A 144,179-nucleotide genomic window follows, 5' to 3' on the forward strand; every position below is an offset into this window, starting at 1 on the left:
CTTCGCGAGGCCAAAAATTATATATATAATTTCGATCACGATGAACATGATGCATAGGATAAAATTTCTGATGAAATTCCAATTTCAATCTTTTGTAGTTCCATGATCCCATATCATCACATAGCCTATACCATGTCAATGCATCTCCCTTCAAAGATAAGGGAAAACCTTCTTCTTAATAAAATCACTGGGCACACCTGCAAGCTTAAATAATCCACAAACTTCATCCACATATATTAGGCGCTCATCAGGATGCTTTGTTCCATCTCCTACAAAAGGATTAGCTAGCAGTTTTTCCAACATACCTGAAGGAATTTCAAAGTGGACATTTTCATTTTCAGTAGGTTCAGTAGGTTGAGGAGCACCTCTTTGCTCTACTGGTCCGGGTGAAGATACCCCGAACAAGCCCCTCAGAGGATTACTTTCCATAGTAACAAGTGACAGTAAATTTCAACACAGTATATAAAATTTTCCTTACCAAATTCCACCTACCAAAGGTGCTTCACTCCTTGGCAACGGCGCTAGAAAAGAGTCGTGATGACCCACAAGTATAGGGGATCTATCGTAGTCCTTTCGATAAGTAAGAGTGTCGAACCCAATGAGCAGAAGGAAATGATAAGCGGTTTTCTGCAATGTATTCTCTACAAGTACAGAAATAATAGGTAACAGATAGTTTTATGATAGGATAATTTGTAATAAGAAACAAGTAACAAAAGTAAATAAAGTGCAGAATGGTGGCCCATCCTTTTTGTAGCAAAGGACAAGCCTGGACAAACTCTTATATAGAGAAAAGCGCTCCCGAGGACACATGGGAATTATTGTCAAGCTAGTTTTCATCACGTTCATATGATTCACGTTCGGTACTTTGATAATTTGATATGTGGGTGGACCGGTGCTTGGGTGCTGTTCTTACTTGAACAAGCATCCCACTTATGATTAACCTCTATTGCAAGCATCCGCAACTACAACAAAAGTATTAAGGTAAACCTAACCGTAGCATGAAACATATGGATCCAAATCAGCCCCTTACGAAGCAACGCATAAACTAGGGTTTAAGCTTCTGTCACTCTAGCAACCCATCATCTACTTATTACTTCCCAATGCCTTCCTCTAGGCCCAAATAATGGTGAAGTGTCATGTAGTCGACGTTCACATAACACCACTAGAGGATAGACAACATACATCTCATCAAAATATCGAACGAATACCAAATTCACATGACTACTAATAGCAAGACTTCTCCCATGTCCTCAGGAACAAACGTAACTACTCACAAAGCATTTTCATGTTCATAATTAGAGGAGTATTAATATGCATATAGGATCTGAACATATGATCTTCCACCAAATAAACCAACTAGCATCAACTACAAGGAGTAATCAACACTACTAGCAACCCACAGGTACCAATCCCGGACTTGGAGACAAGAATTGGATACAAGAGATGAACTAGGGTTTGAGAGGAGATGGTGCTGGTGAAGATGTTGATGGAGATTGCCCTCTCCCGATGAGAGGAGCGTTGGTGATGACGATGGCGATGATTTCCCCCTCCCGGAGGAAGTGTTCCTGGCAGAACAGCTCTGCCGGAGCCCTAGATTGGTTCCGCCAAGGTTCCGCCTCGTGGTGGCGGAGTCTCGTCCCGAAAGCTTGCTTATGATTTTTCTTCGGGCAAAAGACTTCATATAGCAGAAGATGGCCACTGGAGGACCAACAGGGGGCCCACAAGGCAAGGGGTGCGCCCAGGAGGGTAGGGCGCCCCCCCCCTCGTGGACAGGTGGTGGCCCCCCTGACATATTTCTTCCGCCCAGTATTTTTTATTATTTCCAAAAATAACTTTCGTGGAGTTTCCGGACTTTTGGAGTTGTGTAGAATAGGTCTCTAATATTTGCTCCTTTTCCAGCCCAGAATTCCAGCTGCCGGCATTCTCCCTCCTTATGTAAACCTTGTAAAATAAGAGAGAATAGGCATAAGTATTGTGACATAACGTGTAATAACAGCCCATAATGCAATAAATATCGATATAAAAGCATGATGCAAAATGGACATATCAGAGACATACCAATTCCCTATGCCGCAGCCATACACTACAAAAAAAGACACATCCGTGACATTTTGGGCCGAATGATTTTTTTTCTGTCATGCTTATGGCACTTCTATGATGATAATTGTGACAAAACCCGATATCATCATAAATGTGGTGGGATCCTACTTCTATGAAAAAAATCATGACATAAAATGGGCTTTTCGTCCTGGGCGGGCCGGAGACGCAGCTGCATGACATTCTTTGGGCCGTCCATGACGAAGAAAACCATGGTAGAAGCAAGGGCGAGGAAAATATAAGGGGAGTTCCCGGTTACGGTGGGTGGTCAGGGGCCGAGCGATGCACGTTTCTCTCGTACGTACGCGTGTGTGTGCGAGGTGTTGCGCTCTAACTGAACCCGAGCAAGGCGTTGGGCTCTAACGGAACCCGAGCGATTGCACTGCAGGCTACACGTTACTGAACCCAAGCAATCAATCGATGGCTGTTAACTGAACCCGATTGAGCGATTCCTTCGCTACTGCTGCTAACTGAAGCCGATTGATGCTGCCTCTAGATGAATAGTGAGTGTTGTTGGGGGTTTGGATAAACAGTTCCCAGTGGGGGTTGGATGAACAGGAACCCGTGGTAGTAGAGGCTGTTGCCGCTGGATGAACAGTACCCCGATCGATCGAGCCGGTGGATGAACAGGACCCCGTGGAGGGCTAGATGAACAGTTGCCCATTGGAGGGATGGTTGAACAGTAGCCGGTGGAGGGCTAGATGAACAGTAGCCCGTGGAGGGGTGGTTGAACAGGAGCCCAGTGGAGAGGGTTGTCTGAATAGTAGCCGGTGGAGGAGCGCGCGGTGGAGGCTGGATGAACAGGAGCCCGTGGATGAACAGTCGCAGGTGGAGGCTGGAGGAGGTCGATGGTGGATGAACAGTAGCCCGTGGAGGCTGGAGGAGGTCGACGGTGGAGATGAATAGTATCCCGTGGAGTCCTGTTTTGCGGTACTCCACACCACTCCCGATGAACAGGACCCCCTTTCGACCGTAGCGCTCCAACACAAGTCTATTTCCTCCGTTTTGTGGTACGCCACACCCCTCCCGATCAACAGGACCCCGTTTCGACCGTAGGAGGTCCGTTTCCTCTGTTTTGCGGTACGCCAGACCCCTCCCGATGAACAGGACCCCGTTTCCACCGTGGCCAGTCGAACACAAGGTCGTTTCCTCCGTTCTACGGTACGCCACGCCTCGTTTCCATCGCCTGTTCCGTCCAAACCGCTTGGCTCCCGATGAACAGCACGCGTTCCATTGCCTCCGGATGAACACGACGTATTCCGTTGCCTCCCCATGGACACGACGATGACGCAGTTTCTCTGTTCCGACCCAGCCACAACCATGTACACGAGCCATGGTCGTACGTATGCACGAGTAGGCGTTCGAGACCCCGCCCGTATGTACGTACGTGGCCGTATTTACTTTCTTGCACCTTGGCTGCTGTACGTACGTGTACATGCTACATGCGCGCCTCTACTACCACACGTGCCCTTCCTTACACGGCCACGGTTCATCGTTGCAGCCTGCAGACAGACTGATCGACCAGTATGTACATACATGTTCGTGACCAGAATGACAACGCTACGTACGCTTCGACCGGGTGGGTCCCGACTGTCAGGCACTTCCTTGTGTGCGAAGATGTAGCTGGTGGGTCCCAGCAGTCAAGGGGCGAATCATTTTTTCCCGTAATATGGACGCACTTCCTTGCGTGCGAAGATGTAGCTGGTGGGTCCCAATAGTCAGGGGGGAACTTTTTTTCGTGAAATACGGTGGCCCGTCCGGTGGGTCCTCGCTGTTAGGTGGAGGAATCATTATTTTCCGCGTAATAAGGAGGCACTTCCTTGCTGCGGCCGATGACCCAGCTGTCAGCCTCTCCACGTACAGTACTCTTCCGATGGAAGTCATTCTTGACCACGCTGATCACGCCGCGCCGAGAGCACCAAGGTGGTGGACGACGACGAGGCCTAGGAAGGGGACGACGCGGAGCTGAGGAAGACGCGGCAGTGGATGCCCACGCGGAGAGGAGTACCAGGGTTCACTGGTTCGGCTTTGGTGTGAGGCTTCTGTCGCCGCAGAATAACAGGGGGTGTGGGTTAGTGGAGGGATGGCCTAGCCACCGGTGGGAGTAGTAGGGCGGTGAGGCCTCCGCGGCAGCACTGCCGGCCACGGGAGGCAGGAGCAGGCGGCACGACCGGTACTGCTTTGGGCGGCTGGAGCGAGAAGACCAGAGGTTGAAGAAGCACTACGGCCGTTGAATGGACATCGTACGGTCACTGGAGCTAGAATCGTTCATATTCACTAAGTTGACAAAGCCCTCTGTCCCCGTCATCTTAGTAGGCCCACAAGTCAGCCTCCCACAATGGTGGGTCCCAGCTAGCAGGGGGAGTATTCATTTTTTTTGCGTAATAAGGAGGCACTTCCTTGTGCGCGAAGATATAGCTAGTGGGTCCGAGCTGACAGCGGGGGGAACGTTTTTTTTCAAGAAATACAGAGGCCCTTCTGGTGGGTCCCAGCTGTCAGGTGGAGGAATCATTATTTTGCGCGTAATAAGGAGGCATTTCCTTTTGTGGACCCCTACTGTCAGCCTCTTCCGATGGCTGTTGTTTGTTGACCATGTTGACCTCACCGCGCCGAGAGCACAAACGCGGTGGACGAGGGCGAGGCCCAGGAAGGGAATGACCCGGAGCCGACGAAGCCACCGTAGCGGATGCCCACGCTGAGGGGTGTACGAGCGCTGACTGGCCGGCTCCGGGGTGAGGCTGACGTCGACGGAAAATAACAGGATGTGCGGGTGTGTAGAGGGATGGCCTGGCGGCAGCACAGCTAGCCACGGGAGGAGGGAGCAGGTAGTCTCGCCGGCGCTGGTTTGGCCGGCTGGAGCAGGAAGATCAGATATTGAAGAAGCACGGCGGCCGTTGGATGGACATCCAACAGTCACTGCTCTATGTTGACTAAGTTGACAAAGCCTTGCGTATGCGTCAAATTTTTTTTTAGGACAGCGTCATCGTCAACCTAGTAGGCCCAGAAGTCAGCCTCCAAATCTACCCCATTAGCCATGATTTTCAAAAATTTACGGCCCATTTGCTAATTCTTAAGGATATTTGAAGCCCATATATTCTGGGCACTGCTAAAAAATTCAACGAAAATTTTCATATTACGGTGGGGTTCGAACTCTTTTAATCACGGAATTTCGAGTTGCGTTAAAAATAATTTTTAAAAAATTATAGCAAAATAAAATTCAAAAAACAATTCTCCGCAAAAAAAAGAATGAAATTTAAAATCTTAACTAGCAAGATGCCCATGCGTTGCACGGAACATGAAGATGCATTTGTATGAGTAGTTTATCTTGTGGGAGAATAGACGATCGTTTAATGTAATTGCCAGTTGGCTTTGGTTTTTTATAAGAGTAGAGAGTAGAGAAATCCATAAAAAATGATATTTTAATGTAATTGCCAGTTGGCTTTGGTTAAAAAATTTACAGCCCATTTCTTACAACTTATAGCCCATTTTCTGGGGAAGCCCATTTCTTGCTACTTTACATCCCTCCCTCCTCGTCTTGAAATATTTGCTGCCCAGCAGGGCTGAGAAATGCAAGTTGGCCTCGGTTTTGGTGTTCTCCAAAAAAGAAAGAACTGGGCTAGCCATTTTTAGAAAGAAAAAAGATATCAACTGGGCTCGTCATGTGCTTAAATAAAAGCGTAAGCGTGGGCTAGACGGGCCACAGCCCCGCCATAGCGCGCAGTTGAGCTCCGTCTCTGAAACTAAAAAAACAATTGGGTGAGCTGCTGGGTCCCTGGTGTTATCCGCTCGTTGTGTAATTTTAACAAATCCGCCGCCGTGCTGGCGTATACATGGCGCCGTTGGTGGACTCCGCGTCCCCCTTGCTAAAGTCGACCGCGTCCTTGTCCTCGTCCTCGTCGTCGGCGCCGACCTCAAGGTTGTAGTACTCATAGTAGTGGCTGCACCAGAGCTCGCGTTGGTAGTCCACCGCCGACTCCTCGACGGATAGACTCTTCTCTACCTCGACCCCGGCCACGCGCAACTCCTCCTCCCGGCGCTGCTTGATCTCTGGCGCCTCCTGCATCTCCAGCTCCCACTCAGCGACCTCATGAGGAAGCAGGTGCTCCATGGCCACCGCCGCCTTTTCAGAAGTGGGTTGCATGCTGGAGTCTGAGGTGGCCTGGAATATCTTGGCGTGGATGGCCTCGACCCGGGCCAGGGCGACATCGGCGGCACGGACGGCAGCTCGAGCGCTCTCGGCGTTAGCAGTCGCAGCAGCAGCTGCAGCTGTTTCGGCTGCCGCGGCTGCCCTGTCGGCTGTCGCAGACGCCCTCTCGGCGGAAGCGGTCGCGCTGAATGCGGATGCGGCAGCACTTTCGGCATAGGCGGCCGCGCTCTCGGCGCAGGCGGCGGCGCTCGGGAGGACGTGACCATCATACGGGCCTTCACGAAGCGTTTCCACGGTGACATCTTAGCAAGAAGGGGGTGCGGGAATGGCGATTGGGTTTCGTGGATTCGGGGGTTGCCGGCACTGGAGCAGACGAGCTAGCGAAGCTTAAGCAGGGAGACTTAAATAGACCCAGATATTTTCATCGCAAACAGTTCCTAGAAAACAACTATGTGTGATGTTGTACATATTATTTATTAGCTGTGAAAGAAGAATTTGGAGTAAAGTGGCAACGGATGGTGTTTTAAATGAACGAGAAATTTTGTAGTACTAATACAATTGTCATGTCAAATTTTGGAAAATTTCAGGGGTCATTTGACCTTTTAAGACATTTAAGTGATTTTCTAGCAGTGAGGAATTAGGAGGAATTATTTTTTTGGCTAGTAATAACAAGGCACCTGCTTGCATAATGCAATGACCCTGGTGGGTCCCTACTGTCAGCCTCTCCACGTACAGTCATCTCCTGATTCCTCTTGGTTGTTGACCATGTTGACAACGCCAGACGGAGGCGGGCACAGCGAGCGAACCAAGGCGGAGAACGATGGCGAGGCCTCGGACAGGAAGGAACAGCAGCCGTGGAAGATGTGGCAGTGTAGTGGCAAGTGGAGGGGAGTACGAGGGCAACAACATGCAACTCAAGCTTACGAACGGTACAAAAAGCCCAAAGATTAATTGTTCATCAAATTTTTAGACAAAACCCAGATTGAACATGGCAGTAACATCTAAACCAACCACTCTTTTTCGCAGTCACAAACAAATGGATCAGTCTGATCCATAAAATCAACATCCTGTGCATAAAAATTTATTGCACGATGACTACAACTTGTTGTAAATAGAAGCCGAGCATGTTTAGAAGCCCATTTTTCCACCTGAAACTTGTTTTTTTGCTATTCAACGTGTCCGTCCGTGAGAAATCTCTTGTGGTAAAACTTAAGCCTCAGGGACAATAGTAACCTCGCATTCAACAGGAAGAATGTGACAAAGCTTTTGTTTGCCTGGTTGGATGCATATCCTTCCATCGTTATTGTCCTCAAACGAATGTCATGAGAACTGAGAAAATCCTGGTGCTTATTACGCCACCGATTGGTTATATGTTTTTGTCCATGTGCTTGCAGTACCTAAGTAGACATGAAGATTTGAAAACAGTTAAGGTCGGAAAAAAGAGTATGTCAAAAGAGCAACAGCTGAACGGTTAATTCTAGTACAATTTATACAGTCTTTCAATGTGCATGAAATCATCACCTCCATATATAAATTCTCCAGAGACCGAAAGCATCGCAGCAAGCCAATAATTATGTTCAGATCATAACTATACATTTGATATATAAGATCTTGACAGAATCCAGCAGCATTGATAGGCTATCCATGGACGAACTCTTCATTGAGCATATATCATAATATTAGTACCCAAAGTGTACTCCAAGATGATATAAAACTTATGCGCACAAATGAAAAATGCAGCTTATGATTACAAATGTGTAGATGATAATATACGGTACCTGGAAAACTGAGGAGCCAAACACCAACTTCTTGTGATCATTAAATGGATCACGAATTACACCCAAGGTCTCCAGTTTGGGCGCATAGATGACAGTTATTTGCGAAGGTTTATAACAATTATCAAGGAGCAACCTTTCAAGTGAAGGGGCATCTTCGATGATGAGCTGCTGTCCTTCAAAACAAATTCCAATGCTTTTAAGGTGAGGCGACTTTATTTGGAGACAACTGATAGGGATTTCTATTCCCAGAACAATCAGCAAGCGCTCCAGGGCAGGGAAACTGTGGTGGATGATGCTGTGAAGTGAGGCCTCCGACAGATAAACCACCACAAGCGAAAGTCTTTTTAGCAGTGGGAGACGAATCATTTGTACCAGATCGTCTGGTAGATGGCACCGGGCGAAGGTGGCGGTGTGGAGAGAGGAGGAAACCCGCGACATGGACAACGGTGGTGTGGGCATGAATTCTTGGTATGTTCGTGGTATGAAACTTTCGTGGTAATGGTAGAACTCAAACTCCTGGAGTTTTCCGGATTCAGGGGATGTCAGCCAAGCGTCCATCGTGCCGGGTATGGACAGCAGGTAGCGTGTCGGGATGCAGAGGCGTTGAACAGGGCCCTGCTGGTGATAGGAGATGATGGCTCTGAGGAGATCACATTCAGGAAGGACAGATATCTGAGGATAGTCGAGATTGAGGGGCGTGGTGTGCCATAGAGGGCGCCACCGAATTGAGAGGACTTGTGTGCGGCAGCAATCCTTGATGGGGATTAGCGAGATGATCTCCTCAAGGATGACGTCCAGGAGATCGCTGATGCGGTCCATCGGAGATTCTACCGGTTCCTCATATCCGGGTGGGGGGTCGCCGCTTCTCCCCGCGATGCCTGGTGCGGGATCTACAACCGGCGGCGCCGCTGGCGGAAGCCTCATCTTCTTGGCGATGGGGCCAGCCGACTCCATTTTCCTTGTTGGTGTCGCACCGAGCTCAAGGGTTTGAGCAGAGTAGCCAGAGACGTGCCTAGTGGTAGTGTGAGTGGGAAAGAAGGAGGGATGGGGTTTTCTGTAGGAGTGGAAGAAGAGGAGCAGGCGTTTTCTGTACGAGTGAGGAAGAAGGTGAGCGGTTTTTTTTGGAAGAGTGAGGAAGATGGGGAGCCAGGGGAATTGGGGCGAGACGGAAGCGTAAGTGGAAGCGAGGAGGAAGGAGGGTTTTCCTGCGATCGCCCCCTCTTCAAGAAATATGGGCTTCTCCTCGCAAAAAAAATAAATGGGCTTTAAGATGGATAGGCTTTTGTATCGGCCTAGTCGGCTGCCCGTGTTTCATACTGGAGGGCCTTGTGCTAGAGGCAACCCGAGACACTCTCCTGCTTATTGCCCATTCGAAAGAAAAAAGAGACGGCTCCAGCTTATGGCTACTCATCGGTAACCTTTTTCAACTTGACATCCACCAAATTAGAGGATGTGGTACTGAATGCACACACTCACACTGGTCGCGTAGCGCGGCAAAGTGAGGTGTCAAATAACAGGCCTACAATATACTTACTAGATTGTGAAGGTTCACAGGCTAGTCAACATTTACACTAAACTAAGCTTCAGAAGATACGATATGCATACTAACATTCAGAAGAACAAAAGTTCAGCATGTTTATGCATCTCAATGATTCACCATACTATAACCAATACAAAGTTGTGAGAAGGTGTGGAAATAAAGAAAATCGGTCGATGCTTCTCTGAGCAAAGGGCCTCCCTGTGCACGCATTAATTTCCTTAATTTTCTGGGCATGCTTGTTTCTTCTCAATGTTGCGAGCACTTTGAGCATGTTGGCAACTCCACAGCTAGCTAGCTGCCTCATCTTGCAATTGATGCTGGCACATTTGCAGCAAAGACATGAGGCAATAGAGATGACTCAACATGAGTCCATATTGTGCAGTTCCCCTGAAATCATCTTCATTGTCCTGAATATGAAAAGATAGGAAAAAATAGCTATACTTAAACGGTGTTGCAAAACAGTAGCACATATCAACAGCTCGGCATGACAAAACATGATCATCTGGACGAAGGGGATACTGACCTGCCTGAGGAAGATTATATATAATTTCATAAGTCCTTGGTTGATTTCCACCTTCGGCTGCACTGCTTGTTTGCTACTCCACACATGACAGGATCGTTCCACACTGCAATCAGCAAGTCAATGTACGAATAAGCTTATTTCATCTTGTGGTGGTGATTGTACCTAGTTACGAATGTAGGAATACCTGGAGCACCATGAGGTTAGCTGACAGCAGGTAGATGCAGCCATATAAGTTCTGTGCGGTGCTACCAAAATTGAGGTTTGTATCCCTTCCCGTTATGAGAATTCTTCTTGAAGTTGGTAGAATGTGACGGCTTGTTCTTTGCATCAAACTTGCCTTTCCCCTGAGATTTGTTCTTGTTGTTTTGGGGCTCGTTGGGCTGGCAGTTCTTCTCGTGTACCATGTGGGCACTAGAAGCTCCCTTAGCGACCCAAGCACGTGTGTCTTTTGCTCTCGCCTTCTCTTCAAAATGAACAGTGCTAATGAGATCCAAAACGGAAAACTCATGTCTCTTGTTTTTCAGAGAAGTAGAAAAATCGTTTCACGAAGGTGGAAGCTTGGCAATGATGGTCCCAGCAACAAATTTGTCCGACAACACACACTTGAAGTACTCAAGTTCCTTAGCGAGTGACTGTATCTCATGAGTCTGCTGAACAACAGAGCGCTCATTAGTCATCTTGTAGTCACAGAATTGCTCCATGACGTACAACTCGTTGCCAGCGCCCGAGGCCCCAAATGTGGCCTCGAGCGCAGCCCACATGTCTTTGCCACTGTCAAACAACATATATGAATCCACAATGGAATCGTCAAGAACACTCAGCAGGGCGGCTTTGAAGAGGGTATCCATGTTCTCAAAAGCTTCCTGCTGTGTTGGATTAAGATCGCCCTCAGGCTTACCCTTAGTGCCGTCATAGCAGTACATGATCTGAAACCAATATACTGCTCTTGTGCGCCACCTTCTATATTGCACCCCCTTAAAAGTGGGCGGCTTCAAAACCCCAGCAAAACCGCTCGGAGTAAATTGCCTATAATCAGGTTTTTGGATTGGATTGTTGAACATAGGAGAAATTTACTATGAGATGTAATCTGAATCAACAGTAAATAGATCATGACAACAATTGCAAAGATCAAAGTAATGATGCAGACTAAACCAGGAGGATAGAATCACATACTGTACAGCGGGAGCAGAACTGCTGTGGTTGATGTTGTCACTCATGTCGTTGATGAAGAGGTTACCGAGGTCGGGGAAGAAGGCTGTCGTTGAGGAAGTCATCACTGGCAGCAGTCACTGGAGTGTGCTCCCCAAAAACCTGATCGCCCCTCTCCCGTACAGGATCACGAAAGGCAGGGTTCAGAGGGCTGCTGTCCCTTCTCGCGGTGCACGCCAGAAGGAGGGATGGAGAAGAATTGCATGGCGGCACTAAGATCTCGAATGGTGCGAAACCATATGATACAACGGCTGAGGGAGTCCTGGATTAGGGGGTATCCGGACAGCCGGACTATATCCTTTGGCCGGACTGTTGGACTATTAGGATACAAGATTGAAGACTTTGTCTCATGTCCGGATGGGACTCTCCTTAGCGTGGAAGGCAAGCTTGGCAATACGGATATGTAGATATCCTTCCTTGTAACCGACTCTGTGTAACCCTAGCCCCCTCCGGTGTCTATATAAACCGGAGGGTTTAGTCTGTAGGAGGATCGGCTCTATTACATAAGCGGATTCCTAAATTTTGCTTTTCTGACTAGCGACCCCTGTCCTTCTCCTTTTTTTTCTAAAGACGCAGCAGAATCGTCAAACGGGACATCAAAAGTGGGAAGTTGATTGTAGGATTGATCTGATCCCTATAAGGAAGAGTTTTGGGCTTAAGGAACAATCAGACCATAGGCTAGCTTCTAGGGTTTAGCCTCTACGATCACGTGGTAGATCAACTCTTGTAATACTCATATCATCAAGATCAATCAAGCAGGAAGTAGGGTATTACCTCCATCGAGAGGGCCCGAACCTGGGTAAATATCGTGTCCCCTGTCTCCTGTTACCATCCGCCTTAGACGCACAGTTCGGGACCCCCTACCCGAGATCCGCCAGTTTTGACACCGAATTGGTGCTTTCATTGAGAGTTCCACTATGTCGTCACCATAAGGCTCGATGGCTCCTTCGATCATCGGTAACGATGCGGTCGAAGGTGAAGTTTTCCTCCCCAGACAGATCTTTGTATTCGGCGGCTTTGCACTGCGGGCCAACTCGCTTGGCCATCTGGAGCAGATCGAGAGCTACGCCCCTGGCCACCAGGTCAGGTTCGGAAACTTGAACTACACCGCCGATATCCGCGGAGACTTGACCTTCGACGGATTCGAGCCCTTGCCAGGTGCGCCGCACGATCATGACGAGCATGATATAGCTCTGCCGTCGGACGATGTTCAGGAGATCACACCGGCAACTACTCCGGCCTTTAATCCGGAGCCAATCGCGCCATCCGAGGACGGTTGGATAGACCCCGCCATGGAGGCCGTACTCTCAGCGGCGACAGAGCCGGATACTGACCTTACCCCTCACGAGAGCCGTGACGCCGAAACACTGGATTCATCTCCGGCCACAGACTCCGAGCCGCCTGCGCCTATGCCTATCGAATCCGATTGGGCGCCGATCATGGAGTTCACCTCCGCGGATATCTTTCAGCACTCGCCCTTCGGTGATGTGCTAAACTCGTTAAGATCTCTCTCCCTGTCAGGAGAACCTTGGCCGAACTATGTCCGGCTAGGATGGGATGCGGACGATGAAGAAATTCGCTCCCCACCCACCACCCACTTAGTAGCCACTGTCGAAGATTTAACCGACATGCTCGGCTTCGACTCAGAAGACATCGACGGCATGGACAACGATGCAGGGGACAAATGGAAACCACCGCCCACAGGGCACTGGACCGCCACTTCATCACACGACATATACATGGTGGATACACCCAAAGAAAACGATGATGAGGAACGGGAGGATGCAGCGAGGGATAGCTCACTCGAGAAGCAACCAAAGCGTCGGCGTAGGCGCCGCTCCAAATCCCGCCTCAGCAAAAACGGCGATAATAGCAGTGAACCAGCAAACGGCGAACGTAGTACGGAACCGCTATCCGGACACGGCGACACCGAGGATATAGCTCATAAAATAGTCCGGACGAAGAGGCACACACCATCCCGGAAAGGCACTTGGAATAAGAGAACCTCCGTAGAAAGCTTATCGCCACCGCGAGGAGCCTGAAGAAGCAAAAGCAAAGGCTTAAAGCCGCGCAGAATACGCTCAATAGTAGATGGAACAAAGTGCTTGACAACGAAGAAAGGAAGGGTAGTAGTTACCACACGAAGAGCTATCCAAAGCGCAAGCTGCTGCCTGAATTTGATGACGAGGCCTTAGAGCCCACGCAGCCGAAGAATAGAACGGCCGACCGGTCGGATCAACCACCTCGTGGCAGCGATAGAGCGGCTAACAAGGCCGCACATAAGTCGGCACACGCCGCACATGAAAACTCGCATCAGAATACCAGCGCAACCAGATCCATCTACGGATCAAGGAAACACGCCCCAGCGCACAACCAAAACCAAACACTACAACCGTCAGAACGCCCCAACACAACAAAATACAGGGGTGCCGCACACCCCCTATGCTTCACCGATGAGGTGATGGACCATGAATTTCCAGACGGATTCAAACCAGTGAACATAGAGGCGTACGACGGAACCACAGACCCTGGAGTTTGGATTGAGGACTTTATCCTCCATATTCATATGGCTCGCGGAGATGATCTCCACGCCATCAAGTACTTGCCCCTTAAGCTGAAAGGACCAGCTCGGCACTGGCTGAAAAGCCTCCCCGAAAACTCAATTGGAAGTTGGGAGGAGCTTGAGGATGCTTTTCGGGCTAATTTCCAAGGGACTTATGTCCGACCTCCGGATGCAGACGATTTAAGTCGCATAGTTCAACAGCCCGGAGAGTCAGCCCGAAAACTTTGGAACAGATTTCTCACTAAGAAGAATCAAATCGTCGACTGCCCGGACGCCGAAGCCTTAGCAGCTTTCAAACACAGTGTCCGAGATGAATGGCTCGCCAGACACCTCGGACAGGAAAAACCGAGAACAATGGCAGCCCTGACAAGCCTCATGACCCGCTTTTGCGCGGGCGAGGATAGCTGGTTAGCCCGCAGTAGCACCAGCGACCCAAGCACATCCGAAGTCAGGGATGGCAATGGAAAACCATGACGCAGCAAAAACAAGCGCCGGAGTAAAGAAGACAGCCCAGATAACACGGCGGTAAACGCCGGATTTAGGGGCTCTCGACCAGGTCAGCGGAAAAAGCCTTTCAAAGGCAACAGAGATGGACCGTCCAGCCTAAACAGGATTCTTGACAAACTATGTCAGATTCATGGCACCCCCGATAAACCTGCAAATCATACCGACAGAGAATGTTGGGTCTTCGAGCAGGCCGGTAAGCTAAACGCCGAACACAAGGGGAGGGAGACACCAAGTGAAGACGAGGATGAGCCTCGCCAACAAAGCACTGGGGGATAGAAAAAATTCCCACCAGAGGTCAAAACAGTAAACATGATCCATGTGACGAAGAGGATAAGCAAGCATGCACTCCGAAACACACGAGCTGTTGTGCCCGTCACCTGTAAGCCCAACCCCTGGTTGGCCCACCCGATCATTTTTTATCACAGGGATCACCTGACAAGCATCCGACACGAAGGATTGACTGCCTTGATGTTAGACCCAATAATAAACGGATACCATCTGACACGAGTCCTTATGGACGGCGGCAGTAGTCTAAACTTGATATATCAGGACACAGTCCGCAAAATGGGGATAGACCCGACAAAGATCAGCCACAGTAATACTACCTTCAAGGGAGTAGTACCAGGCCCAGAGGCCCGCTCCACGGGCTCTCAAATACTAGAAGTGGTATTCGGTTCACCCGACAACTACCGAACTAGAAAGTTACACTTCGACATCGCTCCATTCCGAAGCAGCTATCAAGCACTACTCGGACGAACAGTTTCGCTCGTTTCAACACTATACCGCATTACGTTTCTCTTAAGCTTAGAATGCCTGGCCCGCGTGGCACAATCACAGTTGGTGGAAATATTGAGCGTTCCTTACGCACAGAAGAACGTGCGGCTGCCTTAACAGCCGAACACTAGACGGCCTCACCAACCAGAACAAATGTCTGGTCGTTAAGACCACGGACACGGTTAGACGAGTCTGGCGCATCATTAGATGTACTTGAGATTGGTGTGATGGTTATACCCTTATAGACGGTACCAGGGGCTACCCACGTGTAAACAGTGCTAGTTTGGCTCAACTCTACTTATCTCGAATTTTAAATGGTTTCTTTAGAATAGCCAATTTTTTGCACGGCAACTTTCAACTAAGTTCCTCTCTTTTACAGATGACAATCGTGCTACACCCGTCCATGATACGGCACAACGGAGACACAGGCGCAGACGTGCAGCAGGGACCCGGTCAAAGGTTTTTTTTAGATTAAGACCCTGCGTAAACCTTTTTTACTGTCTCTTGTTGTTCACATCCTCCGGATTCTCAGCACAACCGATAGGGATGCTGACGTATTGGCATTTGGCCACGTCAGAATACTGCACGTACCTGGACACTCGGGGTTTATTATCAAGGGCATTGTTCAGCCCGGTATATATTATAAAGACTGAATACCCTAGGGAGTGTTCGGCGTCTCGAGTTTGCCCTTATATGCATCAGCTTCGAATCATGTCTTTGGTCAAATGTTGGGTTTGCCCGGCTCCTGTGTTTTGCTACCTTATGTTCCGCTCAATCGGCTAAGGTGTCACCAGGAGAACTACTGCGATTGTGCCCTGGTTCATCCGGACGAGCACCTCAGTACAGAAAGCCAAAAACTGAGTGTAATGATAAAGCGCGAGACTGGTCAACCACTCGATGACTTTGTGGAATCTTCGGGATTCCTCCGCATTAACAAAGGGCCGTTTCCCGGCCAGGCATGTACGCGCCCCGTATTCGGACGAGCGCGGAGCCACGAGGGGCTACATAGTAGCCCCACTGTCAAACTCCTATGGCTAAGTGAAAGTGTTAAAGCAATATAGTCGGATTGCCTAGTTCGCTGCGCTATCACCTCCTTAATGGACCAAGACGTTGGATCAAGTGTGAACACGCGTCTTCTGCGAACACCCCCACATTATATGCGTGGGGGCTGAAGCCGATGACTGCAAACTTTCAGGTTATATACATATATACATAAACGTCCGCACAGGAGGCATCATAATACTTTCAGGCAAAAGTATAAACACAGCCTTTATCATTCAATAAAACATTGTTTTTACAATGGGAATACATGTCACTAGAACATAATATTCTTCGAGCACTGAGCTTCTATTGAACGAGCGCCTTCAGGGACTTCTTCAAAGTAGTGCTCGGCAGCCACTCGGCCCGCGGCTGAACCCTGGGTTGCAATAGCGGTGGCCTCCATGTCTGCCCAGTATGTCTTCACAAGGGCAAGTGCCATCCGCGCACCCTCTATGCACGCCGACTTCTTCATAGCGTCGATGCGTGGCACAGTACCAAGGAACTGTTGCACCAAATTAAAATAACTGTTCGGCCTTGGCCCTTCTGGCCACAGATGATCCACAATAGACCTCATCGCAAGCCCAGACAACCTGTGGAGCTCGGCCCATTCGTCCATCCGCTCATTCAAAGGAAGCGGACGCGTTGGAACATTAAATTGTGCCCAGAACAGCTTTTCCACTTCACGATCTTTTTGATCTTTGAAGTATTCGGCCGCATCAGCGGCACTTGCTGTTAAATCCAGATATGCGTCCGCATAACTCCACAGCCGATCAAGAGGAGCATACTTCGGATCTCCGAACTTCATCCACAGCATAAAGGGCTTCCCAGCCGCGATATCCTCGGCTTGACGCAGCTCCTCCTTCATCGCTCTAATTGCAGAGCGGGCGTCCTTGGCCGCCGCCGTGGCCTTCTCCAGGTCCGTCACCTTTGCTCGGTTTTCCTTTTCAGGAAGCTGGTAACGGTCGGCAGCATCTTTCAAATCAATGGCCATCTTGGCCATTTTTTCCTTGCTTTGGCAATGGGCAGCCTGTTCGGCCCGCAGCTCTTCGGCTGCATTTAGAGCGGCCACATCACAATTCCTGGCTTGTTCTTTGGCTCAGGCAAGTTCCGCCCGAAGGGTCTCCACGGCCGCAGCCCCATCTGCAGTCACAACATATTAAAGATACTGAGATTATGCTCCTCCTACTACGTGTTGATCACCGAAGAAATCACATACCTTGTGCCTCGTCAAGCCGCTTGTTGACAAGCACGATGTCGGCATCTGCCGCATCAAGTTGTCGCTTCAGCTCAGCAAAATCACCAGTCCGGCTAGCCACCGGACCTTCCGCCACCTGCATATAAAGGCAGCCTGATTATTACCTCGGACTATGATCCTCTATTTGCCGCCGTTTTCGACAGCAACCAGTGTCTCAGGGGCTACTATCTGCACAGGGCACACCTAACGTGTGCGGTACCGTAAAAAACATACACTATTTCACGTACCTCAAAGCCTTTCAGCAGACTCATAAAAGCTTCATGCAACCCGCTTTCGGCGGATGAGATCCTCTCAATCACCGTACCCATTAGCGTACGATGCGCTTCTGAGTAGCCGCTTGCTCTAGCAGATCCTTCAGTGCGTTCGATCGTACACCGGACGGTGCCAGACTCCTTCGGTCGCTCTCTGCAGGAGCCGAATACTGAGGACTTCGGGTGGCCAAAGGATTACCGACTGGCCTTGCCGGATCAGGAGAAACCCTCCACGACGACACTTCAGGGTCGCCCGCCTCATGAGGCGGGATGGCATGGGAAGGTGTTTCGCTCTCCATCATCTCCGGAAGAAGATCCCCCGAAGATGAACTCTGTCGAGAAGGGTTGCGATCCGAACTACAAGATAAATGCTTCGGTTATTTTCCTCAGAAGTAAAGTAGGATATTTTTACTATTAAGTCCCCTTTTACTTACAGCTCGGTGGAGGGCTGATCCCCTTGCGGGCACTGTGCGAAAAGGGTACCCTCCGGGGCAGGACCCTCTGGCGAAGATTTCTTCCCCCGTTTGGAAACCATTGTTTCCGGGTCTTCAGAGGCGGTCCTCTTCCTTCCTTGGGGAGAGGGAATTTCAGATTCTTCTCCCCTGTTATCCTCCTTCGCGGAGGCGCTAACTCCCCCGGTTTGGATGAACAGGGGGCGGGGTCCGCTTTCGGCCTCTTTATTCCCCCCTTCGCCTTCCCCTGAGGGCGCTTGATAAGGCGCAAGCTCCAGCATCCTGACTAGTACAGGATCCGGTGAGACCTCAGGGAGGGGTGCCGGACACCTGATCATCTTCGCCTTTGTTACCCAGTCCTGGTCAAAGAGTGGCTTTGCAATAAATAAAAAGACAACTTGTTCGGCTACGGGACTACTTACTTGGGTATCTGGACGATTGCAGCTCAGACCCGCATCCTCGGTGATGTCCGGACACATTGTTTGTGGTCCGAAGAACAATTTGTACATCTCCTTGAGCGTCATGCCGAGGAAGTGTTGAATAGCTCGCGGTCCTTTCAGGTTGAACTCCCACATACGGAGGGGTCGACGTTTGCAGGGTTGGACTCGGCGAACTAGCATGACTTGCATTACCGTGGCCAGACTGACATCTCCCTCGAGGAGACCTCGGATGCGGTTCTGCAATGTCGGTATATCCTTTACTGGCCCCCAGTCCAGCCCCTTATTGATCCATGACGTCAGTCGTGGCGGGGGGCCCGAGCGAAAGGCAGGGGCGGCCACCCACTTGGTACCCTGGGGAGCTGTGATATAAAACCACTCCCATTGCCATAAGCTGGACACCTCCTGGAAGGAACCCTCTGGCCATGGGTCATTGGCACTCTTGCTTATTGCGGCACCTCCGCACTCTGCGTGTCGCCCCTCGATCATCTTCGGCTCCACATTGAAAGTCTTGAGCCACAGGCCGAAGTGAGGGTTAATGCGGAGCAAGGCTTCGCATACGACGATAAACGATGAAATATGAAGAACTGAATCCGGGGCCAAATCATGAAAATCCAGCCCATAATAGTACATGAGCCCCCTGACAAAAGACAGGTCTTGGCCTCTTTATAAAGGGGGTGAATATCAAGCGTCCTCCACGTGGCCGTTTGGGGCTTGCCTAAAATTGAGGAATCATACCAACGGGCACGATTGGGTTACCCATGTTCGTATTGATGAGAATCCCGTAATAAGGGGGACACGATCTCTGCTTCGACAAGACGTGCCAAATAAATCGCCTCGCAAAACGTGCAGTGGCAAGCTGATTGAGGAAAACGGTTCGTCATGACCAGACCGTGGCAATACGTCACATTATGAAAAATGGTCAGCAGATTAGATATGTGGAAATATTATTCTCTCTACGGTGGTATGTGGAATTTGTTTTGCAGAGCCGGACACTATCCTTGTGTTCAAAAGCTTCTATGGAGTATTCGGAGGAGGAACCCGCCTTGCAATGCCGAAAACAATCTGCGCGTCGGACTCATCGTCATTGAAGCCTGGTTCAGGGGCTACTGAGGGAGTCCTGGATTAGGGGGTATCCGGACAGCCGGACTATATCCTTTCGCCGGACTGTTGGACTATGAAGATACAAGATTGAAGACTTCGTCTCGTGTCCGGATGGGACTCTCCTTGGCGTGGAAGGCAAGCTTGGCAATACAGATACGTAGATCTCCTTCCTTGTAACCGACTCTGTGTAACCCTAGCCCCCTCCGGTGTCTATATAAACCGGAGGGTTTAGTCCGTAGGACAAGAACAGTCAGACCATAGGCTAGCTTCTAGGGTTTAGCCTCTACGATCTCGTGGTAGATAAAATCTTATAATACTCATATCATCTAGATCAATCAAGCAGGAAGTAGCATATTACCTCCATCGAGAGGGCTCGAACCTGGGTAAACATCGTGTCCCCTGTCTCCTGTTACCATCCGCCTTAGACGCACAGTTCGGGACCCCCTACCCGAGATCCGCCGGTTTTGACATCGACAACGACGGCTAGGGTAGAGCCTGTCAGGTCGGTCGTGCGAGTAAGACCAAGTAGTATAATAGTAGGCCTTTGGCCCAAACCCCACGTCCAAGTCAATAATAGCCCCACTATCCAAAAGAATCAGAAACGGCTGAGTAATTAAGGTGTCCGTTAAATATTAATTAATGAGTTAATAACTTTTCTGACTCAGACCACACTTAGAGCATGGTTAATAGTATAGCCAACATCCGTCTATATGAAGTTGACACATCATCTAGAACCAACCTAATACGGAGCCTGCTTACAATAGTTAGTCCCTTTAGTATAATACTATATCAATAATAATGGCCCCACCTTTTGTCTCACAAAGTCTGTGTAGTCTGAAATGCCGGGCGTGCAGCGGGCGGTGCCCTCGGTCGGCGCGCCGCTTCAACGGCGGAAGCAGTGAGAGGTCACGTCGCCCTGACTTGACATCAATATGGAGCGGCAGGCTCAGCTAGCACTGGGCGGGAAGGTTTCGATTTTTGGTTTAGTTACTGTGCTGCTACCGTCCAATATTCGCGTGTGGTTGTTTCTAGAATAAAAAAAGGAGGTACTCCTACTTATGTTACTCCCACTAGGGCTAGCCTTGCGCTTGGCTCTTCGCCTCTTCCGGAAGTCGAACAATAATGGTGGTACTACATTAGTACTTCTGGCAATCTGACACCAAATGAACTGCTGCACGTCCACCGCTTGTAAGCAAAAGTTTCTCCTCGTGCTGAGAGCCACCGCGCACGCGTTGGCGAGGAGAAGGCGTAGTAAGCAAGCTTCTCGTCGATCTGCGAGTTGACGGGACACATCAAAGTTATTTAGTACGTACTCTCTCCAAAAAAGGGCTGACCATGCCATGGCTACCATCCCGTGCTCCGTCGTTGAGTACATGCACTATTCACGTGCCATCGAGGAGAAAAAATATTGCGTATAGGAGTAGATGCCATCGAAGTGCACGACTCACTTACGCACTGATTATCTCATTATCTCCATTTTGTTGCATGACCGTGCACCTTGATGCTAGATGTCTCATGTGTTGGCAAAAGGATGAACAAAGCTCACATAAAAAAGAGAGTGGAAGAACATAGATTCCTGACGACCGAGAAGGAGCAAGGAACCTCGCGGTGGAGCGTCTGCAAGGAACCTTGCGCATTTTCCCATGTTTTTTGCCGCCTGCCCGCCTATAAACAAATAAAAGAACATGAACTCTTCGCTAACCACTAGAGACGATACATCAGGATGCTAAGTTGAAGATATTTTATTAGTTTATATTGATAACCATGCAAGAAGCCACGCATGTACAGGACGCATGCAGCCACACATGTACACACGCCAACGCACTAACTCATGCCGATCCAACTCATGCACAAACGCGCACAGCATGGAGCACACAGCGCACGTACACAACACATGCATGCACACACACTCGGCCGCAGAATGCATGTGAATAACACATGCATGCGCACACACTCGGCTGCATGGAGGCGTGCGCCATCTGCGGTGATGTCCGGTTTGTCGTGCTACGGCGAACCTCACACACAACGGCGCCTACGCATCTCTTGCAGCACCTCTTTCCGTCGTTGCTCAACGACTGGCCGGAGACGAAGACGACATCAGCCTCGGCCTTAGAGCTAGCTCCGATGGAAAAGCATGCACACTGCACGCACACGAGCACGTACGGAGTGCCCACGACGTGGTGCGTCCCCAGTCGCCTCTACTCCTTCTGCGCACGTTGTCTATGAAGGCGGCTGCATTCCTAATGATGATGTGGGTGAGATCTTCTAGGACTCATATGATGCCGAGGAGGGTGTCTCCAAAAGTGTTCCTCGGCTCGCACCTCTTGCATCACTGTGGTCGAGCTTGGAGTCATTCATCTGGTACACGTGGCATCTCAGATCTGGACACAAGGTGACGTGCACCGTCAAGGGGGTCAGGACGCGACCTCTCACTGCATTCGCCATTTGAAGCGGCCCGCCGGCCCACGACGCCGCCCGCTGCAGTCCCAGCTGTACCCGCCTCCTCGCCGCATTCAAAAACCTACATTTACTAGTATGTATACACGTGCAAGGCACGTCTTAATATACCAGAGTGATTTTGGTAAAAGGGAAAAGAAGTAATATATGTGCTAATAGATTCAAAGAAAAAGAAATATAGTGATGCATAAATGCCGATATTAGTTCAATATTGTAAAAGCGGGAAGTTGTATTCATGCCATAAAACTGTACGTTCATTTAAAAAGAACTGCATGTTGCTTCACTTTTTCCACGTGTTCTTTTTTTTTTGAGAAATATCCACATTCTCCTAATAAACCATCTCGACTGGGCTCAATCAAACCATCTGGTGGTCATGTGGCAAGACAGCCCATTGGAGCTAGTTATGAGCTAGTTATGCGGGTTTAACAGAGGGGTTTGATGGAGGCGAGGAGGCGTGTTCAGCCGGACGTGCAGCGGACGGCGCAGTACTATTCGATTTGACAGCTACTACAAGTATATTATAAAAAACAAAGAAGAGTAGTAGAGATAGAGATAAGTGTAGAGACTAGGGAGGACCACCATCTACTGCTTCATGGGCTACTCCTGCGCTCCATTTGGCGGCCGCAACGTCCCCTACAGCCACTCCCTCCTGCGCTCCTTTCGGCGGGCGCTGTTGAAATTTGGGGAGCGCACTCTCGCGATTGCTAGCAGCTACGACTTCACCGATGACGACTTCTTCCCCAACCTCGGCAACCTCTTCCTCCACGACATGGGCGACAACCTCCACGCCAATGGTGCTGCTCCCATTGCATCGTATGTGTTTCTGTCCTTCCTGTTCGAAATCGTGGTAGAATTCATGTTTCTAGTCTGTGTCCTAGATTTGATTTGTTCATCTACTATGCTAGTCCACATGATTAGTTTAATCTCTGTTATAGCCGTCATGATTTATTTTGTGCTTATTCATGCTAAATCTCGTAGTAACTTGCTCATATATTCAACTGGCGCACCATCCCCTACAGCCACTCCCATTTCATGGGCGGCCTGGTCGATGCCTCCAAGGAGCCCTTCGTCTACTGCTATGAGTGTCCGATGCCGTTTTGGGGCTCGCCGGCGGACCTCGTGCATCACCTCACGCAGGCGTCCGTCTATCACTACTGGCCCGCGGCGAAGAACATCAAGTACGAGACGTGCTACTCGTTCACCGTGCCGGGGTCGCTGGAAGATCACCGCCGCCTGCTAGTCTTGGAGGAGGACGGCAGCGTCTTCCTCTTGATCGTGGGCACCGGTGAGGCCCGTGCAGGCTTCCGCCCCGTCTCTGTAGTGTGTGTCAGGGGCGACGCCGCTGACGCTGACACGAGGCCGATGTACGGGTGCGTGCTCACTATTACTACCCCTCGGAGGTACGTGGGTGATACGTCCATTTTGCATCATGCTTTTATATCGATATTTATTGCATTATGGGCTGTTACTACACGTTATGTCACAATACTTATGCCTATTCTCTCTTATTTTACAAGGTTTACGTAAGGAGGGAGAATGCCGGCAGCTGGAATTCTGGGCTGGAAAAGGAGCAAATATTAGAGACCTATTCTGCACAACTCCAAAAGTCCTGAAACTCCACGAAAGTTATTTTTGGAAATAATAAAAAATATTGAGCGGAAGAAGTACGCCAGAGGGGGACCCACCTGGCCACAAGGGTGTGGGGCGCGACCTACCCCCCAGGGCGCGCCCCCCTACCTCGTGGGCCCCCTGTTGGCTCTCCAATGGCCATCTTATGCTATATGAAGTCTTTCGTCAAGGAAAAATCATAAGCAACCTTTCGGGACGAGACTCCGCCGCCACGAGGCGGAACCTTGGCGGAACTAATCTAGGGCTCCGGCAGAGCTGTTCTGCCGGGGACACTTCCCTCCGGGAGGGGGAAATCATCGCCATCGTCATCACCAACGCTCCTCTCATCGGGAGAGGGCAATCTCCATCAACATCTTCACCAACACCATCTCCTCTCAAAACCCTAGTTCATCTCTTGTATCCAATTCTTGTCTCGAAGTCCGGGATTGGTACCTGTGGGTTGCTAGTAGTGTTGATTACTCCTTGTAGTTGATGCTAGTTGGTTTATTTGGTGGAAGATCATATGTTCAGATCCTTTATGCATATTAATAACCCTCTGATTAGGAACATGGATATGCTTTGTGAGTAGTTACGTTTGTTCCTGAGGACATGGGAGAAGTCTTGCTATTAGTAGTCATGTGAATTTGGTATTCGTTCGATACTTTGATGAGATGTACGTTGTCTAGCCTCTAGTGGTGTTATGTGAACATCGACTACATAACACTTCACCAGACAGAAGCTTAAACCCTAGTTTATCTGTTGCTTCGTAAGGGGCTGATTTGTGTCCATATGTTTCATGCTATGGTTAGGTTTACCTTAATACTTTTGTTGTAGTTGCGGATGCTTGCAATAGAGGTTAATAATAAGTGGGATGCTTGTTCAAGTAAGAACAGCACCCAAGCACTGGTCCACCCACATATCAAAGTACCGAACGCGAATCATATGAACGTGATGAAAACAAGCTTGACGATAATTCCCATGTGTCCTCGGGAGCGCTTTTCTCCATATAAGAGTTTGTCCAGGCTTGTCCTTTGCTATAAAAAGGATTGGGCCACCTTGCTGCACTTTATTTACTTTTGTTACTTGTTGCTCGTTACAAATTATCCTATCACAAAACTATGTGTTACCACTTATTTCAGTACTTGCAGAGAACACCTTGCTGAAAACCGCTTATCATTTCCTTCTGCTCCTCGTTGGGTTTGACACTCTTACTTATCGAAAGGACTATGATAGATCCCCTATACTTGTGGGTCATCAAGACTCTTTTCTGGCGCCGTTGCCGGGGACTGAAGCGCCTTTGGTAGGTGGAATTTGGTAAGGAAAAATTTATATAGTGTGCTGAAATTTACTGTCACTTGTTACTATGGAAAGTAATCCTCTGAGGGGCTTGTTCGGGGTATCTTCACCCCAACCAGTAGAGCAAAGAGTTTCTCCTCAACCTACTGAACCTACTGAAAATGAAAATGTTCCCTTTGAAGTTCCTTCAGGTATGTTAGAAAAACATCTAGCTAATCCTTTTGCAGGAGATGGAACAAAGCATCCTGATGAGCACCTAATCTATGTGGATGAAGTTTGTGGATTATTTTAAGCTTGCAGGTATACCCGATGATGTTGTTAAGAAGAAGGTCTTCCCTTTATCTTTGGAGGGAGAGGCATCGACATGGTATAGGCTATGTGATGATACGGGGTCATGGAACTACAAACGATTGAAATTGGAATATCATCAGAAGTTTTATCCTATGCATCTTGTTCATCGTGATCGCAATTATATATATAATTTTTGGCCTCGCGAAGGAGAAAGCATCGCTCAAGCTTGAGGGAGGCTTAAATCAATGTTATATTCATGCCCCAATCATGAGCTCCCAAGAGAAATAATTATTCAAAGTTTTTATGCTCGGCTTTCTGATAACAATCGCACCATGCTCGATACTTCTTGTGCTGGCTCTTTTATGATGAAGACTATTGAATTCAAATGGAATTTATTGGATAGAATTAAACGCAACTCTGAAGATTGGGATCTCGACGAAGGTAAGGAGTCAGGTATGACACCTAAGTTTGATTGTGTTAAATCTTTTATGGATACCGATGTTTTTCGTAAATTTAGCACTAAATATGGACTTCACTCTGAGATAGTAGCTTCTTTCTGTGAATCTTTTGCTACTTATGTTGATCTCCCCAAGGAGAAGTGGTTTAAATATCATCCTCCCATAGAAGTAAAAGTAGCTGCACCTACTAAAGTTGAAGAAAAGACTATCACTTATAATGATCCTATTGTTCCTACTTCTTATGTTGAGAAACCACCTTTCCCTGTTAGGATAAAGGATCATGCTAAAGCTTCAATTGAGGTTCGTAAAAGAAATATTAGAACTTATACACCTCCTGAGCAGATTAAAGTTGAACCTAATATTGCTATTGTTAAAGATCTCTTGGCTGATAATATTGATGGGCATGTTATTTATTTCTGCGGTGAAACTGCTAGAATTGCCAAGCCTTGTGCTAAAGATAAACATAGACCTGTGGCAGGCATGCCTGTTATTTCTGTTAAAATAGGAGATCATTGTTATCATGGCTTATGTGATATGGGTGCTAGTGCTAGTGCTATACCTCATGACCTATACAAAGAAATTATGCATGAAATTGCACCTGCTGAGATAGAAGGTATTGATGTTACCATCAAACTTGCTAATAGAGATACAATATCACCCATTGGAATTGTTAGAGATGTTGAAGTCTTGTGTGGGAAAACTAAATATCATGCTGATTTTCTTGTTCTTGGTTCCCCACAAGATAGCTTTTGTCCCATTATTTTTGGTAGACCCTTCTTGAACACTGCCAATGCTAGAATAGACTGCGAAAAGAGTGTTGTTACTATTGGCTTGGGTGATATGTCCCATGAGTTTAATTTCTCTAAATTTAGTAAACAACACCGTGAAGAAGAATTTCCTAGTAAGGATGAAATTATTGGTCTTGCTTCTATTGCCGTACCTCCTAGTGATCCTTTAGAACAATATTTGCTAGACCATGAAAATGATATGTTTATGAATGAAAGCAGGGAAATAGATGAAGTATTTTTTAAACAGGAACCTATTCTGAAACACAATTTGCCTGTTGAAATCCTAGGGGATCCTCCTCCACCCAAGGGTGATCCCGTGTTTGTGCTTAAACCGTTGCCTGATACTCTTAAATATGCTTAGCTTGATGAAAAGAAGATATATCCTGTTATTATTAGTGCTAACCTTTCAAGGCATGAAGAAGAGAGATTATTGAAAACTCTGAAGAAGCACCATGCTGCCATTGGATATACTCTTGATGATCTTAAGGGCATTAGTCCCACTCTATGTCAACATAAAATAAATTTGGAAGAAGATGCCAAACCAGTTGTTGATCATCAACGAAGGCTGAATCCTAAGATGAAAGAAGTGGTAAGAAAAGAAATACTAAAGCTCCTTGAGGCAGGTATAATTTATCCCGTTGCTGATAGTCAGTGGGTAAGTCCTGTCCATTGTGTCCCTAAGAAGGGAGGTATTACTGTCGTTCCTAATGATAAAGATGAATTGATTCCGCAAAGAATTATTACAGGTTATAGGATGGTAATTGATTTCCGCAAATTAAATAAGGCTACTAAAAAGGATCATTACCCCTTACCTTTTATCGATCAAATGCTAGAAAGATTATCCAAACATACACATTTTTGCTTTCTAGATGGTTATTCCGGTTTCTCTCAAATACCTGTGTCAGCCAATGATCAATCAAAGACTACTTTTACTTGCCCTTTTGGTACTTTTTCTTATAGACGTATGCCTTTTGGTTTATGTAATGCAGTTGCTACCTTTCAAAGATGCATGATGGCTATATTCTCTGACTTTTGTGAAAAGATTTGTGAGGTTTTCATGGACGACTTTTCCGTCTATGGATCCTCTTTTGACGATTGCTTGAGCAACCTTGATCGAGTTCTGCAGAGATGTGAAGAAACTAATCTTGTCTTGAATTGGGAAAAGTGCCACTTTATGGTTAATGAAGGTATTGTCTTGGGGCATAAAGTTTCCGAAAGAGGTATTGAGGTTGATAAAGCCAAGGTTGATGCTATTGAAAAGATGCCATGTCCCAAGGACATCAAAGGTATAAGAAGTTTCCTTGGTCATGCCAGATTTTATAGGAGGTTCATTAAGGACTTCTCAAAAATTTCTCGGCCTCTGACTAATTTATTACAAAAAGATATACCATTTGTCTTTTATGATGATTGTGTAGAAGCATTTGAAATACTTAAGAAAGCATTGATCTCTGCACCTATTGTTCAGCCACCTGATTGGAATTTACCCTTTGAAATTATGTGTGATGCTAGTGATTATGCTGTAGGTGTTGTTCTAGGGCAAAGAGTGGATAAATAATTAAATGTTATTCAATATGCTAGTAAAACTCTAGACAATGCTCAGAGAAATTATGCTACTACTGAAAAAGAATTCTTAGCAGTCATATTTGCTTGTGATAAATTTGCGCGTCCTACCCCCCAGGGCGCGCCCCCTGCCTCGTGGACCCCCTGTTGGCTCTCTGGTGGCCATCTTCTGCTATATGAAGTATTTCGTCAAGGAAAAAATCATAAGCAACCTTTCGGGACGAGACTCCGCCGCCACGAAGCGGAACCTTGGCGGAACCAATCTAGGGCTCCGGCAGAGCTGTTCTGCCGGGGACACATCCCTCCGGGAGGGGGAAATCATCGCCATCGTCATCACCAACGCTCCTCTCATCGGGAGAGGGCAATCTCCATCAACATCTTCACCAGCACCATCTCCTCTCAAAACCCTAGTTCATCTCTTGTATCCAATTCTTGTCTCTAAGTCCGGGATCGGTACTAGTAGGTTGCTAGTAGTGTTGATTACTCCTTGTAGTTGATGCTAGTTGGTTTATTTGGTGGAAGCTCATATGTTCAGATCCTTTATGCATATTAATACCCCTCTGATTATGAACATGGATATGCTTTGTGAGTAGTTACGTTTGTTCCTGAGGACATGGGAGAAGTCTTGCTATTAGTAGTCATGTGAATTTGGTATTCGTTCGATATTTTGATGAGATGTATGTTGTCTAGCCTCTAGTGGTGTTATGTGAACGTCGACTATATAACACTTCACCATTATTTGGGCCTAGAGGAAGGCATTGGGATGTAATAAGTAGATGATGGGTTGCTAGAGTGACAGAAGCTTAAACCCTAGTTTATGCGTTGCTTCGTAAGGGGCTGATTTGGATCCATATGTTTCATGCTATGGTTAGGTTTACCTTAATACTTTTGTTGTAGTTGCGGATGCTTGCAATAGAGGTTAATCATAAGTGGGATGCTTGTTCAAGTAAGAACAGCACCCAAGCACCGGTCCACCCACATATCAAATTATCAAAGTATCGAACGTGAATCATATGAACGTGATGAAAACTAGCTTGACAATAATTCCCATGTGTCCTCGGGAGCGCTTTTCTCCATATAAGAGTTTGTCCAGGCTTGTCCTTTGCTATAAAAAGGATTGGGCCACCTTGCTGCACTTTATTTACTTTTGTTACTTGTTGTTCGTTACAAATTATCCTATCACAAAACTATTTGTTACCACTTATTTCAGTACTTGCAGAGAATACCTTGCTGAAAACCGCTTATCATTTCCTTCTGCTCCTCGTTCGGTTCGACACTCTTACTTATCGAAAGGACTACGATAGATCCCCTATACTTGTGGGTCATCAGTGGGCGGCGACACTGGCTACGTCAAGCTGACTAGGACTGTGCCGAGTTGGGACCTTCCCGCCGATGTGGACATGGAAGACGCATGGCATGATTTGACCCCCAACAATGTGCACGGGGACTCCAAGGAGGTTCACCTGGACATATGCATTACCAAGTTAAATGTTGATCATTAGTCTTCGCTCAATGTAATCCACTATCTAAGCATGTGGAGACTTCCATGCATGATCTTGCTCTATTGGAGTATCGGGCATGAATAAAAGTGTATCCTGTTATGGTTTAGTCTAGAATCTTACATGTATGAAATTTTTACTACAGTACTAGTGAAAGACTTATGATGAACCATTTCTTACATCTCCTCTGCCCCCTTCCAAGTCATCCTGAGTTAATGCCTCCGTCTAGGTGTATAAGGGCATGGTTAATACTTAATAGTATAGCCAACTGTTGACTATAAGAAAGTGCCATGTCATCTGTAGCCAACATGTATAACAATCGATACTCAAAAACTAATTCTTGAAGATCATTTCTTGCAAAGCACAATAAGTGTTATTTCTTCACAAGTTTTGGATGCAGGTTGAACAGTTGAACGCTTTTGTTTGCAAAAGATACTTTTTATCCATTTCACCCAGATGTTTGTGAGCTCTAGAGATGAAATAATATTCAAAGAACAGTTTTGCTATGTCTCAGTCGACTAAGACTTCGTTATGTCTCAGTCGATGATATAGTCCTTTGATTTCGCATGGAGATTAGTACAAAAAATTTATTTTCAGTTTTTTTATTTTTCTTCTTATACTATATCATTTGACTGAGACTTGGACTGAGACCTAGCCACACCCTTCGAAGAAACCTATCGATACCCGTTACACATGAGATGACCCCCACATCCTTTGTCAAAATAAACAACTCCCCGATCAATGCATTTCACTGTTCCGTGCAATGCACGGGTACCTTACTATAGATTAGTACGACCAAAAATTGAACTAACATTATATATAGTACGATAAATGCTGATGCATGTCACCTAAAATTATATCATTGAAAACTATGTTCAAATACTAATCCAATGATATAGTTTTTGTTGACATGCACTAACATTTTGTCAGTTAAATCTTCAGTCAAATTCAATGGGGGACTAATAAACCACGACCGATGTAGTACTAGTGTAGAGGGCGGCGCTGCACGCGAGTCTCGCGGCAGTAAAGCCGTCATATCACAAAACCCAACCACTAATAAGTGGCCTGGTAAAATAAACGGACAAGCAACCATCACATCCCTCTGTCTTGATTGTTCTAGAACACAGGTGCGGTAGCAGCAGTGTACTGTTCATGCGAATCCTACTGATATTGGACGTTAGATTTAGAAGATCAACGATTATGATTGATGTTCTTAGTCCTACTTAAAATTGGTACACTATATAGTAGTATAGATATAGAAACCCGCGTGGAATGCGAGAAACCAACTCCGCCACACACGTCCGTTAAGGAGCAGGACGCCAGCCAAGCTCCTCCTTCCACCATTTTGTCCACTCTTTCGGCGGCATCCGATGAGCAGGAAGAGCAGTTCTCCAGCATAAAAGCCGTCTGGGTGGCCCGCCGAGCCCGGCAGCTCGCTTCTCCACCTACCTAGCCTAGCCCGTCGGAGGTAGTTGCCGCACTAAGCCAGCGCGTGGTTCCGCAGCTGGCCTCTCCAATACAGCTCGAGGAAGAGTGCCGACTTGCTCCACGCCGGCTTGTCGGGGAGCACGGCGGCACGGGCATCGTCGCTGCCCTCGACGCCGCCACGTCGTACAACGCCTCCAGTGTCTGCGACTGCGCCATCCGCCGTCGACGCGCGCGTAGCCGCGACATGTAGGCAGGGAAATAAGCCGCCGCGGATGTCGACGAGGTGATGCGGCTATGCGGATGTGGACGAGGTGACGGGCAGCACGTCCCCGCCCGCCGCCATCATCGAGGAAAAGTAGAACACGGGAGGCCGCCGCCGATTGTATCCCATGAAGGCCACCGCCGAGGCGACGCCGGCGAATACAGCCGGTGTCTTGCTTGATTCTTCTTCTGCCGGATGCTGGAGGAGGACAAAGAGATCGGGCGGCGACCATTTAGATTAGGTATTTTAATTCTACCAGGCTGGTTGTAATGGGAGTATTATAGGTAGTATCATGCATGCCAACTACTCCCTCCGTTCCTAAATATAGGAGTATTATAAGAGCATGGTTAATAGTATAACCAGCTGATGGCTACATGACACTGCCACGTCATCTATAGCCAACCTTGTAGCCTTCAAGTATAATACTCCCTCCGTCTAGGTGTCATCTTACGAAAACCAAATAATCCCAAAATACTTAGGCGCGGTGCATTAACTTCTACCTCGTTTCTTGTTTCTTGACATATCAACCAAAGAGATGTGGGTGTGCATGCTTTTAATGACTTGAGACTAGCAAACACGACATGCAGTGGTTAGTTCATTGCATGCAATGCTATTAATTAGCAAATAAACATTAAGTTCTCTCGTCTCTTCCGAAAGTCGAACAATGATGATGGTACTACAGTCGATAGTGTACTACTAGTAAGCAAAGCTTCTCCTCGTTTGCGAGTAGACCGGACACATCAAAAGTAGTGCATTGTCTCCAAAAAGGGTTGACCATGTCCATGGCTACCATCCCGTGCTCCGTCATTCAGTGTGTGCTTCTCGTCGTTCTGCGAGTTGACGGGACACATCAAATTTAATACGTATTCAGTACTCTCTCCAAAAAGGGCCGACCATGTCCATCAGTCCATGGCTACCATCCCGTGCTCCGTCATTGAGTACGTGCAGTATTCACGTGCCATCGAGGAGGAAAAATATTACGTAGTACTAGGTGCCATCGTAGTGCACGACTCACTTACGCACTGCTTATCTCCATTTTCTTGCATGACACGTGCACCTTGATGCTAGATGTCCCGCGTGTTGGCAAAAGGATGAACAAAGCTCATGTCAAAAAAAGAGTGGAAGAACATAGATTCCCGACGACCGAGAAGGAGCAAGGAACCTCGTGGTGGAGCGTCTGCACTCATAGTATTTTATATTATTTAGCGATATAAAATCAACCAATCATCTCCACAGTAGACCGGAAGAGTACGAAACACGGCAGCCCAGTGTAGTTACATCATACTGTACGTGGCCAACCCACGCTATCACCATATTTCTTGGCCTCCGTGCGACACCTAGCTCTAGTAATCCACCAGCCCGTATCGCTTCTCGCTCCTCGTCTCTCTCAAAGTGCGGCGGGCTGGCGTTTTTGCCGTCTATTGAGGTCGGTTAACTCATCACATGTTAGCGACATGCCAAGAGCATTCTAAAAAATTACTGTACTCTATTGTTATGCCAAGAAGAGGAAGCGCTTTGACCGACGGACCAAACGAGACAGGCGTGCCGTGCCGTGAGTGGGTCCAGTTTCTCGTTTTGAACTTGTTTGGTGTAGTAGTAACACTTGGTTTTGACTATTGGTAAGATTTTATATACTCCCTCCGTCTAGTGAATAAGTCATCTTAGATTGTGCACCGTGACCAAGGAAGAGGGGAAAACGAGAGAAATTAATATTTATTTGCTAATTAATAGCATTGCATGCAATGAACTAACCATTGCATGTCGTGTTTGGTAGTCTAAGTCATTGAAAACATGCACGCCCCACATCTCTTATTGGTGGATATGTCAAGAAACAAGAAACGAGGTGGGAGTTAATGCACCGCGCCTAAGTATTTTGGGATTATTTGGTTTTCGTAAGGTGACTTATACACCTAGACGGAGGGAGTAGGGCCTAATGTATTCTTCGAGGATGCCTTTGACTATTGATAAGATTTTATATAATTTGAAAATTATATCATTCGAAGATCCTTTCACGTTCCGTTTTCAAAAAGAAAAAAGATCCTTTCACGTACGAATTTGACTGTATGCTTTGAGCAACTTGCATGTCCTATACTGCTCCTGTTTGGATACTCTAACTTAGCTAGAGGTTAGACTAACTCATGACTAACCCTGAACTAACTGTAGCCAAAGAGGTGTTTCGGTGACAGGGTTAGATTGACAATAAATGCACTTGATGGAGAGAGAAAAGTGATTTTTCAGTGGGCCCAAGGAGGTACTTACTGTGGGAAAGGTGAAGTGATGGTTGCTTCGCCCGAGCAACTTATTACTCTGGGAATATGGGAGTACCAGCGGATTCAAGGAACAGAGAAATGATGGTTGCTTCGTCCGAGCAACTTACTGTGGCGAAGGTGGGGCTCTGTGATTTGACTGCTCACTAGTCATTACTAATGCGGCGCAACGACCAGGGTGAATCTTTCCCTGCAGTTGTGCACTCAATATTGCTGCACGGCAGGTGGAGCCGGATGAAGGATGTCCCACATGTCGGCGAAACGAAGTTGAATTGTTTCTGGCATTGCTATCAATCCTTCAGGATTTGTTTATATGTACGCATAATTTTAATGAAATTGTACTGTGATGATATGAAGGTTTCAACTTTGGTTCCCGCAGGAAAAAAAGGTTTCAACTTAGGATTCATGTGTCCTCTTGCCTCAAGATTATCTCGTTACAACATTCCATCAAATACAAATGAAACTACCATGGCTGCTAATGCATCTCAATGGTTCGCAGATCAGCGCCAATATTCACATCACAACTGAAGACAAAGTTGTGAGAAGGTGTACAAATAAAGAAAAATATATAATTGATCGATGTTGTTCGTAGGCATGGGTCCATTTCCTGGGCACAGTGTTCATTGCTTGGCAGCTAGTTTCACCCAGCGCTGTAGCCAAAAAGGGGGTGTACGGAGGACACCACAATCCGATCATTTTGTGCAGCTCCACTAAAATCGAGCTGACCATCCCTGTTTGCAAAGATATCCAGTCAGTGTGATTACAATAATAGTGGAACTAGATGATGAAACATAACACACACAAATAGAAGCCGATCACCTCTGCGATCTCTCTTTAGGACTAACTACTTGTTGGAGAAGATTAGGCAGGAGTTGGATGAGGAGGATAGCAAAACCAATCTCCCTTTCTGCAGTCCCACAGAAATGTAAAAACGTTGCCCGTGTGACATTTTGGCAGAACTGCACAAAACACTCTTAAGAAAAAAAGTGATTTGTGCAGTTCACCAAAAGGTCGCAATAGCAACGAGGTGAAATGGCTAGCCCTGTTTGCAAAAAAGAGGTAGAAAGGAAACAATTACTGGCGAATAACACGAGTTGAAGACACATACGCCGACAAAAAAGAAGCATATTCCATGTAATAAGGGAAAGATAGCAGCATGGTGGTTTATCAAAAATGGTTTGAGGACGAGATTGCAAGATGGAAAGTACGTCGGCCGAGATACGTTTTAAGCAAACAACTAAAGAAGATCCACATGCAGCAACGTGGGAAGATGGGCAGTGGAGCAAGGCCGGAGGAAGCTGTACCTGAGGGTCGTCGGGATGTTACTAGGAGGGCGCCGGCGGCCGGGATCTGCCCATACTGCGGCAGCGAGCAAGTGGCGAAGGCCCTACCGCCGGAGCTTGGTCAGAGAGAACGGCGGGTACCGCAGATCGGGACGTGCTGCCTCAACGCCGTCGAACGGAGAAACGATGCACATCCTCCCTTTCCGCCGGCGGACGGGATGCGGCGGATCACTGACCAACGGTGAGAGAGAGAGAGGCCACCGCTGCCTTGTGTGAGATGGTGTGACGAGAGACAAACCCCGGCAGGCAGGCTCCGTTGTATATAGTGGAGCGGATTTTTCCATTTTCCCCACGCAATCATTTTATATTCTGTACTACGCGCCATTGAGGAGGAATATATAACTTTATTTAATACAAACGCGTCAAGTCGAACTTTGTTCCGTCTAGGCGTGGTACCCGACCCTCCTTCGAGTAAACAACCGCTACACGCGTCAAATTATCACGTGGGCTGCCTTTTCGTACAGAAACGAACTCCACCGTGTACCCGCGCGGGTGTGGCCGGGAACGAGACGTGAGTACGTGCGTCCTGCGTGCACCTCTTCTTTAGGTGCAGGTACGTACGTGGGTGGGTGTGAGAGAGATGGTTTGTGCGAAACCGAGGCAATGTGTCGATGATATCTCAAACAAAAAACGTAACATATGCAATGTGTGTGAAACAGAGTCATGGATATATCATATATAGAGGGAGCGATCCACGAGAAGAGAGTGGAGGGATCATCGGCGTGAGATATCGATAGAATCAAAAACAGGGATGAAGTGTGTGGCTGCGCGATCGATAAAGAGTGCCATCGAATTTGTGTTTGCCCACGTCAAAGATACAGGGCGGCTGGCCTACTGGAATTTGAGAGGGCAGAGGTGCAGTTTTTCTCTGTGGCATGGATACCTACCTACAACGTTCGACTATCGGTGGGGGGGGAGGGGGCAGAGACCTAACTATAGAGAGGTAGATCGACTAGTATATGTGTGGAGAAGGAGAGAGACCTAGCTATGTATAGAGGGAGATCGATCGGCATCCATGGATATGTGTAGCAGAGGAATAAGGTTGGGAGAAAGACAAAGGTAGAGTGTCGGAGGGTTGGTGGTGGAGTGGCGTCTCACAAATGGTGGGAGAGGCCTGCTAGACAAACGGAGGGTACGAGTGCAATATCAATAAGAGAGGGCGGGGATGTCTGTCTGTCTATGCACGTGCGTGTGAGAGACGGGTCGGGAGGTATGCAAGGATTATGAGGGGAGACGATATGGTTGTGGTAAGCATACGTAACTACATAGGAAGATCAACTGTCGTGTGTCCGAGAAAGGGAGAGACATAACTAGTGAGGTAAGTCTATCGGTGCGTGGGGAAAAGAATTATAGTCGACCTAGCTATATGTAGGGAGATCAGTACGTATACATGCATGCATGTGTTAGAAGCAAATAAGGTCCGGAGAGACAGACAGGGGGAGAGGGGTGCGGCTAGGAGGTGGTGCGAGAGGCCTACTATGTCGAGGGGGGAGGAGTGTGCGACTATGAGATCGATGAAAAGAGGGGCGGGAGTGTGCACCTGCGTGGAACCGTATTGGACATAGGGGGCATGGACGGTGAGAAGAGAAGAGGGGAAGTATGTGTTTGTGGTAGGCACACTTGGCTAGAGAGGTATATCGACCGGTGTGTGCCGGAAAGAAGGAGTCGGGGGGCCTACACACACCGCGGGTGAACGACCTAAAGAGAAATAACGAACGTGCGCGATGGAGGGGACGCTGAGGGAGGGTGAGAGGGGGGCGGGCGTGTGCATGCACGATAGAAAATTAGCGCTAGCTAGCTACAAAGAGAAGAGGATCGTGAAGGTGTTAAAGACGAACATAGATCATAATTCATTATAAAAAAGTGGATACAGATACTTGAAGAAGATATCATAATGTAGAACATTGATTATAATTTGGGCTAATGTGTGGCTTTTGCAGCTCAGGGCTAAATACTTGTCATAATGTAGGGGGCGGGGCACTATACTTTGTGTGATAAACACGGTGTACGTTAGATTATGAATATCTAGTTAGTACATCAAATGTACTATTATTTGGAATCAACATCAAGTGTATTCAAAAGATTGAATTCGAGTTCATATCATACACATAGTTCATATCTATCTCTATAGTAATCATGTGGTGTGTTGTTAAGGTAATACACGAGTGATGGTTGAAGTTGGCAACAATCATGATTGTAGATTCTTATTGAAATAGAGAAACAAATTCAAATTCAGTTCGAACTGCATCGGTAGTAGGTTACATGCATTATACAGCCAGCAAAAAAAATTTAATTGGACATAACATGGATCCATACTCCCTCCTTCCATCTATAGATGGCCTAATGCGTTTTTTAAGACCGCCTTTGACTATTGACAAGATTAATAGTGCATGACATGCACAATGTGAAATTATAACATTGAAAGCTCCTTTCACACACGAATTTAACGGTGTGCTTTGTGTAAGTTGCATGTCATATATTATTGCTCTAATATTTGGTTGGTCAAATTTAGCCTCGAAAAACGCATGAGGCCCTATATAGATGGAAGGAGGGAGTAGCTTTGAATAGCATTTGTAGAGTAAAACAGGACAAGACTATCTCTTTGTGTGGTGTGAATAGTTTTATTTTTTTGTTGAGGGAAGTGCAAATTGATTTGGTACGTACAAGTACAATATTACATGTTAGGCTTGTCCCTAAAATTCAACCCGCGCCTTGTTATATCCCGAAAATTCAGATATCATGCTCTCAAAACTGGCGCCTTCACAACCCGCGCCTTGCTATCCCGAAATTACAACGCGAGCGAAAACTCCCTCCAGCTACCAAATCCCGACACGCGAAATCCCCCTTCTAACTCTGAGCCGAAAGGGCCGCTAGTTCAAATCGGTGGGGGTACTTTTGTAACACACCCAACATTTTGGACAAGCGCGTCCCTAAGTCATGGTTCCCCCCTCCCATCGCCTCCTTTTCGACATTCAAAATCTGGCCGCCATAACCTCTCCGCTCCAGCCGTGAAACCCCACCCTCCTCCGTCCGCCACCTCACCGCTGCCCAGTCGGAGCCTCTTCCCCGACGACATCGTCCACCGCAACAGCTCGATGTCCGTCATCCGCCTCCCCGGATGAGGATCCGTCGTCCATTCCGTCGTCCCGCCGGTTCAGCCGCCCCGTCCTCCACCTCCAAGGAGCTGCTTCGACGATCGCCTCGTCTATCGCGGCTGCTCCATCCCCACAGCGCCGCCTTAACCTGCTCCACCGAAACCGTAGCATCCTCACCGACTCCTTGGGCAAAGCCGAGGCCTACTCGGCGCCACCAAAGAGGTTGTACACTCATCGCATCGCACCTTCTCCTTAACTCGACCTCCCGGCACCGACGGTGCTCCATCCCGCACCACCATGGAGTGGCTACCTCAAAGCCGGAGCCGCGGGCGACATCTCCACGGCGGTTCTCCCCAGTGCGAGGCCCCTTCGGCGGCGGCGTCCATACCAGCCGGATCTGCTGCTGCTCCGGCTATCGCTCAGTCGCTCACGCTGCAGCTGCTCTGGCTCTCGCTCGCTCGCTTGCGCTACTGCTACTGCTGCTGCTGCCCGGGCTCGCTCACTCGCTCGCGCTGCTGCTCTCCCCCTCGCTCGTGTTGCTGCTCTGCTTCGATTTAGCTACACTTCAGTCCACTGAATCGACTTTTGGGTCAGTCGATTTTCAGGGGGTAGTGGGTCTTGCCGGAGTTAAGGAAGAACCACCCGCAGCAGGGAGGGGGGCTCACTGGAGAGGTACCCCACTATCTATCTTAGGGTTCTAGGTGGGGTGCTGCTCGCCGGCGATGGGGGGGCGGTGGTGGGGCGGTGGCGTGGGGATCGCCGGAGAGAAAGCTTGGGGCGGGGGAGGGGGGCTAGAGGGCTGGCCGGGGCGGCGGCAGACCGACGGTGGGGAGTTGTTTTGGGGCGGCGAGGCGGCGGCCGACAGGTGGTGGGGAGTTGTTTTGGGGCGGCGAGGCGGCGGCCGACAGGCGGTGGGGAGTTGTTTCGGGGCGGCGAGGCGGCGGTGGGTTCGGCCGGTGGTGGCTGGCGGCTCAGGGGGGTGCAGGTTGAAGATGAACGGCGGGCCCCCCTAAACTATCCCATGTGAAGTGCCTCTCTGCTACCATTGCGTTCAGTTTCGACAGTAACATTCAGATTCCACAGTAAATTTCAGTTTCGACAGTTAAGTTCAGAGTCAACAGTTTTTACCTCATCTGTTCTAGTCAGCTGGTTTTTGGTGATGTAAATTTTACATCTATCACTTTTTGGTAATGCATTTTACATCATCCATTGTAGATGCTATGAGAATCCCACTTGAGATTAAGGATGTCTGTCTTGTGCTACTTCAGCCTAGACATCTTACGGCTCACCGGAGCTGCTCCAACGACGGAACGATCCATCACAACAGAGCAGTGCCCTGGACGCCGTCTACAGATTCCTCAGATCTTCCTTCACACCTCCGACAGCCACCTCTGCCTCAACTTCTTCAGTGACCAACCCAATGATGCTGAGGTCGACACGGCTACGGTAAAGAGGTTGTACACTTGTCGCATCACTTTTTACTCTACATTCATGTCGATCCATTAGGGCTATTGTGGTTCAACGGAAAAACATAGCAATAGGAAATTTTCCTATGGCACTCTACTATTCAATTATTCATGCATTTTGTTGAAAGGAATGGAGCAAAACATCCACCTGGACCTACTTTTCAAAATGTTATGCATGAAAACAAGACAAAGTGCATTAGTGGCAGAATAACATTCTAACTGTACACGCTTTCATATGGTTTCACTTTATTTTGGCCATGTTTCTTTGCATTCCTCTGCTCCTCCTTTTCCTGTGAACCAAACACCCAAGTTGACAGAAATCCTGTGTTCACAAATGCTCTGTTTCCCATGTGCATTCCTATCCTATTCCGGTGTTTTTCCTCCTATCCCTGCGTTTTTAGAATCATGCAAGCCAAATGAGCCCTTACAGAATTACTTCAGTTACAGGTAGGTGTCGAAGAAAACTTTGTGTGGTTTGTCCTGCTCCTGCCGCGACGTCGTCCACCTCACCTGAGCTGCTCCATCGACAGAAGCATCCACCAAACCAGACATCACGACTCCTGACCGTCTTTCGCCGCCTCAGATCTCCTTCCCTGCCGCCGGCACCCACCGCAACGGCATCACCATCATCGACTCAGCAGATGAACCTGAGGAGTACACGGGTCCACAAGAGAGGTCGCACTCTTTTGTTTCTGCTTATGTTATGCATTGCTTAATATTACCTGCTACTTTATTGTCCTGTTCACCTCTTAGACTCCAAGTCAGGTCCAAATTGATGTTCAAACTTGAGTTCTAAATTAGTTGTGGGGCACATATCGAGGCAGCAATGAATAGTATCTCTGTCTAATATCTGGTTCACCTAGGGTATGCCTATGTTGTTCATCTTGGGTGGGAAACAAATAGTAAAGCAATCATCATCTGTTTTTTATTAAATTAAAGCAATCATCAGCCTGCTATCATTATTTTTGGATCCATCCACTGGTTGTTACCATTACTCTAGATTTCTGCATGCTCTCCTTACATAATCTCACTATATTTTTTGTATGCATGTCAGATATTGTACACAGTCATGCTGAACATGTAGAGAAAAAGAGAAGAGTTTTGCGCGGCAATACAATGTCATGCAGACATCGCTCCATGGTGGGTTCAATGGCAAACCCTCCCCCCTCTCCAGATTGTAATCCAGAGGAAGATATCTGTTCTGAGGCGGATTCAGACGCAGCTGACCACTCCTATTTACCCCCCAAGGTGTTTGCTCTAACTTGGCATGATGATGTTAGTCATATCATGCATATGTTGCCTTGCAGTGCCTACTTTCGACATCATATATGTCATCTGCTTAGTTTAGACATGTTCTGTAATGCCACCTGTTTAGTTTCAATATCATATATGGGAATTATGCAGTCTCATGTCTTTTAGCCAGCCATAATATATGTGAAATGTGCAATGCCATCCTGTTTAACCAGGCATCATATATTTGAATGATATCTAGCCCATCCTTTTCTTCATTAAATTTCCATTTGTCGACAATGTTTGTACATTAAACTACTCTTCCTGTGAATCAGCCATTTGAGTGGGTGATGGAAAAATCTGGAGTGAAAACAAGGCCTTCAGAGCAGACAGTGCTACCTGTCGAAGCAGATCTCTTGCTGGGTCCCGATAGCTCCTCAGAGATGGATTCAGAGACAGATGACCAGTCCTATTCCCCCACCGAGGTGTATGCTCTAACTTGGCACGGTTCTACTGCTCATATCATGCATATGGTGTCTTGCATTGCATAGTTTAGACATCATATACACAATATTCAACACCATCTTCTTAGTTCAGACATCATATATGCGAATGCCCTCCGCTTAGCATATAAATCACATATGTGAATTAAATCATGCGATCCTGGTTACTTAGATAACATGTATGTGAATTATGTCATGCGATCCTATTTAGTCAGTCATCATATCTTTGAATTATGTTATGCTATGCTATCCAGTTTAGATACATATCATATATGTGAAATTATGTCACGCTATCCGTTTTAGTTAAACAATATACATGTCAATTATTTAATGCCCTCTTTTTCCACACTATCTATTCCATCTATCTCTCATACAATGTCTGTACATTCAATTATGTTTCCTGTTTATCAGCCATTTGAATTGGAGCAGGTGATGGCAGTATCTAGGGGAGTAAAAACACGGTCTTCAAATAAAACAGTGCTACCTCTTGGTGGAGATAGCACCCCGGTTGTACATGCACGAGAACCATCCCTACCACACATAACCCAGACTCTCGCAGATTTTACCCCTACTGCGATGGACAGAGAACCAGCTTCACCCAATCTAACCCCAACCCCAGCAGATAGTAACCCAGTTCCTGTTGACACAACACCATCTCCACCACAGAGCTCCCAAACAAGAGCAGTTAGTAAGGCAGCTCCAGTGCCCAAAGCGCCAGTACTACCATGGCGAACCCCAACTCCACCAGTTAGTACACCTATTCCTGTGGAGGAAGCACAACCAGCCATTCATAGTTTAGCATCTATCGCATTTGATGTTGTTAAATCCTATGTGCGTATCTTCCCATCATGGAAATATTATACTGAAGATGAAGGAAAATGCCAGTTGCAGGTGTTTGTCCAGGAGTTATGTGTAAGTAATGTTATTCATGGCAATTACTTTGCTTTGTCCCATACATTCTACCTCCATGATGGTTATAATACAGCAAATTTTCCCATTTTTCTCTATAGAGAAGGACCGATTTGGAAACTCAGGATGAGGTAACCTGTGCTAATACCTCTGCTATCTTCAAGAATGCTTGGTGGCAGTATCGGAATTACCTGAAGAAAACGTACTTCACTGGCAAAGAAACTCATCAAATTCCCTTACGTTCTCCTGAGACACATTTACTGGACGATGACTGGGAACGCCTTGTTCTTTACTGGTCCCGAACCAAGAATGTGGTAAGGTCTATGAGCTCATTTTATTTTAAGTACTATATTCTTGCGTCATACTGTACTCTGTTCATGTAGAACAAGTGCTTAAACCTGAAGAATAACTGTTCTCATTTAAGATTCCATTGCTATCGTGCATACTGCTTTGCTCTTGTATCACTGTATTTACTCATACAAACTTATTTTTAAATTGAACTATCCAATGGAAACTCCAATGGCACAACAGGTATGTTTACGCATGTTTCTTTAACAGGTTTGCTCTTATAAATAGCTCTGTTGATTTCAATTTCGATTGTGTATACAGTTGACTTCTCATATCATGCACATTAGTAGCATCATAACAGGGCCAATAGTGTTGTTGTACATGTAGACCCGTGGTACCCATCTGAAATCTTGTTGTGCCATTTAGTTTCCCACACTTTGTATTCTTTCAGTGCTGCTTTCTCTTGAACTGATATGATTTGAACCGTGTCTCTATTTTGATTTGGCAAGACAATGCAGTGACCATAGGACATAGATATATGTTTGTTTGATACTTTTATAATGTACTACTTGGCAATAGAAGACTTGGTAGTTTAATCTTGTCCACCTTACTAATGAACTGGTTCATCGAAATGAGCTTCATATACTAGTACATGCTAAACCTGTTATGTGTCTGCTTGTTTCTTCTTTTAGATTGCTGACAGAATATTGGGGAAGAGTGTCTCCAACAAAGCTGATAAAACAGCTAAGGAAAACTATCTTGAAGACAGTGAGGCAACCCCAAAGTCCTGTCTTGGTTTACTGTTCGAGTTACTGGCCACTACCGCTTGCACAAGCTATTCAAACTCACTGTCTGAATCAGTTCGGTTTCTTGAGTCTCAACTACAAGCTGAAAGACATCGATCAGCTGTGCTGCCACAAGAAGGGGAAGGACTGCGGAAGTCCCTGGAGCATTCAGATGCATACTTTCTGGTGCAACAGCAAGCGTTGGAGGATTTTAGCGCCAAACAGGACAAAGCTAATAAGCTTGCTAAGCTTATTGCCAGCATGGTGGATACCCAGGATAACGTTTCTTGATCTCTTCTGAAGTTGTTTCAGTTATGGACTTGTTTTGCTTCTGCGTTTATTTGCACTGGTGGCCAATTTTGACGGCCAGTGTATGTAATATGCTGCTTTGTTCCCTATATTTGCACTGGTGGCGAACTTTGATGCCCAGTGGATGTAATATGTGTAATAGCTGTAATAGGCTAGCGTTAGTTGCTTGCTTATTTATTTCCTTATTGTCTTGTTTAGTTGTTTGCTTGTAGTCACTGCAGTTCTTTTTCCGCGTTTTTTTAGTGGCCACAATAACCTAGTTTTGGTAACTAGGCCACAATAATCATGGCAACACACGAACTGTTGTAACCATGGGCCTCCTGCGGGCCGTAGGATCCGTGGGCCTTCTACGGGCCGTAGGATCCATGGGCCTTTTACGGGCCATAGGATCCATGGACTTTCTACGGGCCATATGATCCATGGGCTATCCATTGGTCTTCTACGGGTCGTAGGATCCATGGGCCTTCTACGGGGCGTATAATCATTTTGCCAAACATGGGCCGTACTATTCGTGGACCATAACGGGCCGTTAATAGGCCGTATTTGATAACGCTATGAAAACAGCCCAACGGGTTAACGGGCCACAAACGGGCCGAATGTAACCACGGGCTGTATTTGGCCCACAAACGGAATAGGCAAGTAACGAACCGTATCTAACCGAATTCTAGAAATGAGCCCAAGAATAAATGGGCCCTTAAGTTAACACGGGCTAGAAACGGCCGACGGAATAATGGGTCGTTAATGGGTATAAAGCGATACACTGTTCATTATGGGCCAGTTTCATCTCGGACCTTTAATGGGCCGAGAGTTACAAAGGGCCTCATATGGGCCGAAAGACATCATGGGCCATACATGGGCCTGAAGTTACAACAGGCTGGAATCATATTAGATGGCCCAGATGAACCTACTAGGCTTAATCCCAATAGGTCGTAATGGGCCGGTAGTAAGCGGGCCGTAAATGGGCTATATACGAACAGGCCGTTAACAGGCTTTCCGTGGGCCGGCCCGTTACCTTTTGACCTAGTCAAATGGACTGGCCTTTTCACCGAAATGGGCCTCTGTTGGGCCGTGCCACGTGTCGACGTATCATAGGCGCCTCCTGTCCAATGAGTGGATGACATCTGTCCGAACGTTGAGCCGACACGTGTTTCCTCCGGCCAATGAGAATTTTACACGTGGAAAATTCCCATTGGTCCGGGCTGTTAACGGGTTATCGGATCCAAAACCGAACCCGATAGCTTAACGGCGTCCCATTACGGTGGATGCCACGTGTCGTTCACCCTTCTCGAAAGAACTTCTATGACGCACGATTTATCGTCATGGAAGTGGACACTTCCGTGATGATAATTTTGGTAATGTCATGGAACACTTCTACGACAGCACAGGTATGACTATCTTGATTCTGTCATAAATTTTTCATGGATGTACATGCATGACAGAAAATGTGACCTACTATGACAAACACGTATCATCACGGAAGTGTCTTTTTTTGTAGTGATAGGTTCTATCATGTATGCAATGTTGTGTACCAGACCTGATGTGTGCCTTGCTATACGTTTAGCAGGGAGGTACCAAAGTAATCCAGGAGTGGATCACTGGACGGCAGTCAAGAACATCCTGAAATACCTGAAAAGGACTAAGGATATGTTTCTCGTTTATGGAGGTGACAAAGAGCTTGTCGTAAATGGTTACATCGATGCTAGCTTTGACACTGATCTGGATGACTCTAAGTCGCAAACCGGATACGTATTTATATTGAATGGTGGAGTTGTAAGTTGGTGCAAGCAGAGCGTCGTGGCGGGATCTACGTGTGAAGCGGAGTACATAACTGCTTCTGAACCGGCAAATGAAGGAGTTCATATCTGATCTAGGTGTAATACCTAGTGCATCGGGTCCAATGAAAATCTTTTGTGACAATACTGGAGCAATTGCCTTAGCGAAGGAATCCAGATTTCACAAGAGAACCAAACACATCAAGAGATGCTTCAACTCCATCCGCGATCAAGTCAAGGAGGGAGACATGGATATTTGCAAAATACATACGGATCTAAATGTTGCAGACCCATTGACTAAGCCTCTTCCACGAGCAAAACATGATCAGCACCAAGACTCCATGGGTGTTAGAATCATTACAATGTAATCTAGATTATTGACTCTAGTGCAAGTGGGAGACTGAAGGAAATATGCCCTAGAGGCAATAATAAAGTTGTTATTTATATTTCCTTATATCATGATAAATTTTTATTATTCATGCTAGAATTGTATTAACCGGAAACTTGATACATGTGTGAATACATAGACAAAACATAGAGTCCCTAGTATGCCTCTACTTGACTAGCTCATTAGTCAAAGATGGTTAAGTTTCCTAACCATAGACATGTGTTGTCATTTGATGGACGGGATCACATCATTAGGAGAATGATGTGATGGACAAGACCCATCCGTTAGCTTAGCATTATGATCGTTAAGTTTTATTGCTATTGCTTGCTTCATGACTTATACATATTCCTTTGACTATGAGATTATGCAACTCCCGAATATCGGAGGAACACCTTGTGTGCTATAAAAAGTCACAACGTAACTGGGTGATTATAAAGATGCTCTACAGGTGTCTCCGAAGGTGTTTGTTGGGTTGGCATAGATTGAGATTAGGATTTGTCACTCTGAGTATCGGAGAGGTATCTCTGAGCCCTCTCAGTAATGCACATCATGATAAGCCCTGCAAGCAATGTGACTAATGGGTTAGTTGCGGGATGATGCATTATGGAACTAGTAAAGAGACTTGCCGGTAACGAGATTGAACTAGGTATGAGGATACTAACGATCGAGTCTCGGGCAAGTAACATACCGATGACAAAGGGAATGACGTACGTTGTCATTGCGGTTTCACCGATAAAGATCCTTATAGAATATGTAGGAACCAATATGAGCATCCAGGTTCCGCTATTGGTTATTGATCGGAGATGTGTCTCTGTCATGTCTACATAGTTCTCGAACCCGTAGGGTCCGCACGCTTAACATTCGATGATGATTTGTATTATGAGTTATGTGTTTTGGTGACCGAAGAATGTTCGGAGTCACGGATGAGATAACGGACATGACGAGGAGTCTCGAAATAGTCGAGAGGTAAATATTGATATATTGGACGATAGTATTTGGACACCGGAATGGTTTCGGGATGTTTTGGATATTTATCGGAGTACCGAGCGGTTACCGGAACCCCCCGGGGAAAGTAATGGCCCTTATGGGCCATAGGGGAGAGAGGAGGCAGCCCACAAGGGGTGGCCGCACCCCCCCCCATGGGAGTGCGAATTGGACAAGGGGAGGGGGCAGCGCCCCCCTTTCCTTCTCCTCCCCCCTCTCCCTTCCCTCTTTCCCCCTCCATGAGAAGGAAGGGGGAACCTACTAGGACTAGGAGTCCTAATGGGTTTCCCCCACATGGGCACGCCCCTAGGCCGTGTTGGGTATCGTAGCAGAAATTTAAAATTTTCTACGTATCACCAAGATCAATCTATGGAGTCATCTAGCAATGAGAGAAAGGGGAGTGCATCTGCATACCCTTGTAGATCGCGCACGGAAGCGTTCAAGAGAACGGGGTTGATGGAGTCGTACTCGTCGTGATCCAAATCACCGATGATCCTAGCGCCGAACGGACGGCACCTCCGCATTCAACACACGTACGGAGCGGGGACGTCTCCTCCTTCTTGATCCAGCAAGGGGGGAGGAGAAGTTGATGGAGATCCAGCAGCACGACGGCGTGGTGGTGGAAGTAGCGGGATCCCGGCAGGGCTTCGCCAAGCGCAAGCAGGGAGGAAGAGGTGTCACGGGAGGGAGGGAGGCGCCAGGGCTTGGGGTGCTGCTCCCATGCGCCTCCCCACTATATATAGGGGTGGAGGGGGCTGGTTTCTTGCCCTCCAAGTCCATTGGGGCGTTGGCAAAGGTGGGGGAAAGAAATCCCATCATTTCCCTTCCCCACCGATTGTTATCCCCCTTTTTTAGGGATCTTGATCTTATCCCTTCGGGATATGATCTTATTCCTTCTAAGGTGGGATCTTGGTGCGCCTTGACCAGGGGTGTGGGGCCTTGCCCCCACTACCCACGTTCATGTGGGTCCCCCCATGCAGGTGGGCCCCACTTCGGAACCTTCTAGAACCTTCCCGGTACAATACCGAAAAATCCCGAACATTTTCCGGTGGCCAAAATAGGACTTCCCATATATAAATCTTTACCTCCGGACCATTCCGGAACTCCTCGTGACATCCGGGATCTCATCCGGGACTCCGAACAACTTTCGGTTAACCGCATACTAATATCTCTACAACTCTAGCGTCACCGAACCTTAAGTGTGTAGACCCTACGGGTTCGGGAGACATGCAGACATGACCGAGACGACTCTCCGGTCAATAACCAACAGCGGGATCTGGATACCCATGTTGGCTCCCACATGTTCCACGATGATCTCATCGGATGAACCACGATGTCGAGGATTCAATCAATCCCGTATACAATTCCCTTTGTCAATCGGTACGTTACTTGCCCGAGATTCGATCGTCGGTATCCCAATACCTTGTTCAATCTCGTTACCGGCAAGTCACTTTACTCGTACCGTAATGCATGATCCCGTGACCAAACACTTGGTCACATTGAGCTCATTATGATGATGCATTACCGAGTGGGCCCAGAGATACCTCTCCGTCATACGGAGTGACAAATCCCAGTCTCGATTCGTGCCAACCCAACAGACACTTTCGGAGATACCCGTAGTGCACCTTTATAGCCACCCAGTTACGTTGTGACGTTTGGCACACCCAAAGCACTCCTATGGTATCCGGGAGTTGCACAATCTCATGGTCTAAGGAAATGATACTTGACATTTGGAAAAGCTCTAGCAAACGAACTACACGATCTTGTGCTATGCTTAGGATTGGGTCTTGTCCATCACATCATTCTCCTAATGATGTGATCCCGTTATCAATGACATCCAATGTCCATAGTCAGGAAACCATGACTATCTGTTGATCAACGAGCTAGTCAACTAGAGGCTCACTAGGGACATGTTGTGGTCTATGTATTCACACATGTATTACGATTTCCGGATAACACAATTATAGCATGAACAATAGACAATTATCATGAACAAGGAAATATAATAATAACCATTTTATTATTGCCTCTAGGGCATATTTCCAACAGTCTCCCACTTGCACTAGAGTCAATAATCTAGTTACATTGTGATGAATCGAACACCCATAGAGTTCTGGTGTTGATCATGTTTTGCTCTAGGGAGAGGTTTAGTCAACGGATCTGCTACATTCAGGTCCGTATGTACTTTACAAATATCTATGTCTCCATTTTGAACATTTTCACGAATGGAGTTGAAGCGACGCTTGATATGCCTGGTCTTCCTGTGAAACCTGGGCTCCTTGGCAAGGGCAATAGCTCCAGTGTTGTCACAGAAGAGAGTCATCGGGCCCGACGCATTGGGAATAACTCCTAGGTCGGTAATGAACTCCTTCACCCAGATTGCTTCTTGTGCTGCCTCTGAGGCCGCCATGTATTCCGCTTCACATGTAGATCCCGCCACAACGCTTTGCTTGCAACTGCACCAGCTTACTGCCCCACCATTCAAAATATACACGTATCCGGTTTGTGACTTAGAGTCATCCAGATCTGTGTCGAAGCTAGCATCGACGTAACCCTTTACGACGAGCTCTTCGTCACCTCCATAAACGAGAAACATATCCTTAGTCCTCTTCAGGTACTTCAGGATATTCTTGACCGCTGTCCAGTGTTCCATGCCGGGATTACTTTGGTACCTTCCTACCAAACTTACGGCAAGGTTTACATCAGGTCTGGTACACAGCATGGCATACATAATAGACCCTATGGCCGAGGCATAGGGGACGACACTCATCTTTTCTCTATCTTCTGCCGTGGTCGGGCATTGAGCCGTGCTCAATTGCACACCTTGCAATACAGGCAAGAACCCCTTCTTGGACTGATCCATATTGAACTTCTTCAATATCTTGTCAAGGTACGTACTTTGTGAAAGACCAATGAGGCGTCTTGATCTATCTCTATAGATCTTGATGCCTAATATATAAGCAGCTTCTCCAAGGTCCTTCATTGAAAAACACTTGTTCAAGTAGGCCTTTATGCTTCCCAAGAATTCTATATCATTTCCCATCAACAGTATGTCATCCACATATAATATGAGAAATGCTACAGAGCTCCCACTCACTTTCTTGTAAACACAGGCTTCTCCATAAGTCTGTGTAAACCCAAACGCTTTGATCATCTCATCAAATCGAATGTTCCAACTCCGAGATGCTTGCACCAGCCCATAGATGGAGCGCTGGAGCTTGCATACCTTGTTAGCATTCTTAGGATCGACAAAACCTTCCGGCTGCATCATATACAATTCTTCCTTAAGAAAGCCGTTAAGGAATGCCGTTTTGACGTCCATTTGCCATATCTCATAATCATAGTATGCGGCAATTGCTAACATGATTCGGACGGACTTCAGCTTCGCTACGGGTGAGAAAGTCTCATCGTAGTCAACCCCTTGAACTTGTCGATAACCCTTAGCGACAAGTCGAGCTTTATAGATGGTAACATTACCATCCGCGTCCGTCTTCTTCTTAAAGATCCATTTGTTTTCTATAGCTCGCCGATCATCGGGCAAGTCTGTCAAAGTCCACACTTTGTTTTCATACATGGATCCTATCTCGGATTGCATGGCTTCAAGCCATTTGTTGGAATCTGGGCCCGCCATTGCTTCTTCATAGTTCGAAGGTTCACCGTTGTCTAACAACATGATTTCCAGGACAGGGTTGCCATACCACTCTGGTGTGGAACGTGTCCTCGTGGACCTACGAAGTTCAGTAGTAACTTGATCCGAAGTACCTTGATCATCATCATTAGCTTCCTCTCTAGTCAGTGCAGGCACCACAGGAACATCTTCCTGAGCTGCGCTACTTTCCGGTTCAAGAGGTAGTACTTCATCAAGTTCCACTTTCCTCCCACTTACTTCTTTCGAGAGAAACTCTTTCTCCAGAAAGGACCCGTTCTTGGCAACAAAGATCTTGCCTTCGGATCTGAGGTAGAAGGTATACCCAATGGTTTCCTTAGGGTATCCTATGAAGACGCATTTTTCCGACTTGGGTTCGAGCTTTTCAGGTTGAAGTTTCTTGACATAAGCATCGCATCCCCAAACTTTTAGAAACGACAGCTTAGGTTTCTTCCCAAACCATAATTCATACGGTGTCGTCTCAACGGATTTCGACGGAGCCCTATTTAAAGTGAATGCGGCAGTCTCTAAAGCATAGCCCCAAAATGAGAGCGGTAGATCGGTAAGAGACATCATAGATCGCACCATATCCAATAGAGTGCGATTACGACGTTCGGACACACCATTTCGCTGAGGTGTTCCAGGCGGCGTGAGTTGTGAAACTATTCCACATTTCCTTAAGTGTGTGCCAAATTCGTGACTCAAATATTCCCCTCCACGATCTGATCGTAAGAACTTTATTTTCCTGTCACGTTGATTCTCAACCTCACTCTGAAATTCCTTGAACTTTTCAAAGGTCTCAGACTTGTGTTTCATTAGGTAGACATACCCATATCTACTCAAGTCATCAGTGAGAGTGAGAACATAACGATAGCCACCGCGAGCCTCAACACTCATTGGACCGCACACATCAGTATGTATGATTCCAATAAGTTGGTTGCTCGCTCCATTGTTCCGGAGAACGGAGTCTTGGTCATCTTACCCATGAGGCATGGTTCGCACGTGTCAAATGATTCGTAATCAAGAGACTCCAAAAGTCCATCTGCATGGAGCTTCTTCATGCGTTTGACACCAATGTGACCAAGACGGCAGTGCCACAAGTATGTGGGACTATCATTATCAACCTTACATCTTTTGGTATTCACACTATGAATATGTGTAACACTACGTTCGAGATTCATTAAGAATAAACCATTAACCAGCGGGGCATGACCATAAAACATATCTCTCATATAAATAGAACAACCATTATTCTCGGATTTAAATGAGTAGCCATCTCGAATTAAACGAGATCCTGATACAATGTTCATGCTCAAAGCTGGCACTAAATAACAATTATTGAGGTTTAAAACTAATCCCGTAGGTAAATGTAGAGGTAGCGTGCCGACGGCGATCACATCGACCTTGGAACCATTCCCGACGCGCATCGTCACCTCGTCCTTTGCCAGTCTCCGTTTATTCCGCAGCTCCTGCTTTGAGTTACAAATATGAGCAACCGCACCGGTATCAAATACCCAGGAGCTACTACGAGTGCTGGTAAGGTACACATCAATAACATGTATATCACATATACCTTTGGTGTTGCCGGCCTTCTTGTCCGCTAAGTACTTGGGGCAGTTCCGCTTCCAGTGACCACTTCCCTTGCAATAAAAGCACTCAGTCTCAGGCTTGGGTCCATTCTTTGGCTTCTTCCCGGCAACTGGCTTACCGGGCGCGGCAACTCCCTTGCCGTCCTTCTTGAAGTTCTTCTTACCCTTGCCTTTCTTGAACTTAGTGGTTTTATTCACCATCAACACTTGATGTTCCTTTTTGATCTCCACCTCCGCTGATTTCAGCATTGAATATACCTCAGGAATGGTCTTTTCCATCCCCTGCATATTGAAGTTCATCACAAAGCTCTTGTAGCTCGGTGGAAGCGACTGAAGGATTCTGTCAATGACCGCGTCATCCGGGAGATTAACTCCCAGCTGAGTCAAGCGGTTGTGTAACCCAGACATTTTGAGTATGTGCTCACTGACAGAACTATTTTCCTCCATCTTACAACTGAAGAACTTGTCGGAGACTTCATATCTCTCGACCCGGGCATGAGCTTGGAAAACCATTTTCAGCTCTTCGAACATCTCATATGCTCCGTGTTGCTCAAAACGCTTTTGGAGCCCCGGTTCTAAGCTGTAAAGCATGCCGCACTGAACGAGGGAGTAATCATCAGCACGCTGCTGCCAAGCGTTCATAACGTCTTGGTTCTCTGGGATGGGTGCGTCACCTAGCGGTGCTTCTAGGACATAATCTTTCTTGGCAGCTATGAGGATGATCCTCAGGTTCCGGACCCAGTCCGTATAGTTGCTGCCATCATCTTTCAGCTTGGTTTTCTCTAGGAACGCGTTGAAGTTGAGGGCAACATTAGCGTGGGCCATTTGATCTACAAGACATATTGTAAAGATTTTAGACTAAGTTCATGATAATTAAGTTCATCTAATCAAATTATTCAATGAACTCCCACTCAGATAGACATCCCTCTAGTCATCTAAGTGAAACATGATCCGAGTCAACTAGGCCGTGTCCGATCATCACGTGAGACGGACTAGTCAACATCGGTGAACATCTTCATGTTGATCGTATCTTCTATACGACTCATGCTCGACCTTTCGGTCTTTCCGTGTTCCGAGGCCATGTCTGTACATGCTAGGCTCGTCAAGTCAACCTAAGTGTATTGCGTGTGTAAATCTGGCTTACACCCGTTGTATTCGAACGTTAGAATCTATCACACCCGATCATCACGTGGTGCTTCGAAACAACGAACCTTCGCAACGGTGCACAGTTAGGGGGAACACTTTCTTGAAATTATTGCGAGGGATCATCTTATTTAAGCTACCGTCGTTCTAAGCAAATAAGATGTAAAACATGATAAACATCACATGCAATCAAATAGTGACATGATATGGCCAGTATCATATTGCTCCTTTGATCTCCATCTTCGGGGCGCCATGATCATCTTCGTCACCGGCATGACACCATGATCTCCATCATCATGATCTCCATCATCGTGTCTTCATGAAGTTGTCACGCCAACGATTACTTCTACTTCTATGGCTAACGTGTTTAGCAATAAAGTAAAGTAATTTACATGGCGTTATTCAATGACACGCAGGTCATACAAAAAATAAAGACAACTCCTATGGCTCCTGCCGGTTGTCATACTCATCGACATGCAAGTCGTGATTCCTATTACAAGAACATGAGCAAGCTCATACATCACATATATTTCATTCATCACATCCTTTTGGCCATATCACATCACAAGGCATATGCTGCAAAAACAAGTTAGTCGTCCTCTAATTGTTGTTGCATATTTTTACGTGGCTTCTATAGGTTTCTAGCAAGAACGTTTCTTACCTACGTAAAACCACAACGTGATATGCCAACTTCTATTCACCCTTCATAAGGACCCTTTACATCGAATCCGATTCAACTAAAGTGGGAGAGACAGACACTCGCTAGCCACCTTATGCAACTAGTGCATGTCAGTCGGTGGAACCTGTCTCACGTAAGCGTACGTGTAAGGTCGGTCCGGGCCGCTTCATCCCACGATGCCGCCAAAACAAGATAAGACTAGTAGTGGCAAGAAAATTGACAACATCTACGCCCACAACAAGTTTGTGTTCTACTCGTGCATAGAAACTACGCATAGACCTGGCTCTGATACCACTGTTGGGGATCGTAGCAGAAATTTAAAATTTTCTACGTATCACCAAGATCAATCTATGGAGTCATCTAGCAACGAGAGAAAGGGGAGTGCATCTACATACCCTTGTAGATCGCGCGCGGAAGCGTTCAAGAGAACGGGGTTGATGGAGTCGTACTCGTCGTGATCCAAATCACCGATGATCCTAGCGCCGAACGGACGGCACCTCCGCGTTCAACACACGTACGGAGCGGGGACGTCTCCTCCTTCTTGATCCAGCAAGGGGGAGGAGAAGTTGATGGAGATCCAGCAGCACGACGGCGTGGTGGTGGAAGTAGCGGGATCCCGGCAGGGCTTCGCCAAGCGCAAGCGGGGAGGAAGAGGTGTCACGGGAGGGAGGGAGGCGCCAGGGCTTGGGGTGCTGCTCCCATGCGCCTCCCCACTATATATAGGGGTGGAGGGGGCTGGTTTCTTGCCCTCCAAGTCCATTGGGGCGTTGGCAAAGGTGGGGGAAAGAAATCCCATCATTTCCCTTCCCCACCGATTGTTATCCCCCTTTTTTAGGGATCTTGATCTTATCCCTTCGGGATATGATCTTATTCCTTCTAAGGTGGGATCTTGGTGCGCCTTGACCAGGGGTGTGGGGCCTTGCCCCCACTACCCACGTTCATGTGGGTCCCCCATGCAGGTGGGCCCCACTTCGGAACCTTCTAGAACCTTCCCGGTACAATACCAAAAATCCCGAACATTTTCCGGTGGCCAAAATAGGACTTCCCATATATAAATCTTTACCTCCAGACCATTCCGGAACTCCTCGTGATGTCCGGGATCTCATCTGGGACTCCGAACAACTTTCGGTTAACCGCATACTAATATCTCTACAACTCTAGCGTCACCGAACCTTAAGTGTGTAGACCCTACGGGCTCGGGAGACATGCATACATGACCGAGACGACTCTCCGGTCAATAACCAACAGCGGGATCTGGATACCCATGTTGGCTCCCACATGTTCCACGATGATCTCATCGGATGAACCACGATGTCGAGGATTCAATCAATCCCGTATACAATTCCCTTTGTCAATCGGTACGTTACTTGCCCGAGATTCGATCGTCGGTATCCCAATACCTTGTTCAATCTCGTTACCGGCAAGTCACTTTACTCGTACCGTAATGCATGATCCCGTGACCAAACACTTGGTCACATTGAGCTCATTATGATGATGCATTACCGAGTGGGCCCAGAGATACCTCTCCGTCATACGGAGTGACAAATCCCAGTCTCGATTCGTGCCAACCCAACAGACACTTTCGGAGATACCCGTAGTGCACCTTTATAGCCACCCAGTTACGTTGTGACGTTTGGCACACCCAAAGCACTCCTATGGTATCCGGGAGTTGCACAATCTCATGGTCTAAGGAAATGATACTTGACATTTGGAAAAGCTCTAGCAAACGAACTACACGATCTTGTGCTATGCTTAGGATTGGGTCTTGTCCATCACATCATTCTCCTAATGATGTGATCCCGTTATCAATGACATCCAATGTCCATAGTCAGGAAACCATGACTATCTGTTGATCAACGAGCTAGTCAACTAGAGGCTCACTAGGGACATGTTGTGGTCTATGTATTCACACATGTATTACGAGTTCCGGATAACACAATTATAGCATGAACAATAGACAATTATCATTAACAAGGAAATATAATAATAACCATTTTATTATTGCCTCTAGGGCATATTTCCAACAGGCCGGCAACCTCCTCCCTTCCTCCTTTATGTACGGGGGCAGGGGCACCCCATAGCACATCAATTGTTCTCTTAGCCGTGTGTGGTGCCCCGCTCCACAGTTTACTCCTCCGGTCATAGCGTCGTAGTGCTTAGGGGAAGCTCTGCGCAGATAACATCAGCATCACCGTCACCATACCGTCGTGCTGATGAAACTCTCCCTCGAAACTTTGCTGGATCAAGAGTTCGAGGGAGGTCACCGAGCTGAACGTGTGCTGAACTCGGAGGTGCCGTACATTCGGTACTTGATCGGTTGGATCGTAGAGACGTTCGACTACATCAACCGCGTTAACCTAACGCTTCCGTTTTCGGTCTACGAGGGTACGTGGACACACTCTCCCCCTCTCGTTGCTATGCATCACCTAGATAGATCTTGCGTGATCATAGGAATTTTTTTGAAATTGCATGCTACGTTCCCCAACAGATCCATTTATTCTCAATGGCTTGCCGATCCTTGGGAAAGTCCACCAAAGTCCACACTTTGTTCTCATACATCGATCCTATCTCAGAATTCATGGCTTCAAGCCATTTTTCGGAATCTGGGCTCATCATAGCTTCTTCATAGTTTGTAGGTTCGTCATGGTGTAGTAACATGAACTCTAGAACAGGATTACCATACCAGTCTGGTGCGGAACGTGCTCTGGTTGACCTACGAGGTTCGGTAGTAACTTGATCTGAAGTTTCATGATCATTATCATTAGCTTCCTCTCTAGTTGGTGTAGACATCACGGGAATGGATTTCACTGATGTGCTACTTTCCAATTCGAGAGAATGTACAATTACCTCAACAAGTTCTACTTTCCTCCCACTCACTTCTTTCAAGAGAAACTCCTTCTCTAGAAAGGATCCATTTTTAGCAACAAAGATCTTGCCTTCGGATATGTGGTAGAAGGTGTACCCAACAGTTTCTTTTGGGTATCCTATGAAGACGCACTTCCCCGATTTGGGTTCGAGCTTATCAGGCTGAAGCCTTTTGACATAAGTGTCACTGGTACGCGTCGGTCCTAAACAAACGGTTTTTAACCCCTTTCCGCGACGGCATTTGGAACCGTCACCAAGTGAGTGTGGGCGATAGGGGGGTCCTTCCCACACGACCCAGAAACCGTCGGGGATAGGGCCCCTACAGTACTCCTACTCGTTTCTGCTCGCATTGCCATCACAGTCGGTATTCTGTGGTGCTACGTTTACGATGCGCGGCCCATCACAAATGGTTCACTATTATAGAACGTGTATGATGCGCGGCCCATCACAAACGGTTCACCATTAAGAAGATTAGCTAATCACCGTACGAGTGTCGGACAGGATTACAAAACGTCGGACCGTCGTAACATCGTCGTACACGACAACTATCGCGCACGCTATTTTGTGGTGCAAGGCTTACGATGCATACTTCATCAGAAACAGTTCATGGCCGCAAATCGTGTACGATAAGGCAACTAACAGAGACGTTTAGTTTGCTCGCACCGTTTGTGATATTGTCTGACATCGCACACGCTTTGCAAACGGCAACTATGCGCATGCTTGCACACGTTTCCTCTCTGTGAACCGTCTCGGATTATGGTGCATATCGCAAACGTTTGTGTTTTACCAACCGTGTGTGCCGTAACAACCTGGAGAGCGTAATTTCACCGTAATTTAATTGCTGCTTTTCCAAATTGTACCGGATTTGAATTTGAATTTGAATGTATGCTACAGCTTTATTCATATCCATCAGGTTCAAACAACCAATGCATCATTTGATTCATAGGTACATATGTTCAAGAATTACATAAGAACCAAATAAAGAATGGTGAACCACAGTTGTATACTTGTACTATTAAAGATGGTAAAGAAAGAGGCGAAATATATTCTGGTTGCTGAACAAGGTGAAGTGGAATGCCCATATTGTGCCCTCCTCCATGTAGAAGGCACGCACGACTCTAGTCCAACCCCTTGTGATGGCCGACCGCCCATCCTTCACGGTCTTCATGAAAACATCTAGATAATCATCGTGTTCTGGTAGAAATACTTTAACCTTTGCATGCCCACCAATCATGTAGTTTGAGAGGTAATCTTGAGTAAACTGCTTTGGCAACCACTGCAAAGGAAAAAGATTCAGACATTGTCATCTAACACAACTCATTATGGGCAATAAAAAGAAGGCTGCAGAGTTCTTACTTACCATCCTGCAGTTCGCTATTGTCTTGGATAAAGTGTAAACAAATAGTTTAATTGCCATCTTTGGACCCATTTTACTAACAATCTTTATCAGCTCCCTCACTTGATGCTGGTTCATCGATATCTCATTGCCCCATACGCAGATAGGGTCGAAACGCGGATCTTTACCAATGACATATGTACCTAAAAGCACCAAGTTAATATTAGAAGCTAAAAAGCAATTGCACAATGATGTAATACAACACTCTTTTATAATATGTCTATATACATGCGTATGTGGTAGTCCATTTGAAATCTCTAAAAAGACAAATATTTAGGAACGGAGGGTGTTGGGGATATTACTATTAGGCGTAAACCGGCCAGGAGAGGCCGGGTTATCCCTATAAGGAGTTATTATACTTGAAGCCCATGAAGACAGAGATGATGGCGCTTTATGAAGGCCCAGGGCCCAAAGGCGGATTAAGGCATGTAGTCATAAACCGACCTTGATATGTAAGCTTGTATTATAAGGCAGAAATAAGTAGAGTCCAGGCCGGACACGTTTAAGAGCCGGCCTCGGAACCCTGTAAACCGACGGGCGTCAACCCATGTATATAAGGGGACGACCCGGCGGCGGTTTAGGGGGAACACACAACAACTCGAGACCCAGGCAAAGCGTATTCGCTCCCTGGTCATCGAAACTCAAGCAATCCCACAACAACTGGATCGTAGGCTTTTACCTTCACCGCAAGGGACCGAACCAGTATAAACTCTCTGCGTCCCTTGTCCGCTTTAACCCCTTTAAGCTAACCCGTCGCGATGGCTCCATGACTAAGTCCTTTCTCTAGGACATCTGCCGTGACAAAACCACGACAGTTGGCGCCCACCGTGGGGTGATCTCACGATGGTTTCGAGTTCCTAGAGGGCAGCTTCGAAGGACTCAAGGGATACGCTGTGGGCCGGATGACCAAGAGTCGTCGCGGAAAGCTCTATATCGACGACGCAGGATGGGGACCCGAGGCCGGCTCAATCGAGTACGGGTACCGGGTCCCCTTCGGCGGCATCCACATTTTCATTGGCAAGATCGGCGAACCGGGCCCTGAGCCGGACATCTGCACTGACATAATCGAGACGGCTCAGCGTGTGAGATCTGCCCGGGTTAAGCCTGTCATGAAGTGTGCCTTTGTGGGAGTGATCCACGGAGTCGAATCTGAGGATAGATCAGAATCTGGTGGTGAAACCGTCATGTATTCCGGCGATGAATCATTGACCGGAGAGACCGAGTCATTGTACCAGTTGCAAGATGGTCAGATTGGGGGCTGTTCCGATGGCGACGGTATTCTGGACCCCTTTGATCTGCCAAACCGGGTTGCGATCTTCATGGCCGATACGCAGCCAGCAATCCACTCCTCGACCGCAGCGGCGGTGGTTTTCGGATCAGCCGTGGCAACGGCAGGAGGCCCTGTGCGATCGCCGGCTCAGGTTTTATCTGATTTGTTGGACGCTTTGGCAACACTGATGGCGGAGGTTAACCCTGTAAATCCGGATGAGCATACTGCGGAGATCGCAAAGGTGAAGGATCAGATAACTCAGGTCAAGGCCGATTTCGCAGCGGAGGATGCCAGGATGGCTGCAGAGCGGGCCGCATTAGATGCATAGGCTTATCGGCTCATGTTGGATCAGAGTGCGTCAAAAGACGTTATGAGAAGAAGATACAGATCTCATCTGCCACCGTTTTATGATGCCAAGAACCTCTTTAATACCCCAGGAGCGGGAACCAGTAATCCGCTAGTGATAAACCGGGCGGAGGCACATGGAACGGGGGCGCCGATTCAGCCACATCCGACTGATCCGCCTCGTCAGAACAACGTTTTCTCACAGGACGTCCCTACACCACCGGGTCATTACTCTAACCCGATGGATAACATCGTCGCCGCCGCTTCATGGCTGGCAGCTCTCCCAATCGAAGGCGAGTCCCCAGTAGCGGTCGAGACACAACGGGCCAGGGAGCTCCTTCAGACGGCTTTGACTCAGCAGCAGGCTTATTCATATAGCCGCGAAAGGATCCATTCTACTCCCCGCCCAAGCCGGAGTTACAGCAGGCATATCGATGAACCGGCCGTGTCAAGCAGTGCGCGAAACCGTGATCCACCCCGTGGCCATAACCCGGCGGGTGGCGGTGGTGATGCTCAGGATGTGGTGGATTGCGCTAGGGCACGTCGAGAGGATGAGTTAGCGGCGCCGCATGAGGCCGGCCAACTTACCCCGGTTCGTCCAACCACGTCGGTGGAACCAGGGGTTACTTCCAGCTCTTTGGGGGTGCCGTGTCTCGTCCCGGAGTTGCGCAACGTTCGCCTGCCCAAGGATTTTAAAGGCCCACGTAAGGTGCCGCATTACACCGCCGATGTATCCCCCGAGTCATGGGTCGAAAGCTATGAGATGGCAATGGAGATGCTGGATGTGGACGATGCGGCATGCGCTAAATACTTTACCATGATGTTGGAAGGAATGGCTCGCACTTGGTTAAAAAACATGCCAGCTAACTCCATTGGGTCATGGGCCGAATTGCGAGCCCGGTTTATTCAGAATTTCAAAGACACGTGCAAGCAGCCCATGTCGATTGTGGACTTGGCTGCCTGTGTTCAGGAGGAAGGAGAATCAACAACCCATTCGGTGCATCAGGTTTCGCAAATCTTGCATTCATCAGACCACATCAACGCTGACACAGCAGTTTTGACGTTGGAAGGCAATTGCCGGTTTACACCTCTGAAGTTAAAATTGGGACGGCTCAAACGCCACTGCAATGACATGGGGACTCTCATGGCTGCTCTGGTGAAATATGCCGACTCTGATAGTACCAAGGACCCCGAGTCTGACGACGACAAGACAGGGAAGGGAAAGAAGAGCGGCAACGCCAAAGGGCAGCAGCATAACCCGGCGGGTCATGGAAAGAACGGTAAACGTAAAGCGGACAACAGTTTAGATTTTGTGGCTAATACCAACACGCAGGACAAGGGCCAGCGGCGTAAGGGTAAACCGCCCCGGCATAGCGGAGGACCGAGCCCCAATCCGGAGCGCCTGTCTTATCTGTTAAGCCAACCTTGCCCAAAGCACGGGTCGCAGGACAAACCGGCTACGCACCTCTGGAAGGATTGTTATATCATGCAGGAGTTCAAAAATTCCGACTTCTTTCGGTATGATCATGGACCGGGCGGCGGTTCAGGCCCCGGATCTCATGGGTCGGGTTACGGCGGAGGGAGTTCCGGTTCAGGTTTTCACGGTAATCAAAGCGGACATAACAATCAAGGCAGTCAGGGCAACCAAGGTGGTTATAATCAGCAGGGCAATTAGCAGCAACAGCAGCAGTCGGGTTACCAAAGCAACCCAAAACAGTTGAACAGTGGACAGTATCATGTCTTCACCACTAGTCTGTGCAAGCGCGATCAGAAGCTTCATAAGAGGGCAGTGAATTCCGTTGAACCGGCGGTGCCCCGTTACTTACGCTGGTCTGAGCAGCCGATCGTATGGAGTAGGGAAGATCATCCGCCCCGGGTTGATAATCCAGGTCATCTGGCGTTGGTGGTGGCGCCTCAGGTTGGCGGATATAAGTTCACCAAGGTGCTCATCGATGGAGGGAGTAGTATCAATATCCTTTATTATGAAACTTTCCGTCGCATGGGGTTAACAGATAAAAATCTTAAACCGTCCAACACGGTCTTCCATGGTGTGGTACCTGGTAAATCGGCATACCCAGTGGGTAAGATAGCTCTGGAGGTTGCTTTTGGTGATGAGCATGATTCAAGATCAGAAACATTGACCTTTGAGGTGGTGAAAATCAAGAGCCCATACCATGCCCTGTTTGGACGGCCGGCTTATGCTAAGTTCATGGCAAGGCCCTGTTATGTTTATCTGCAGCTCAAGATGCCAGGTCACAAGGGAACTGTCGTGGTTTTGTCACGGCAGATGTCCTTAGTGTCAGGACTTAATCGCAAGGCCAACGCATCTATGTAGTAGCTTGAGAGGGGTTGAGCGGTATCGAGAGACGCAACACAAGATAAGGATTTAGACAGCTTCGGGCCCCGGGAAACATCATCCGAATAACCCTACATGATGTTTGTGGCTAGGTCTCATTATCATCACGAGAGAGTCGCCGGTAAACCGGCTCTTTGTGTCTAGCCCTAGAGATTCTTTCTTCTTGCTTATTGCTCCTCCCCCTTTGGGGATCCCTGCCCCTCCTTATATATGTTGAAGGGGCGGCTTACATGTGGATTCCTATTAGGATTAGGATTAATCTATCTCTAATACAAACCGGATACAAGTCCAGGTCTTAACTCCTTGTAAGACAAATATTCCTCACGCCTTTCCTCTTAAACCGGCCCACCACAACATGAGCCGGCCTTCTGGACCTTGGGCCTTGTCACCGTCTGTCCCGCCCGCCGGGTTACCAGTGAATCATAATGTTCAGTTAGGTTGCTTGTAAACCGTCTGGTCTGTGCGGGTCGCCGGTGAATCGCCAAGTGTCAACGCGGTCTCAAATAAACCGCCAAGTCCGGCCGGGTTATACTTCCGGCCGGTTTACGCCGCGGGGTATATCCCCGACATTAGCCCCCAGTTTAATTTGGATTTATCCATGTTAAACTGATCCTGCAAAATAAACACAAGAAACAAACTTGACAGATTATGCTCCAGGTTACGAATTCTTGTAAACCGGCACCTGATCATCCTTAATTCCTTGTCATTTCCTTCTTCTAAAAAAATCCAGGTCAATAAGCCAACTTCGTACTCAATTTGCTCACATTGGATTCGCACAGAGAAATATTGTAAAGAATAATCCACTTGAGTCGGCTTCCAAAGCGCCGGCTTAAGAAATATTGGTATTGAAATACTCATGTGATATTCAGCCGGTTTAAAGATGTAAAACTTTCCAGTTTAATATTACCAAAATTGCCGGTTTGTAAATATGGATGGCACCGAGTCATAATTGTTACTAACGCCGGGTCATAATTGTTGCAGACACCGGGTCAATCTGGTTTGCTCAGAACTGAGAATTTGAAGATTTTTCTCCCTTATATCCGTATTACCTGTAGCCCCCAAGTCTTGAGCAGAACAAAGTGATGGCTTAAGACTTGTTTCCATATACTTACTGCCACTTTGAAGAAATCCATGTTGTTCATCTCAGTCACTAGTAAAAACTGAATACTCCTTATATGTAGCCCCCAAGTGTCGGGTCATTATGCAATAATGAGCAGGGACTTTATAAATATGATCATGTAGATTTGAACAATAACGTGTAGCCCCCAAGGGCCGGCTCAGTAAGATAATATTGAGCTGGTACTTTATATATACTTCTTTGAAAAGAACATCATATAATGTAACGCCCATCATGGGGCTTGAACCCACGTCCACAAGGTTAAGAGCTTTGTGCTTTACCAACTGAGCAATGGACCTTTCAATATAATTGTTTTAAGACTTTGTGTACCTTGAATTGTTGACAGGAGCAATTGGTAGCCCCCAAGGGCCGGCTCATTATGATGTGATGGGTCAGGTCTTTAATAAGATGAGCAAAAAATGACTTTCCATTAGCCCCCAAGTGTCATGGTGCATGCTTGTAGCGACATGAGACTTGCATATCTGATATAATCTCAATTTAAATAATGTAGCCCCCAAGTGCCGGGTCGTAAGCCTGTAGCAACTCAGGACTATTCCTTTAATTATAGAATAAATCATATCCATTGATAATATAATAGCCATTGCGCTAAAGCGACTTTGAAAACCTTAATCATAATACCGGTTATTGATAACCATAATAAAATCCAGCCATGTTGGCTATTTGAAGATTTGAATAATATAATCCAATGATTTATGAGCGCATGATTCCAATGGCACAATCCAAATATATACTGATGACTTATAATCCCAAGCCAGGCCGGGTTAATAAACACCGGATAATTTATCATCATATTGGTGACTTATTCAACCTGTTTCTGCATACAACAAGTTTAAAGTGTCCTGGCGGTTTACCGCCAGACGGGTCATAATGCCCAACATATAACCCAGGTTTATAACCAAGGCTGCACTTCGGAATAATCAAATATGAAATATATCATACCTGTGACATTGAATCACATCGTTGGTTTACCAACTTTTTGTAGTAAGGGTGATAACCCAAATCTTGAGTACTGATAACTCCTCCCATATTTGCCGGTTTATAACAAAACCGTACCGGGTTGTAATAAACACCGGATTATCCATATATAATACAGGCGACTTGTAGTCGAAACCAGACCGGGTTAATAACACTGGATTATAATTGATCACGTATTTTCAACTTGTAATTGAAAGCCAAGCCGGGTCAATGAACGCCGGTTTAACAGAAAACATCATAAGCTTTGTCAAAAGAGAGAAAAACTTAGATAAAAGGAAATGAAAACTTGTAGTCGAGGCTTTTCACGGGCTGCCAGGCCCCAAATTCAAGGCTTTTCACGGGCTGCCAGGCCATTGAGTTAAACCATTTCACAAAGCCTTTTAAGATGGTCCTCAATCCTTAACCAATCATCGTTTTAACTTGACAAGTTCAGGGTCCTTTTCTGGAGTAACTTGCCAAAGTTCGAAGGGTCATACCAGGTTTACCTGGGCGGAGTGACTTACTTAAATAGGCAGGCTAACCCGGAGTTTTAGGTGTATACACCAGGCTTCCAAGCCATGGCTTGATAGCCTATTACAAGTGTAGATTCTTTGTTCATTGCGATAGCAAAGAATCCCCAAGAAATATTTTGAGCTGTGCTCAGTGGGTGCCTATGTTTGAGTTGTTGTTTTACAACACTCTCTTTGGCCCCGGAGTAATTTGGCTTTGAGCCGATCAAGAGGTGTGACTATGGTTCAAATACGACCAAGCCCCCAAGTGATTTTTCTGGTGGCCTTACGCCGATCAAGAGGTGTAGCTTTAGTTGAAGTACAACCAAGCCCCCAAGTGATTTTATAAAGCTTTGATAAGTTGAATCAAGGGGTAAACCGGAAGCCACTTTATAACAGAAGCCCCCATGTGATCAATAATATGACAAGCCAATAAGGCGGGATACTGATGTTTGAACCGCGCATCATGGCAGTAGGTCTTCTTTGGCAACCTTTAACTTTTTGCAAGAGATAAATTCTTCTTGAATCGGGATTTTGAACCGGATATTGAGAGCTTCAAAGTTTTGTAGGAGACATCTTTCCCTTGAACCGGATTTTAAACCGGAATCTTCATTTTCAGCCGGAAATTCCCTGACGGCCTTTAAACTCGAACTTGCGAGAAGTTAATTCCTTTTTGAACCGGAAATTCTTAAACCGGATTTGAGAGCTTCAGAGCTTTGTGGGAGAACAGATTTCACTTGAACCAAATTGTAAACCAGATATTTGAGAGCTTCAGTGAGACTGACTTCCCTAGGAGTGATCCCTCCAAGAACTCAACACCACCGTGCGCCTGGCCCCACGGTGGGCGCTAACTGTCGTGGTTTTGTCACGACAGATGTCCTTAGTGTCAGGACTTAATCGCGAGGCCAATGCATCTATGTAGTAGCTTGAGAGGGGTTGAGCGGAATCGAGAGACGCAACACAAGACAAGGATTTAGACAGCTTCGGGCCCCGGGAAACATCATCCAGTAATAACCCTACATGCTGTTTGTGGCTAGGTCTCATTATCATCATGAGAGAGTCGTCGGTAAACCGTCTCTTTGTGTCTAGCCCTAGAGATTGTTTCTTCTTGCTTATTGCTCCTCCCCTTTGGGGATCCCTGCCCCTCCTTATATATGTTGAAGGGGCGGGTTACATGTGGAGTCCTATTAGGATTAGGACTAGTCTATCTCTAATACAAACCGGATACAAGTCCAGGTCTTAACTCCTTGTAAGACAAATATTCCTCATGCCTTTCCTCTTAAACCGGCCCACCATAACATGAGCCGGCCTTCTGGGCCTTGGGCCTTGTCACCGTCTGTCCCGCCCGCCGGGTTACCAGTGAATCATAATGTTCAGTCAGGTTGCTTGTAAACCGTCCGGTCTGTGCGGGTCGCCGGTGAATCGCCAAGTGTCAGCGGGGTCTCAAATAAACCGCCAAGTCCGGCCGGGTTATACTTCCGGCCGGTTTACGCCGCGGGGTATATCCCCGACATTTGCCGTGACAAAACCACGACAAGATGTTTGGACGGCCGGCTTATGCTAAGTTCATGGCAAGGACCTGTTATGTTTATCTGCAACTCAAGATGCCAGGTCACAAGGGAACCATCACAGTACATGGAAGCCGTAAGATTGCTTTGGAATGTGAAGAGGGTGACGCGGCTTATGCTGAGTCAGTTTGTGCAACAGAAGAGTTGAAGTTCTATAAGGACAATGTTGACCCGGCAGATATGACTTCGTTGAAAAAGCCAACTATGGAGAGTGATCCGGCGTTGAAGTTTAAATCGGCTGATGAGACCAAGCTTGTTGATTTTGTTCCTGGCGGTTCATCCAAGCAGTTTACCATCAGCGCTAACTTGGATCTGAAATAGGAAAGCACACTCATCGAGTTCATCCGTGAGAAGCGGGACATCTTCGCATGGAAGCCTTCTGACATGTCAGGTGTACCGAGAGAACTCGCTGAGCACACTCTTAATGTTGATCCCAAGTATAAACCGGTCAAGTGGTTCCTTCGCCGATTCAATGAAGAAAGGTGTAAGGCGATCGGTGAGGAGGTGGCCAGACTCCTGGTGGCTGGGTTCATCGTTGAAGTATTTCATCCTTAATGGTTGGCTAATCCGGTGCTAGTACTAAAGAAGAACGGCACTTGGCGTATGTGTGTGGATTACACAGATTTGAACAAGGCTTGCCCGGCAGATCCTTTTGCTCTCCCTCGTATTGATCAAATCATTGATGCTACGGCAGGTTGTGAGCGTTTGAGCTTTTTGTTTGCATACTCTGGTTACCATCAGATCAAAATGGCAGTTAAGGACCAGGAGAAGACAGCGTTTATAACTCCTTTTGGAGCCTTCTGCTATGTGTCTATGCCCTTTGGGCTCAAGAGTGCCCAGGCGACTTATCAACGGTGTGTGCAGAATTGTCTTCATGATCAGATCGGCCGCAATGTTCATGCCTATGTGGATGATATTGTGGTGACATCCAGAAAGGAGGAGACATTGATTGATGACTTGAAGGAGACTTTTGATAACCTCCGGGTTTATAAAATGATGCTTAATCCGGCCAAGTGTGTCTTTGGTGTACCGGCAGGCAAGCTCTTGGGCTTTCTGGTATCTAACAGAGGCATCGAAGCTAATCCGGAGAAAATCAAGGCTATGACTTATTTGATAAACCGAAGTGTATCAATGATGTTCAACGCCTGGCAGGCTGGATTGCCGTGTTGAGCTGGTTTATCAGTCGCCTTGGTGAGAAGGCCATTCCCTTATATCAGATGCTGAAGAAAACGGATACCTTCGTCTGGAGTAACGCCGCCAATGAAGCGTTTGAGGACTTAAAGCGGCAGCTTGCTAATCCGCCGGTTCTTGCTGCTCCTGTTGATAAGGAGCCATTGTTGCTATATGTGGCAGCTAACGCCCGGGCTATTAGCGTAGCTATTGTGGTGGAGTGCAAGGAGGCCGGAAAGGAGTATCCGGTTCAACGGCCGGTTTATTATATCAGTGAGGTACTTATTGAGTCCAAGCAAAGGTACCCGCATTGGCAGAAGCTGGTATATGGAGTTTTCATGGCAAGCCGGAAGCTTAAACAATATTTTCAAGGTCATCCCATCACGGTGGTTAGCTCTGCTCCTTTGGGGGATATAATCGAGAACAGGGAAGCAACTGGCCGGATTGCTAAGTGGGCTATTGAGCTTGGGCCTCACGGATTAAAATATATGCCCCGGACGGCGATCAAATCTCACGCACTTGTGGATTTCATCAATGATTGGGCAGAACTACAGGCGCCAGAATAGAAGCCAGATCATACTTACTGGACTATTCATTTTGATGGGTCCAGGCAATTGGAGGGCTCGGGGGCTGGAGTCGTATTAACTTCCCCACGAGGTGATAAGTCTTGTTATGTTCTCCGTTTAATGTTCCCTTGCACTAACAATGCAGCTGAATATGAGGCTTTACTCCATGTTCTTCGGATGGCTAAAGATATGAATCTAAGCCGAGTTAAATGCTTCGGTGACTCGGACCTGGTGGCTCAACAAGTGTCCGGTACTTGGGATTCCAAGGACCCACTCATGGCGGCGTATCGTCGAGAGGTGGACATTGTTGCGGGTCATTTTAAAGGTTATCAGGTCGATCATGTGGACCGGCAGAAGAATGGAGCAGCGGACGCTTTAAGCCGCTTGGGTTCCCAACGTAAGCAGGTTCCACCCAATGTCTTCCTGGATGTGCTGCATAATCCGTCCGTCAAGCTCCCTGGTGAAGAGGATTTGGCTGTTCCTGATCCGGAGGCCCAGTTGGTGGCGGCTCTTCATGTTATCCCGGATTGGACAGTTCCATATTCGGCGTATATGAACCGGGGCGAGTTGCCAGAAGATGAAACTTCGGCCAGGCAGATAATCCGGCGGTCCAAGTCCATGACTATTATCAATGGAGAATTACATCATTGCAGTGTGACAGGGGCGTTTCAACGCTGCGTAGCTCCTGAACAAGGCCGTGAAATTTTGCGTGGGATCCACGAAGGAGATTGTGGTCACCACGCCGGTTCAAAATCTCTGGTAGCCAAGGTATTTCGTCATGGTTTCTATTGGCTGACGGCCCATGCTGATGCTGAGGACTTGGTCAAAAGGTGTGATGGATGTCAAAAATTCTCACGACGCATTCACGTACCGGCTCAGGAATTGAGGATGATTCCAATCACTTGGCCGTTTGCAACTTGGGGGCTGGATATGGTTGGGCCCTTTAAGAGATCCAAGGACAAGAAGACCCACCTTTTGGTGGCGGTTGATAAGTTCACGAAGTGGGTGGAGGCAGAGCCAGTCAGTAAGTGTGATGCGGCCACGGCGGTTCAATTCATCAAGAAGGTGATTTCCCGGTTTGGTTTTCCACACAGCATTATAACAGATAATGGTACCAATCTGTCAAAAGGTGCCATGAAGGAGTTCTGTCAACGTGAGCACATCCGGCTTGACGTATCCTCAGTGGCTCACCCCCAGTCCAATGGTCAAGCGAAGAGGGCCACTCAAGAGATTTTGAGAGGCATCAAACCCCGGCTTATGGTTCCTTTGCAACGGACGCCGAGTTGTTGGGTAGAGGAGCTACCTTCTGTGTTATGGAGCATCAATACCACGCCCAACAGATCCACGGGTTACACGCCTTTTTCATGATTTATGGAGCGGAGGCGGTTCTCCCTAGTGACATCCATCATGACTCGCCCCGTGTGGCGGCATATGTCGAAGCTGATAATGAGAAAGCATGGCAAGAAGCACATGACCTGTTAGATGAGGAGCGTGACATTGCAGCAGCCCGTTCGGCGATTTATCGGCAAGATCTGCATCGTTATCACAGCCACCGGGTTAGAACCAGAACTTTTCAAGAAGGAGATCTGGTACTCCGACTCATACAGGATCAGACGGATATGCACAAGTTATCCTGACCTTGGGAAGGACCCTTTGTGGTCAGCAAGAATCTACACAACGGGTCGTACTACCTAATCGATGTTCGAGAGCGCAAAGACTCACGTAAATCAGAGGAGGAGACCACCGGCCGTGGAATATCGCTCATCTTTGGCCCTATTATACTTGAGCCATAGGCTCTGCTTATGTACATAGTTATGACAATGTATATATTATGATCAATATAATAAACTGAAGCCTCAGCTAAAGCGGGGTATCTGTTGTTTTGCTTACATCATGTGTGGTTACATGGGGGCTTTTATTTCGTAAAGCGGCTTCCGGTTTACCCCTTGATTAAGCTTATCAAAGCTTTATAAAATCACTTGGGGGCTTGGTTGTACTTCAACTAAAGCTACACCTCTTGATCGGCGCAAGGCCACCAGAAAAATCACTTGGGGCTTGGTCGTATCCGGACCATAGTCACACCTCTTGATCGGTTTAATGCCAAATTACTTCGGGGCCAAAGAGAGTGTTGCAAAAGAACAACTCAAATATAGGCACCCACCGAGCACAACTCAAAATGTTACTTGGGGATTCTTTGTTGTCGCAATGAACAAAGAATCTAGACTTGTAATAGGCTATCAAGACACGGCTTGGAAGCCTGGTGTATACACCTAAAACCCCGGGTTAGCCTGCCTTTTTAAGTAAGTCACTCCGCCCAGGTAAACCTGGTATGACCCGTCGAACTTTGACAAGTTACTCTGATAAGACCCTAAACTTGTCAAGTTAAAACGACGATTGGTTAAGGATTGAGGACCATCTTAAAAGGCTTCGCAAAATGGTTTAACTCAGTGGCCTGGCAGCCCATGAAAAGCCTCGAATTTGGGGCCTGGCAGCCCGTGAGAAGCCTCGACTACAAGTTTTCAGTTGCTTTTTGCCAAGTTTTTCTCTCTCTTGATAAGACTTAGGATATTTTTTGACAAACCGGTGTTCATCAACCCGGCTAGGCTGTCAACTAGAAGTCGTCAGTACGTAATCACTTTTAACCCGGAGTTTCTTAGCCCGGTCTGGTTTCGACTCTAAGTCGCCAGCATTGAATAAACTGGTGTTTATCACAACCTGGCACGGTTTTATCATAAACCGGCACGGTATGAAAGGAGTTATCATTACTCAAGATTGGGGTTATCACCCTCACTACAAACGTTGGTCAGCCAACGTTGTGATTCAAGGTCACAGGTATCAATTATTTTCATATTTGATTATCTTTTTACAGCCTTGGTTATAAACCCTGGCTATCTATCTGGGTATCATGACCCGTCCGGCGGTAAACCGCCAGGACACTATCAACTTTTTGTGTGCAGGAATAAATCGCTACGGATTATGAATATAATATGTCTTAAGCATGGCAGATTAACAAGTGTCAGGCACAAATAAATATGCACGAAGGCATAATAGACCAAGAGTTTTAACTAGCCTATTACAAGGCGTTTCAGTGGCCAAAAGGATAATTGTTTCTCAATAAGCATTGCAGCACGTGGAAGACTAAACCGGCCTCCGGATTATGATTCGGCTCCAGCTTGACCTGACGGCTGCGGATCATCTTGCATCGGTTCATCCCCTTCGTCTCTACCCAGCGGCTGGAAGTCAATAGTTGTCCAGTCTATCCCAGTTAGGGCTTGGAACACAGCTTCGTCGCCTATAAGGGTGGACGGTTCAATGTCAGGGGCATAAGTGCTTATGAATTGGCGAGATGAGATTTTGAACCCCGGGAGTTGGTGCGGCCATCCGTTTGTTATTAACGTCATAACTTGCCTGATAATGTGAAAGATCAGCTTCTTCAGCTAATTGGCAAGCCAGCGGACGTACTTCCCGGTTTATGGCTCGGAGGTCCTCATTGCCAAATTCTGATCTGTCTTCTTTCAAGCTCGGATAGCCTTTGCTGACATCTTCCGGATCAAGATCGGGCACCCATGCTTTTGCCCGGGTTAGCGCGGTCAGAGCACCAGCTCTTGCAGCAGATCTCTTTAACTCTTCTACCCGGGCAGGCAGCATTGACAGCCTTTCTAAGGTCTCCTTGATTAAAGTTGGGGGCGGTTTGTTGTGAGAAGTGGTGCAGATAATCCGTTGCCCACCGGTATATAACTGCTCTATAGAGTATAGGCAGCCTTCAGCTTCTTCTGTACATCAGAGCCCAGGTGGCTAATGCGAGTTCCTGTATCATGGCAAACATCAGTAAGTCGGCAATGAATGAGATGATGTGATGAGGATTTAAAGATCGGAGGCTTACCGAACACAGCAGCAGTCATAGCATGTACTTGCCGCTTTACACCAGTCAGTTCGTCTACCACCGGTTTAAGAGCTGCTTCTGCGTCCCCGGCTCTTTTCTGTAAAGCGGATTTTTCTGTGTTCCAATCCGCCTGCTCCTCGTTAAAACTCTCTTTTAGCTTTTCCATAGCGGCTAAAGCGCTAGACAGTTCATCCTTTGCCTTGGAAGTTTCGGCTTGCCGGGACTTGATATTTTCTTGCAGATCGGCGATTTGAGATTCCTTTTTGCTCAGCTCAGCCTATAAGAAACAGACATATTATGAGATGACATTATATATTTGAAGTACCAAGCACATAACAAGTTATGCACCTGATACTTGGGGGCTAATGCATATTTGCTTGTTCTCGGAAATTTCTACAAGTCCCAAGCACAATACAAGTATTACTCTTGGCACTTGGGGGCTAATGTATGTTTGCTCAAAATACTGATATGGGAATTCTTCTACAGTCCCGATTCATCTTTAAAAAGTTAAACCGGCCCTTGGGGGCTACATCAGTGAAAGATACAGTATTGCAATTTTAAAATATCGGGTCATCTTAAAGTGATAACCCGGTCCCTGGAGGCTAAACATGCAAAGTTAAGTTATTACTAAGTCCCGGTTTGGATTGACATTGTAAACCGTCACTTGGGGGCTACTGGAGTTGATATTTGCAATTGGACATAAGAGAAATAGTTGTGTGATTACCTCATATCGCTCCTTCATCAGATTTACTAAACCGGCTTCATAATCATGACTGGTGTACAGACGGTTCAAGAAGCCAGAGTGAATATCTTGGTCATTGAGATGGGCGTAGCTGGACAAATCGGCGCTCCATTTGCCTTTGCCCATAGCAACAAGCTCATCCTTGGCGCTATGTTTGGATAAAGCGACTGGGTTGCCAGGAGCGGTGTGGCTGACGCCGGTGATCATAACATCATCCTCTTTATCATCAGCAGCCCTCACTGGAGTTGGCGGTTTATCAGTAGCCTTAGCTGGACTGGCCGATTTATCATCAGGTCAGACCGGGCTGGTCGGTTTGTCAGCATGGCTTGTGGTGTCAATTTCTACTTGTTCAGCAAACAAGTCATGGTCTTGAGGCGGCAGATCATTAAGCATGGCATCAGCATCGGTTTCTTCCGGATCTGGAGTCTTTTCCGGTTCAACAACCGCATTATCATCAACCGGTTTGTTTAACCGAGCCTTCTTGCTAGGTCTAGGCTTGGCATTGAGAAAAATAAACATGAAGATCAGTACAGTGCAAAAATAACACATCAAGGATAAAATCAAGTGCATAGCTCACCCAGGAACTGTCTTAAGGGGTGGAAGCTGTGTGGCTGTTGATTCGCCAGAGGATGAGTGAGGTGTTCCCTGATAATTTGAATCAGACAGATTAAGAGGCTGCCAGAAACAACCCGCCTTGGGGCAAGAAGTATCAAGAGTATAAGAGACCTCTGATCGGCGTTTCCGAATCGGAGTGTTCGGTAAACCGGCGGAGGTAACTACCTGGCCGCTGTGCCGGGTTGTGCGGCGAGCTTCGTGTTGCTGCATCTTCAAAAGAAAGTTTGGGTCCAAGTGAGCAAGGGGGTGAGAAAATTTTACTTTCCGGTTTGCTCGACGGATTTTTGATGTTGGCAGAGGATTTGAATCGGAGGAAAGAATAATTACCTCAACATCCTCAACTTAACTGCCTTCAGCGTCGTCCTGATAATAGTCGTTGTCAATGAGATGTATGAAAAATGAACCAAGAGAGTCAAGTTCTACCTCTGAGTCCGGATTAGCCTCATCGGCATCTGCATTTGGCTCGAAAGACGCAGTGGTCCTTTTCTTGGCGGGTTTTTTAACAACCTTGGTCTTCGGGCGAAGTGGCTTTGCCGGTTTATCTTGCGGTTTCGCCGGTTTATCTTGTGGTTTTTTCTTCCAGAACGGATCATCACCCTGACAAAGATGACAAGATTTTCAGAGAATATTTGAAAGGAGCAAGTTAAAACAAAGGCAAGTTATGTGACCTTTACCTTTGGAGGTTTGTTGGAAACACAGAAGGGACTTAATCCGGTCTGGCTGCAGACAGCCTCCGGTTCATTCAGCATCTTCTTCACAGCCTCAGTAACTTCAGCATCTGTAAGCTGGATATCAATGTGTCGTTGAGGGTCCTTCAAGCTCCCGGTATATTCACACATTAAACCGGGCACTACTAGGAAAAGGGCTATAGATGATATGGCCACTAATGGCGCACCAGACATGTGGTGCGCCATTACTATATACTAATGGCGCACCATGTGTTGGTGCGCCATTAGTGTGAAAATACTAATGGCGCACCACATCCACGGTGCGCCATTAGTAAAAAAAATTTGATTTTTTCAAAACTACTAATGGCGCACCGTGGGATGGTGCGCCATTAGTAGTTCAACTAGTAATGGCGCACCATCCCACGATGCGCCATTAATAATTATGTTTCAAATTTTTTTTTCAAATTTTTTTATTTTTATTTTTTAAACTACTAATGGCGCACCGTGGGTGTGGTGCGCCATTACTAGTTCAACTACTAATGGCGCACCACACCCACGGTGCGCCATTACTAGTTGAACTACTACTGGCGCACCAGTCACAGGTGCACCATTAGTAATTTTGTTACAAATTTTATTTCAAATTTTTTAATTTTTTTTTGAAAAAGTACTAATGGTGCACGGTTGGGGTGGTGCGCCATTACTAGTTGAACTACTAATGGCGCACCACCCCCACGGTGCGCCATTAGTAACTTGGCCCATTCCACCGAATGCACCCCCCCCCCCCGGTGGACCGCCTTTTCAGTTTAAAAAAAATAAAAGAAAATGATGGAAATGTCAAAAAAATAAAATAAAACAAGTTTCCCATGTGATATGTGGTCTAGTTGTTGGGAAAATTAACAAATATGAATTTCGACTTTATTTGCAAAATCTCTCTGGAATTTCTTAAAATGGGCATAACTTTTGCATACGAACTCGGATGAAAAAGTTTTTTATATGAAAAATCATCTACTCGAAAAGTTACATCCGAATTTACCCGGGGGAACCCCGTTAAACATTTTCAAAATCCTCAAAAACCTAACAGAAAAAAGATACGGGGCTTTTAAGATCTGGAGATGCAAAAAAAATTAAAAAATTTCAAACTTACTAATGGCGCACCTGCCCATGGTGCGCCATTACTATCTTCCCGCCTTCAAAATTCAAAATAAATTAAAAAAAATAAAAAAAGTTACTAATGGCGCACCTGCCCCTGGTGCGCCATTAGTATCTTCCCGCCTTCAAAATTCAAAATAAATCAAAAAATTAAAAAAGAAGTTACTAATGGCGCACCTGTCCATGGTGCGCCATTAGTATCTTCCCGCCTTCAAAATTCAAAATAAAAAAAAAATAAAAAAATAGTAATGGCGCACCTGCCCACGGTGCGCCATTACTATGCCGTATATATGGCTGGGCGTGTCCTCTCCTCCTTACCTCTTCATTCTTCTCCTCCACTCCACCTCTGCTCCACTTCATCTCCTTCTCCCTCCTCTCCGGTGAGCTCCTCCTCCCTCCTCTCCGGTAAGCTCCTCCTCCCTCCTCTCCGGTGAGCTCCTCCTCCCTCCTCTCCAGTGAGCTCCTCCTCCCTCCTCTCCGGTGAGCTCCTCCTCCCTCCTCTCCGGTGAGCTCCCCTCATGGTTTCTCCTCCCTCCTCTCCAGTGAGCTCCTCCTCCCTCCTCTTCGGTGAGCTCCCCTCATGGTTTCTCCTTCCTCCTCTCTGATGCTCCGGTGAACTCCTCTCCGGCGACCTCCTCCTCCTCTCCGGCAATGTAGGCGAGCACCTCTCCGGCGACCTCCTCCTCCTCCTCTCCGGCGAACTCCTCTCCAGCAAAAGAACATGGCAAAAGAACGTACAAGATCCAAAAACAGGAACAAAATTTGAAATAATATCGTGCAAAAAAACGAGCCAAAAAAACGAACAAAAAATGGGCAAAAAAATCGCGATCCAAATCCAAATTCAAAATTCAAAAATAGCAATGGCGCACGGTGGGGGTTAGACGGTGCGCCACTACTCTTTTCCCGCCTTCAAAATTCAAAAATACTAATGGCGCACCATGGCCTATACTAATGGCGCACAAGTGGCCTATACTAATGGCGCACCATGGCATATACTAATGGCGCACTAGTGGTGCGCCATTAGTATACCAGATACTAATGGCGCACCACTGGTGCGCCATTAGTAAAAAATACTAGTGGCGTGATGCTAGTGGCACACCAGTGGTGCGCCATTAGTAGGCAAAACTGGTGCGCCACTAGTAAGCCTTTTTCTAGTAGTGGGGGCGTCGGTTTAAGGGCAATATGCTCCAAGTTATCCAACAGCGAGCAAAGTCAACACCCGTTAAACCGTTCACCCTAAAGGCTCTATGCTTTGACAGTTGTGGAGCATAATTGGCCCATTCCTTTGCAGTCAATCTCTGAGGAAAGGGATGTGTATTGCTGAGACGGTGAGGGCGGTAACCCAGCAAGGGATTTTCATCAGTTGGAGATGTATCTTTGCAGTAAAACTAAGTCTGGTTCCACTCCTTGGGGTGACTGTCAAGCTTGGCGTGAGGGAAGCTGACCTCCTTCCTCTTTTGAACCTCCATTCCGCCAAGCTCGGTATTGGGTCCATCTGTGAACTCTATGCAACGGTTTAAGTGGAAGAAGTCCCTAAACAATTCAACTATGGGCTCCTCTTGAAGATAAGGCTCACAAAAGACTTGGAAATGGCAGATGTTGGACACAGAGTTTGGACCGATGTCCTGAGGGTGGAGCTGAAAACTGGCGAGCACATCTCAGAAGAATTTTGAACCAGGAGGGCTAAAGCCTCGACCCAGATGGTCAACAAAAACAACTACTTCTCCGTCCTTGGGTTCAGGGTGATTTTCTGGAACAGGGGCCCTCCAGTGGATGACCTCCTTCTTGGCTAAAGCGCCAGTTGCGACACATGTATTTAACTGATCTTCAGTGACCCGGGAAGGAACCCAGTTGCATTCATAGACTTGTTTGGCCATCTCAAGGGAAACTGAAACATACTTATTGCCGGTTTAAGGTTATAAGGAACAAGTAGCATATTTTTAAACCGGAGTATAACATTACTAAGCCGGAGTCTAATATTGCTAAGCCGGAGTCTTATGATGGAGAAGATGCAAAGATAAATGAATCGGCGGTTTAAGAGGGGACAAATGGTACCTACCGGATTAGCATTTTTTCAAAGCTAAACCGCCTATATTGGTATGAAAGGTGCATATCTAAAGTACTTAAGTGAAGGACAAACAAGTTTCGCAGATTGATGTGATAAATTTCAGATCTGCGGAATGACAGAAAACTAGAAAATATTCAGACCTAATTTCAAGTGCTTGAACAAGTTCGTCAAGTTTAGATGAGTTTTTATATAAAGGAGATGCTCCAACAAGGAAAAAGGGGATCATGGCTACGGCCGCACAAGAAGTATCAGATCCAAGCTAGTCATTTGTGCTAATAAGAAGAACAGGGAAGAACGGCACCGGAGTTTCAATAAACTCCGATGAACACTGAAACCCTAATGTTGGATCTAGAGCGAGGAAAAGAAGGAACTTACTGATGGTGAGGGACCAGCGGTGGAGCGCCGCGTTTCTCTGGTACAGTCAGGTTGATGCAGCGGCCATCGTTGGGGCGGAAGCAAAGAAGAAGACAATGCGAAGGGGCACGAAGGGGAAAAGTGAAAAGGACCCTTCGGCCTTATTTATAAGGTGAATGGATAAGTAGCAGGTGCGAGAAGCAAGGAGCCCGAAAAATGGGATATATGACGGCTCAGTCGCCTCGATTGTCGGAGGCTCATTAATAAAGGTGGGTTATGTACAAATCTTTAAATACGGATGACGTCATGGTGATTTATCATGGACCTGGAAGGTGACGTCGCGGCGGTTTACAAGACTTATGCGAAGGTGTTGAAGAAGAAATTTTCTCAAGTATTGAGGATTGACATGAACCAGTTCAAATCAATCTGGGGCCTAATGTTGGGGATATTATTACTGGGCGTAAACCGGCCAGGAGAGGCCGGGTTGTCCCTATAAGGAGTTATTATACTTGAAGCCCATGAAGACAGAGATGATGGCGCTTTATGAAGGCCCAGGGCCCAAAGGCGGATTAAGGCCTGTAGTCATAAACCAACCTTGATATGTAAGCTTGTATTATAAGGCAGAAATAAGTAGAGTCCGGGGCGGACACGTTTATGAGCCGGCCTCGGAACCCTGTAAACCGACGGGCGTCAACCCATGTATATAAGGGGACGACCCGGCGGCGGTTTAGGGGGAACACACAACAACTCGAGACACAGGCAAAGCGTATTCGCTCCCTGGTCATCGAAACTCAAGCAATCCCACAACAACTGGATCGTAGGCTTTTACCTTCACCGCAAGGGGCCGAACCAGTATAAACTCTCTGTGTCCCTTGTCCGCTTTAACCCCTTTAAGCTAACCCGTCGCGATGGCTCCACGACTAAGTACTTTCTCTAGGACATCTGCCGTGACAAAACCACGACAGAGGGAGTATCTTATAACATCCAATACACTCACATATTAGATGAATTAACATCTTATATTATGGGCCGAAAGGATTTTAGTTCGTTCTTACAAATTATTGGCTGATTAACTGCTGCTGTATCTATGGGTTACAGTTAGTTTGAGCTAGTTTGGGCTCAAATAACCCTAAAGTATATCCAAACATGAGGGCTAGTTTGAGCTAGTTGCATCTATAACCCACCCAAAAAAACTATACAACCCAAGAGGTGCTAATTGGAGCTACTTCTCCTAGTGCATTTATTGTCAATCTAACCCTGCCATCCAAACAACTCTTTGGATGGAGTTAGTTCAGGGTTCGTAATGAGCTAGAAACTAACTCTAACCTCTAGCTAAGTCGAGTATCCAAACAGGGTTGTGTTGTTGCTGTTGCTCCTGCTGCTCTTCTACGTATATCTAGACATCATTAGAACATTAATGTAACACTCTTCCTTGTTGCTATGTAGCCTAGGATTGCATATTTAGGCATTAAGTACAGTGCATGTTGCTATGTAGCCTCAAATATAGTACATATGTCCCTAATTAACCTATCAAAAAATGGGTTGCAGATATATTTAGTTAAAAGTCCGATTCACCGATTAGTCCCTTATCAGCCGCTGGCCTATATGGTACCAGCTACCGATATCCTGAACAGTGAGCAGATATAAGCCATGGGATGAAACTAACCTTGATGAAAAACAACAATAATTCCCAAAATTGTCCTGTGTAGGTACATCGAGAAGCATGTTAAGCACAACAGGCTAAACATCAACCAAAATTATACATGGCAGACAAAATAATCTCCAAAAGATAGCTTCAGTGTGCAGGTTTAAGCACGCTAGTAAAGCAAAACAAGTGGAAAGGTGTACTAACAGCAACAGGCCTAACATTTAACAACAAGCAAACATAGTCATTCAAACTGGTATTATGCCGGTCTAAGTACACTAGTTATGGTTAAATAGAAATGGAAAGGCGTGTTAACTACAAGATGTAGCAACCAAATGTAGTCATTCATAGTGGTATTGTTGAAACTGGTACTGATGAAATTGAACTGCACAGTTCATACTTGCACATATAGAACATCACGTTGTGAATAACTTGAATAAACAAGGCATACTACGAACAACCAAAGATAGCATTTGAAACTAAACATATGCTAACTACAAACTACCAAACAATCAAAAACTTTAAAAGAGGCATATGCTAGCTATAACAGGCTTAACAGCAAGAAAATATATGCTTTCCTATCGGTGTGTTTAAAACTGGATTGATGAAATGTACTGCACAGTAAATAATTGCACATATAGAGCATCACAATGTGAACAACTGAAATAAACAAATCATGGGTTTCCTCACTTGTCACAGATGGGCTCGTTCCCGTGGGAAGAGCACGAACCGTGGATGCGCTCCATGTTGTAGCAGATGGGCTCCTTCCCCTTGGAAGAGCACGGTGGTAGGGTGCCCCCCTGATGTCGCAGACGGGCGCTTTCCCTTTGGAAGAGCAGATGGGCTCTTTCCCCTTGGAAGAGCCGGAGAGGGTGCCCTCCTCGTGGTCATCGTTGATGAGGTCTGACTTGGAAGCTGTGGATCCCAAGCCAACTTCGCAGAACGTGTCCTTAAGAAATGACAAAAGGGGCTCGATGGCGATGTAGAATGGCAAATTGTTGACAGCGAGCCAGAGGAGATCAGCGGCGGGACCATGGATGAGATTGACGACGGTTGAACCCGAGGGGTTGGGGGTGGGCCACTTAACCTGTGACATAGCCCGCCTCAGGCCGTCGCTGTCACTGACCTCGATGTCGTATCCGGCGGCCGAGACATGCCCGCATACTCTAGCCCGCCGCTTGAGTGCCTGCCGCCAGTAATGGTAGTCAGCTTCCTCGGCGACGTCGGGCGAAGAGACCACTATACACCTCTTTTGGGCCAGTCGCTCCTCAAGCTCCACGGGAAGCGTAGCGGGCTTAGATTGCGACGCTCTGGAGTGGGGGATGGGGATGGGGATGGAGATCTGTGGGAAAGGGGGCGTTTGGCAGGCGTCATCTAAGAAAGTCCGAGTGGCCTCAGTATGAGATCGGTGGGTAAGCTGCACGGGCAAACCGGCAGATGTTGAAAATGGAGGCCTTGCAGCGGCGGCGGCGGCGGGGACCTTGCTAGGGTTTCGAGCGAGGGAGGGTGTGTGTGTGTGTGTGTGCGCACGCGCGCGCACGCCCGAGGATGTTTTGGTGTGTGTGTGTCTGTGGAGGGGGGTGGCGCGGGGTGTTTGAGGAAATGACGCGGGTACTGAAAATTTTAATACGCGGGAGTCAAATGCGGGAGTGAAATGTGGAGCTATTGAAAATTTTGATGATAGTGCATCACACACGATCTGGAGATAACAACTGTGTGTTATGAAATAGAAAAACCATCGAGGCGGGCAGATATTTTTTAGGGATGCAGGCGGGATTGGGAACAAGAAACATCGCACACGGTCCGGAGATAACAACCGTGTGTTATGAAACAAAAAAACTCTCGTGGCGGGTAGATATTTTCTAGGGATGCAGGCGGGATTGGGAACAAGAAACATCGCACACGGTCCGGAGATAACAACCGTGTGTTATGAACCAGAAAAACCCTTGAGTCGGGCATATATTTTTGAGAGGGGGAGCCTCGTGGAGCCCAATGTAGTGTGCGGATGTGTACGTGACAGGTCCACCGGCGTGGCACACAGTTAGTTTGAGTGAACCGTGTCTGGTGCGTCATTCGACTTGTCTTATGTTCATAAATTTGGCGAAAAATGACGCGGGAGAGGGTCAGAACACGAACACACTTGCATGTGGACCAAATTTATGTATCAAAATGGTGGTTTGATTTTCAAATACCAAATGCAACATCGATGTGGCACCTCTCTCGCAAAGCGGACGGTATTGCTTGCGCCCCCTCATGCCGGCACGAAGGGAATCCTAAGCTATGAATGCATGCCCGCCCCAACCGAGGTTCACCCTAGCAAAGTGCGAAGTAGCTAGCAGCCCCCCCTCCCTCGTGTCGGCACGAAGGGAATCCTAAGCTATGAATGCATGCCCGCCCCAACCGAGGTTCACCCTAGCAAAGTGCGAAGTAGCTAGCAGCCCCCCTCCCTCGTGTCGGCATGAAGGGAATCCTAAGCTATGAATGCATGCCCCCCCAACCGAGGTTCACCTAGCAAAGTGCGAAGTAGCTAGCAGCCCCCCCCTCGTGTCGGCACGAAGGGATTCCTAAGCTATGAATGCATGCCCCCCAACCGAGGTTCACCTAGCAAAGTGCGAAGTAGCTAGCAGCCCCCCTCCCTCGTGTCGGCATGAAGGGAATCCTAAGCTATGAATGCATGCCCCCCCAACCGAGGTTCACCCTAGTAAAGTGCGAAGTTGCTAGCAACCACCCCTCCCTCGTGTCGGCACGAAGGGAATCCTAAGCTATGCAGGCCCCCCAACCGAGGTTCACCTAGCAAAGTGCGAAGTAGCTAGCAGCCCCCCCACGTGTCGGCACGAAGGGAATCCTAAGCTATGAATGCATGCCCCCTCCCCCCCCCCAACCGAGGTTCACCTAGCAAAGTGCGAAGTAGCTAGCAGGCCCCCACCCCCCTCGTGTCGCTGCGAAGGGAATCCTAAGCTATGAATGCATGCCCCCCAATCTGAGGTTCACCTAGCAAAGTGCAAAGTAGCAACCCCCCTCCCACACACACACACACACACACACACACACACACACACACTTTCAGTCGGCGGGCTAGAGAGGCATATATCTCACCAAGATGGATCGTAAAACGGACCAAGAATAATCCACCTTGGTCGTACAACCTCTCTCTTGTTGTTGGTCAAAGTGATGGCCGTCCATGCGACCTCGGAGATGGGCTAGCTCGCCAATAATCACGCAAGTAGCTAGTCCCCGAAGACAACCAGTGCATGCGTGTGGCCCAAACATATGTATGGAGAGGTGTGTTTGTGAGTAACAATGGAGCAACTTTGATGTGGCACCGTGATTTCAAACTTGAAATCCTCATACTGAGTGAGGGTTAGGTTGATGATGCATATATATGTTACACCACACTTCAAGCCAACGACAGGGATTCATGCGTGCATGCGTGCATAGTATATGTGCTCAAACTTAATTAGGTCTGAATCTCACCATGACCTATACTACGATAACACGAACCAAATGAAAAATCCACCATGGTAACCTATCTTGTTGTTGGTCAAGGTGATCATGGATGTCCACGCGGGCCCACGAATATATAGGCTTGTCGCCGATAACCACGCGAGGGAGTGTATCATTCGAAGGCAACCAGTACATGCATATGTATGGAGGTGATGCGTGCATGCATGTTTGAATACACAACATTGATGTGGCGCGTGTGTCAAAAATCGTACACTAGCTCCCCACACAGAGCAAGATCGCTTCATGATGTGTCGTTGTACTAGCCACTTCGACTCGATGGGAGGGATTCATGCGTACACATACATGTGTGTGTGTTCAAACTGTATCATGCATGTCATCCCAGAGCAAAAATAATAATCCCCTCCTAAGTCAAATTAACCTCTCTTGTTGTCAGGCAAAAAGTAGTGATGGACCAAGCGGGCCCACAGATGGAAAGCATCGATATCGCTGATAACCACTTAAGTGGGTGCAAGAGGACAACCACCACCACTTTGCATGTGGGCCAAACATATATATGTTGAATACCCTAAATGCAAAACTTTGATGTGCCACATGCCTCAAAAAACCGTAAACCATGCACCCACACAGAGTGAGGTTCATATCAAGCGTACTACATATGATGGTCCCCTTCCCCCGTCTTCACCGCATACTATATGCTCCTGCCGTAATATATGTACAACCCGAAAGAATCCTCATCGATGGTGAAATTAATTAACCACTCCCGATGTAGGTCAAAGTGATGCATGCATGCATCGACGATGGCCTCGTGGGCCCACAGATGGAAGCATCACACGTGAGTGTCCTAGCTAGGATATCCATGTGGCCCAAAAAGGTGTTGAGTGATGTTTGAATAACCAATTTCACAATTTTGATGTGCACGTGCCTCGGTAACCAAAAAGTCCCGACACTGAGTGAGGTGTACTTGTTCACGGACGCGTACGTATAGTATATATGCTAGTCCCCTCCCACCTCTTCGACGCGTACTATATACCACCATAACACAAACAAAAAAGATTCTACCTTGCTGGTCAAATTAACCTCACTGCCGGCTGTTCGTCAAAGTCATGGACGACGAACCTCGCGGGCCCACAGAAAGCGTCACACGCGAGTATCGAGTGTCGTGTAGGACAACCATCGACTGCATGTGTCCAAAACAGTTATGTATGAAAGGGTTGTGTAATGTTTTAAATAACGATTTTCACGACTCTAATGCGGCACCGGCCTGCCTAACAAAATGGCCAACCCACACGGTGGTTCACAACTCTTAGTGTACTGCGAGCCACCCGCCACGCCCAGACGCACACACCCACACACACACCGCGAATCCACCGCAACTACGATGCATGCTAAATTAATTATCCCGCGGTGAACATACATGTTACCAAAGGAGGGACATTTTATTTTCAAAAAAACACATAGATCATTAAGACGTTTTAGTACATTGATTGATTGATTTTCTACTGGTATAATTTGCAAAAATCAAACATGACCTACATGCACACGTGACAGTGCACCTAAATGGATTGCAAAAACACATGTGTCTCACTGGGTGCATGTTTACTCCCCGTGCAACAAATTTCAAACATTGAGAATCTTGATTTTTAAATTCTAGTACATCCAAAACTTATTTGAAGTTCATGAAACTTATCGTGTTGTCATATGGACACCAATACAAACCGGCATTTGTACTTTTTTGTCAAATTTGAGACCAGTTTTGATGTAATCTTTATCTAATTACAGACGGGAGATTATTAATAATTGGGAACCAATATCCCAAACGGATTATTTATTCGAACCGTGAGTGTTAGACCAACAATCGATACGTGACATGCTTCAGTTAAGCAATAAAGCGGCAACATTAATCATCCAAATAGAAAAACAATATATGTGCCGCCGCGCGACCCGTGTGGCGTGCGAGCAGGCGTGGGTTGACGGGACGCATGCGAGCAGTCCACTGCGCAGGCAGACAGGGAGGCGTGCGTGCAGGTGTGTGAATTGATGGAGGCGTGCTCACCGAGAGGCGTGCGAGTAGCTGTGTGAAACTTTGGTAGGCATGCCAGCAGTCCGGTGCGCAGGCTCACCGGGAGGCGAGCCATCGGTTTGACCACCGCCCGCCTCTCTCCCACAACTCCCACTACTCCATATTAATGGTGCGCCCAAGCGGGCGCACCCCCCATCCTTGCTACGCACACACAATCCTCTCTCTCGGCTTGCATCCTCGACGCCGCTCTCAGTCCTCAAAGCCGTCAGTGTATGAGGATGCCGCCGAAGCGCCCCATCGGAGGGAGTGGCGACGCCGGGGCTGCTAAAGCACCGTAGCACGGCGTGGAGATGGAGACAGAGGTTGCCGTCACCGCCGGAGAGTTATTGCTGCACCCTGACGTCGTCGACGGCGTCGAGCTTCCACAGCCGGAGGCGGAGTTCCACACCGACTCCAACGACCACTCCTGCGACGACTCCGACGTCCACTCCGGTGATGACTCCGACGTTGACGGACATCTGGTTAGTCATCTGTACCCATTTATGTGTTAAATAGATCATAGGGTTTCTCTGGTTACTCCTGCCTCCCCCTTTTTGGAATAGAAATCATGTGGTTATGTTCTCCCAATCCATGAAATCTGAGTAAGTTTTGTTAGAACCGTGTAGTGTATTGATTGTTTGAATGGTACAGGTGATAAGTGATTAGTTGTTTCATCTGTGCAAATGATTTCTACTAGTAATCCGACTAGGGTTAGTGTTCATGCTAATAATTCCTAGGCAGGACTTGACAATTGATTTTGAATTACCTACATATATTTGTGCCATTATTTTCTTCAAGATTGATCTGTACATAGACGACCATGCTTAAAAATCAAACCATAATCTCTGGATATGTATAAATAAATAGCCATAAATTCCTAATCCTACTTCACGGCATGTAATCAGTGATTTGATGCCAAGTTTGTTTTACTATTTGTATAGGTGTTGTCTGACAATGTGGACAGCGAGGATGAAGATGCCCAGAGGAGGTACAAGAGGCGAATCCTGAGGGAGCTTTATGTGGGAATGTATAACAGGCGTATTAGGACCTGTAACGACGACTATGGATGCCCATTTTGCAACCACAAGCTTCATGATGCGTATCTAAGTGTTCTGGCGCATGCAAGAGGACGGGTCGTTGGCTCCTTCAAGCAGAAGTATTCTCGCAGGTTGGCGCACGACGCATACGCTGAGTACCTGGAGAAGGTTCAGGATCGTGTCGGCCGCATGTGAGATGAGATGTGGGATGGATCGAACTATGTACGCTTGAGTATGCTTAATGACGGTTGAACTATGTGCTTATGGTTGAACTATTCTTATGTACGTGTACGCTTATTATCTATGTCTGAGTATGTTAAATATTTGGTCAAAATTTGGTAAAAATTTCAAAGCGGGACCAATAAACCAGGAAACGAAGGTAGTACGTCAATCACACACGGTTCCCAAAATTGGAACCGTGTGCAATGACTTTCATTTTGCCTGTTGCATCAATCACGCACGGTTCGCTCTAGCAAACCGTCGCCCTCAAAATTCTTTGTGGGACAGAAAACCCTCACCACCCAATTCAAAAAAGAAAAAAGAAAACCCTCACTATCCCCACGTCACAAAAACACTCACCCCGCCCGCCATCCTCATCGTGGCGGTAAACACTTAGCTTGACACCTGCCGCCGCCACCAGGCTGCCGGCACAGCCCACCGCATTTCGCCACTTCCGCTTGCCGCCGCCTATCGCCATCGACTTTCTCGACGCTGCTCGCGGCCGACCAAGCTCCGCTCGGTTGGGGAATCTGCCATCCCGAGGGTTCTTTCTCATGGACGACGAGGTAATTAATTTAATGAGATATTATCTCATCTCTTATCCCAGTTCATCTGCCTCCTTTAATCACCCGGCGGAAATTTCCATGAATTCATTTTTATTCGAGCTGATATGAGGGTTTTCTTTTATTCATAGAATGTACAGTGCACCGACACTTCAGGACTTTGCAACCGCTGCCAGAGATTCCATCTCACCATACCAGATAACTTGAGGACGCGCGCCGTATGTTCAATCTCACCCTAAATCGGTTGGCATGGCCTACTTTGCTGAACATATTCAAAATATTGCTACATTTGGATAAAAGGTGCCACATGCACCATATACGTCAAAGGGGATTTTCCCCCTCTTCTTTCTATATTAGGAAAATTAATGATGTATTGTTCTTTCGATTACTCTCATTTTTCCATGACATCATGTTTACCCTATCTGTTTAATTATAGATTTTTGTCCTTCGATTTCAACTGCTGTACAGTTCTTTCAATTTGGGCCCATATTTGCATGTTACCATATTTTCTTTAACAATCCTACCATTTTCTGCAGAACATCCCTCGCTTTGCAACAGATTATGTAGTGCACAATTTTTTCCTTTACATAGATCAAGGCTCCACAGATGTCATACTTCACACAAACCATGGATTTACAATCGTTGCTACTGTAAAACTTGATGAACGTGGTGACTCCTATTTTGGCACTGGCTTTTGGAATGAAATTGCAAAGTTGTATGTACTGAAAGCTGGCACTAATATTGCACTGCACATAGAAGGGCCTGGTCATGAGATATATGCTAACTTCCTCGACAAAATAATCCATCGAGACTTTGTTCGAAGTAAGTTTTCTTTTCAACTATCTGCATATGTTGACTTACCCAGGAATGTCAAATGAATTGTGTAGTATTTAAGCAACCAATTGTTATTCCCTTTTCTTACTATATTCCTACCTAATAACTTCTAGTTACCAATACACTTTTCTATTGCCCTGTTTTAACTAACTATTCCATGTACTCCCATTTCTAACAGAAAGCGCCGCTGACAAGGAGACTCCGGAGGTGGAGAACGGGGCTGCCAACAAGCGGAGGCGGGGCGAGCTTGAACCGCAAGCGACTCCAGCAGGCCTAGACTTAATCAGCAGCCTCCCTGATGATATGTTGAGAGTCATCATCTCCCTCCTCCCAATCAAATATGGGGCGCGCACAACCCTCCTTTCCCGGCGGTGGCGCCCCCTATGGAACTCCAGCCCTCTCGACCTCATCGACACCCACGAGCTCTGCCATGGCTATCGCAAAAGCTTGGATGCATTCTCCAAGATCCTCGGCAGTCACCTTGGCCCAACCAAAGGCCTTAGAATGGGCAAGTTCCGTTCCAACGGCAAGGACCGAGCCAAGCTTGACGACTGGTTCCGATCCCCCGCCCTAGATCAGCTCGAGGAGCTCACTTTCGATGATGGGCATATGCGGTTGCTGCCAACGTCCTCACTCCGCCTTGCGCCCACGCTGTGCATCCCCAAGTTCAGGAACTGCCATTTCCTGCCCCTTAATGACGCGCCCGCTCTTATTCTACCACGACTGAAGCACCTCGAGCTCGTCGCCGTCTACCTCTCAAAGGGTGACATGGAGCGCCTGCTCCATGGTTGTACTGCACTCGAGTACCTTCATCTTCAGGCGATCAATGGGTTGAGTACCTTCCACATCACCTCCATGACTCTCTGGACTATTTATGTGTGTTGCTGGTGCGGCAGGAAGACATCACAAAAGGTGGGCCATGGTATGGTCATCCAAGACACACCTGCACTTGAGAGATTACTTGTAGTTGATCAAGACGGTCCAACAAGAATCAATGGCATTTCTGCGCCGAAATTGATAGTGGTGGGCTACTCGTCTGACAAATACGCCGAACTTGTTATTGGATCCACACCCGTTCAGGTACAACAGCCGCCTTCTACCTCTCCTTCTACAAATTAACATTATTTCTAATTTTGAAGATGTTTGTTCGTCTGTCATTTAGAAAATGATTCTGACAAGCTTGACCCCGAAACTGCGCACACTAAAGGTCTTGGCACTAGAATCTATCGGGCCCGACTTGAAGCAAGTTGTCAGTTTACTGAGATGCTTTCCGTTCCTGGACAAGCTATATATCGAGGTGATGTTCCTTTCCTGTTAAATGTTAACAATAAGGGAGTTCAATTTGTGACACCTTTTTCCAAGTTTACAATGACAATGTACTACGATTTCTGAATGTTCTTTTGGAGGATTTCATTACATACATGCCCCCCCCCATATTGGTTGCTTGATCCATATGGTTACAATCAATAAGCATTTCTCCTTTGGATTCATGTGTACTAGTTTTCTTAGGGAACTTTTCATCCACTCCAACCTCTTGTGAAGAAGGCTACATTTTTCTAGAATGTAATCAAATGCCCATGTTAACCATGTCAGATCAAAGATGGCATGTTAGTGCATTTTACAAATCCTCGAAACCAAATAGCTAGGCCTGTAGTACTGTTCAAAACTGCATGTAGGCACTAAAACGTTTTCTCCTTTTGCAGATAAGATTAGGCCCAGTGGTGGATAATGTGATACAATATAACAATCACGTCGAATGCCTAGATCTGCATCTCTCAGAAATTACTTTGAACTCCTACTGAGGGACCTTACAGGAGATTATATTCGCCAGGTTCTTTGTTCTTAGAGCAAGGGTGCTGAAGGAAATGAGGTTTGCCCTACATTTATTTCGCAAAAATGAATGGCTTGTTGGTCAGCGCCGGCGCCTGCGGCAGAATGGGGTAGGCTCCAAAAATGCTGAATTTCATTTTGGAACTTCAGATGACAGAGTAATCGGAAGTCATCGTGTCAACCCCATACATGACTTCTCAGTGGCTGACCCCTTTGCAAAAATTGTGAGGTTTCGAAGCCAGACTTAGAAGCAGTGATATTAGTTTGAACCTCTCTGATATCCATGTTCAGCGGCGCAGCATGAGCGTTTGCAGCTGATGAGCTGAATTTCATATCTAATATCAGTTTGAACCTTGTAATCTTCGAATTTGAGCCATATAACTCTGGAATTTGAACCTTGTAACATTTCGAGCTTTTGTGGTACAATCGTTGAAATGGCATCGTATGACACTTGTATATTGCTAGCACTATTTTGACCTTAATATGCAATGCTCTTAGATTTTATTAACCATTCTCGAATAAGTTTACCTTGACGATCTCACAGCACACAATCTGTATAGCTAACTCGATTGCGATCTTTGACATTATTGCACACAGTTGGTTTCTTCCACCGTTTGCACTGTAGAGTGCAGAATTAATTATCTCGAGTGTCCATCATCACCCTTCTGTGTAACTTTGACCTCATCACCCAAGGGTAAACTTATCACCGAAGTCATTCCACACACTTCATTTTTATAAAGCTTTTTGCCAATAAATGCCCACGATTTGTCCCTCTTCTAGCCGACGCGTGGCCAAACTAGCCGGGCGGGAAGCTTGCGCGGTAAACAGCACGGTAGCACGGGAACAGGCTCACCGACGATACATTTGGTGCCTCTTCGAGCCCACGCATGCGGTGCAGTGTTGTCAAGCGTGCACTGGAATCCTCCGTTATGAACGCCGTGACAAGACGTGACGATTACAGGCCGGCCGGCCCCCATTTATTAAAGCGTCCATTTAACCTACCCTTGTGTCTCTTCAACCTTTCAATCGCGCCCCACCATTGCAAGAAGCACACCCACCACGAGAAATTCTTAGAGGGTATCCTGTGCGGCTCCAATGGCGCTCCGAGCGGCTGCCGACGACGAGCAGCAGTTCACCAGGCGTGCCATGGTGGACACCCACAGAAGGTTCATGGACCTCTCGGTGGTGTACACCAACGACCCGGTCTGGGTGGAGCACTCCATCCACATCATGGAGCTGTTGTTTGCTGAGGAGAAGTACAAGGTGGTCGTGTTCGACCTCGAGTACACCCGCGCTCAGGCCGGGTCTCGTCCCACGGTCGCCGTCGCCCAGATGTGCATGCGCCACCACGTCCTCGTCTACCACTACTGCCTGACCATAAGGCCTTGCGAGCGTTTTGCCAGGTTTGCCAACAGCCCCCACTACATGTTCGCTACAGTGGACATCACCAACGATGTAAAGGCGCTCGAGAATTCGGGCATCGCCTGCCAGAATCTTGTCGACATCCAGGGCCAATAAAGATCTGGGGCAGCAAGGAGCATCAGAAGGACTCATTGGTTCACCTCGTCGTGGCCATCATCGACCCCTGATACGTCTCCAACGTATCTATAATTTTTTATTGCCCCATGCTATATTATCTTCTGTTTTGGACATTATTGGGCTTTATTATACACTTTTATATTATTTTTGGGACTAACCTATTAACCGGAGGCCCAGCCCAGAATTGCTGTTTTTTGCCTATTTCAGAGTTTCGCAGAAAAAGAATATCAAACGGAGTCCAAACGGAATGAAACCTTCGGGAACGTGATTTTCGGAACGAACATGATCCAGAGGACTTGGACCCTACGTCAAGAAAGCTACCAGGAAGCCACAAGGTAGGGGGACGCGCCTACCCTCCCTGGGCGCGCCCTCCACCCTCTTGGGCCCCATGTTGCTCCACCGACGTACTCCTTCCTCCTATATATACCTACGTACCCCCAAACGATCAGATACGGAGCCAAAAACCTAATTCCACCACCGCAACCTTCTGTACCTGTGATATCCCATCTTGGGGCCTGTTCCGGAGCTCCGCTGGAGGGGGCATCGATCACGGAGGGCTTCTACATCAACACCAAAGCCTCTCCGATGAAGTGTGAGTAGTTTACCTCAGACCTTCGGGTCCATAGTTATTAGCTAGATGGCTTCTTGTCTCTTTTTGGATCTCAATACAATGTTCTCCCCCTCTCTCGTGGAGATCTATTCGATGTAATCTTGTTTTGCGGTGTGTTTGTTGAGACCGATGAATTGTGGGTTTATGATCAAGTTTATCTATTAACAATATTTGAATCTTCTGAATTCTTTTAAGTATGATTCGTTATCTTTGCAAGTCTCTTCGAATTATCAGTTTGTTTTGGCCTACTAGATTGATCTTTCTTGCAATGGGAGAAGTGCTTAGCTTTGGATTCAATCTTGCGGTGTCCTTTCCCAGTGACAGTAGGGGCAGCAAGGCACGTATTGTATTGTTGCCATCGAGGATAACAAGATGGGGTTTATATCATATTGCATGAGTTTATCCCTCTACATCATGTCATCTTGCTTAAAGTGTTACTCTGTTCTTATGAACTTAATACTCTAGATGCATGCTGAATAGCGGTCGATGTGTGGAGTAATAGTAGTAGATGCAGGCACGAGTCGGTCTACTTGTTTCGGACGTGATGCCTATATACATGATCATACCTAGATATTCTCATAACTATGCTCAATTCTGTCTATTGCTCAACAGTAATTTGTTCACCCACCGTAAATACTTATGCTCTTGAGAGAAGCCACTAGTGAAACCTATGGCCCCCGGGTCTATTTTCCATCATATTAATCTTCCAACACTTAGCTATTTCCATTGCCTTTTATTTTAATTTGCATCTTTATCACAAAAATACCAAAAATATTATCTTATCATATCTATCAGATCTCACTCTCGTAAGTGACCGTGTAGGGATTGACAACCCCTTATCGTGTTGGTTGCGAGGATTTATTTGTTTGTGTAGGTGCGAGGGACTCATGTGTAGCCTCCTATTGGATTGATACCTTGGTTCTCAAAAACTGAGGGAAATACTTACGCTACTTTGCTGCATCACCCTTTCCTCTTCAAGGGAAAACCAACGCAGTGCTCAAGAGGTAGCAACCCCTACTACAGAGACATGAAGGATTCGTGCAACAAGGACAAGCGTGCCTGGCACTCGGCCTGGATGGAGAAACTCGAGAAAGCTCACGTCGTGTACGCGGCCAAGGAGACGTACACGAGCTATGACATGTACAGGCGAATCGTTGACATGAGGAAGTGCCTCCTTCCCCAAAACGGCCAGGGATCAAGCCGGAAGCAGAGTAATGGCTAGCGTCGTCGCAACAATAAGTAGATGATGAGATCCTCGTTTCTCCTACTTTAGTATGCATGTAATTGCTTACTTTGATGTGTGGAAATGTTATGTGTGTAGTCACTTTTGTAATTGTATGCTTAATTTGGTTATGCAATGCTGTCTTTTTCAGTATATATGTTGATGCTCTATAGACAGAGCGTAGATGTTGTGCGGACAAAGAAAATCACATCACACACGGACTAAATTATGGAACCCGTCGGTGATGTTTTCATCAATCACTCACAATTGTATACCAGGAATCGTTTGCTCACAACACACACGGCTTGTTAGAAGTAACCGTCTTTGTTGTTATCGGTCTTCGCACACGTTTTCGATTACAGGCCTGTTGGCCTCGTATCACACACATCTTGTTCATTTGAACCGTTTCTGTTCTCATGTCTCAATGCAAACAGGTCATTCGAGTGAACCGCATGCCGTATATCGCACACACCTTTGATCTGGCTGACCGTTTCTTTTGTGTTGCCTAATCACAAACAGTTCATCCGAGTGAACCGTATGCTATACATTGCACACACCTTCATCTGGTTGCCCGTTTCTTTTGCTGCTCCTCATCGCAAACGGTTAACTGAGCTGAACCGTATGCCCTGCATCCCACACGCAACTAAAATCTGAACCGTGTGTGATGCATCCGTCATTGCAAACGTTTTATACATTTTTGACGGTTTTTATACACAACCGTTTGCGATTATGGCATCACACACAGTTTGTCGAAGGGTCTCTGATCGTAGTGTCGTGTTAGCAGCATCCTGCAGTAGTGTCTCGCAAGCCCAAACTTTAAGGAACGGCATCTTAGGTTTCTTGCCAAACCAGAGTTCATACGGTGTCGTCTCAACAGATTTAGACGGTGCCCTTTTTAACGTGAATGCAGCTGTCTCTAATGCATAACTCCAAAATGATAGTGGTAAATCGGTAAGAGACATCATCGATCGCACCATATCTAATAAAGTATGGTTATGACGTTCGAACACACCATTACGCTGTGGTGTTCAGGTGGCATGAGTTGTGAAACTATTCCACACTTTTTTGAATGAAGGCCAAACTCGTAACACAAATATCCGCCTCCGCGATCAGATCATAAAAACTTTATTTTCTTGTTACGATGATTATCCACTTCACCCTAAAATTCTTTGAACTTTTCAAATGTTTCAGACTTGTGTTTCATCAAGTAGATATACCCATATCTGCTCAAATCATCTGTGAAGGTCAGAAAATAATGATACCCACCATGAGCTTCAACACTCATCGGACCGCATACATCAGTATGTATTATTTGCAATAAGTCATTGGCTCGCTCCATTGTTCCGAAGAACGGAGTTTCATTCCTCTTTCCCATGAGGCATGGTTCGCAAATATCAAATGATTCATAATCAAGTGATTCCAAAAGCCCATCTGCATGGAATTTCTTCATGCGCTTTACACCAATATGACCTAAACGGCAGTGCCACAAGTATGTTGCACTATCATTATCAACTTTGCATCTTTTGGCATCAATATTTATGAATATGAGTATCACTACAATCGAGATTCAATAAGCCATTTATATTGAGTGTATGACCATAGAAGGTTTTATTCGTGTAAACAGAATAATAATTATTCTTTGACTTAAATGAATAACCGTATTGCAATAAACCTGATCCAATCATATTCATGCTCAACGCAAACACCAAATAACATTTATTTTAGGTTTAACACTAATCCCGAAGGAAAAGGTTGTGTGCGATGGTGATCTTATCAACCTTGGAATTACTTCCAACACACATCGTCACCTCGCCCTTAACTAGTATCTGTTCATTTTGCAACTCATGTTTTGAGTTACAAATCTTAGCAACTAAACTGGTATCAAATACCCAGGGGCTACTATGAACACTAGTAAAGTACACATCAATAACATGTATATCAAATATACCTTTGTTCACTTTGCCATATCCTTCTTATCCGCCATGTTTTTGGGGTAGTTCCGCTTCAAGTGACCATTTCCTTTGCAGTAGAAGCACTTAGTTTCAGGTTTGGGCCTAGCTTTGGGCTTCTTCACGGGAGTGGCAACTTGCTTGCCATTCTTCTTGAAGTTCCCTTTATTTCCCTTGTCCTTTTTCTTAAAACTAGTGTTCTTGTTTAACCATCAACACTTGATGCTATTTTTTGATTTCTACCTTCGCCGATTTCAGCATCGCGAAGAGCTTGGGAATTGTTTTCGTTATCCCTTGCATATTATAGTTCATCATGAAGTTCTAGTAACTTGGTGATAGTGACTAGAGAACTCTGGCAATCACTATCTTATCTGGAAGATTAACTCCCACTTGATTCAAGCGATTGTAGTACCCAGACATTCTAAGCACATGCTCACTGGCTGAGCTATTCTCCTCCATCTTGTAGGCAAAGTACTTGTCAGAGATCTCATACCTCTTAACACGGGCATGAGTCTGAAATATCATTTTCAGCTCTTGGAACATCTCATATATATGCTCCATGGCGTTCATAACATTTTTATGTCCTGGTTCTAAGCTGTAAAGCATGGTGCACTAAACTGTCAAGTAGTCATCGTACCGAGCTTGTCAAACGTTCATAACATATGCATCTGCTCCTACAATAGGTCTGTCACCTAGCGGTGCATGAAGGACATAATTCTTCTGTGCAGTAATGAGGATAATCCTCAGCTCACGGACCCAGTCCACATCATTGCTACTATCATCTTTCAACTTAGTTTCCTCTAGGAACATATAAAAAATAAACGGGAGCAACATCGTGAGCTATCGATCTACAACATAGATTTGCAAATACTATCAGGACTAAGTTCATGATAAATTAAGTTCAATTAATCATATTACTTAAGAACTCCCACTTAGATTGACATCCCTCAAGTAATCTAAATGATTATGTGATCCAAATCAACTAAACCATGTCCGATCATCACGTGAGATGGAGTAGTCTTCAATGGTGAACATCTCTATGTTGATCATATCTACTATATGATTCACGTACGACCTTTTGGTTTCCAGTGTTCCGAGGCCATGTCTGTACATGCTAGGCTCATCAAGTTTAACCCGAGTATTCCGCATGTGCAAAACTGTCTTGAACCCGTTGTATGTGAACGTAGATCTTATCACACCCGATCATCACGTGGTGTCTCAGCACGATGAACTATCGCAATGGTGCATACTCAGGGAGAACACTTATACCTTGAAATTTTAGTAAGGGATCATCTTATGATGCTACCATCGTACTAAGCAAAATAAGATGCATAAAAGATAAACATCACATGCAATCAAAATATGTGACATGATATGGCCATCATCATCTTGTGCCTTTGATCTCCATCTCCAAAGCACCATCATGATATCCATCGTCACCGGCTTGACACCTTGATCTCCATCGTAGCGTCGTGGTTGTATCGCCAACTATTGCTTCTACAACTATCGCTAACGCATAGTGATAAAGTAAAGCAATTACATGGCGTTTGCATTTCATACAATAAAGCGACAACCATAAGGCTCCTGCCAGTTGCCGATAACTTTTAAAAAACATGATAATCTCATACAATAACGTATATCACATCATGTCTTGACCATATCACATCACAACATGCCCTGCAAAAACAAGTTAGACGTCCTCTACTTTGTTGTTGCAAGTTTTACGTGGCTGCTACGGGCTTCTAGTAAGAACCGTTCTTACCTACGCATCGAAACCACAACGGTGATTTATCATGTTTGTTGTTTTAACCTTCAACAAGGACCAGCCGCAGTCAAATTTGATTCAACTAAAGTTGGAGAAACAGACACCCGCCAGCCACCTTTATGCAAAACTAGTTGCATGTCTGTCGATGGAACCGGTCTCAAGAACGTGGTCATGTAAGGTTGGTCCGGGCCGCTTCATCCAACAATACCGCCGAATTAAAATAAGACATTGGTGGTAAGCAGTATAATGATCACCGCCCACAACTCTTTGTGTTTGACTCGTGCATATCATCTATGCATAAAACTGGCTTGGATGCCACTGTTGGGAAACATAGCATGCAATTTCAAAAAAAATTCTACGCTCACGCAAGATCTATCAAGGAGATGCATAGCAACGAGAGGGAGAGAGTGTGTCTGCGTACCGTCGTAGACCGAAAGCGGAAGCGTTTTGACAACATGGTTGATGTAGTCGAACTTCTTCTTGTTCCGACCGATCAAGCACCGAACGTACGGCACCTCTGAGTTCAGCACACGTTCAGTAATAACCCACAAGTATAGGGGATCAATTGTAGCCTCTTTCGATAAGTAAGAGTGTTGAACCCAACGAGGAGCTAAAGGTAGAACAAATATTCCCTCAAGTTCTATCGACCACCGATACAACTCTACGCACGATTAACGTTCGCTTTACCTAGAACAAGCATGACACTAGAAGTACTTTGTAGGTGTTGTTGGATAGGTTTGCAAGATAATAAAGAACACGTAAATAAATTCTAGGGGTTGTTTAGATAAATACACAACTAAGTTAGTTTTAGTAGAGAGCTTTTTGTCACGAGAAAGTTATTTGTCCCTAGACAATCGATAACTAGACCGGTAATCATTATTGCAATTTTATTTGAGGGAGAGGCATAAGCTAACATACTTTCTCTTCTTGGATCATATGCATTTATGATTGGAACTCTAGCAAGCATCCACAGCTACTAAAGATCATTAAGGTAAAACCCAACCATAGCATTATAAGGCATCAAGTCCTCTTTACTCCCATACGCAAACAACCTACTTACTCGGGTCTATGCTTCTGTCACTCACGCCACCCACCATAAGCAAATCATGAACATATTGCAAACCCTACAGCGGGGATCCCTCACGCTTGCGCGACACTGAGAGCACCATAGGACACGACCAATAATAAAACATGCAACTCAAACCAATCACGATCATCAATTAACCCATAGGACAAAACAGATCTACTCAAACATCATAGGATAGCCATACATCATTAGGAAATAATATATAGCATTGAGCACCATGTTTAAGTAGAGATTACAGCGCGTAAAATAGGGGTTACACTGCTGCATAGAGGGGGGAAGAGTTGGTGATGACGGCGGTGAAGTTGTTGGTGTAGATCGTTGTCGTGATGATGGCCCCGGCGGCGTTCTGGCGCCACCGGTGTCGGTGTCTAAAGCGGCGGATCCCGAGTAGGGGGTCCCGAACTGTGCGTCTAAGGTCGATGGTTGCAGGAGATGGGGGACACGATGTTTACCCAGGTTCGGGCCCTCTCTATGGAGGTAATACCCTACTTCCTGCTTGATTGATCTTGATGAATATGACTGTTACAAGAGTTGATCTACCACGAGATCGTAATGGCTAAACCCTAGAAGTCTAGCCTGTATGACTATGGTAATGAGTATCTCCTTTCCGGACTACGCCCTCCGCTTTATATAGACACCGGAGGGATCTAGGGTTACATAGAGTCGGTTACATAAGAAGGAATCTTCATAGTTGGTCGCCTAGCTTGCCTTCCACGCCACGGAGAGTCCAATCCGGACACGGGTAGAGTCTTCGGCCTTCATGTCTTCACAGCTCATCAGTCCGGCCCACGGATAACAGGCCGGACGCCAGAGGACCCCTTAGTCCAGGACTCCCTCAGTAGCCCCTGAACCTGGCTTCAATGGCGAGGAGTCCGGCGCGCAGATTGTCTTCGGTATTGCAAGGCAGGTTCCCTTCTATCCGTACTCCAAGATAGTCTTCAGATGTAATAATTGTATCCGGACCTGTATACACAACTGCAGAGGATATAATATTTCACCAGTCCAATCCGCTGACAACTTTTTGGTAATATGACATCACGCCTGCTCGGCCATTATTTTTGAACCGTTAGCTAGCCCCCCGTCCCACGTCTCGAGACGTGGTTTTATTGGCATGTCTTATCCCAGCGGAGATCGTGTCTCTCCCTTTTTTAAGGGATTCTTATCAACCCAGACGTGGGTAACCCAACCGTCACTTGGGTACAACTCCTAGGAAGTAGGCAAGTTTCGAGGCCCAGGAGGAGACGTTCGATATTCGCGGCCTTTATATAGGGGTACAGACCCGTCTTTTTCTTTCACACTTGCCTCTTTCTCAACCCCCGCTACCTCGAGCTCCAACACCCAGGTTCCAATCACCACAAGCTCCAATTATGTCCGGATCCAGCCGTCAAGGCCAGTGGGTGGCTTCTTCTGTCACGGAGGGAGACATTGCAAAGCTTCGGGCGGCGAGGTATCTGACCGCGGAAATCCTTCATCGGCTTCCTGCAGAGGGGCAGGTTATTCCCACCCCCAGATCCGGCGAGAGGGTCGTGTTCGTGTCCCACTTCCTCCGCGGGTTAGGGTTTGCGCTTAACCCCTTCGTCCGAGGGCTCATGTTCTATTATAGGCTAGATTTTCACGATCTGGCCCCGGGCTCTATTCTTCTTATCTCAGCGTTTATCGTCACGTGCGAAGCCTTCCTCCGAACTCCTCCGCACTTCGGCTTATGGCTCCAGACCTTCAATGTGAAGCCGCAAGTGATAGAGGGGAAGCAGGCAGAGTGCGGTGGCGCCATAGTGAGTGAGCTTGCTAGTGCTGTTTGGCTGAAAGGATGTTTTGCCAAATCTTCCAACTTATGGCAGCAGGGATGGTTCTATATCACCGAGCCCCGTGGCTCCAAGTGGGCAGCTGCGCCTGAATTTTGATCCAGCCCCCCAATCCAGCTTGCATCGTGGATTAACAAGGGGTTGGACTGGGGATCAACAGACGAGGTGCGAACTCTGCAAAGTCACATCCGAAGCCTCGTTGAGAGGGACATCAATGTCGTCAATGTTGTTCAAGTAATGTTGGTCCGCCGGACCCTGCCGTGCCAGCGACGGCCTCTCCGCATGTGGGAGTTCAATCCAGAAGGGCCGCGGACTCTTCAGCACTTCTTCGGCACTATGCACGAAGGGATGTGGAAATTATTTTTCGGGAGACGAAAGCAATGGCCGTACACCACCGAAGATATCGGCCTCGACTGCAACCATCCGGACACCCCGGTAAGTACCCGTTCGTCGAACACCTTATACTCGGATACACAGTGGCAAGACTCTAACCGAATCATCCTTTTTCAAGGCTGGATAAAGAAAGTGGAACGGATTAGGTGTCCGGCTCCCCTTCCTGAAGACTCAGCTAGTCCTATGCTAACAAGGATGCTGGCCTCGACACCATACCAGGCGCCGGCAAGGGAGGGTAAAGAGGAGAGTGGGAAGACCCAAGATGGCCTCGGTTCCGGAGGTAAGTCGGACACTGAGTCCGGAGAAATTGACCTTTCCTCACCTGAAGACAGAGGCAGAAGAGGACCCAGTATCCCTTCTCCAAGTAGGAGGAAAAGGGTCGCCCTGAAGATTGGGAGGGGCGATCTTCCAAGAAGGGCAAGATGCCATCGTCGAGCGGCTTGGGTTTGGAAAGCGACGCCGTTGAACGGCTCCAACAAGGGGACAAGCCCTCGGACCAACCGTAAGTGAATCTGGAGTACTTTGATAGCGTCCCGCTCCGTCGCTGTTACCAAAGATATACATAACGCGTTCATGCATTTTTACAGGCCAGCACAGAATTTTTCTGGGCGATCCTCCTCTTCAGGAAGTCTCCTCCCACAGATGATGGAGAGCGAGACGCCTCCTCCAACCTCCTCGCCCAATAAGGCGGATGACTCTGAAGTGTCATCACGGAGGGTCCCGGTTGGTCAACAAGTTGTGCAGGGGACAAAAGAGGTAGTACCCGAAGGTGGATCTCCGACCATCCGGGATCTTGGGGCTGATGATAACAAAGGCCCTGGACTGTCTGGCTCGCAGCCGACAGTGATTCTGGAGATGGGTGAGCAGATTCCTTCAAAGGATGATTGTGCTCCTAGAGTGGCTTCCGAAGACCCGAAGACTCCGCATATATTGCGGGACATGTTGCGAAAAGCATCTGTCTCGGGAGAGCAGCGTACCTTGATGGGTACATTGTTTGAGAAGATTTTGTCCGCGAAGAGCGGTTTGAATGAAGCCTTCATGAGCCTGCTAAAAGGCTTCAAGGTTTGTGATCAGATATGTTTTATTTGCAAAGATGTGCCTGTGTATAGGTAGTAGCCCCTGAGACTCGGGTTGGTTTCCACTGGGAAGCAACCAGAGGATCGAAAAAGGACCGTTTGAGGACTAACCTGATGAACTTGAACACAGGCTACTTCCCCCTTGGCCACTTCCCGGACTATGGAGATTGCCGAGCTGCAGCGGAAGCTTGATGTGGCAGGGGATGATCTTGCATTAATCAATATGCGTCTTGACGAGTCGCAAGGTATGTATTCGGGGCAATCCCCATACATTTTATGTGGTATAAGCATGATGCTAAAATCTGTATGCTGAAATATGTGTGGCTGCAGATGGTGCTGCCGCCGTTGAAGTTCTTCGAGCGGAGCTGGCTCGGGCCAAGGAGCAGGCCCGGCGTAGCAATGCTGCTGCCGAAAAGGCATCGGCTGAGCTAAAAGCCGAACAAGCTGCACGGCGCCAAGACGAGGAGAAGATATCCACGGTGGCGCTCGAACTGGAAAATGCCACTGGCCGCTGCGAATTTCTGGAGAAGGAGAATAAAGCCTTAACGGCTGAACTGGACAAGGCCTTACAAGAGGCGAGGGAAGCGCGATCGGAATCCAGAGCGGCCCGTGAGGAGGTTCGGCAGGCTGGGGAGATTGCGGCTGGGAAGCCCTTTCTGCTGCAAACTAAGTTCGGTGACCCGAACTATGCTCAGCTGAACCAAGTGTGGAGTTCTCTGGACGAGTTCTTGAACTTGCCGAAGAGTTATGCCGATGCGGCGCAGTATTACCAAGCGTGAGATGGGTATGCAACAAAGAAGCTTTTTTGGTCGCAATTTGGCGCATCAAATTAAGCGCCCTCTGTTGCTCAATGAACAGATGTCCCAATGGGCCGAACTTCATAGGATATCCGGCGCTGCCATGAAGGATGTCATAATCCGGTTGTGGCCAACTGAGCCTATTCCGGATAGCTACTTCGGTTTGGTACAAAGAGTTGTTGACGCGGTGCCGCGGATCGATGTTGTGAAGTGGTCAGCGTGCATTGAAGGTGCACGGATGGCCTTTGCCTGAGTCAAGACATTCTGGGGAAAGATGAAGGCCATCGATGTCGTGGCTAAGAGTCCGCCCAAGGGCAAGGACCGTCCTGAACCGGAGCGTTATTTTGAAGATGTCCTAGAGGCCGCCCGCTTAATAGAGGGTCAATGCTCGGAAGACATAATGTTCGAGTAAGGTGTATGATAATTGTAAAAGACAATTTTATAGTTAATCTATTTTTATGTCTTGCTTGAAAGCTTGAATTCCTCATGTGCGGCCGTTTTACTATAATCTGAAAGTTTTCCAGTCGTCGGCTTCAGCCCCCTCGTAGGAAGTACGGGGGTGTTCGGAAAAGCACTTAATCACTCTTTATCCAATGTCTTGGTCCATAAAGGAGGTGATAATGCGGCGAACCAGGCAATCGGACTATAGGGCGTTAACACTTCCACTTAGCCATAGGAGTTTTATGGTGGGACTACGACATAGCCCCTGGTACGTATGCGGCGTATGGTGCCTTACATATTTGATCTGAAAAAAATCCTTCGTGTGACACGGAGAATCGCTAAAGATTCCAATAATTCGTCAAGTGGCTGACCAGCTCTCGCCGCATCATGATAGTCAGTTTTCGGCTTTCTCTACTGAGGTACTTGACCAGATGAACCGGAAGCACAATCGCAGTAGTTCTCCCTTTACTACCCTAGCCGATAGAGCGGAATGTAGGGTAGCAAGCACAGGAGCCGGGCAACCCAACTATTGACCCAAGACAATGATTCAGAGCTGATGCATATAAGGCCAAACTTGCGACGCCGAAGTACGCTGTGGAGCTGTTCGGGCTTTTGCTGGCAACTCATTTGTTCCCATACCGAGCCCCTGGCAGGTTACGCCAAGGTATGTTTGTGAAACAACCGTGGGAGCCGTATTTAGTGGCGAAACAACACAGATGATTAATTCGGATACTGTTTACTGGGAGCTGAGCGAGCTGCCAATGATTATTTATTGTATATATAGAAGCCATCCTCCCGGCTATTTGACATGCTCGGGGTCGGAGGCGGAGGAACAGGCATAGTACAGGCTCAAAATAGAGAGTGTGGTCTACAAAAAGTTATTTTAGACCTCCTGTCTCACATCTGCGCCGCCAGTCCTCGGAGGGGGAATCCTTGATGGAGATAGCCCCTTAGGTGAGTGTACGGATCCGGACTCTGATAGCGCCGGTTTCAAATGTTTGTCCTATTCATCACCTGTTTCTATGGGATAGTGAAGGAAGAAGAAATAAAAAAGAAAATGGATAAAAAATGTTACGGGGTGCTTGCAGGCTTGTCCGTAGTGTGCTTCCGCCAATGCCCATGGTATTTTGAGTGCGTTGTAATGTATGCGCGGCACAAAATTTGCAGGTGTACGAGGTGGGCGGCGGAAGCCGGACTGCTATTTTCGCTCCAGGAGTAGTTGATCCTTGGGTGGAAATTGCTTCTGGCCCCCGGTATTTCATTGTTGAACCTCTCCGTCGTCCCTGTCGCCTGGCGGCCTCTTCCCCTTGTGTTCGGCGTTGAGCTTGCCGGCCTGTTTACAGACCCAGTAGTTTATGTTAGTATGATTAGCTGGTTTGTCGGGGTGGCCGTGAATCTGGCAGGGTCGGTCCAATATCCTGTCCAGGTTGGATGGTTCGTCTCGTTTCGCCTTGAATGGCTTCTTCTGTTGACCAAGCTTGGGATTGCTGAATCTGGCGTTGACCGGTGTGTCGCGTAATCTTTCATTACCATTGTGACTCTTGTATTTGCTTCGTCGTGGCTTGCCGTTGCCGTCTTGGATTTCGGAAGTGCCCGGGTCGCTGGCACTATTGCTTCTACGAGCGAGCCAGCCGTCTTCTCCCGTGCAAAAGCGGGTCATCAGAGCAGTGAGGGCTGTCATGGATTTAGGTCCTTCTTGACCGAGGTGGCGTGCAAGCCATTCGTCCCGGACACTGTGTCTGAAACCCGCAAGGGCTTCCGCGTCCGGACAGTCGACGATTTGGTTCTTTTTGACTAAGAACCGGGTCCAGAGCTTCCTGGCTGACTCTCCGGGCTGCTGGACAATGTGACTTAGGTCATCGGCATCCGGTGGCCGGACATATGTTCCTCGGAAGTTATCGAGGAAGGCCTCTTCCAAGTCCTCCCAGCTGCCTATGGAATCTTCAGGCAGGCTGTTTAACCAGTGCCGAGCTGGCCCTTTTAGCTTTAGTGGGAGGTATTTGATGGCGTGGAGCTCGTCCCCATGGGCCATATGGATGTGGAGGATAAAATCTTCTATCCATACCGCGGGGTCGGTTGTTCCATCGTATGATTCAATATTGACGGGTTTGAATCCTTCGGGGAATTCATGATCCATTACTTCATCGGTGAAGCAAAGCGGGTGTGCGGCACCTCTATGTTGGGCCACACTGTGACATAACTCCGAAGGAGTCCATTTGCGGTTTTTGGCTCGGGCGTGTCTAGGTTTGTCACGTCCGAATAGGTAGCCATTGTCGCGTGTCGAGGCATGCCTTCGCAATCCGTAGATCAGTCTTGCATGTCCTGCTCTACTGTCCAAGCTCCGCTGCAGGCCGTCTGGACAATCGTGAGCTCCGTTGTTCTTGCCTTTACGGCGAGCTGGGGCAGTCTGGTGTTCGGCTTGAGTTGCCTCTTTAACCAGACAGAGTTGTCGGCGACCAGCCGCATTGTGTGATGATGGCACGGGCTCCAACGCCTCGTCGTCAAATTGATGTAGCAATCTATGCTTCGTGTAGCTTTTGGCTAGGCCGCTAAGGCTGTATTCTTTGGCGACCAGGACTTCGGTCCATCTATCATTGAGTAGGTCTTGGTCAGCTTGAAGCGCTGCTGCTTCTTTTTCAGGCTCCTTGCAGTAGCTATTAGCCTGCGCTTGAAGCGCTCCTACTCGAGGGGCTCTTCGGGTACGATGAAGTCTTCGTCACCAAGGCTTACCTCATCTTAGGAGAGCGGAAGGTAGTTGTCGTCCTCCGAATTGTCGATGGGCAGGGCCTGTTCATTGGGACTGGCTTGCCTGTTTTCCTGCTCCTCATGTTCGGATCTTGCCCCAACAGGGTCTTCATTGTTTTCGGCGTCGTCCAGAATACTATTTTCTCCGGTGCCCGCGTTGTTGCGATGTGACTTGGAGCAGTGTTTAGGGCGCCGGTACTTAGACTGTGTCTCAGGAGGTTTGTTCTCAACTGGATCTCCTTTGACATCGTCGCGAGCCTTCTTAAGTGTATCGACCATGTACACATCGTACGAATGGGTGGCCGTCCTGTGTCTGGTGACTGGCGGGTCATGGCCTTGCTCCTTGTCGGCATCGTCGTCTATGCTGTCAATGTCTTCGGAGCCATAATCGGGCGTGTCGGTTGAATCCTCGACAGTGGCTATGAAGTGGGTGGTGGGTGGGAAACGAAATTCCCCATTATCAGCCTCTAGCTCGAACCGGACACAGTTCGACTATGAGTCCCCCGCCAGGGACAGGTTTTTTAATGAATTTAGCATGTCGCCGAAGGGCGAGTGTTGGGAGATGTCTGCGGTGCTGAACTCAAAAATCGATAACCGATCCAGCTCGGTGTCCGCAGGCGTACATGGTCCAGAACTTATAGCCGGAGACGAGTCCGGAGTTCCGTTGACGCAAATATTGCAGGGTGTCGAGTCTGTGTGCGGCTCCAACGCCGCGGACTCTGTGGCCTCGGATGGCACGATCTGCTCCGGTTCTAAGGCCGTTGCAGCAATAGTTACCATCTCCTGGATGTGATCCGATGACAGATTTAAGTCATGTTCATCGGAGCGAGGGGGAGCGGTCGTCGTGGTCTCAAATTCGTTGAAGATCAAGTCTCCATGGGCATCCACGATGTAGTTCAAGCTTCCAAATCTGACCCGGTGGCCAGGGGCATAGCTATCGATCTGGCCCAGACGGGCAAGCGAGTTGGCCTGCAACATGAAGCCGCCGAATACGAAAATCTGTCCGGGGAGGAAGGTTTCTCCTTGGACAAGGTCACTATAGACGATTGAAGGGGCCATCGAACCTTTCATCGACGGCACAACAGAACTCTCAATGAAAGCACCAATGTCGGTGTCAAAACCGGCAGATCTTGGGTAGGGGGTCCTGAACTGTGCGTCTAAGGTCGATGGTTGCAGGAGATGGGGGACACGATATTTACCCAGGTTCGGGCCCTCTCTATGGAGGTAATACCCTACTTCCTGCTTGATTGATCTTGATGAATATGAGTGTTGCAAGAGTTGATCTACCACGAGATCGTAATGGATAAACCCTAGAAGTCTAGCCTGTATGACTATGGTAATGAGTATTGCCTCTTTCCGGACTACACCCTCCGGTTTATATAGACATTGGGGGATCTAGGGTTACATAGAGTCGGTTACATAAGAAGGAATCTTCATAGTTGGTTGCCTAGCTTGCCTTCCACGCCAAGGAGAGTCCAATCTGGACACGGGTAGAGTCTTCGGCCTTCATGCCTTCACAGCCCATCAGTCCGGCCCACGGATAACAGGTCGGACGCCCGAGGACCCCTTAGTCCAGGACTCCCTCAACCGGGAGAGAGGGGGAGAGAGCCCCCCTTCTTCTTCTTCTTCCTTGTCTCCTTGACCTCCCCCCTAGATGGGAGAAGGGTTTCCCCTCTGGTCCTTGGCTTCCATGGTGGCGGAGGGGCGGGGGGCCCTCCGAGATTGGATCTCTCTCTCTCTCTCTCTCTCTCTCTGTTTCCTTCTGTTTTTGCGCTCCCTGATTCTGCCCTTTCACTGTTTCTTAAATTCCCGGGATCCGTAACTCCGAATGGGCTGAAATTTTAACACGATTTCTATCCGGATATTAGCTTTCTTGCGGCAAAAGAAGGGCTCCAACCACCTTACGGAGTGGCCAGGAGGGCCTAGGGCGTGCCCTACCCCCTGGGGCGCGCCCCTCACCCTCGTGGGCCCCTTGGGCATCGTCTCACTTTGATTCCACTTCCAAAAATTCACATATATTCCAAAAAAATCTCTGTTAGTTTTTATCCCGTTTGGACTCCGTTTGGTATGGATTTTCTGCGAAACAAAAAACATGCAAAAATAGGAACTGTCACTGTGCACTGGATCAGTATGTTAGTCCCAAAAATAGTATAAAAAGTTGCCAAAAGTATGTAAAAGTTGTAGAATATTGGCATGGAACAATCAAAAATTATAGATACGACGGATATGTATCAACATCCCCAAGCTTAACTCCTGCTCGTCCTCGAGTAGGTAAATGATAAAAAAGATAATTTTTTATGTGGAATGCTACCTAGCATAATCTTGATCATGTAATCTAATCATGGCATGAATATTAAGACATGAGTGATTCAAGGCAATAGTCTATCATTTGACATAAAAACAATAATACTTCAAGCATACTAATAAAGCATCATGTCTTCTCAAAATAACATGGCCAAAGAAAGTTCATCCCTACAAAATCATATAGTTTGGCTATGCTCCATCTTTGTCACACAAAATATTCAAATCATGCACAACCCCGGTTTCAGCCAAGCAATTGTTTCATACTTTAGTGTTCTCAAACTTTTTCAACTTTCACGCAATACATGAGCGTGAGCCATGGATATAGCACCATAGGTGGAATAGAATATGGTGGTTATGGAGAAGACAAAAAGAAGGAGATAGTCTCACATCAACTAGGCTTATCAATGGGCTATGGAGATGCCTATCAATAGATATAAATGTGAGTGAGTAGGGATTGCCATGCAACGGATGCATTAGATCTATAAGTGCATGAAAGCTCAAACTGAAAACTAAGTGGGTGTGCATCCAACTTGCTTGCTCATGAAGACCTCGGGCATTTGAGGAAGCCCATCATCAGAATATACAAGCCAAGTCCTATAATGAAAATTCCCACTAGTATATGAAAGTGAAAGCATAGGAGACTCTCTCTATGAAGAACATGGTGCTACTTTGAAGCACAAGTGTGGTAAAAGGATATTAGCATTGCCCCTTCTCTCTTTTTCTCTCCTTTTTTTGTTTGGCTTCTTTGGCCACGTTTTTTGCTCATTGGCTTCTTTGGCCTCCCTTTTTTCCTCACACGGGACAATGCTCTAATAATGATGATCATCACACTTTTATTTACTTACAACTCGATAATACTAATACATGATGACTATATGAATGCCTCTGGCAGTGTACCAGGATGTGCAATGATCTAGCATAGCAAAGATATCAAAAAACAGACAAGCCATGAAAATATCATGGTAGCTGTCTTATGATCATGCAAAGCAATATGAAAATGAATGCTCAAGTCATGTATATGATGATGATGGAAGTTGCATGCAATATATCTCGGAATGGCTATGGAAATGCCATAATAGGTAGGTATGGTGGCTGTTTTGAGGAAGATATAAGGAGGCTTATGTGTGATAGAGCGTATCGTATCACGGGGTTTGGATGCACCGGCGAAGTTTGCACCAACTCTCGAGGTGAGAAAGGGCAATTCACGGTACCGAAGAGGCTAGCAATGATGGAAGGGTGAGAGAGCGTATAATCCATCGACTCAACATTAGTCATAAAGAACTCACATACTTATTGCAAAAATTTATTAGCCATCAAAACAAAGTACTACACGCATGCTCCTAGGGGAAGGGTTGGTAGGAGTTAACCATCGCGCGATCCCGGCCTCCACACAAGGGATGACAATCAAAAAATAAATCATGCTCCGACTTCGTTACATAACGGTTCACCATACGTGCATGCTTCGGGATTCACAAACCTCAACACAAGTATTTCTACTAATCCACAATTACTCACTAGTATGACTCTAATATCACCACCTTTATATCACAAAACTATTGCAAGGAATCAAACATATCATATTCAGTGACCTACAAGTTTTTTTGTAGGATTTTATGACTAACCATGTGAATGACCAATTCCTGTCATCTTTCTAAATAGATATAAGTGAAGCAGGAGAGTTTAATTCTTTCTACAAAAGATATACCGATGCTCTAGCAAATATAAGTGAAGCAAAAGAGCATTCTACAAATGGCGGTTTTCTATGTGTAGGGAAACAGGCAATCCAAACTTCAAATGATATAAGTGAAGCACACGAAGCATTCTATAAAGCCATACTCAAAAGATATAAGTGAAATGCTATGAGCATTCTATAAATCAACAAAGGACTATCTCATAACAGCATGGTGCATAAAAGGAAAGTGAAAACTAAATGCAAAAGACGCTCCAAGATTTGCACATATCATGTGAACGAAACGAATCCGGAAACATACCGATACTTGTTGAAGAAAGATGTGATGCCTTCCGGGGCATCCCCAAGCTTAGATGCTTGAGTCTCGTTGAATATTTACTTGGGGTGCCTTGGGCATCCCCAAGCTTGAGCTCTTGCCTCTCCTCCTTCTCCTCACATCGAGACCTCCTCGGTCTTCGAACACTTCATCCACACAAAACTTAACCGAACTTTTAGTGGCGGGGTTTGTGAATATGGCAATGAAATCCCGTCATGTTCTGCTGTAACATTAATATATAATTATAAACGAACATTACCCACTGTATGCTATCACAATTCTATGGCCCCAAGTCAAGGAGGCTTCAACAAGAATTCAAACGTACGCAAATAATGAAGCTATAACATCAATCTGTGAAAACAGGACAGTCTGTAAAGATTCAAACATCCACCATACTTCTGTAACCCAAAAAATTCTGAAACAATTATGAAAAATAAACAATTTGTATAGAAAGACAGTGCAAAAAGTTCCAGAACCGTTTGACGTTCCAGTAAAAAAATGTAAAATCAAGCACTACATCCAAAGTTTCTGTTTTGCACCGCACAAACCAACAAGCAATCTAAACATCCTAAAGGCAAATCTCGGCACATTATTTTTATAATACAATGGAATTGTACAAGGGGATAATTATTTTTGTTGAAAAGGTTTTGTAATTAAGATTCACAAAGTTTCCATGAGCATGAACAGAGTTCATGGAGCTCCCCCACTTCAACAATGCTTGTCTCTCTCACTTTCACTTTCCTTTTTGAAAAGTTTTGCGTTCCCCTCTATATTTTTTTTGTTTTTAAACTATATAAAAGCACTCAATAGAAATAAATGACTCTCTAAGACTTCCGGGTTGTCTCCCTGGCAGCGCTTTCTTTAAAGCCATTACGCTAGGCATATAGTGCTCAAGTAATGGATCCACCCGGATCCCGAGGTATATCAAAGCCAATTTTAATTAACAATGATTTGTAATTCAGTAGTGAGCACAAAGTAACATATATCATGTAATGATGAAGTATAACTATCTTCCTATTAATCGGCATGTCATAAAAGAACAATTCATGCACACGGAGTAAAGGCCAATGCATAGTATAAACAGTTTCTTGCAATTTTATCATGTTGGAAACATAGAGAGGTGGAGATGTAGTTCCTCTCTCATAATAATTGCAAGTAGGAGCAGCAAGCACATGCATATCACATGCATCAAAATTATCATGTGCTACGGTAAAAGGCAACCCATCAATATAATCCTTAATAAGCACAAACTTCTTCGATATAGTGTAGTTTGGAGAATTCAAGAAGATAATAGGACTATCATGCATGGATGCAATAGCAACAATTTCATGTTTCACATAAGGGACTATAGCAAGTTCATCTCCATAAGTATCATTCATATTGGCATCATGGCCACAAGCATAGCAAGCATCAAGTTCATCAAAAAAGGATATTTCAAATGAATCAAAGGGATCATAGCAATTATTATAGCAATCATCCTTCGGTAAGCATGAAGGGAAATTAAACAATGTATGAGTTGAAGAGTTACTCTCATTAGAAGGTGGGCACAGGTAGCTAATCCGTTCTTCCTCCTTTTGTTCTTTGCTCTCCTCATCATCTTTTTCATCCAATGAGCTCACAGTTTCCTCAATTTTTTCTTCCATAGATTCCTGCAAAGTATTAATCTCTTCTTGGACAGCGGAGACTTCCTCAATAAATGCATCAATATCGGCATTGTATTCATAATTCTCATAACAATATTTAAGTATAGCAAAATGTTCAGATCTGTAAACAGCATCATCAAGATTTTCACACGTTTTAAACAAAGATTCAATTTCATAAGCACCCATAAAAGCAACGAATTCTTCTATTCGTTCCACATCATAGTAATCTTATATACCATTAGCATAAGAAGCCAAGGTTTCATTATCACTAAATCTGCATGAAAAGGAAAGGTGGGGAGCCTTCATCCTAGAACAACATGTATAATCATATCTCAAGCATAGTTGCCGAGCATACCAATGCAACATATGAATTTGATCCCATAATAGTTTCCCTTTTTGAGTCAAGCGATAATCCCTAAAGTATTCACGTTGATCCAACGTGTCTCCCATTATATAATTGAATGGGGTTTTCTCAGGATTATTAAAGTAGTGCATAATATCTTTCACATAATGAGCATCGAGGGTTTTAGGAGGTTCCCCATCTCCATGAGTAGCAAGTACACCTAATTCTTTTGGTATTCCGTGGTCCATATCCATAACTAAAGATAGAGAACAACTTAGAACAGGAAATAAAAACTACTCAATGATAAAGCAAACAAGCACACACGAGAATATTCACCCCACGCTATAACTCCCCGGCAACGGCGCCAGAAAAAGGTCTTGATAACCCACAAGTATAGGGGATTAATTGTAGCCTCTTTTGATAAGTAAGAGTGTCAAACCCAACGAGGAGCTAAAGGTAGAACAAATATTCCCTCAAGTTCTATCGACCACCGATACAACTCTAAGCACGCTTAACGTTCGCTTTACCAAGAACAAGTATGAAACTAGAAGTACTTTGTAGGTGTTGTTGGATAGGTTTGCAAGATAATAAAGAACACGTAAATAAATTCTAGGCATTGTTTAGATAAAGACACAACTAAGTTAGTTTTAGTAGAGAGCTTTTTTTCACGAGAAAGTTATTTGTCCCTAGACAATCGATAACTAGACCGGTAATCATTATTGCAATTTTATTTGAGGGAGAGGCATAAGCTAACATACTTTCTCTTCTTGGATCATATGCACTTATGATTGGAACTCTAGCAAGCATACGCAACTACTAAAGATCATTAAGGTAAAACCCAACCATAGCATTATAAGGCATCAAGTCCTCTTTACTCCCATACGCAAACAACCTACTTACTCGGGTCTGTGCTTCTGTCACTCACGCCACCCACCATAAGCAAATCATGAACATATTGCAAACCCTACAGCGGGGATCCCTCATGCTTGTGCAACACGGAGAGCACCATAGGACAGCACCAATAATAAAACATGCAGCTCAAACCAATCACGATCATCAATTAACCCATAGGACAAAACGGATCTACTCAAACATCATAGGATAGCCATACATCATTGGGAAATAATATATAGCGTTGAGCACCATGTTTAACTAGAGATTACAGCGGGTAAAAGAGGGGTTACACCGCTGCATAGAGGGGGGAAGAGTTGGTGATGACAGCGGTGAAGTTTTTGGTGTAGATCATTGTCGTGATGATGGCCCCAGCGGCGTTCCAGCGCCACCGGGAGAGAGGGGGGGAGAGCCCCCCTTCTTCTTCTTCCTTGACCTTCCTCGTAGATGGGAGAAGGGTTTCCCCTCTGGTCCTTGGCTTCCATGGCGACGGAGGGGCGGGGGCCCCTCCGAGATTGGATCTCTCTCTTTGTTTCCTTCTGTTTCTGCGCTCCCTGATTCTGCCCTTTCACCTTTTCTAAAATTCCTGGAGATCCGTAAATCCGATTGGGCTGAAATTTTAACACGATTTCTATCCGGATATTAGCTTTCTTGCGGCGAAAGAAGGGCTCCAACTGCCTTACGGTGTGGCCACGAGGCCCAGGGCGCGCCCCTCACCCTCGTGGGCCCCTCAGGCATCGTCTCGCGTTGATTCCACTTCCCAAAATTCACATATATTCCAAAAAAATCTCCAGTAGTTTTTATCCCGTTTGGACTTCGTTTGATATGGATTTTCTGCGAAACAAAAAACATGCAACAAATATGAACTGGCACTGGGCGCTGGATCAATATGTTAGTCCCAAAAATAGTATAAAAAGTTGCCAAAAGTATGTAAAAGTTGTAGAATATTGGCATGGAACAATAAAAAATTATAGATACGACAAAGACGTATCATTCAGCTCGATCACGTCCCTCGAACTCTTGATCCAGCAAAGTGCCGAGGGAGAGTTCCGTCAGCACGTCGGCATGGTGCCAGTAATGGTGAAGTGATCTGCGCAGGGCTTCGCCTAACACTACGAGAATATGACCGGAGGCGTAAACTGGAGGGGGGCGCCGCACACGGCTAACAATTGTTGGTCTATGTTCTAGCGGTGCCCCCCTCATATATATAGGTTGGAGGGGAGGATAGGCAGCCAAAGGGGCGGCCCAAGTAGGAGGATTCCTACTTGGGCGCCTCCCAATTCGGCCTCCCCCCTTCCATATTCATCCGGAGGGGGAAGGAAGGAGGAGGGAGGAGAGAAGGAAGGGGGAGGCCGAAACCCTCCCCTTCCTTTCTCTCTTCTCCTCTTTCCTTCCCCCCTTTTTTCGCCTACATGGGGCGCACCAGCCCCCTAGGGGCTGGTCTGTCCCCTTCTTGGCCCATTAGGCCCATGTAGTTGCCGGGGGGATGCCCGGAACCCCTTCCGGTGACCCGATATGTACCCGGTACCCCAGAACACTTCCGATGTCCGAATATCATCGTCCTATATATGACTCTTTACCTATCGACCATTTCGAGACTCCTCGTCATGTCCGTTATCTCATCCGGGACTCCGAACAAGATTCGGTCACCAAATCACATAACTCATATAATACAAAATCATCATCGAACGTTAAGCGTGTGGACCCTACGGGTTCGAGAACTATGTAGACATGACCGAGACACCTCTCCGGTCAATAACCAATAGCGAAACCTGGATGCTCATATTGTTTCCCACATATTCTACAAAGATCTTTATCGTTCATACTGTCATGACAACATACGTTATTCCCTTTGTCATCGGTATGTTACTTGCCCGAGATTCGATCGTCGGTATCTTCATACCTAGTTCAATCTCGTTACCGGAAAGTCTCTTTACTCATTCCGTAATGCATCATCCTGTAACTAACTCATTAGTCACATTGCTTGCAAGGATTATTATGATGTGCATTACTGAGAGGGACCAAAGATACCTCTCCGATACTCAGAGTGACAAATCCTAATCTCGATCTATGCCAACCCAACAAACACCTTCGGAGATACCTGTAGAGCATCTTTATAATTACCCAATTATGTTGTGACGTGTGATAGCACACAAGGTATTCCTTCGGTATCCGGGAGTTGGATAATCTCATAGTCAAAGGAATGTGTATATGACATGAAGAAAGCAATAGCAATAAAACTTAACGATCATTATGCTAAGCTAACGGATGGGTCTTGTCCATCACATCATTCTCCTAATGATGTGATCTCGTTCATCAAATGACAACACATGTCTATGGTTAGGAAACTTAACCATCTTTGATTAACGAGCTAGTCTAGTAGAGGCTTACTAGGGACACTTTGTTTTGTCTATGTATCCACACATGTATCAAGTTTCTGGTTAATAAAATTCTAGCATGAATAATAAAAATTTATCATGATATAAGGAAATATAAAATAACAACTTTATTATTGCCTCTAGGGCATATTTCCTTCACCTTTTATATTGCACCCCGTTAAAGGTAGGCGGCTTCAAAAGCGCAGCAAAACCACTCGGAGTAAATTGCCTATAATCAGGTTTTTGGATTGGATTGTTGAATATATGAGCAATTTACTATGAGATTTAATCCGAATCAACAGTAAATAGATCATGACGACAATTGCAAAGATCAAAGTAATGATGCGGACTAAACCAGGAGGACAGAATCACATACTGTATAGTGGGAGCAGAACCGCTGTGGTTGATGTTGTCACTCATGTCGTTGATGAAGAGGTTACCGAGGTCGAGGAAGAAGGCTGTCGTTGAGGAAGTCGTCGCTGGCAGCAGTCGCAGAAGTGTGCTCCCCAAAAACCTGATCGCCCTTCTCCCGTACAGGATCACGAAAGGCGGGGTTCAGAGGACTACTGTCCCTTCTCGCAGTGCACGCCGGAAGGAGGGATGGAGAAGACTTGCATGGCAGCGCTATGATCTAGAACGGTGCAAAACCATATGATATAGCGGCGGCTAGGGCAGAGCCTGCCAGGTCAGTCGTGCGAGTAAGAGCAAGTATAATAGTAGGCCTTTGGCCCAAACCCCACGTCCAAGTCAGTAATAGCCCCACTATCCAAAAGAATCAGAAATGGCTGAGTAATTAAGGCGTATGTTAATTATTAATTAATTACTTAATAAATTTTCCGACCAACAAAAATATAGACCACGTGCATAGCTTTTGTCCTTGGACAGGCTCATTCCAGAAGAGCGCGCGTGTAGGTTTCCTATTATCATGCTCACGCAAATGCTAGAATTGATCACATTATAAAGTGGTGCAACTCACACTCACCTAGCACTATGGGAGTAAACTTTAGTCCCACTCCATTGGTACGCGTCGGTGCTATACAAACGGTCTTTAACCCCTTCCCGTGGAGGCATTTGGAACCGTCACCTAGTGACTGACGGTGATAGGGGGTCCTTCCCACACGACCCAGAAACCGTCGGGGATAGGGAGCCAAGATGCATATACAGTACTCCTACTCGTTTGTGCTCGCATTGCCATCGCAGTCGGTATTCTGTGGTGCTACGTTTATGATGCGCGACCCATAATAAACGATTCACTATTATAGAATGTGTATGATAAGCATACAATCACACACATTCACTTTTCCCAAACCGTATGCGATAACTAATTAAGAAGATTAGCTAATCGTCGTACGAGTGTCAGACAGGATTACGAAACGTCGGACCGTCATAACATCGTCGTACACAACAACTATCGCACACGCCATTCTGTGGTGCAATGTTTACGATGCATACTTCATCAAAAACAGTGCATGGTTGCGAATCGTGTAGGATAAGGCAACTAACACAAACGTTAAGTTTGCCCTCACCGTTTGTAATATTGTCTGACATTGCACATGCTTTGCAAACGGCAACTGTGTGCATGCTTGCACATGTTTCCTCTCTGCGAACCGTCTCGGATTATGGTGTATATCACAAACGTTTGTGTTTTACCAGCTGTGTGTGCCGTAACGACCTGGAGAGCGTAATTTCACTGTAATTTAATTGCTGCTATTTCAAATTGTACCGGATTTGAATTTGAATTTATTGTATGCTACAGCTTTATTCATATCCATCAGGTTCAAATAGCCAATGCATTATTCGATTCATAGGTACATATGTTCAAGAATTACATAAGAACCAAATAAAGAATGATGAACCACAGTTGTATACTTGTACTATTAAAGACGCTAAAGAAAGAGGTGAAATACATTCTGGTTGCTGAACAAGGTGAAGCGGAATGTCCATATTGTGCCCTCCTCCATGCAGAAGGCACGGACGACTCTAGCCCAACCCCTTGTGATGGCCGACCGCCCATCCTTCACGGTCTTCATGAAAACATCTAGATAATCATCGTGTTCTGGTAGAAATACTTTAACCTTTGCATGCCCACCAATCATGTAGTTTAACAGGTAATCTTGAGTAAACTGCTTTGGCAACCACTCCAAAGGAAAAAGATTCAGACATTGTCATCTCTCATTATGGGCAGTAAAAAGAAGACTGCAGAGTTCTTACTTACCATCCTGCAATTCGCTGTTGTCTTGGATAAAGTGTAAACAAATAGTTTAATCGCCATCTTTGGACCCATTTTTACTAACAATCTTTATCAGCTTCCTCACTTGATGCTGTTTCATCAATATCTCATTGCCCCATACGCAGAAAGGATCGAAGCGCGGATCTTTACCATTGAATATGTACCTAGAAGCACCAAGTTAATATTAGAAGCTAAACAACAATTGCACAATGATGTAGTACAACACTCTTTTATACTATCTTATAACATCCAGTATACTCACATATTAGATGAATTAACATCTTATATTATGGGCCGGAAGGAGTTTAGTGCATTCTTACAAATTATCGGCTGATTCACTACTGCTGTATCCATGGGTTACAGTTAGTTTGAGCTAGTTCGGGCTCAAATATCCCTAAAGTATATCTAAACATGACGGCTAGTTTGAGCTAGTTGCATCTATAACCCACCCAAAAAAACTATCCAACCCAAGAGGTGCTAATTGGAGGTAGTTCTCCTAGTGCATTTATTGTCAATCTAACCCTGCCATCCAAACAACTCTTTGGATGGAGTTAGTTCAGGGTTAGTCTTGAGCTAGAAACTAACTCTAACCTCTAGCTAAGTTGACTATCCAAACAGGGATGTGTTGTTGTTGTTGTTGCTGCTCTTCTACGTATATCTAGACATCATCAAAACATTAATGTAACACTCTTCCTTGTTGCTATGTAGCCTAGGATTGCATATTTAGACATTAAGTACAGTTCATGTTGCTATGTAGCCTCAAATATATTACGTATGGCCCTAGTTAACCTAACAATAAATGGGTTGTAGATATATTCAGTTAAAAGTCCGATTCACCGATTAGTCCCTTATCCCCCCCCCCCCCCCGCCTATATGGTACCAGCTACCGACATCCTGAATAGTGAGCATATATAAGCCATGGGATGAAACTAACCTTGATGGAAAACAACAGTCGTTCAAACATTGTCCTGTGTAGGTACATCGAGAAGCATGTTAAGCACAACAGGCTAAACATCAACCAAAATTATCCATGGCAGACAAAATAATCTCCAAAAGATAGCTTCAGTATGCAGGTTTAAGCACGTTAGTAAAGCAAAACAAGTGAAAAGGTGTGTTAACTGCAACAGGCCTAACATTTAACAACAGGCAAACATGGTCATTCAAACTGGTATTGTGACGGTCTAAGTACAGTGGTTATTGTTAAATAAAAATGGAAAGGCGTGTTAACTACAAGATTCAGCAACCAAATGTAGTCATTCATAGTGGTATTGTTGAAACTGGTACTGATGAAATTGAACTGCACAGTTCATACTTGCACATATAGAAGACATTGTGAATAACTGGAATAAACAAGGCATCCTACGAACAACCAAAGATAGCTTTTGAAACTGGACATTTGCTAACTACAAGCAACCGAACAATAAAAAAACTTTAAAAGAGGCATATGCTAGCTATAACAGTCTTAACATCAAGCAAATATATGCATTGCTAGCTATCGGTATGTTTAAAACTGGATTGACGAAATGTACTGCACAGTAAATAATTCCACATATAGAGCATCACATTGTGAACAACTGAAATAAACAAGGCATACTGCAAACAACCAGATATAGCAATTAAAATTGGACATATTCTCACTACACTACAAAGGGGACTCGATAAAAAAATCATGGGTTTCCCCTTGTGAAGAGGCACGGCAAAACAAATCATGGGTTTCCTCATTTGTCACAGATGGGCTCGTTCCCGTGGGAAGAGCATGGACCCTAGATGCGGTCCATGTTGTCGCAGATGGGCTCCTTCCCCTTGGAAGAGCACGACTGTAGGGTGCCCTCCCTGATGTTGCACACGGGCGCTTTCCCCTTGGAAGAGCAGATGGGCTCTTTCCCCTTGGAAGAGCCGGAGAGGGTTCCCTTCTCGTGGCCGCCGTCGATGAGGTCTGACTTGGAAGATATGGATCCCAAGCCAGCATCGCAGAACGTGTCCTTCAGAAATGACAAAAGGGGATCGATGGCGATGTAGGATGGCAAATTGTTGACAACGAGCCAGAGGAGATCAGCGGCGGGGCCATGGATGAGATCGACAGCGATTGAACCCGAGGGGTTGGGGGTGGGCCACTTAACTTGTGACATAGCCCGCCTTAGGACGTCGTTGTCGGTGACCTCGATGTCGTAGTCGGCGGCCGAGACATGCCCGCATACTCTAGCCCGCTGCTTGAGTGCCTGCCACCAGTAATGGTCGTCAGCTTCCTTGGCGACGTCGGGTAAAGAGACCGTGATACACCTCTTTTGGGCCAGTCGCTCCTCGAGCTCCACGGGAAGGTAGCCGGGCTTAGGCTGCGACGCTCTAGAGTGGGGGATGGGGATGGGGATCTGTGGGAAAGGGGGCATTTGGTAGGCGTCATCCGGTAGGTCAAATGTTCATAAATTTGGCGAAAAATCACGCGGGAGAGGGTCAGAACACGAAAACAATTGCATGTGGACCAAATTTATGTATGAAAAGGGTGGTTTGATTTTCAAATACCAAATGCAACTTCGATGTGGCACCTATCTCGCAAAGCGCACGGTATTGCTTGCCCCCACCCCCCTCATGTCGGCATGATGGGAATCCTAAGCTATGAATGCATGCCCCCTCCCCCCCAACCGAGGTTCACCTAGCAAAGTGCGAAGTAGCTAGCAGCCCCCCTCCCTCGTGTCGGCATGAAGGGAATCCTAAGCTATGAAGCATGCCCCCCCCCAATCGAGGTTCACCTAGCAAAGTGCGAAGTAGCTAGTAGCCCCCCTCCCTCGTGTCGGCACGAAGGGAATCCTAAGCTATGAATGCATGCCCCCCAACCAAGATTCCCCTAGCAAAGTGCGAAGTAGCTAGCAGCTCCCCTCCCTCGTGTCGGCACAAAGGGAATCGTAAGCTATGAATGCAGGCCCCACCAACCGAGGTTCACCTAGCAAAGTGCGAAGTAGCTAGCAGCCCCCCTCATGTCGCCACGAAGGGAATCCTAAGCTATGAAGGCATGCCCCCCCCCCAATCGAGGTTCACCTAGCAAAGTGCGAAGTAGCAGCCCCCTCCCCCCCACACACACACTTTCAGCCGGCGGGCAAGAGAGTCTTATCTCACCAAGATGGATTTTAAAACAGACCAAGAATAATCCACCTTGGTCGTACAACCTCTATGTTGCTGTTGGTCAAAGTGATGGCCGTCCATGTGACCCCGGAGATGGGCTAGCTTGCCAATAATCACGCAAGTAGCTAGTCCCCGAAGACAACCACTACATGCGTGTGGCCCAAACATATGTGTGGAGAGGTGTGTCTTTGAGTAACAATGGAACAACTTTGATGTGGCACCGTGATTTCGAACTAGAAATCCCCACACTGAGTGAGGGTTAGGTTGGCGATGCATATGTATGTTACACCACACTTCAAGCCAATGACGGGGATTCATGAATGCATGCGTGCATAGTATATGTGCTCAAACTTAATTAGGTCTGAATCTCACCATGACCTATACTACGATAACATGAACTAAATGAAGAATCCGCCTTGGTAACCTATCTTGTTGTCGGTCAAGCTGATCATGGATGTCCACGCGGGCCCATGAATATATAGGCTTGTCGCCGATAACCACGCGAGGGAGTGTACCGTTTGAAGGCAACCACTACATGCATATGTATGGAGGTGATGTGTGCATGCATGTTTGAATACCATTTCACAACATTGATGTGGTGCGTGCGTCAAAAATCGTACACTAGCTCCCCACACAGAGCGAGATCGGTTCATGATGTGTCGTTGTACTAGCCACTTCGACTTGATGGGAGGGATTCATGAGTACACATGCATGTGTGTGTGCTTAAACTGTATCATGCATGTGTGTGTGCTCAAACGTCACTGCCGGCTATTCGTCAAAGTGATGGATGACAACCTCGCGGGCCCACAGAAAGCATCACATGCGAGTATCGAGTGTCGTGTACGACAATCGTCGACTGCATGTGGCCAAAACATGTATGTATGAAAGGGTTGTGTAATGTTTTAAATAACGAATTCACGACTCTGATGTGGCACCGGCCTGCCTAACAAAATGGCCAACCCACACGATGGCTCACAACTTGTAGTGTACTGCGAGCCACCCGCCACCCCCAGACGCACACACCCCCACACACACCGCGAATCCACCGCGACTACGATGCACGTTAAATTAATTATTCCATGGTGAACATATGTTACCAAAGGAGGGACTTTTTAATTTAAAAAACAGAGATCATTAAGACGTTTTAGTACATTAATTGATTGATTCTCTACGGGTATAATGTGCAAAAATCAAATTTGAGCTACATGCACACGTGACAGTGCACCTAAATGGATTGCAAAAACACATGTGTCTCACTGGGTGCATGTTTACTCCCCGTGTAACAAATTTCAAACATTGAGAATCTTGATTTTCAAATTCTAGTACATCAAAAACTTATTTGAAGTTCATGAAACTTATCGTGTTGTCATATGGACACAAATAGAAAGTGGCATTGTACTTTTTTTTGCCAAATTTGAGACCAGTTTTGATGTAATCTTTATCTAATTACAAACGGGAGATTATTAATAATTGGGAACCAATATCCCAAACGGATTATTTATTCAAACCGTGAGCATTAGACCAACAATGGATATGTGCCATGCTTCGGTTAAGCAATAAAGCGGCAGCATTAATCATCCAAATAGAAAAGGGATAATTAGATTTATGCCCCTAGTTGTGTCCCACTCGTCCGTTTTACCCCTAATTCCCAAAAGTCACCGGTTCTGTCCAAATCACTTTGCTCCTCTTATGCTTTTTCCCTTTGACCGTTTGACCGTCAGTTTGAAAACTTCATAACTAATTCATACTAAATCAGAAAAATGCAAATAAGATACCAAAATGTTCAGAAAAACATCACCTATATGTCAGTGTCATTTGCATTCATGAAAAAGTGTTGGAAAGTGCCTATCCGAGTTTTAGCTCTTATGCTACCACCATGAATAGTAAAATCTAAAAAAGTTCAAAAAAGTTCAAAAATAATTTGGTGGCAAAGAATGACAAATGTTTTAAGTGCATGCCAAGTTTCATCAGGGAATAACATTCGTGGGTGCCGCGGCAAAAAAAACTATCAGCACTCCAAAATAGATTATTTTTTGGCCACGACTTCCACGAATGTCGTTCCCTAATGAAACTTGGCAAGCACTTAGAACACTTGTCGTTCTTTGCCACCATATTTTTTTTAATTTTTTTAGAGTTTACTATTCATGGTGGTATCAAAAGAGCTAAAACTTGGATCTGCACTTTCCAACACTTTTTTCATGAATGCAAATGACACTGACATATAGGTGATATTTTTCTGAACATTTTGGTATCTTATTTGCATTTTTGTGATTTTGTATGAATTAGTTATGAAGTTTTCAAAGTGACGGTCAAACGGTCAAAGGGCAAAAGCATAAGAGGATCAAAGTGACTTGGACAGAACCGGCGACTTTTGGGAATTAGGGGTAAAACAGACGAGTGGGACACAACTAGGGGCATAAATCTAATTATCCCAATAGAAAAACAATATACGTGCCACCGTGCGACCCGTGTGCTGTGCGAGCAGGGGTGAGTTGACCTGACGCATGCGAGCAGTCCACCGCGCAGGCAGACCGGGAGGCGTGCGTGCAGGAGTGTGAATTGACGGAGGCGTGCTCGCTGCGCAGTGTCATCGGGAGGCGTGCGAGTAGCGGTGTGAAACTTTGGTAGGCATGCCAGCAGTCCGGTGCGTAGGCTCACCGCACTACAAAAAAAAGACACATCCGTGACATTGTGGGACGAACGAAATTTTTTTCTGTCATGCTTATCATACTTCTATGATGATAATTTTGACAAAACCCGGTATCATCGTAGATGTGGTGGGCTCCTACTTCTATGACAGAAAATGGGCTTTTCGTCCTGGGCTGGCCGGAGACGCAGCTGCATGACATTATTTGGGCCGTCCATGACGGAAAAAACCATGGTAGAAGCGAGGGCGAGGAAAATATCGGGGAGTTCCCGGTTACGGTGGGTGGTCGGGGGCTGAGCGATGCGTGTTTCTCTCGTGCACGTACGCAGGTGGGTGCGAGGCGTTGGGCTCTAACTGAATCTGAGCAAGGCGTTCGCCTATTGAACCCGAGCGAGGCGTTCGCCTAGTGAACCCGAGCGATTGCACTACAGGCTACGCGTTACTGAACCCGAGAGATCGATCGATCTGGCTGTTAAGTGAACCCGATCGAGTGATTCCTTCGCTACTGCTGCTAACTGAAGCTATTCAAACCCTACTGCCTCCTTCGCTTGATGAACAGTGAGCGTTGTTCGGGGGGTTTGGATGAACGGTTCCTGGTGGGGGGTTGGATGAACAGGACCCCGTGGTAGTAGAGGCCGTTGCCACTGGATGAACAGGACCCCGATCGATCGAGCCTGTTGGGGGTGGATGAACAGGACCCCGTGGAGGGCTGGATGAACAGGACGACCCCGTGGAGGGTTGGTTGAACAGTAGCCGGTGGTGGGTTGGATGAACTGTAGCCCGTGGAGGGGTGGTTGAACAGGACCCCGTCGAGAGGGCTGGTTGAACAGTAGCCGGTGGAAGAGTGGTGGAGGCTGGATGAACAGGAGCTCGTGGATGAACAGTGGCTGGTGGAGGCAGGAGGGGAAACGCCGTGGATGAACAGTCGCAGGTGGAGGCTGGAGCGAGGTCGATGGTGGAGATGAACAGTATCCGGTGGAGTCCCGTTTTGCAGTACGCCACACCCCTCCCAATGAACAGGACACCCGTTTCGACCGTAGCGCTCCAACACAAGTCCGTTTCCTCTGTTTTGCGGTACGCCACACCCCTCCCGATCAATAGGACCCCGTTTCGACCGTAGGAGGTCCAAGAGAAGTCAGTTTCGTCCGTTTTGCGGTACGCCAGACCCCTCCCGATGAACAGGATCCCGTTTCGACCGTGGCCGGTCGAACACAAGGCCGTTTCCTCTGTTCTACGGTATGCCAGGCTTCGTTTCGATCGGCTATTCCGTCCAAGCCGGTTGGCTCCCGATGAATACGATGACGCAGTATCTCTATTCCGACCCAGCCATGTAGACGAGCCCTGTCCGTACGTATGTGCGAGTCGGAGTTCGAGACCCCACCCGTATGTATGTACGTGGCCGTATTTACTTTCTTGCACCCTGGCTGTACGTATGTGTACATGCTAGGTGCGCGCCTCAACTACGACGCGTGCCCTTCCTTACTCGGCCACAGTTCATCGCTACAACCTGCAGACAGACTGATCGACCAGTATGTACATACACATTCCCGACCAGAATGAAAACTCTACGTACACTTCGACCAGGTGGGTCCCAACTGTCAGGCACTTCCTTGCGTGCGAAGATGTAGCTGGTGGGTCCGAGCAGTCAGGGGGAAACATTTTTTTCACGAAATACGGTGGCCCGTCCGGTGGGTCCCTACTGTCAGGTGGAGGAATCATTATTATCCGCCTAATAAGGAGGCACTTCCTTGTTGCGGCCATGGACCCGGCTATCAGCCTCTCCACGTACAGTACTCTTCCGATGGAAGTCGTTCCTTGACCACATTGACCACGCCGCGCCGAGAGCACCAAGGCGGTGGACGACGGCGAGGCATAGGAAGGGGACGACGCGGAGCCGGGGAAGACGCGGCAGTGGATGCCCATGCGGAGAGGAGTACGAGGGTTCATTGGTTCGGCTGCGGTGTGAGGCTTCTGTCGCTGTAGAATAACAGGGGGTGTGGGTGAGTAGAGGGATGGCCTGACCGGCGGTGGGAGTAGTAGGCGGCGGTGAGGCCTCTGCGGCAGCACAGCCGACCACAGGAGGTAGTAGCACGCGGCACGACCGGTGCTGGTTCGGGCGGCTGGAGCAAGAAGACCAGAGGTTGAAGAAGCACTACGGCCGTTGGATGGACATCGTACGGTCACTGGAGCTAGAATCGTTCATATTGACTAAGTTGAAAAATCCCTCCGTCCCTATCAACTTAATAGGCCCACAAGTTAGCCTCCCACTACGGTGGGTCCCAGCTAGCAGGGGGATATTCATTTTTTGGGCGTAATAAGGAGGCACTTCCTTGCGTGCAAAGATATAGCTGGTGGGTCCGAGTTGACAGCGGGGGAACGTTTTTTCGCGAAATACAGAGGCCCTTCCGGTGGGTCCCAGCTGTCAGGTGGAGGAATCATTATTTTGCGCGTAATAAGGAGGCATTTCTTTGCGTGCAGCCATGGACCCAGCTGTCAGCCTCTCCACGTACAGTGCACTTTTGATGGATGTCGTTTGTTGACCACGTTGTCCACGCCGTGCCGAGAGCACCAGGGGGTGGACGACGGCGAGGCCTAGGAAGGGAACGACACGGAGCCAAGGAAGACTCGGTAGTTGTTTCCCACGCGGAGGGGAGTACATGGGTTTACTGGTTCGTCTGCCATCGCCGGAGAATAACAACAGGTGTGGGTGAGTAGAGGGATGGCTAGGCCAGCGATGTGAGTACGGTGGGGCAGTGAGGCCTGCACGACAGCACAGCCGGCCGCGGGAGGAGGGAGCAGGCAGTCCCGCCGGTGCTTGTTTGAGCGACTAGAGCACGAAGAGCAGAGATTGAAGAAGCACGACGGCCGTTGGTTGGACATCCAACAGCCACTGCTCTCGTGTGTTGACTAAGTTGACATGGCGTTGCGTGTGCGTCAACCTTTTTTTCAGGAAAGCGTATGCGTCAACCTATAGTAGGCGCACAAGTTAGCCTCAAATGTGTGGAAAACAGCACCGCCCATCTGCCATTATTTCTAATAATTTACAGCCCATTCGCTAATTCTTAAGGATTTTTTTGGAGCCCATCTTCTTTTTGTTACAGCCCTTATTGTGGCGATGGTTAAAAATTATACGAAAATTTGCATATTTCGGTGCGGTCAACTGTTTTTAATCCCGACATTTCGAGTCACATTCAAACTAATTTGAAAAATAAATTCATATCAATATAAAATCCAAATAATTATCCACGCATATAAATCAATGGAATTTAAAATCTTGAAATGAAAAAAAGAAATTTGAAAATAATTGCCAGTTTGATTTGTTTTAAAAATGTACATCCCATTTCTCATTACTGATAGCCCATTTTCTCGTCTTGAAAGATTTGTAGCCCAGCAGGGCTGACAAAGCAAGTAGGCCTCGGTTGGGTATTCTGCAAAAGAACAAAAAAACTGGGCTAGCCATTTTCCGAAAGAAAAAAAACTACTGGGCTGGTCTTGTGGTAAACATAAAAGAAAAGGCTGGCTAGACAGGCCAGAGTGCCCCGCACAGCCCAGTTGACACCCTGCTTCCATCTAAAAAACAAAGATAACTGTGCAAGCTACTTCCCTAAAAATAAAGAACTGGGCAAGCTATTGGGTCCCTCGTGTGAGCCTCTCGTTGTGCAATTCTGTCGTTTATTGACTACGTTGACAATGGCATGGGACCCAGATGTCAGAAATCCATTAGGAGGAACCATTTTTCTGGCTTGAAATAAGGAGGCACTTGCTTGCGTACTGCCATGACACTGGTGGGTCCCTGCTGTCATCCTCTCCATGTACAATCATCTCCGGATTGTGTATGCGTCAACCTAGTAGGCCCAGAAGTCAACTTCTAAACCCGTGGCAGACAAATACAACCCATTTAAAAAAATAACGGCCCATTCCATACGTTCACACGGAAAGTTTAACATACAGAGTAAAGTAACAGGTCTGACCAGATATAGAGTACTGAACTTCCACGTTGACAACCATCATAGCCAAGTTAAATATCTACTCCCACTAATTACTCCTAGCTAACTAGACGACGTCGGCTGCCATATGTGGTACACGCTAAATGCCGGCATGGACGTCCTCCTCCTCGCCTCGGACTTGCCGGAGGTGCGATAGCGCACGTTGCTCGCGCGCGTTGGCCCTTTCCATGTCGGTTTGGTCCACCGGCTTCTAAGCGGGAAACCCACTTGACGAGCTGGTAGTAAAATTCGGCGTCCCGCGCACGCGTGCGTGCCCGACAACCTCTAGGGCTATTTGCCGGGCGCCGGCCTCCACGTAGTCGGCCCAGTCGCGGGCGCTCTGCTCGCGACTCAAAGCGGCGGTGCGCTGCTGCTCCATGCCCCGCTGGAGGCGAAAATCGGTGATACGCTACTCCTCCGCCAGGCGGTCGCGCTCCAACAAGTCCTCGACCTCCGCATTTCCATCTAAAGATTGATAGAATGCCTCCTCCCTCTGTCTTCCTTCCGGTGAATAACCGAACACTAGCTCCGGCGGTGAGCGCCTCTGGCGTCGCCTATTGCGCACGGTCGGGGGCATGACGGACGTGGCAAGAGCGAGGGCAAGTGGCGAGCGACATCGGGCCGGTGGGGGTTGTGAGCGGAGCCGAATGGGCGAGTTGGGTGACGGTGCTACCGGAGAACGCCGGGAACCAGTAATTATAGGCGGATAGTGTACGTGTAGCAGCATGTCGCGGGAAACGCGACGGTCATCAAAAATCTCACCAACCAAGGTAGTTGAAGCAGCATCTCGCGGGAAACGCGACGGTCATCGGAATTCATTGCATAAGCAGGCATGGCTTAGCGGGCCAGCTTACCATGGAAAACTGGAAAAACTGATGTGTCGTCCCGTCCCGTCAATGGTGCGTCCCGTTCGTGCTGGGTCGCACATCGGCATGACGGTCAAACGAGTGCACTCGAATCATCCAGATGAGGTACTCCCTCCTTGTCGAAAATGATTCCACCACTCATCATCTACCTTGGTTGGTGACATTTTTGAATTGAGCCCTGCAAACTAGAAAGGAGGTAGTACGTGCGTGATCTGCTATTTATTCATGTAGGATCGAGTTGGTCGGATAGTGTACGTGTAGGATTGAGTAGGTCGGATAGTGTACATGTAGGGTCGCATTAGCTAATGAACGTTCGCTAGGAGATAAGGCATTTGCGAACATTTTTGCTAGTAGTTTCTTCAGATTCGCATGACATTTTCTTCAGAACAGCTTGTCAGTTTCTTCAGAGGTAGGCATTTTTATTCAGAAAACTGCCACATTTGGATCTTGCGTCGCAACTGAAACTGCCAGGAGCGTATTAGTAGGCTAGCTAGTGATCAATAAGTAACTTGTATACACTGAGCGGACAGAAATAATGAACTGCTAGTAACTTGTAAACATTGAGAACACAGTAATCAGGATCATGTTGTGCATAGTAGTAAGAGCCGATCCGTTCGAAATGTTCACACGAGACTCACAGGCCTGGCATTGTAATATGTTCACATTAGTAGCCCAAATTCACAACCAACTAGTAACATGTTAATGTATCTCAATGATTCACAGATCATATACAAATATGTAGCTCCAAAAGCAAAGATCTAGAAAAAACATCTGTTCTTCCTACTAACATGGATGCTTCTCTGAGAAAACATTCAGTACAGAGTGAAAGACAAATTTGTTTGTGAAGTCTACAATTCCTCCCTCTTGCAAATGTAAGTGGTTTCACCAACAGCTGGAACCATGAGAATAAACCACACATGATGGAGGAACATCCACTACAATATGATTTGGTCTTCTCTCGATCACACGACTAGACTATTTTTGGAATACAAACTTTAACTTAGGCAAAATGATGCCCATTGTATAATCAGACCAAAGCAGTGAAGCACCTAGTGTCGGAGTAATGGGCCACGGGTAGCCTAACCCGAGTCCCTGAACCTTTCAAGACATCGGGGCCGGTTGCGCCCCTCAGGACGTCAAGATGAAACGCCGCCTTCTGATGGCCGACTGGCCCAAGCGGCCGGCTGCCAGAAGGTGGCTGAGCTCTAGAAGGCGGCACCAAGACGGGCCGACTCCTTGCAGGCGGCCTCCAGAGATGCCGCTCCTAGCAGGCGGCCCCTGGCGCCCTCAGAGTCTGCGCCCCCATTAAGAAGACAAGACAGGGTGAGGCTATAGTGTAGCCCATCAACCCCGTATCCAGGGCCGGGCATGGCCACACTGCACCGTACAGGCGGAGATCTCCGCCCGGCACGGCACTGTTGCCACTCCACCCTTGACGTCACTGCTGGCAGGCGGAGCCCTGTTCCCACGACGACCTGTCGGTACGGCCTGCAGGCGGCGGGCCCTACCGGGCAGCGAGAGACCGGAGAATGGCGGTGGCCTGACCAATCGGACCCGAGGAAGGCCGGCCTCCAGCAGGCGGCCCCCTCCTCCCTCGGGGTCCGTGCGCCATTAACCAGATAAGACAGGGAGTGGCTACAGTGATCTCCCACCAGTCGGCGAGACTGTAGCCACGCTTCCCTGACCAAGTACACGTCATTAGCATCACGGCTACAGTAAACCAGCAGCCGACAAGACCGGCAAGTGGCGGGAGCGGCCTGTCGGCTCCGTATCAGACCAATCGGCGGGGCCCACCAGGCGGCCCCCAGCAGCCGGCGGAGAAGCCGGCGACCAGAGACACTGACAGCCGGGTCCTACACTCGGCCAGATTACTATTGTGCCCCTGGGGGTAGGCCTATATAAACCCCCCAGGGCACCCATGCAAAGGGTTCCCAACTTGTTAGACCTAGACTCATACCTAGAGGAAGGAGAGAGCGTGCCTGCCTTCTTCTACCTCTAGCATATAGCTCGAGGAGCACCATTGTATCCACTAGTGCCTTAGTGATCATGCGGAGACCCCGTAGAGCAGGACCAGGGGTGTTATCTCCTAGGAGAGCCCCAAACCTGGGTAAAGTACGCCGGCGTTCGTGTCTACGCCTCATCCCGCTTCCGGGCACCGGCGATGTTCTACTCGCTCCCACCATGATAAGCCATCCTTTGGCCTATATCGCACCCAACCCCCGACATTTGGCACCCATCATGGGGCGAGATGCACCGTCGTCCGGAGATCTGTTCTGGACGGGAACCCTATTCCTTCCTGGCGAGCGCAGCCAGCCCGGCACGCCATACGGTGTCTGCTTGACGTGTTGCACGACGCGGAGGTTGTCTGCGCGGCGAGCTGCCTCGCCGACCTTGTTGGCGAAATCTGCCTCTCCGGCGAGCCCGCATCTGATGCGGGCACAGAAGGCCCCGAGAGCCGCCTCGTGAGCCTCCTCGATCAGCTCCATGTCGCCAGCGAGCCCGCTGCGGACTTGGAGTCGGTTGGCTCCACTGACCTGATGCTTGTCGACTCCGACACGGCGTTGCTTGACGCGTTCCCCACCAACGTGGTGGTCTACGACGAACCGCTTCCTTGCGCGGACAGCGGCGGCAGCACCGTCAAGGAGGTGCTCGTCATCAGCCACGGCGAGCACTCTGGCGGAGGTGGCCAGGATCTGTTGCAGGCGGCACTGCAAGACCTAACTGCGCCCATTCTTGAAGAAGCCGACGCCGAGACGCTGGAAGCGCGCCGCATCCAGCTCGTCGAGAGCGCCAACAAGCTGGCCAGCATGAGACGCCTTTCAGAGGCCTACAAGTGTGAGATGGACCGTGCCGTTGGCGGAACGCTGGCTCCTCGTGGGCCTAGTCACATTGGCGCGATTAAGCAGCGCGGCGCGGCCATTGCCAGCATGTTCGGGGCGGATCGCCCCGTCTACGCCACGCCCGCAGAAAACATACGAGCAGCCCATGCGGCTGCAGACGAGCTAGACACGCTCGAGGGCGACGAGCTTCGCCACATGACGGAGCGCGTCCAGCAGCTCCTTGACACGGCTGCCGAGCAGCAAGACGCCGGCTGCCGCACTGAGGCGCCCAACCGGCGAAACGACGACCCGCCTACCCGCCGAGAGCAAGGCGCGACATCTCGGATGCCGACTGGTGGCGTCCGCGATAGAAGAGACAAGGAGCCGGCTGCCAGCCGTAGCCGGACTCGCATCACCATTGAGCGCGACCAAGATGGCCGCCCAAGAGCAGTGCAGCGATGAGACGACTGTCCGCCTCCCCCTCCCCGCAGGGAGAGGTGCATTTCCCTGCCGCCTCTTGACCACCCGACGCTCGGCGACCGCCTCGGTCGCCGAGAAGGAATCGGAGAGAACGACGCCCGCCACCGGATCGACCGCCTCAACCGATCCCTGGCACTAGAAGAATAGGACGAGCTGGGTCCGCCTTGTTTTGGCCCCCGCATCCAAGATGAGCCTTCCCCAAAGGGTTCACGCTCCCGAGAGATACGCCCAAGTACACCGGCTCCGTGAAGCCGAAGGACTGGCTGGTCGACTACTCCGCAGCCGTCAGCATCGCCAACGGCAACAAGCGCGTTGCCGTGAAGTACGTTCCGCTCATGCTCTAGGGCACGACCCGGACATGGCTGAACAGCCTGAAGCCCCGCAGCATCAACAACTGGGTCGATTTCACTGAAGCATTCATCCGCAACTTCACCAGCACCTACAAGTGGCCGCCCAAGCCTCGCCAGCTCTCCTTGTGCGTCCAAGGCCCCAACGAATCAATTCGCGATTACCTTACGCGTTGGGTCGAGCTGTGCAACTCTTGCGAGGGCGTGCACGAGGTGCAAGCCATCGAGTACTTCACCGCTGGGTGCCAAGAAGGCACCCTCCTCAAGCACAAGCTTCTCTGCGACGAGCCAATGACCCTCGACGAACTACTGATCATAGCAGACAAGTACGTCACGGCCGACTCCTCCATGAAGGCAGAGATCCAAGTTGATGCATCGGGTAAGGTGGCCCCCACTACAAGGATCTGGGTCTATTCCAACAAAATTGGTCGTCGCAATACATGTCGATTTGTGGCGATAAGTACCTATTGCCACGAAACAACATTCGTTGGTAGCCGTTGCGACTGGACGCATGGTAATAGGTTATTGCCACAAAAAAGCAATTGTGGCAATAAAGTCTGCTATAGCAACAACCATGTGGGAAGTTGCCACATGTTTTCCCGTGGCAACACTCACCTGATGCCACAATTTGCTTTGTGGAGATATCTTTAATGCAACATGTAACAAATCATGGCGACTGATAGCTCGTGGCGATAGACATTTGTGGCAACAGCCTATGCCAACGACGCTCATTTTGTGGCGCATACTCTTCCGTGGCAATAGTCAATTGTGGCAATAAACTATGGCAACAATTCTTGTTTTCATGGTATTAGGTATTTTGCCACGAACCACTACGCTTGTGGCCTTAGCTTATGGCAACAAATATTCTGGTCGTCGTAACAGGAAATTGCAACATACTAGTTTTGATGGTGATAAATAGGTATCACAACGGGTGAAATGTTTGTTGCAAGAAACTATTGCGACAGTTTATACTTTTCGTGGTGCTAACATGTGGCAACCAAAAGTGGGTTGTGGTAATAGCCTATTGCAACCGTAAAAAAAATACAGGCATTCAATTACAATATTCAAAACCATACATATAATATGTAGATTCATAAAATTCATAATTCTCATAGCAAATATCCATCAAATGATACTCAAATGTAATTTAGCCATCCTAATTAAGGGCCAAGACTAAATTGTCCGTGATCTACAGTCCAGTCGAGCTAGATCTTTGTATCCTGCAATCAAGAAATAAAAAAATAGTTCTAGTTAATGAGTCCAACATAACATGTCAGTGCACTACAAACAATATAACATGGACCCATGCTTGTAAAAGATACAGAAGTTGTGATTATTGACCACTGATTTGTTCTGCTGTGTACCATATAATTCATGGCATCACCTTTGTAGATAATGTTCAGTTTTGAACATATAAAAATGTGTAGAAATCGCACGTACGATTATGAATGGTCATTTACCTCAACAGCAATGGAGAAATCATCTTTGTTACAGATGAGTAGAAGGTAAACAAAAATGGAGCCATTTATGAGAGTGCCCAAGCCTAAAAATATCAAACAAATTACCACATGAGAATTAGAAGAGGGAGAAGTGGAAGTGCGGTTATATGTAAATCCCAAGTTCAGTGAACCCATGTATTCATGATACTGCATATTTGTAGGCAAAACTTAATACCTTTGTGTAAGTAACTGCTTAGATGCTCCTTCGTACCTACATCCTCATACCTGCACATAGAAATTAGCTCAAATAACACTTATAAGGTCAACCTAGGCCTAGCAGTTTTACTGACAGAGTTTTGTTAAACTTAGAAAGCATAACAGTGTTCATATTTTGAGCTTAATTACTCCAACATCAGTTCTATTTAACACACGCGTCACCTTAAATCAGTGAGTCCACCGGCTAACTGGGGCTCCAAGCGTCCAACACATGAACACGAGCAAAGTGGTTGTGACAAAACAAATCGCTTGACAACAATAATCACATATATAGATCAACCTCTGATTCTTAGGCTATGGTACAGAACTATGCATCAAGAAAAGCTTCGCATATGCGATTTGGCCGGGTAAATAGATGCTAAAATTGACACCTTGTACAGGGAGGCGATGCACCATTTTTACCTCGAATCAAAGGCTGGACAGTGAGATATAAAAGAGTAATTATTCCATAGCGAGGGTCCTGTATTGCACTTCATTATCCAATTTTGTAAAATCTGGGCAGAAGGCCAATTACATTATCAGCCTGCGATGTTCATAGTCTATATCTCAATCTCATTTTCTCCCAAACAAAAGAAACACACAAAGGCCAATGGCACATGGAGGCAAAGGCCATGGCATATCTGCCTTTCCCTGTTGCAATATGAGTCAATCGGATGACGTGATTCGCCGCTAAATTGATGGAAAGAATCAGGGATATATGCTGGGAAACAGATAAATTATAAGAACCAATAAAAAAACTGCATGCTAATATAGGCCAGCACTGTTTGCATCTTACCCGTACAAATCCTTCTGATCACCATGTTTTTTTATGCCTCTGCAGACACATCTAAGCTCTTAATTAGTCAATCTTCTTTGTAAAATCCATAGATTGGCAATGGACATACATTATGGGATTCTGTCGTCGGCATCATAGGAAAACGATCTACGATCAAAGAAGAACCTGAGGCAATCGATGGACATATCTCCCTTGCAGCCCTTCATGACGTGCCTATCCCATTGCTTCGCCTCCTCCGAGAGCCCTAGGTGGGCGTAGGAGGGGAGGAGGACGTCCTGCAGCAGCAGTTTCTCCTCATTAGAGCAACACCTGCAAAAAACAGAGCCTTCAGCATGTCTAGATCGGGAAGAGAAACAAAAAAATTTAAAAGAACAGAACTAGGACAAACTTCCATGGCGTCCTATACTAGGAGCAGCTCCTCTCTCTCCGGCCATGGCCTTGAATTCCTTTCATTGACACAATACATGCACACATCAAGAGGAGAAGAAGAGAAGTTGTAGAAGAAAGGAGACAGCGGGAGGAGGCTCCATGCCCGGCGATGTGCTGGCCCAAACCCTAGCTGCTGGGCAGGGTCGCGCTTGGCCGCTGGAGGACGCGCGCGCCGGATCTGGCCCGATGGGAGGAAGGCGCGTTGGGAGGGGGGCACGGTGGTGTGCTGGGCGCCGCCAGAGGACGCCGGAATCAGACGGGATCGGGCGCCGTAGGTGGTGGCGGCGGTGAGGAGTGATGCGGGGAAGAGGGAGAGACGAGCGAGAGATTAGCTCAGGGGGGTGGGTGGGTGGGATTTCGCGTTCACGGCCTGGGTCTTCTTGATTTATTATTCGCGGGCTATCAGATTGAAAACCAAACGAAATCGTTCGCGGGCTTACACAAAACTCTGGGCGCCAAAATGTGAGTCTGACCTCATCTAACACCAAACGATCCTCAGGGAAATTCAGTTTAGTAGAAATTTATTTCATTCTGTTACTTTCCGTTTCGAATTTAGGGAGAATAATTTTGAGGCCCACTCGCTAGCTAAAGGAGTTGCGTCTCTTGCGGTGGGTCGCCATGTGTGGCTAGGGGTTTTGCTCGACATTGCTTGTATTCCTCAGATTTTGAATCATGAATAAAGCCCCTAGTTTACCCTAAAAAAAGACCTCACCTAACACTTGTCTAAAAAAAGACTTTACCTCACACTTTTTTTCTTTCTTATTATTTCTTTCTTTATTTTTTCCTTAAAAGAAAGGAAAACTGTTAGAATCAACCGACTGATTTCTAGGAAGAAATATGCCGGCTCGTTCGGCTGCCACGTATCCTGGCGTGTCTCTTCCATCTCCCTTATGCTCTAATCCATACGTCTGCCTTCTAACGTGTCTTTGTCGTCTCGTCTCATCTCTCCTTCCTCTCCCAGCGCGTGGCCTCCATCTCGTCTCATCTCTCCTCGGCTCTGCGCACTCCCTCATTCTGCTGCAGCAAGTTGTTGTCTCTAATACATCCTTTGGACCGCCACCGCTACGACCGATGGCCACCGCCGGCGGGCACACATGACCACCACACAGTGAGCCGGGGTGCTACAATGGCATGACCACCACCAAGCGAGATACGGTGCTGCAATGGAGTTTCGCCGGGCCGCGGGTCGCTACGACCCATGGCCACCGCCGCCGGGCACACATGACCACCACGCAAAGAGCCGAGGTGCTGCCATAGAGTTTCGTCGGGCCGCCGGCCGCTACGACCCATGGCCACCGCCGCCGGGCACGCATGACCACCGCGCAATGAGTCGAGGTGCTGCCATGAAGCTTCGCCGGATCGCTCGAGCTGCCGCTATGACCCATGGCCACCGCTGCCGGGCACGCATGACCACCACGCAGCGAGCCGGGGTGCTACAATGGAGCTTCGTCGGGCCGCCAGAGCTGCAATGGAGCATCATCGGTGCTGCGATGGAGTATCGTCGGGCCACCAAAACCTCGTAGGTGCTGCAATGGCGCATCACCGGCCTCCGAAACCTCGCGAGTGCTACAACGGAGCATCTTTTTTGTTGTTATGGAGCATCGCTGGTCGGCGAAACCTCGCGGGTGCTGCAACGGAGCATCGCCGGCCACCGGATGAAAAGCGATGGCGTGGTCCAGGAATCGTGTGGCCAAAATCAACGCTAATCAACGACTGGCTAGGCGGCTGATCTTTTCCTAAGATCAGCCGGCTGATTCCTAGAAAAGAAACTACTATAAAAGGAAAAGAAACTTAATTCCTGTCTCCATACAAAAATTTCCTTCCCGGCAATTTGTTCAGGTGACCCAATATTGTGCACATTTTTGTATATTAGGATGACAAACAATGTTGGTTTTGGGAGTTTTATTTTCTTTGCAAAAAAAAACCATTTTTCTATTTTCGGAGTGCCAAAAATAGGATTTTGGTGAAGAACCTACCAAATAGTGGTTGCAAAATGGCACCACTTCATTTTTTCAAAACTATTAGACCATATTTTATGTACAATCGACCAAATTTTTGTATGTCAAATGCTTTCGATCCACTTATCAAAAAGATAAAAATTTCACCGATCCAATAAGATCTGAGTCAAATTTGAACTACACTTGCGTCATAGTTTGCTATTTATTTTTTGAAAAACCATTTCCAGGTACATGAATAGTCATTTCATCAGAGATTCGACAAAATTTTCACAAGATTCCATCCCTAATTACGAACGATCATGCCCGCCATTTTGAAAACGACATAAGACATTTTAAAATATATATATAAAATAGAAAACCTTCAACATCGTGTCATTATATGTGACCTTCCAGGAAAAATAACAATCTTGAAATACTTCAAATATCTTAAAAACAGTGCTCTCAGAAATGAACACTCTTCGAACTCATGAACATTTTTGGAATCAGTGATTTTTTTTAAAGCGATATGTTTTTCTGGAATTTCGGACCAATTTTCGAATTTGTGAACAATTTTGAATTTTCTGAACATATTTTAGAAATTCATGACTTTTATTTTGAATTCAATGACATTTTGTTCGAATTCATGAACATTTTTTGGATATGCGAACTATTTTCAAAATCATGAAAAAAAATCCCAAATTGTTTTCTCAGATCGTGAAGATTTATTCAATAAGCGATTTGTTGTAAAAATCATGAACATTTTTTATGATTACTCAAACGAAACCATGTACATTTTGAATTCTTGTACACTTTTTTGGACTTGGAATTTATTTATATTAAGAACTTTTCGAAATCCAGAATTATTGTAAAGAAGAAAAAAACGAAATAAAAAAGGGGTTGTCCGAACCGGCATGAGCCAGCCGAAAAGGCCGCGCTGGGAAATGAGGTCCCTTACCCTCTCCACCCAGGCCAAGCTCACTCGGCACCTCACGTTAAATAGGATAGACACGTTTAAGCAGCAGTAAGTTGGTATTGGTGCGGTGGTTTCACAAGCTAGTGGAGATCGGCAACATTGTTTATTTTTTCTGCTTTAATGGCCATTCGGTGCGTGGCCTAGTTGTCAGCAAGGCAAGTCCAACTTGTCTGAATGTCAAGGTCCACCGCACCAGAATTTTGTTGTTTTAAGGGCGGCACTACGCGTCCGCTGCTGGAAATTAAGAAACATCGGCCGCCTAACCAGTCGTGTGATCTGTAGGTGCCCAACGGTTTGGATTGTTTTTATTTATTACCTCGGGTGCAGAGGCTTAAATGCTCTAATCGGATCAGCCCAACGCGCACTAATCGAATCGGCCGGCTGGCTGCAGAAATGATTAATGAATTTCCTGCGGAACACCTAGAGCAGTTTGTTAGCTCAGACGGGAAGAAAGGTCTTCTTTCACCTTTTTGCAACATCAACGATGGTGCGGAAGGATTTTTACAACAGAGGTTGTGTTGCAGAATTATTTTTGTCTTCACCATTTTCAACATTGGTGAAGTTATGATTTTTTTTGCAACATAGGTAATGCTTTGGAAATTTTTGCAACAAAGGTCATGTGGCAGATTTTTTTGCAATAGAGATTGTGTTGCAGAAAAAAAATCTTCTTTCACCTTTTTGCAACATAGACGATGTTGCGGAATGTTTTTTGCAACAGAGGTTGTGTTGCAAAAAAAAATTGTCTGCACCATTTTCAACATTGGTGATGTTACGGATATTTTATTTTTGCAATATAGGTAATATTGCGGAAATATTTGCAACAAAGGTCATGCTGCGGATTTTTTGCAACAGAGATTGTGTTGCGGAAAATAAGATCGCCTCCCAGCTTTTTGCAACATAGACGATCTTGCGGAAGGATTTTTGCAATAGAAATTGTGTTGCAGAATTATTATTTTTGTCTTCACCATTTTCAATATCGGTGATGTTATGGTTTTTTTTTGCAAAATAGGTAATGTTGCTGAAACTTTTGCAATGAAGATGATGTGCCGAAACTTCAGGGCATAGTTGTCGCTTGCCACCGTTTGCAAGACCGTCGAGGTTAGCCTCCGCCACCGGGCCCCTTTACTATGGCCCTTTGCAACGACATGTCGCATCATATCATCAGCATTACGGTTGCAACATGACCGGCGTTGTTGTCACAACATCAACGGAATTGCGATTGCAGGAGCGTCCTCAACATCGCCTCGTCGTCGTTGCAGCATCACGGGCTGGCTCGCCGAACAACCATCCACGCGCTCGCAACATCAATGACTCTTACCGGCCATGGCAGCAGCAACGTGTGGTCGGCCATGGGGAAGGAGCAGGAGCTACTTCTGTCCTCAAGTTCACTTGGTGTCCTACTAGCTTACTAGTATTAGCTGGCTAGTATCATGCGAAGCGCTGAAATTCAAAGACACAGTGGCGTAAACGCTACGTGCAGGGCCATGTAACTGAAAAGGCAGTATCCCCGTGTGAACACACGCCCAACATAAATGTTGTGATCAGTGTCATGGGACGGTGTAGCGCGTGACGGACAGATGCGTAAAATCGGCCGGCTGTTTGAAAGCTTTTCCCTTGTTTTAATGGCCATTCGGTGCGTGGCCCCGTTGTCAGCAAGGCAAGTCCCACTAGTCTGGACAGTATGGCGCCAGGGTCCACCGCGCTAGAGTAGGTCCAACATAATCATGTTGCTTTTTCTTAAACAAAAAGCATAGAGATTCAACTACGTAAATTATCAACCAAACCAATTTAGTTTTGAGATTTACTTATTGGCATATCACAGATTTGTTAAAAACAACCTATTCTTTAATTTGCTATAAGAATACAAGTAAAATTTGACAAATACATGCACAGCCCAGTGGTCTGAACCTTGATCTGCAACATGGTGGATGGGCATTCGAATTCCTGCCCAAGCGAAAGCCTGCAATTTTTTTTGGGTTTACTACGCTCTGGCCGGCCCCACTTGTCATCGCCCCTGGAGGTTGCCGTGGATGTCACCCACGCCTGTCAGCCCCAGTGAGTCCCCGGGCCCGCAGTTCAGTGGCTGCGGCTAAAGAAGTCCCCGGGCCCGCAGTTCAGTGGCTGCGGCTAAAGAAGTCCTCAGTCAGATTCAGCTCCAGATCTGGATCTGGCAATTTTCAAACCAGGGACCCTATTTCGGTTCCATCTGAGGTCCATGTTTTTGGCAGAAAACACTGTAGTTTTAAAATGACAACAACTTGCCTATTTTCAAATCCAAATTTAACAAATTAAATATGTATTCCTATCAAGAAAGTGTGTTCTATCCATTTATAAACTTTTCCACTGTTTTGGTTAATTCAAATTGGTACGATTAAAAATATTTAATTACTCCTAAAAGCTTGCAAAATCATAACTTAATATCTATAAATTCAAATAATATATTTTCCCACTATTTAACTTGTAACTAATGCAAAGTCACACCGGTATTGCAATATATTCTGAATATTACCACAAATAGTTATTCTGTTGAAACACCTAGTCTCTATTACAACAAAATGACTGTCTCGCGCAATGGAATTTGTTTGTCGCAATATCGCTACCATATTGCAACGCCGATGTAGTTTGTTGCAATAGGTAGCCACTTTTTTGCAACAATATGTGCAACTAATGCAACATCACGCTGACATTGCAATATCTTAGTCTATTACAACAAAATGACTGCCCTCGTGCAACGGAATTTTTTCGTCGCAATACCACTATCATATTGCAACGCCGACATACTTTGTTGCAATATGAGGCCCCTATTGCAACAAATTTAGTATTTATCGTGACCAAACTAGGTTATGGAAATATGTGCGGCCTATTACCACAACCGGAGAATTTGTGGTAATATTGCGTTTTATTGCAACAAACCTTGGTTGTAGCAATAAATTTTGTTGCAATAGACCAGAATCCTTGTAGTGCCCTCAAGCTCCTCGGACCCCGGCTGGTGACACCAGTCGGCGTCAGCAACAGAATGACCATAAGCGCAAGGCCACGTAGCCGGCTTCCACAAGCTGGCAGGTGGCGACAGTAGAAGACTAGCAGCCGGAAGGGCAGCCTCCTCCCAAACACCAAAAGGGCGGCAAGCCCAACTGGTTGCCCGCCTTCCCGTACGAGCAGAATCTAGATGCACCCTGCAAGTTTCATAGCGGCGCGAAGCCGTCTAACCACACCACTCGGAAATGCCACTGGCTCACCAGGATCGCCAAGGGCGACGGACTCTAGCCTCCTCCGCCTGCTGGCCCACTGCCTCCTCCTCCCCAGCAGCCGGCGGTTCGGCCAGTCGGCGCAATACAAGATGAATATCCTGAAGAGCATGGAGCTTATGTCGTGTTTACCAGCGTGGCCGACGATAAGCACAGTAGACGGCAGCGGCAACAAGAAGTAAATGCAATGGCATCAGAGACCCCCGAGTTCATGCATTGGTCTGAAAAGCCAATCAACTGGAGCAGAGCTGACCACCCGGAGGTGATGCCTTCTCCCGGATCTTATGCTCTGGTGTTGGATGCCACCTTCGCCACGGAGAGGCGGCTGCTCGCTTCTCCCGAGTTCTGATAGATGGCGGCAACAGCACCAACATCCTGTACAAAGATACTATGGAGAAGTTGGGAATCAAGCAGAGACAGCTCCAGCCCAGTCGGACTGTATTCCATGGCATAGTTCCTGGCCTTTCCTGCTCACCAATCGGCAAGACACAGATTGACATCCTCTTTGGAGACAAAGATCATTTTTGCCGAGAGCCAGTATGGTTTGAGGTGGTGGACCTTGAGAGCCCCTATCATGCGCTACTTGGCTGGCCCGCTCTGGCCAAGTTCATGGCAGTCCCCCACTATGCTTACCTCAAGATGAAGATGCCGAGTTCCAAGGGAATCCTGACCATAGCAGGGGACTACACGAAGTCGTCCGCCTGTGCAGCAGACAGCGGCCGGCTAGCCGAGTCCCTCGTGATCGCGGCTGAGAAGCGGCTCCTTGACCGGGTTGTGGCGATGGCAGGTAAGCAGCCGAAAATGTCACCCAACCCCAAGGAGTCGGAAGCCGAGGGCTCGTTCAAGCCGGCAAAAGAAACGAAGAAGATACCTTTGGACCAGGAGTACCCGGAGAGGCACGCTGTCATAGGTGCGAACCTTGATAGCAAATAGGAAAGCGAGCTCGTCGATTTCCTCCGTGAGAATCGGGACATCTTTGCATGGTCTCCCAAAGACATGCCAGGTGTTCCGACGGATTTCGCCGAGCACAAGCTACATGTCCGATCTGATGCCAAGCTAGTCAGGCAGCCCTTGCGCCGCCTGTCAGAAGAGAAGAGAGGAGTTGTTGGAGAAGAGATAGCTCGGCTTCTAGCAGCCGGCTTCATCATGGAAGTGTTCTTTCCGGAATGGTTAGCCAACCCAGTCCTTGTACTGAAGAAGAACAAGCAGTGGCGCATGTGTATTGATTATACCAGCCTCAACAAAGCTTGCCCCAAAGACCCATTTGCTTTGCCAAGAATCGACCAAGTGATTGACTCCACAGACGGATGCGAGCTGTTGAGCTTTTTGGATGCATACTCAGGGTATCATCAAATCAAGATGAACCCGGCCGACAGGCTGAAGACCGCCTTCATCACGCCATTCGGAGCCTTTTGCTACCTGACCATGACGTTCGGCTTGAGAAATGCTGGCGCCACGTTTCAGCGTTGCATGCAGAAGTGTCTCCTCAAGCAACTCGGCAGAAACGCCCATGTCTATGTGGACGATGTTGTGGTGAAGACGGGGAAGCGTGGAACGCTTCTAGAAGACCTCAAGGAGACCTTTGAAAACTTGCGCCGCTTTCAGATCAAGCTCAACCCGGAGAAATGTGTCTTTGGAGTACCAGCCGGCCAGCTACTTGGCTTCCTGGTCTCAGAGCGCGGCATAGAATGCAACCCTGTGAAGATCAAGGCCATCGAGAGGATGGAGGTGCCCACCCGACTGCTGGACGTGCAAAAATTTACCGACTGCTTGGCATCCATCAGCTGTTTCATCAGTCGGCTGGGCGAGAAGGCTCTTCCCCTGTACCAGCTCATGAAGAAGACCACTTATTTCGAGTGGAACGACAAGGCGGATGAAGCTTTTCTCCAGCTCAAAAAGATGTTGACCACTCCGCCTGTCCTGGCGGCTCCGACTGATAAGGAGCCCATGCTTCTCTACATCGCCGCCACCAGCCGGGTGGTCAGTACAGTCATAGTTGTGGAACGCAAGGAAGAAGGCAAAGCACTGCCAGTCCAGAGGCCGGTGTATTACCTGAGTGAAGTATTGTCCGCCTCCAAGCAGAAATACCCCCACTATCAGAAGATGTGCTACGGCGTACACTTCGCCGCCAAGAAGCTGAAGCCATACTTTCAAGAACATCCAATCACCGTGGTCTGCACTGCTCCACTTGCCGAGATCATTGGAAGCCGAGATGCTTCAGGCCGAGTGGCCAAATGGGCCATAGATTTGGCCCCCTACACCATCTACTACCAGCCTCGCACCGCCATCAAGTCACAAGCACCAACGACCCAGTACTTGCTGCCAGTGCCAGACTCCACTCATTGGCGAATGCACTTTGATGGTTCCAAGATGCGCACCAGTTTGGGAGCCGGCATCGTCCTCACCTCTCCCAAAGGCGACAAGCTCAGATATGTGTTGCAAATCCACTTTGCCGCCTCCAACAACGTTGCTGAATACGAAGCACTCATTCACGGGCTCCGGCTTGCCAAGGAACTGGGCATTCGCCGGATCCTGTGCTATGGTGATTCCGACTTGGTGGTCCAGCAGTCGTCAGGTGACTGGGATGCCAAGGACGCAAATATGGCGAGCTACCGCTTCCTCGTACAGCAACTCAGTGGATACTTCGAACGGTGCGAGTTCCTCCATGTGCCAAGAAATTACAATGAGCAAGCCGATGCTTTGGCACGGATTGGCTCTACCCGGCAAGAAATACCATCCGGCGTTGCCCTGCAACGCCTCTTCAAGCTGTCTGTCAAGCCATCGCCAGAGTCAGATTCCATCTTCGTGCCGGCTCCTCCTGAAGCAATCGGATTCGACTTGAGGACCCCAGCAGCCGGTGCGGGGAATTCGGCAGGCGGCCCGGGGACTGCAGCAGTCGGCCCGGGGACTTCATCGACTCAGCAAGCGGCGGTCGACTCCAACCCACGGCCTCCCGGCCCAACCGCCCTCGTGCAAGTAGTAGTCCTTGCAGTAGAAGAAATAGCAGCACCTTCCTGGGCTCAGCCCATCCTCAATTTTCTGGTGAATAAAGAGCTGGCGACTGATGAGATCTCGGCCCGACAAGTACAACGTCGGGCGGCAGCATACACCATTGTCAACAGAGAACTTGTGAGCCGCAGCGTTACTAGTGTGTACCAGCGCTGCGTGGAGCCAGAGCAAGGCCAAGCAATCCTCAAAGATATCCACCAAGGCGAGTGTGGCCACCACGCGGCTTCAAGAGCACTCATTGCCAAAGCTTTTCGCCATGGGTTTTTCTGACCGACTGCTCTAGAAGACGCCAAAGACTTGGTCTAGAAATGCAAAGGGTGCTAGAAGTTCCGCTCCAAGCCGCATCAGTCAGCTTCTGCACTCAAGACTATCCCCATTGCCTGGCCCTTTGCTGTCTGGGGGCTGGACATGGTGGACTATATCTGGAGAGGTTGCCGGCCACGCCTCCACCAGTCGGGCTCCAGAGCCGGACTTAGAGGCGGACGCTAACATGGGGCCAACACCGGATGTTCCTCCTACAGAGGATGCGGATAGGCTGTCCGCTACGAATTCTGAAGTGGAGAGCGCCATGAATCACATGCGTCGTCGGGCCGTACTCCGCGACACTTGTACATCCGAGCTGCTCAAAATGGTCTTGCCAGAGCCACGGACCAGTATGTAAAGGATATACGGGTAATAAAATCTAATACTTATGTATACCAGTAGCCCCGGAGACTTGAAACAGTTGACACAACTGATTTAAGGATCATTATTTGTGTAGGTTCTTATGGAGAAGAATACCCAGTTTTCTCGAGAGCTGGAAGAGTGCAAAGCCCAGCTACGGGCCACAGTTGCCGCAATGAAGGAGTCCGAGAAGGCCCCATCTGGTAACACTTGTTTCTGTTGCCAAGAATGACATGTACCAGGTAGTATGCGGCATGCATGTAAATCTAACAATAGATTCTACAGATGATCCCGGGGTTAATCCGGAGGTAGTGCAAGGGGATGAGCAACATGCTCAACGACAGTTAAAGGCTGGCGAGCGCGTGCTTAAGCAGGTTAGGCGGGAGAAAAATGATCTCCAAGATGCCAATATCCGGCTGAGTGTTGAACTGAAAGATGTTCGGGCCCAACTTGCTGACTCCGTAAAGGAGAATAAGAGGCTTCGACGCGGCATGTTTAGTAAGTGCTTGAACGAAATTTTTATTGAGTTCGGCGAAGAAACCAGCTAACAGAGTTATATCTATAGGTATGCTGACGGGTCGTCCCGCAGAGGAAATGCCTGGGTCTGCAGGTGATCTTCTACCAGATCTCTCACAACTGCACGAACAAGTTCGGCAGGTGATGCAGGGCATCGCCCAAGCCTTGTGGCCATCCGCCTCCCTGCCAGGAGGCATGGGAGAGCTTGTAGAAAAGCTCAAGGGAGCACGGTGGTGCTTCCAATTATGGAAGATATCAGCCTGCCGACAAGGTGCAAGGGAAGCCTGGGCCATGGTGAAGACGCGATATACCAAGGCTGACCCGAACCACATGGGCGAGGTCGGACCTGTGGGGTCTGATGGGAAAGCGATCCCCGTTAGTTTGGTGTATGACCAGGTAGAATTAGCCGCAAAGTATTCCCAACATGATTGTAGGCTAGACA

The 144,179-nt window shown here is 47.2% G+C and overlaps 1 long non-coding RNA gene across 4 annotated transcripts; it reads right to left on the bottom strand.

Annotated features, from left to right (window-relative positions):
* Positions 1-131,476: 131,476 nt before the first annotated feature.
* On the bottom strand, positions 131,477-133,734 carry LOC123096396 (uncharacterized). 4 transcript variants are annotated; one of them, XR_006446588.1, is made up of 6 exons: positions 133,351-133,734; positions 132,963-133,271; positions 132,590-132,681; positions 132,147-132,196; positions 131,933-132,015; positions 131,477-131,692 (listed from the first exon to the last, which is right to left on the bottom strand). It is a non-coding gene; the product is annotated as an uncharacterized lncRNA (long non-coding RNA). The 4 variants fall into 4 exon arrangements; XR_006446587.1 differs by having other exon boundaries at positions 132,963-133,734; XR_006446590.1 differs by having other exon boundaries at positions 132,590-132,710; positions 132,963-133,734.
* Between the last annotated feature and the right edge of the window lie 10,445 nt (positions 133,735-144,179).

The sequence above is a fragment of the Triticum aestivum genome, chromosome 4D (genome assembly GCF_018294505.1).
Source record: "Triticum aestivum cultivar Chinese Spring chromosome 4D, IWGSC CS RefSeq v2.1, whole genome shotgun sequence".
Taxonomy (NCBI): Eukaryota; Viridiplantae; Streptophyta; class Magnoliopsida; order Poales; family Poaceae; genus Triticum; species Triticum aestivum.